The sequence below is a fragment of the Vicia villosa genome, linkage group LG7, assembly GCF_029867415.1.
Source record: "Vicia villosa cultivar HV-30 ecotype Madison, WI linkage group LG7, Vvil1.0, whole genome shotgun sequence".
In the NCBI taxonomy this organism is placed as follows: domain Eukaryota; kingdom Viridiplantae; phylum Streptophyta; class Magnoliopsida; order Fabales; family Fabaceae; genus Vicia; species Vicia villosa.
In genome coordinates this window covers 43,455,801-43,599,979 of record NC_081186.1, presented here as the reverse complement: position 1 = coordinate 43,599,979, position 144,179 = coordinate 43,455,801, and the positions used below count along the sequence as shown (strand labels likewise).

At 37.0% G+C, this 144,179-nt stretch overlaps 4 protein-coding genes and 2 long non-coding RNA genes across 14 annotated transcripts; 3 read left to right on the top strand and 3 right to left on the bottom strand.

Moving 5' to 3' along the window:
* Window positions 1-3,430: 3,430 nt before the first annotated feature.
* LOC131618951 (uncharacterized) lies at window positions 3,431-5,365 on the bottom strand. Its single transcript, XM_058890098.1, has one exon. The coding sequence runs from the start codon at window positions 5,363-5,365 to the stop codon at window positions 3,431-3,433; it is 1,935 nt and encodes a 644-aa protein (XP_058746081.1).
* A 55,130-nt stretch (window positions 5,366-60,495) lies between these two features.
* On the bottom strand, window positions 60,496-62,295 carry LOC131617152 (uncharacterized). Its single transcript, XR_009288453.1, has 4 exons — window positions 61,883-62,295; window positions 61,745-61,802; window positions 61,106-61,395; window positions 60,496-60,860 (listed from the first exon to the last, which is right to left on the bottom strand). It is a non-coding gene; the product is annotated as an uncharacterized LOC131617152 (long non-coding RNA).
* Window positions 62,296-65,907: 3,612 nt separating this feature from the next.
* Window positions 65,908-68,771, top strand: LOC131617151 (cinnamoyl-CoA reductase CAD2-like). Of its 2 annotated transcripts, none has more exons than XM_058888508.1 (7): window positions 65,908-66,061; window positions 66,544-66,767; window positions 66,838-67,007; window positions 67,313-67,504; window positions 67,692-67,854; window positions 68,127-68,310; window positions 68,458-68,771. In XM_058888508.1, the coding sequence occupies exons 2-7, from the start codon at window positions 66,647-66,649 to the stop codon at window positions 68,600-68,602; spliced, it is 975 nt and encodes a 324-aa protein (XP_058744491.1). In that variant the 5' UTR covers window positions 65,908-66,061; window positions 66,544-66,646; the 3' UTR covers window positions 68,603-68,771. The 2 variants fall into 2 exon arrangements, with proteins under 2 accessions (XP_058744491.1, XP_058744492.1); XM_058888509.1 differs by having other exon boundaries at window positions 65,913-66,061; window positions 66,568-66,767.
* Window positions 68,772-84,203: 15,432 nt separating this feature from the next.
* On the bottom strand, window positions 84,204-93,080 carry LOC131620487 (phenylacetaldehyde reductase-like). 7 transcript variants are annotated; one of them, XM_058891586.1, is made up of 7 exons: window positions 87,155-88,073; window positions 86,436-86,855; window positions 86,171-86,313; window positions 85,681-85,872; window positions 85,410-85,572; window positions 85,030-85,228; window positions 84,204-84,912 (listed from the first exon to the last, which is right to left on the bottom strand). In XM_058891586.1, the coding sequence occupies exons 2-7, from the start codon at window positions 86,554-86,556 to the stop codon at window positions 84,768-84,770; spliced, it is 963 nt and encodes a 320-aa protein (XP_058747569.1). In that variant the 5' UTR covers window positions 86,557-86,855; window positions 87,155-88,073; the 3' UTR covers window positions 84,204-84,767. The 7 variants fall into 7 exon arrangements, with proteins under 7 accessions (XP_058747569.1, XP_058747567.1, XP_058747566.1 ...); XM_058891584.1 differs by having other exon boundaries at window positions 84,219-84,912; window positions 86,144-86,313; window positions 86,436-86,593; XM_058891583.1 differs by having other exon boundaries at window positions 84,221-84,912; window positions 86,144-86,313.
* A 3,329-nt stretch (window positions 93,081-96,409) lies between these two features.
* Window positions 96,410-100,271, top strand: LOC131617150 (uncharacterized). Of its 2 annotated transcripts, none has more exons than XR_009288451.1 (9): window positions 96,410-96,928; window positions 97,180-97,279; window positions 97,366-97,618; window positions 97,846-97,982; window positions 98,122-98,255; window positions 98,414-98,549; window positions 98,765-98,819; window positions 98,897-99,043; window positions 99,931-100,271. It is a non-coding gene; the product is annotated as an uncharacterized LOC131617150 (long non-coding RNA). The 2 variants fall into 2 exon arrangements; XR_009288452.1 differs by having other exon boundaries at window positions 96,412-96,485.
* A 27,202-nt stretch (window positions 100,272-127,473) lies between these two features.
* Window positions 127,474-128,268, top strand: LOC131618950 (uncharacterized). Its single transcript, XM_058890097.1, has 2 exons — window positions 127,474-127,656; window positions 127,882-128,268. The coding sequence occupies exons 1-2, from the start codon at window positions 127,474-127,476 to the stop codon at window positions 128,266-128,268; spliced, it is 570 nt and encodes a 189-aa protein (XP_058746080.1).
* Window positions 128,269-144,179: the final 15,911 nt, after the last annotated feature.

Sequence of the window (144,179 nt, the reverse complement as noted above, 5' to 3'; positions counted from 1 at the left end):
CATACGTTGAAATTAATTCTCAGCTTCCCCTTTCTTTCATCTTCTTCCACCTACATGTACTGTGCGAACAAAAACAAATAGAAGGGTAAGAATGCATGAAATTAACATGAAATCGATTAGTTAAATGGAGTAATCGAGGGCTGGGGTAGAGATCAGATCGGAGCGTGGAAACGGAAAGGCTGAACGGAGACGGGTCCCGAAACGGCGGTGCTGTGTTGACCGCGGTGGTGATCGGATTGCATCGGTAGGAGGGACCATGGGGTTGATGCGCGGAGGACTGGTGGTTGGGATCGGTGTGCGTGATGGATGCCGGTGTGAGAACAGCCATGACTCCGGCAGGATCTGAACGACGATGGTTGTTGTTAAAGGTACGACGGCGGATCTGAAGCATGGCGGTTTCGACTTCTTCACTGTTTCCTGTAAAAGAAAAAAAACAAACTTTGTGTTGTTTTGTTAATTCAGAACTTTCTAGTTGTTGTTGGTTGTAATGAATTTGCTTCAACAAATTTAAGCATATATTTTTTGTTAAGAAACCTTTACAAATTACGAAAATTATACAATGATAGGTTAGAGATGACATGTTGTTTTAAGTGAATAGAGTCAATTATGTTTAATTTCATGAAACCATATGAAGATGGTGTTCTTATCCGAAGGAGACATAAATTACAATTCTTTTGAGTAACTGTACATGGTAATACATATGATTAGTATAATGACAAATTAGTAAATGGAAAAAACTAAAAAAAAACATTAGTATATTTCAATTGGTTAGTGAGAGATTTTGAAAGGGTTTTTTATTTATTAAAAGGTTGGCCTCATATAATAATCACGGGCCGAAAGTTTAAAGAAAACATTTTAAAAGGGGAAGGCTTCATAGAATAATCATCTGTCAAGAACATTATAAATATTATTTTGAAAAAAATGGAGGCCTCAGGTTAGGTGTCATCATTGGCCGAAATAAGGTTTTGAAAAAGTTTATGAAAAACGATTTGTAAAAATGTGAAAATTGTGTTAAGATGGTGTTGAATGAGAGTTAGAAAATTGTTGGTCAGAGAGGGTGGAGAGTGCCCTATTTATATAATGGAATTAGGTTAAAACCACTCCTAAAAAGGAAATGATCCAACCCAAAGGCCCATGGACCTTTCTTGATGACCAAGATTGAGAACCTGGACGTACTTGTGTCCAGGTTCGTCTAGGTGCAAAAAAGATTAAAAATAGTTAAAAAAACTGATAAAATGCACCCAGCAGGATTCGTACCCGTGACCTTTAATATGCAAGCCTTTCCTTCTTACCAACTGTGCTATGTTAATTATTTGAAATAAAAAACCAATTGAAAGTGTATGAAGCACCAGCTATTATTTTTCTATTTACTAAAATATAAGCAATTTAAGAATAAACTACTATATTTTAAAATAGACTTTAAATCAAATATTTATGAAATTCAGGATGTCAATGTAAATGAACCCGAGATTTTATAAAATCCAACTTTTGAAATAGTTTTCAATTTTTGAAAAGTGTGGGCAAATTTTGGGGTATGACACCCACGAACCTGTTTCTCAGTTCTCGGCTCAGGCATCTCTTGTATAGCTTTTACCTTAGCGGGATCGACCTCAATACCCTTTTCAGTCACGATGAAACCAAGCAATTTTCCTGATCTCACCCCGAAGGTACACTTATTGGGATTCAACCTTAACCTGAACTTTCTTAGCCTTTCAAACAATTTCTTTAGGTGGACAAGGTGCTCCTCCTCAGTATGGGACTTTGCAATCATGTCGTCAACATAGACCTCGATCTCTTTATGAATCATGTCGTGAAACAAAGTCCCCATAGCTCTTTGATAAGTTGCCCCAGCATTCTTCAACCCAAACGGCATGACCTTGTAACTAAAGGTGCCCCAAGGCGTAATGAATGTTGTCTTTTCCATATCCTCGGGTGCCATCTTTATTTGATTGTAACCAGAAAAACCATCCATGAAGGAGAACACCGAGAACTGAGCAGTATTATCTACCAATACATCAATGTGAGGAAGCGGGAAATCATCCTTCGGGCTTGCTCTATTCAGATCTCGATAGTCGACACACATTCGTACCTTCCCATCTTTCTTAGGTACAGGTACAATATTGGCGACCCATGGTGGATAAACTGTTACAGCAAGAAAGCCTGCATCAAACTGCTTCTGAACTTCTTCCTGGATTTTCTTGGACATCTCAGGATGTGTCCTTCTGAGTTTCTGTTTGACAAGCGGAGAATTTTCTTTAAGAGGTAACCTGTGCACAACAATATCAGTATCTAGTCCAGGCATATCTTCGTAAGACCAAGCGAAGATATCAGAATACTCTTTAAACATTCCAATCAACTTTTCTTTCACATCCTCATTCAAAGAAGCCCCTATTTTAACCTCCCTTCTCATCTTTTTGGTGCCAAGATTCACCGTCTCAATAGGCTCTTGATGTGGCTCGATCACTTTCTCTTCTTGTTTCAACAATCTGGCTAACTCATCAGGAAGTTCACAATCTTCTTCATCCCCTTCTTCAGCGGTGTAGATAGGATTGTTGAAGTCATAACGAGGCATAGCAAGATTGTTATCAACAGAATCTGGAGGAGAAGTGGACCTGCATGGATTATGATTTATGCTTTATTTTAGAATGGAGGAATGATTATGAATAAGAAATGTTGCCATTTTTTGTTTTTTATTTAAAACAAATGTAAAAGTAAAAATGAAAGACAGGGAACGAAATATTTGAATGCAAAAACGTCCTTTTATTAATGATTTTAGCATTGAAAAAAAACAAATGATGCCCTACATGTGTTCACTGTGTCTTGGGCAGAACACAGGAATTATTGTATGATAAACAAAAAACAGACAGTATTACTCTTGATCAGAAGCAATTGAGATGATGTCCTCGGACGACCAGTTGAGAAGCTTCTGTCCTGGGACACTCGGCTTGATCCATTCTTCAATGTCATAATCGCTATCCATATCATCATCAGCAGCACAAATATGATCCTTGACAATGCCAGCACTAGAGAACTTGATTGGAACGAAAGTTTCGAGATTCTTGGGGGCCTCAATTGATGAACCCTGACCCAACTGATATCCGATCCCACATTTATCCTGCTTGATCGGTAAATCCAAGACTCGGCCCCATCCTTCAGGATGACCAGATTCAACCACTGCTCTAGCTTCCTTTAGTGAAGACATGGGTGCCTCCAACTTCTTATTTTCAACATAAGGGATCTTGATAGTCTGGACAGCCTCAAAGGCTTGGCAAGGCGTCTCGTGGACCTCTCCTTCCACATCAATATACCTGAAGGACGCAAGATGGCTTACCACGTGTTCTTCCTCCCCGCATATTGTGACTATCTTCCCTTGAGTCGCGAATTTGAGTTTCTGATGCAATGTGGAAGTCACGGCCCCAGCAGCATGGATTCATGGACGTCCCAGGAGACAACTGTAAGACGGGTAGATATCCATCACAAAGAAAGTAATAGTGAAGAGCTGAGGACCTATCATTATCGGCAAGTCAACCTCCCCAAATACTGATCTCTTTGACTCATCAAAGGCTCTCACTGTCAATTCACTCGGCCTTATCTCGACACCAAAATAATCTAGCCTTATCAAAGACGACTTCGGTAATACATTCAGAGAAGATCCATTATCCACGAGAACACGAGATAACATAGTCCCTTTACATTCAACTGATATATGCAAAGCTCTATTGTGGTTTCTACCTTCGGAGGGCAAGTCTGCATCAGTGAATCCCAATCCATTACCAGCATTGATGTTTGACACCACCCCTTCAAGTTGATTCACTGAGATCTCTGGAGGGACGAAAGCAGTACTTAAAAGTCTTAACAAAGCATTTCGATGTGTTTCCGAACACAAGAGCAACTGCAAGATCGAAATCTTTGATTGAGTTTGACTCAACTGGTCAACCACTTTATACTCACATTTCTTGATGATTTTTAGGAACTCTTCCATCTCTTTAGCCACAGTATCTTTAGAATTAGAGCTTTGCCCCTGATCCACCGTATCTTCTACCACTCTTTTCCCTTTTGCTTGAGCTAGAGCTTCTGTATTGTCATCGCGAGTATTCTGGGGAGGATTGAAAATACGACCACTTCTTGTCATTCTTCCAATGCCAACAACATTATCCACATCTTCTTTCCCAGCCGGAATTTTAATCTCATACTTGGCCCCTTGGTAGAAAACTTCTCCGCCATAATTCCATGGGATTGCTTTTTCACTAGTATACGGAACGGGACCAGGCAACGTAATGACCAAGGGCGGCGCTCTGGCAGGAACTGGAATCTTAGCAGGAGTATACGGGATGGATACCACATTGACTTCACTCTTGACTATTTCAGGACGTTGCACACGCTCAAACTGTAAATACCCCGTATCCATCAACTGTTGGATCCCACCTTTCACCTTATCACAAACTGAGGAAATGGCCATGCAATCAGTACATAATTCTCCACAACTAGAATATAGACCCATCCTCAATAATTCTTTCTTCAACAATAGTAACAGAGAGCCCAATTCGGTCACATCCTTGACCAAGTGAGCGTTTTCAACAACCTCGATGGCATTTGCAGCATGAGTTTCGTGAGGAGGCATAGGGTTCTGTACAACGTTAGGGCCTTGAGTAGGGGTAAACTCAATAGCTTTTGAATCAAGCAAGTCTTGCACTTTATGCATGAATCCTATGAAATGTTCAATATCATGACCAGCAGCCCCAGAATGAAACTCACAGTGAGCATTAGCATCATAGTTAGGAGGGAGCTTAGCAGGTGGAGGGCCCATGGTACGGAGTTGCACCAACTCATGATGTAAAAGATGAGCAAGTAGTTGTGCATATGTCATGGGTATGGGATCAAAATTTCTTGGTGCTTTCGGCATTTGCTGATACTGACGCGGAGGATACCTCTGCTGTGGTTGTTGTTGTTGAAGAGGAGTATTCGGTATGGTCACAGCGGCTACTTGTTGATAAGCATGGCCTTTGCCTTTACCATAGTAAGCAGCATTCGTTTCACCCAGTCTCTTCTTAGCAAATCCATTGTATGGTTTTTTTCCTCCTGCCCCAGAGGGAGAACTAGCAGCACTTGGATTCTGTATTCTACCAGACTTAATTCCACTTTCAATTCGTTCACCAATCATAACCAATTCGGCAAAACTTGAGGATGCAGAGCAGGCGGAGTAATATTGGCCCTCCAGAGTGTTGGTGAACAAGTCCATCATCTCTCTTTCCAACCTAGGTGGCTGGACCCTAGCCGCCAACTCGCGCCATTTCTGCGCATATTCTTTGAAGGACTCATTAGCTTTCTGGGCTAGATTCTGTAACTGAGTGTGATTTGGTGCCATGTCAACATATACTGATACTGCTTTATGAAGGCATCAACTAGGTCTCTCCAACTTCGGATACTAGTGCTTTCCAACCTCATGTACCATTCCAAGGATGCCCCAGTCAGACTATCTTGGAAGAAGTGCATCAACAGTCCTTCGTCCTCGGAATACACATGCATTTTGCGATAGTAAGCTCGGACATGTGTCTTAGGACAAGTATTCCCCTTGTATTTCTCAAAATCAGGTACTTTGAACTTTGGTGGCACACGGACTCCAGGAACTAAACCCAAGTCATTGATATCCATACCTAGTCCTTGGCCTTCCATTGCCCTCATCCTTTCCTCCAGACCTCTAAACATTCTTCCAGCATCATGTGGAAATCCCCACTCACTTTCAGGAAACAAATCCTCATGTCGGTCTTCTTCCAACATAGGGATAGCAACAGCCCTTCTGATTTGTTGTGTAGTTTATCCTTCAGGAATAGGCTGGGGAGGCCCACGAGGATTACCTTGATTGGCAGCAGGAGGAATTACACTAGGTCCTCCATTCACATGTTCACCATTGACACGGATATCAGCAGGATTTCTTTGCGGGGGGTCCGCAACAACCTGAGCAACTGTGTCCATCCGGATTCTGAGCTCTTCTTGGCGATCAGCCATGCCTTGCATGACTTCCATGAACTGAGCCATCTGAGCAGTGACCTGAGTTCTCATCTGGATAAGATCATCCCTTAACTGATCCATTTGCCGTGAATGATTAGCCCTTGTGTAGTAGCGATGTGTAGGCGGAGGTGCAATTGCTGAAAGAGAAAACCTGATCAGTTAAATAAGAAAACCATCTGATGTACCTGTTTGTGCATGATGTGCATGAGGTGCATGTGTGCATATGATGTGAGGTGCCATTTTCAGAGTATCCAAAATATTTAATATTAATCAAGAATGTTTAACAATGTGACAAAAGATAAGCATTAAGAGAAAACAAAAGACTCCCATTTCATTAATAATCTTCTTTCGAGTTTGGGCATACCCATACATTGACAAGATAGTTCAAACAACAGAAAAAACAAGGACCCCATCCAACAAGCCTGGTGGTGGTCATGAAATACAAGCTCAATCATTAATCCATCTTGATGTAAAACAAAGGTCCTCCTTGTCTGAAGTGCGCGTCGCTCCACTTCTTAGTTTCATCAAACATTTTCTTGGTCACTTCTCGATCTCTTCGTTTGACAAAACTTTGAATCACGACATCTTTGCGGAACAACTGCCCATCTAACATCTCACAGTGGGCCACCAAGCTCTCGCATCCTTTGCAATCAGGGGGGGTATCCTTCTCAGATGTACTTCCCATTTCGGTTATCTGATTTCTAAGTTTTGCATTCTCTTCTGTTAGTCGAACGGAGCAGAGATGAATACCTTTAAGTTGTGTCTCCATGGCTATCCTTTGAGTAATTTCCCCTTCAAGTTTCTTCTCGACTGCCATTCTCTGAGTGGTTTCCTCTTCGAGCTTCTTTTTCAAACTCTTTACTTCGGCCCTAGCCCCTTTCTCTACTCTGAGCTTGTGAGTCCTTAAGTCTTCTCTGTATTCTCGCTTGAGCTTTTCTTCTGCTTTCTTCACCGCTTCTTCTATAACCCTTTGATGGTCCTCAATACGAACAGTGGTAGCTCTTTCACCCTTTTCAGTTCTAGCCCTTTTTTGAACTCTGGAAGATCCTCCTTTCAGCATTTTAACCTCATGTGCTAATTCAGCCCTTTTCTGATCCACCAAGAAATACTTTATCTTAGTGTCTTCTCCCTTTTCTCGCAACCTGATATTTTCCACATGTACTTGGTTGTATTCCTCAGCTGGTATGGTGGCAGTTAAAATCTCAGGTGGTTGTTCATATAGAGGGCTAACCTTCGGGAAAGGCAACAGGCGCTCCTTAACTCTCTCTTCAACCCATTCAGTATAAGCTTTCTTAGCAATAGCATTCTTTCCCCCCAAGGAAGTTCGGTCATCTGTATAAATTTTGTTCCACGCACTCCTTACCTTTTCCAAACCTTCTGGATCGGTTCCTTTCTCAAAGCAAACGGACTCAAATATCTCTTTATCCAAAGGCTTGTCCTTCAGTGCAAAACCCAACTGGCGCAGTGCGAGCTTCGGATTATAATTGATAACTCCTTTTGTCCCTATGAGAGGAACATTGCCAAAACTGCCACATCTGGTTATAACTTGCTCAATGTCTGTTCGGAGGTGATACCAAACAATATCATTTGCAGTAAGTCCCATAATCCTTTGGGGCCACTTCAGTGAATCTCTTGTGGTGACAAACGCTCCGCTTTTAGGCAAATGTGAAGAAAACCATTCGTACAGTATTGGCAAACAACCCCCAACTGATCCTTTTTTCCCATACCTAGAATGGATGGCATAATAAGTGTCGGCCAACAGAGTGGGTACAGGATTCTGATCCATAAAAAGACAAATTGCAGTGAGATCAACAAAATTTGGAATATTTGAAAACATCACTAATCTATAGATCATGACGGCCAGGAGAGCATTGAATTCTTTCCACTTTTCCTCATCAACAAGGGCTTCAGCTTTCTTCATCAGAAATTTCACATAGAATCAATGGGTCCCACCATTAGGCTTCCAGTTATCCTTAACGTCCTTCATGCTCAAATAAAGAGCATCAGCAATGCGGTCCATTTTGGGCTTCTCAGGTGCACGCACAAAAGGAACCTTATGTTGAACTTTGATTTGAATAATATGTGCATACTCTTCGAGGGTAGGGGCTAATTGGTAATATTGAAAGGTAAAGCAGTGCAGCTCAGAATCATAAAACTGAAGGAGAGTGTAGAGACCCCACTCATCAATACGAGTAGTTAACATAAGCAGAATGTGGCTATAAGTCTTTCTGAATTCATCCAAAATTTGCCCAGTAACTCGGGTGCTCAATCGAACCAAAGGCGTTATGTCCTCACGGTAGAAACTGCAAGAGAAAGTATGCTTCGTAGCTTTTTTGTTGACGGTCACACTGTTAGCCATTCTTGATGAGAAGTGTTGACTTTGGATACCCTGAAAAATGGCATGCATATGAATATTAATCTCTTTTCTCTTTTTTCTTTATTCTCTTTTTTTTTCTTCTTTTTTTTTTTGAAATTAAATATGCTATGATGAGTATGATGCAATGAAAGGTCCTCCCCATATAAGAGAAGTGTATGTTCCTTATGAACAAAATCGGATGTTGCAGGATCAAAAGTCCGGCATAGATACCACAAACCCATAAGAACCATAGTCACCAACTGAACAGACTAGTCACCAACGGTACCTGTCATGTATATCCCACCCCACTCACAGGTGAATCTAGGTCAAGGTAGGTCAAAAAGTCTTCAGCGTTAACAACTCTCCTGAAACACCATCATTATTGCAAATACATGCCAACAACGGTATCCCATTTGAGTCTCGGCTGGTCGTGGGTCTCATGATCGCAATCAACAGAACCTGACATTCTGTTGGCGTCATGACTATCCACTCTATCCTAGGTATCCTATGTGTCAACTCTGGCCTGGGTATTGGGCCTTTTACCTCATGTAACATCCCACCCAACCGGCAAAACAAAGCAGAAAATATGTGGTCCCCACGGGGACCCATAATATAGTCTAGATGCATGATATGCAAGTGGGAAATAAACATGATGTGCAAGCATATATACAACATGTAAACATATAAGCAAACAAACAAAGAAACACCCAATAAACAAACAAACAAAGGCTAGGATCGACTCGCTAAGAACGGACCAACACAGGTCTAGCAACGTCCCCAGCAGAGTCGCCAGCTGTCGCTACCGCGAAAAATGGAATCAGAGTCGCCACTAATATATTTATCCCATAAGGGAAAGGAATACAAGGAAACCTAACTCAGAACAAGAACAAGGTCTTTCGACCAGAGAATAGGGCACGGGAGTCGGTTACGCGAGGGGAAGGTGCTAGCACCCCTCACGCCCATCGTACTCGACGGTTACCACCTATGTTTGTTTCTATCTAAAGGGTGTATCTAATTTCTAAAACCTAAATGCGAATTAATGCAAAAGAAATACGGGGAAAATAAGGGGTTATTTACAAGTGTGCTCGCTTAGGCCCCGCGACCCAATGCCTACGTATCCTTTTCAGGAATCAGAGCGACCGTAGTTCGGCTCCATAGTTTCCATTTGTTTTGTGTTTTTTAGTTGAACAGAGGTTAAGGTCACATTCCACGATGCTCGACCTTTGGAGACTTATACGCCTACTTTTGGAAAGGACTTAACTTGTTCTTAAGCGCCTAACAAGGCAAAAAAGAAAAGAATCTTGGGTTTGTGTTTTTTATGTAACTACATGATGAACAAAACCCAATACAAGGTTTCGCACCACTTCGTCACTTTGTTTTAATTCGAGCCTTTATTAAGTGTTTTAAATGTTTTTGGTTGAGTATTTTGTAAGGGGATTTACTTCGCGATTTGAATCACATAAAAATGTATAATGATCGAGAAGCAGATTAGGGAATGAATCCCACTCACTTCTATCCCATTATGTAATGTTCAAGAAACAGATTAGGGAATGAATCCCTCTCATTTCTATCCCATTAATTAATGTTTGAGAAACAGATTAGGGAATGAATCCCACTCATTTCTCTCCCATTAAGTAGTGACCGAGAAACAGATTAGGGAATGAATCCCACTCATTTCTATGCCACTAAGTGATTGAGAAACAGATTAGGGAATTAATCCCACTCATTTCTCTATCACTTTATCAATGTGATTCGCCTCTTTATTTATTAATGTTTTAAAGTTGAAAAGAAAAAAGAATGAGAAAGGGGAACTAACCTATTTTCTAATCTAATTGTTATTCTAAATCTTATTTAAGATCTAAACTAAAATCTAAAGGGAATTAACTAAGAAGAAAGTTGTTTAAGTTGACTAAAGTCAACTTTAACAACTAAGGGTATTTTTGGTATTTCACAAAACATTGAAAATATTCACAAAAATAAAGGAATTATATCCTAAACCTACAAGAAAATATTCACAAGCAATTTGCAAATTTTATCAAGTTTAAGACTATTTTTTAGAATTAAAACTAAAAAAACTAAGTATTTTCTATTATTATGCACTAATCACAATTCAAAGAAAATCAACCATTAAAAACAAAAAATCAAAAAAAAATGAAATTTATGGATTGTTAAAATTCTAATTGGTAAGAAACACTTGTTTTTTGTCATTTTTTATTTGAACAAAATCAATTAGCAAGCAAGAAAGAAAAGAAAAAAACTATTTTATTTGTTCATTTTTTAGTCAGCATGGGGTGTACTAGTAAAATAGATTTGAACTAAACCTCTTTTAATAGGCGCACTGGGCCAGAACCTGGGTGGTGTAGAAATCAAGGTGGCGCTAAGGCCCAGCAATCACTCACGTGACCCAACTAATATCACATACTACTTCATTTTGTTATCATTTTTATTATGCATGTGTTATGCTATCAATACTTAGAACATGGCTTTTATTAAAACGTGACATGAAAATGTAAACCAACCTAATATCAATTGGTCTAAGCTCAGTTAAGTTAGAAGAAGACAAAAGAACAGTTGGACCAATCACACTCACACACGTCACATGCCAATCATTTGAATAAAACAAAAACTGGAATGAAGCACCAGTAGGAACTCGCCACCTAGCTAACATATTAAAATCATATAACAGGAAACTCAGACGCCGGAGACGAACTCCGGTCGTCTTCTCCGACGAGCACCACCGTCGAGGTCCAACCTTTCGCCCAGAAATTAGCAAAGTGACCACTATCTTACTCGATTTCTCACGTAGATTACGAATCCGGCCTCGGTTTTTAATGATTCTTCCTATAACTCCTTAACCGAAGACATCTTTAAAACCCTAAGATCACTAAATCTCAACACAGTCCGGTAAATCATCATCCAAACACTCACAAGCAATCATAACAGTCACACATGAACCAAACATCTCAAAAATGCATCAAGACTTTCAAGATTAAATCAAACTTCAAGAAGCTTATTGAAACAACTGGATCGAAATCATCAAAATGAAATCAATGAAGTCGCCATCGATTGTTTATTTATCCCAAAAATGGGAAAGGAAAACATCGAGTAAAACCTATAAAGAAAACAAACAACGGTCTTACGACCCAGAGAACTAGGTAAGGGTGTCAGTTACGCAAGGAGAAGGGATTATCACTCCTCACGTCCGTCGTACTCGACGGGATCCGCTCTTGTTAGTCTAAATCTAAGGGTGTTATCTAAAAGTCTAAACCTAAAAGCTAAAGGGAAACGCGCAAAGAAAAGAGAAAATATAAACACGGGGAAGAGAAAGAAATATTTACAAGATTCTGCTCGTTCAGGCCCCGCGACCTAATGCCTACGTATCCCGATTAAGGAATCAGAGCAGCCGTAGTTCGGCTCAAAATATTTTGTGTGTGTGTGATGTTAGACGTCGCATTCCACTGCTGCTCGACCTTTGGAGACTTACACAATTGTCGTGGAACGGAGTTAACATGTGCATAAAAGAAAATCAAACAAATCATTTTAAAAGAAATAGAAAATATAAAAGATGAATATATACAAACATAAGCTAAAAAGAAAATAAACAGGTTAAAAAAATATTTTTGTGGTTTTTAATATGAAAATAAAATCAAAGTCTAAAAGAAACATGTTTTTGTATTTTAAAAATATGACATTAAGACAAATATCAAAATAAAATGAAAACAATTAAAAACAAAATAAGAGGGGTTCAAAACAGAAGTAAAAAAGGGGTGTGAACAGAAGAAAGGGCGCTGGGCCAATAAGCAGGCCCAAAGAGCAATCCAAAATCTGCCAAAAGGGAGGTATACGCTGGAACAAGGGTGTAGGAAACAAAACGAAATGGCTGGGCTGCTGAAGGAAAACGGATTGGGCTTTGTATTTGGAAAGAGTAGAATAAAATAGTATGGCCCAATTGAAACAAAAACACCCTAATGAAGCACAAGAAAGTAGCGCCTCCCACTCCTCTCAAACTCTCGGTCCACTCACTCTCACAGGATACACGCTTCTCTCCTTCCATGGTTGTTCTTCTATTTCTCACGTTGCTTGATCTGTTCTTCATCTTATTGGCTCTCTCACTCTGTAACTTTCTCATCTTCCTCACAAAAACAAACATTGGCATACAAACAAATATCGATTCTCTCTCATTCACTTTGTGTTCATCTCAACATCTCTCGCTCTCATCCCGCCTATATTCCCTATTTTACCGTAAAACAACAAACACGAGCATACACTATCTCGCTCTGGTTCTCACGGTTTACACTCTCAAGGTTCATACGGTTTCGAATCGAACAACAATCAACACGATATAACAAACAACAAGCAACATGATATAACAAACAGCAAGCAGAGCAACAATGATACAACAAGATTTTGGCAAGCAAACAAAATCACACAGCAATCAGTTTAATCAACAATGTAAAGAGAACCTGGATTTGCAGTTTGAGGAAGATAACGTCTAGAAAACCAGAGGCGAGACAATAAGCTTCCTTATGCCATGAAGATGCGATTCAAATTCAATTGATGATTCGTCGGTGATGCTTGCTTCCAATAATCTGCAGGTGGAATGTAACGTGACGCAATAAATCCAATTCTGCAAGTGTTGTTGTTGTCGCACTGAAGATTTGCCGCGGTTACAAGGACATGGATCGATTCGTCAAAGTCGACACGATTACGGTGACGCGGCTCATTGAAGTATCGTTGCGAATCGGAGAGGTTACGAAGTTGTCAGCGTCAGCGTCCGATATGGAATCGGAGATGGAATTGGTGCGAAGCAGTGCAATGTTGCGAAGTGATGGATCGGTGATGATGTTGATGATGGCTGAGCAGATCGGTGATGTGGTGCGTCTGAAGTGAATCGTAGGCGAGAATGTTGCTTTGAAATTTGTTCTGCTATGCGTTGTAGGTGTTGATGTTGTTCGGTTGTGACGTGATGAACTAGATCGGTATTATATGTTGAAGTTGATGAGGTGTGGATGAATAATGTGATTGGATATGTTGCAGGTTTGGAAGTTGGATGATGGTGATGAAGTTGTGGTTTCTGAACTATTGAATGAAAAGTTACGCGAATTTGGTGAAGGATGGAAGGTATGAGTCGGTTTGGAGGAGAGTTTCTGGCTCTATTTTGGCAGCATAACACTACAATTTTCTCCTCTCTTTTTTGAATCTGAAAGTCTGTTTATATAGGCAAGGATTGGTGAAGATTGTGTGACAAATTGTAGTGAGAATTGGAGGGAATTTTGAGTCACGATTTCTGCATTTTTGATGGATCCGTGGGAGATTTCTTGGAGAAACAAGGACCCTTGATTAAGTTGAATGGAGGGCTGAGATTGTTTCTGATTTTTGGATGAAGATTGGAAATTTTTCAAGATGGAAACCGTGACTCATTTAGTAGAAGAAACTCTTTGGCTGTGAAGAAAGAAAAACGTGAACCTTTTCTCATGCTGGGAAAACGTGATTCGATTTCTTGGATGGGTCCCCTTTCAATTTTTTTTCTTTCCAATTTGACATAAAAAACCAAACAATAATACTAGTAGTTACACAAATAAAAAAGGTTAGTAACATGGAACTATAACAAAAATGAAATTAGCAAATTGAATTAAAAGAAAAATATAAAAGATTTTTAAATTAGTTTTAGTTTGACGCTAATTCAATTTAAAAATATATATTTTTTAATTGAATTAAAATCTAAACTCAACTAAGATAAAAATTGAATTAAAATAGACTAAGTACTTGAATAAAGAACAAAAGAACTTTGAACCTCGAATTGAAATTGAAATCGAAATATCAACTTTGATATCGATTGCTTTGCATTGTAAATCTCGCTTTATCGATTCAGTCCCTGTCTAACAAAAACAAAAGAAACAAGACATATATTTTTTTTGCAATTTTGATTAATGATTAGTAAACATAGAATATAATCGAATAAAATGCAATGATGCAAATGAGATGGTATCATAGGGTAAAAATCAGGGTGCAACACTTACACGAGCATACAATACAACATATAGCATAACGTATGCAGAAACTTTACATGAATCTATCACATGCTTCTAGACTACCGAGAGGTTTAAGGCGTACCTGAAGAGTCTCGAATCGCAAAGAACAGAAAGACTTTCCACAGCAGATCCTTGTGTGCGATGGTGATGATGATGCCGGAGTTTAATGAAGAAGAATCTTGAAGCCGAGACGGTGATGATGAATCCTTGGATCTGAAGTGTGAGAGGCTAACTAGGAACAGTTGTGGACAGAGATGAAGAACTTGAGGGAACGGTGGAGGCGTGACTATGGTGGCGACGAAGATTGATGAAGATCCATGAAGGTTGAGAGTCGGTTATGGTGGCCGGAATTAGTTGTTGGCATTTGTTATGGTGGCCGGAATTAGTTACTATGGTGGTTGGAGGTGGTTGATGAGAGGATGAGGGAGAAGGAGAAGAGAATGGTGAGAGAGTAAGAGAACGAGGAAGGCTCAAAAATGCATGAAACTGAAGGAAAAAAGTGAATGAATCGTGAGTCTTATTGCACATAGCTTGGGGTTTATATAGCATGGGTGGGAATCTTCTTTTTGATGGATGTGTGAAGTGGGACTTTATTTCTTTCACCATTAGCCAACAAGTTTGTTCATTTGTAGTAAACTTCTCCCATGCTTTCTGAATTTAGCAACATTGCATGGCTCAACTGGGAGATAACGTGAGAATGCTGCAGGAATCACATATTGGTGCCTTGTGTCTCAAAGAAACATGTTCATGGTGTCAACTTTACGTGTCCATAACTCACTCCTCCTTCTTCTATTTCATCGAAAATTAGTGTCATGGTAAAGAGGAAATTGGGGAGAACAATATTGGTGTTGAAGACATCTTGACATAGTACTCCCAAGTGTAAGAAATATGCCTATGAACTCATGGAACCACCACTGCCAATACTGCGCGCGCGTGTGACATTAACCTGGCCCATGCCCTAGTCAAAACGTGACCTTATGAGGGCAAGACTTTGAGACTTTGCTATTTGCTAGCCACAACCCCAAATGCCAAAATCTTGGTATCTATTGAAAGACAACATGGAGGAGAGTAGCCTAACGTCAATATGGACTCAAAATAACGTTGGTATTATTCAAGAAATGGCTCCAAAGATATCACACCATGTGCTCGATGAAATTCCTTACGTGTGGCCTAATCTCTGGCCCATACGATTGGTATTGCGTGATTAGGTCATGGTGGGACTTTGAGCCTTTGCATCTTCTTAAATACTCGTCCAATTGCCATGATTCTTTGCTAGTTGTGTAGAGGGCATGAAGGAAAGTAGATACATACCATGATTGTATTTTATGGACCCTTATACCTCTGTAAAACTAACCTCATAGTCAGCACACCACATGCTTGATGAAATGTGTCACGCTGCCCAGAATTTATGTCCAGCAATATGACTAGCACCAGTTATAATTTCTCAACTTCATAGCTCTGTATCTCTTAAACCATGCTTCAATTTTGAAAACTTCCAACTACAAAATTATAGAGGACCATGAATTGAACAAATTTTGTGTTGACCTTCTCTTGAATTGAAGCCTTGATCCACGTGTAAATCATCCATGAAGTCAGCTGCTCAGCCAATTTCCAAATCCTCAAATATTTTTCTAAGTGTAGAACTTTCTTTTTATGGCAACTTCAATTTTCACCTAACTTTCCAATTTTGGTAACTTTTGTATTTTCTTGATTTTATTCATTTTGTTGACTTTCTTTGACCGGTTTTCCACCAAAAGTCAATATTTGACAATTCACCTTGACTTTTGACCAAAAGTCAACTTTTCCTGATTTTTATGATTCCGGATGTATTTCCGGATTAATTCGCTTCTGATATGATTCTCGATCAATTTTCAACCAAAGAAACTCCAATGAATGATATTTCTAAAGGAAACCATACTTCACATCCAAGAATCGTCTCCTGATTAAATATTGACCAAAAAGTCAACAGGGTTGACTTTGATCAAAGCCCTAATTTGGCGATCCTGATGAACCTGAAGCTTGTATCTTTTAACCGGAGCTTTGGCTTGGAGGGAAACAAAACCTGATTTCAGCAGAACTCCAATGAAAATGAGGCCACATAATTATACTCCAAACCTTCTCTTTTGAACCAAGATATCTCCCACATGGAAGCTCTTTTTGTCAACTTTCTTGAACAATAACAACGACATGAATGAATGTATTGAGTGTATGACCTACGTGAGGTATGCATATGAATGTGTCATGAAAGCCAATTGGGGAATAAATAAGTGGGCAAATTTTGGGGTTCAACAATGAGGCAGTGGATATGGCAAAGAGAGAAGTGTTTGGTTGTTTACTTTTTAAGGTTGACTTCGAAAAGGCTTACGATAAGGTGTGTTGGAACTTTCTTAGATATATGTTAACGAGAATGGAATTTGGGGAAACTTGGATGAAGTGGATGGAGGCTTTGATTTTTTCGAGCAAGATGTCTGTTCTTGTGAATGGCAGTCCCACAACGGAGTTGGAGGTGGAAAGAGGGTTACGGCAAGGTGATCCGCTTTCGCCTTTTCTTTTTGTTATAGTAGCGGAGGGTTTGAGGGGTTTGGTGGCTAAGGCGGTGGAGGTAGGGGAATATGTTGGATTCAATTTTAGGAGGTCTTGTTCAGTGGATATTCTTCAATTTGCCAACGACACTTTACTTTTGAGGGAACAAGTTGGAAACAAGTTTGGGCTATCAAGGCTATTCTAAGAGGGTTTGAATTAGTATCCGGTCTTGGGATAAATTATCATAAAAGTAAACTTATTGGTATTAACATTGGAGATCATTTCTTGGATTGTGCTTCTAATTTTTTGTCTTGTAGGAGGGAGGATAGTCTTTTCTTTTTTTTGGAATCCCGATAGGCATCAATCCTAGAAGGATTTCATCTTGGCATTTTATCTTAAGCAAAATCAAGTCGAGGCTTATGGATTGGAAGGCTCGGTTTTTAAGGTTTGGTGGAAGGTTAACTCTTCTCAAGTCCGTTCTTAGTAGTATTTCGATCTTTATGTTGTCTTTCTATAAGGCACCTAAGAAGATTCTAAAGGAGATAACGAAAGTTCAAAGCAATTTCCTTTGGGGAGGAGGGGGTAATGGAAGTAAAATACATTGAGTTAGTTGGAGGAATATTTGTTTACCAATTGATAAAGGAGGTCTCGGCTTAAGAAGAATTAGAGATTTCAATTTGGCTCTTCTTCAAAAATGGCGGTGGAGGATTCTTGGAGGTTCGGAAGCTTTATGGTATGATGTCTTGAAAGCTAGATATGGAGACTTTAATCTTCACGCGGTTGGTTTCGATGACAATATCCAAAAGAAGGTTTCGACATCCTTTTGGTGGAGGGATATATTGACGTTGGATTATGGTTACAAAGATAATGTGTTTGTTGATAATTGTAGGTTCAAGGTTGGTAATGGGTTCAAACTTCTTTTTGGCATTCTCGTTGGATGGAAGACAGTCTTTTGAAAGACATTTTTCCGGTAGCATACTCTAATTTGGAGATGAAGTACGTGTCTATTGCTTGCATGGGAGGATGGAATAACAACAATTGGATGTGGGGAGATTTTGGAGTTAGTTGCGATGACAATCCGAGGGCTGTTTTGGATGTGCAGCGGCTGCACATGCTGTTGCAGGGGGCGCGGCTGCAGCAGGGGATGAGGGATGATGTTCCGTGGTGTGGCGACGCGACGGAGGAATTTTCGGTGCGGAGTTGCTATAGGAGTTATGATAAATTTCACATTCCTTTCGGTCCAGCGATGGAGTTTTCGGAAGCTTTTATGATTCTTTGGAAAGTGATGGTTCCTCAAAAAATAAGATGTTTTGGTTGGAGATGTTTCATCAATAGGTTGCCTACCATGGATCTTCTTTCATCGAGAGGTATTTCTTTTTCCAACTCTTCTTTGTGTGTTTATTGTGAGAGTGGGTATGAATCTTTGAACCATATTCTTCTATCTTGTCGGGCATCAAAATTAATTTGGAAGGATTTGGCTTCTTGGATTGGTTTTGATAATTATGGTGGGGATTGTATTCTTGGTAGCTTCATGGGATGGTTTGTTTATTGCATATCTAAGAAGGTGAAAAAAGGTAGAGAAGGGATAATTTGGTTGGCAATTTGTTGGTCCATTTGGAATGTTAGAAATGGAATCATATTTAGAAACGATGCTTGGAACATTCGAGACACGGTTTGGAGCATCAAGATGCTTGTTTGGCGTTGGTCTTTCATCGGGAAAATTAATCGGATAAACTACAACTTCTACGAGTTCAACAAAGCTTCTATGTTGTATCTTTCCTAAGTTGTATTTGGTGCTTAATATTCTATGATTCGGACTTTTATGGCCTTTTGTAATCACTTGTAAGAACTCTTGGTTCTTTTCTAATATATTTCTTGATTATAAAAAAAAATGATTCACTCTATCCCTCTTCACTCACTCACTGATTTAAACGTTGGAGTATTAACCTTACAAGTCCACGCTACGCAACCATACTTAAAATGGGTACCACCATATCAAGATCTACCCACAACAATTATAATTCTCAATGTTAATTTTGAGTCCTAAAATTTAATTATGTACAATGAATGTTGATTTGTTTAGTCTCAAATTTTTTGGATAGTAAACAAAGATGAATCATCATAGCAGAAGTAAAGCAAAACCAATCGTCATTAAATATTGTTTTGAGTAATGACACGATGAAGAGGATGAAATATGAAAAATATGTTTTTAATAAGGTTAGTTTAGAAAAAAGAATTAATTAACTTTATTTTTATAATTCGTTTTCACATTTTAAATATTATTTTAGTTTTTGAATTATTTTCACTTTTTAATTTTTAATTTCAATATTATTTTATAATTGCATAGTGAACTTTCAAATAGTAGACAATATTAATTTTGGGAATAATTTTAGAAGAATTTAATAATAAAACACATGACATAATTATTTATAAAACATTAATTTATTTTATTAAAAATTTTAAAAACATGATAAATAAAGAAAATAAATGTAAATTTTAAAATAGAAAAATTAATATTTTCTAATTAAAATTAGAGTATAAAAATGCACTTAAGCCAAATACTTAATTAAATAGTCAAACGTATACAATAAAAATCACATTTTAGGTGCTTGGTAGCGAAGTAGCACTAAAATGTAACTCCCGAAACAAATAATAATTTTAAGAAATAAAGACTTAAATACAATTTTAATTCCCAAGTTTTCTAATTCTATAGTTTTGCTCTCTCGAGTTTTAATTGTTTGAATTTGATCCCTTGAATTTGTTAGTTGCTAAAATTTGAATCCTCAAATTTAGTGATATGTAAACTAAATTTTTTTTTTATTTTTTTATTTTTTCTCTGCAATTCTATTTTTTTCTCTTATAAATAATAAAGTTTTGAACGATTCATCTTAAAAATCTTAATTACTTTATTTAATACATATTTAATGTCAAATTATTTTGACAGTAAACTAGTGTGATACCCGTGCGTTCGCACGGGTACCCGTCGATTTCGCGTATTTGGAATGAACAAAATAAAATGTATTAATAAAAGATTAAATTTGAGTTAAAATTAGAAAAACTATAAAAATATAAATATTAAAAAATTTGAATATAGAAAATAAAAAGTAATTAAGAAAATAAAGTTTATATTGTTTTAGATTGAATAATTTATGGATTATAATCCAAAAAATGAATGGGGTATTTATTGACAGGCCCATATAACCGAAGTCCCAATAAGATATTGCAGAGGTAAATGTCCTAAAAACATATGTGTAAAATATATAAATTTCTTTTCAATAGGTTAGGGCAAAGTTTGGTTATTTTGATCAATAAACATCATTTTCCCGTTAATATTCAATATTTCGATCAATAACTTCATCTTCCCGTTTATATTCAATATTTTGATCAGTAATTCATGTTTGGTATTCTTAAATAACCGTTTTATGAAGCTACAATTTCCAGCTTCTAGAAATCAATTTTCTCTATCCATCTGTTTTTCCCTTAAATTGAACAACATTAATAACTCCTGTTATCTTTTACCCTTAAAGACAGAAACAGACAGTAGTACAAGAGTACTCACAAAATCAAATGGTAGCCAGACAAAAATTATCCAGCCAAATCCAATTGTAAGTAGATCCTAAACATCAATGCAGAATAATCATTAGATGGAGTAAATAAACAATGTACTATGATTATTGAAAACTTGAACAGAAAATGAACTACTATAAAAAAATTGATCAAAGGGCAATCATTACCTAAAATTTCTTATTATGCATTCAGTAGAATTAGCCTCCTCTAATGTCGTAGTAGTAGCTGCAGAAGAAACATCTTTCCTTTAATCAATTAGCCTTCAAATCAAAGAGTGGATTCACAATGAAAGATTAATCGAATTAGCCTTTAAATCAAAGAGTAAATTCAGAATAAAAGGTTATTCAAATTAGACTTCAAATCAAAGAGTAAATTGAACTGAAAATCATGGAGAATGTATGGATGGGAAGAATAATAAACACAAATGAAGAGATATAGATATTAGAGGCACGTCCATCTCAATCAGTTTTACCTTGATAATTATCCCACACCTGCACAAATCCAACAACAGAACATGAGATATATAAGGAAATTTCTAAATAGAATAAACTATAATTTGGTTATTGAAATATTTCATAAGAACAAACAACATTCATTTAAGCGATGAGATAATCAGTTATCCACTTAAGCGAATCTTGAAGTGGTTCCAACTGTCCAACAACATATATTTGATCTTCATATTCCAGAATCGCCCATGAAAGTACAGATGCAGTAAAAGCCATTGGAAAACCAAACTTCATATTATCTCCGACATCAAACATTCATTTGGAAAGATATATTTTTACTTGCTTTCCATCCCTAAGATTCGAATCCCCTCTCCAACTTATTTTGTTGTTCTCTAACTTTCCAGCTGCATGACACGAATCAAACATATCTCGGTCAACTCGATTGAAATGTGAAAAACATGTACAACATTAACATGCCAGAATATTCAGATCCAAGTAATCAATTGCGGCTGCAACGCACAAATATGGCCAACAGCAACAGGGTTCATCAGCATTGAATTTGATCAATGCGACATTAGTCCCTTGATATTCAGCGGCCTCTGTGTTGAAATCCCTAATTCTCTCTCGATTGCAAGTTCCCTCCTCACTTCTTCCTCCAATTCCATCCTTCGCAAATCGAATCACAATCTGAAATACAAATAATCAACACAACAATAATTCTGTAATAGAGAATCGACCAAAAGAGGAATTCGAAAAATGTGTGAATACTTGCCTTACCGGATTCATCGACGAAAATGATAGAACAATAGTGAAACTCCACAGTTGCTGCCGAACTCGACCACCACCAGTGTGAGTGGAAATAGCAAATGTCCATGCCTCCGTTCAAGTCATCGTAAATTCGTGATCACCGGCCATTCTCGACAAACCGCTTGTCATTCCACTTGTCAGCCATAAATAACAAAATTTTCTATATTTCAATCACCGTCACATCATCTCAGCAGCCATATACATCAAGCTAATTGGTGTCTAAATTCAAAAACAAAGCCCTGCACCAAACCAAATTCACATATATTAAGTAACCACGTCAGTTTTAAAACAGTCCATAGATATCTCCAACACTGACATCATGCATACAGATAAAAAGTTTTAACATTTTATTTTGAAGATAAAGTGTTCAGGATCATTAAAATATGGAAGAAAAAAACCAATGGGACTAACATGTATGTTACATTCTTGTGGAATTCCACTTGTTCATTCATATTCAGCTCAATTGCTTTCTCTTTTAAGATTTGTAGTCTATCTTCATATGATTTATTTCTACAGCTACCGACAAACTGGAGCTTAGGTTTCGGCAAGCCGAGATCTAATCTCTTAATGGAAACTGAAAAAGGCCTCAAGTTGGAGAGTGTGAGCCTACAATAAATCAAATCATGTCAAGTATAAATTTGAATTTGAAGAGAGAATTGGTTCCATAGTTCTATTACGATTTCCCTGCTGAAGCATTCAAACCTGGGCAGTGGCAAATTTTATATTTAGAAAATGAATATTAAAAAACATACATATAAGATTACAATGAATAGCATGAGATAGATCAAACAATACCATAGTATGAATAGTCATTAACATACCCTTGATTTGCTGCGCACATCGATTCCTGTTCCACCAATCCTGTTTGAGAAAAGAGTATCACATATTTAAGCACCATGTATCATCATGCATAAGCTATGAAACACTAACAAACCATGAATACTGAACACGTCGATACCGGTAAGAATCAGACACATCGAAATACTAACAGAGACGGAGTAGAATAATAACAGACACATCCAAACATTCAAATATTCATTACAAATTACTCAAAAGAAGATTCGTTCACCAATGCCTCCGAACTCCACGAAATTGACCTTACCTTGCCTTTTGCCACCAATGCTCATTATCACATGAAAAGAGAAAGTGAAGTAATGTTAGAACAAACATGAATATGAATAAGATGTCTCAATGTAATACGGTGGGAGAACTGACTTTTTGAAATGTTGCGGATAGCAAAAGTCACCACCGTCTTTTATTTTATCCAATTTAGGAAAGGCTAAAAGAACAGGACAGACCTTTAAAAGATTTTGAGTTCGGGGGGAGGGGAGGTTATACAAAGGGAAGGTGTAAGCACCCTTTGTATCCATGGTTATCCATGGGCTCTTAATTGCTTAGCTCACTTGTTTGTTTGAATCGTTTGAAAAGTTTCGTGAGTCTTTAGTAAAAAGATTTAAATAAGGACTTTAGCTTGTAAATAAGCTTAGCCTTTTTGAATTGATTTGAAAAGAGGTGTGAAAAGTAATTTTGAAGTTTTGAATGTTGAGCAAGCATTTAAGAGCTACCTACCCTAAGATTGTCATATTTCTTGATCTTTAAGTTTTTCATTTGAAAGGGCTATTGATCAGTGTTTTTCACAGATTTTCATATTTTATGCTTTGGTTGTGTGTTTTAATTTTTTCAGGCTCATATGGATAAATCGGAATAAATCAGTGCAAAACTCGGAGTTTCGAGGAAGTTCAGAAAGCATAATTCAGGAGGCCTGACACGGGTGGCCGTGTTACTCAACACGGGCCGTGTCAGGAAGAGTGCTGGAAAGAAGTTTGGAAAGAATGAAAAACAGTGGTGCAACACGGGTGCCCGTATTACTCAACACAGCCCATGTTGCTAAGCCTGGGACTTAAAGCATGAAAAATAAATAACAGAGGGCCAACACGGGTACCCGTGTTGCCCAACACGGGTACCCATGTTGCCCAACACGGGTACCCGTGTTGCCCAACACGGGTGCCCATGTTGCACAACACGGCCCGTGTTGGGTGATGACGCTGATTTCAAAGATTTTTGTGATTTTGTTCAGTGGTTGGCCTGCAAGGGTGTTTTTGGGATTTCCAACCAACTTAAGTGAGACTACACTATTTAGGAGGGTTTTTCAAGATGAATTAGGGATCTTTTTGGCCACACAAAGAAATGGAGGATTGATAGGAGAAGCTTATGCAATTAGAGAAGAACAAAGAATTCTCATGAGCGGAAGCTATTGAAGATCAAAGTTCATCATCTCTATTGTAATATCTTTATTAGATATCTTTGTAATTTCTTTGGATAATATGAGTAGCTAAACCCCCCAGTGCTAGGGGGTGTCCCTGATTAACATTTGTGATGATTTTGAATTTCGAATTTCAATAACAAATTTCTCTTTCACGTTAATTTAATGGTATAAGGTTTTTAATGCTTTCCTCGTCGGACCATCTGGATTGATTTATGACTGACAATTAGGATTGACCTCCATTGTTAGGGTTTTTATACCATTATACTATAGTAGATATCACCTAGGACTAGGGATACCCTATAGTAACCGGAACATTCTTGATAATAATAATGCTTGAATTCATCACTAATATCAAATGACTTTGGGATTAGGATTGAATGTTCAAAGGTTTGCCCACTAAGGAATTAGGAGCAAACACCCTTAAGAACTGGTAATTGATAAGTTGAATTTTGTTATGAAACAAGGGTTCAGAATTGTTACATGTTAATGCACACACCTACCCTGGCAGATTACTCATATTTGGCCAAATACATATTTTACTTTTATTTTATTAGCAATTATAATTTTCAAACCAAAAACCCCAAGGCTTTTTGTTTAATTGAATTCCTACTAACTCTATAATATCACACAGTCCTTGAGATCGATATTCGGTAAATTTTCCCTTTATTACTACAGAGGCAAAATAATACACTTGCTATTTTACCGACCAAGTTTTTGGCGCCGTCGCCGGGGACTGCCAGTTTATAGAGTTTTTAGATTTATTTCAATTAGAATTTTGTTGCTCTGCGACTAAAATTTTATTTTCTGCATTTTTATTTGTTTTCCTAATTCTAATATTTGTCTAATCTGTGTATGCGAGGTAAGGCCTCTGCTGAATTTCTTTTTGACGCAGAAATTGAAAGGACTTTGCACGCAAGGCGCAGACACGCTCGTCAAGCTAAACTAGAATCCGAGGAAGAAGTGATTATAGTTCATTCTGGTTTAGACACTGAAAGTGAAGAAGAGATCATGGGCGAGGTACCACCACCAGAGAGTCTTCTCGAAGACTATGGTGCTAGAAACACACCGGGAGGGAGACTAACTATTGTCAACCAACCGGTGAATGTTACTAATTTTCAATTGCATCCAAGCACCATCACTCAGCTCAAAAGAAAGCCTTTCACCAGAAAGGTTAATGAAGATGCAAACAAGACCCTACAGAGGTTTCTGACCATGAGTACAACTTTAAAAATCAATGGTCATATAGAAGAGGCCAAGAAGCTGAGAATGTTCCCATTCACCTTGGCAGAAGATGCAGAAGAGTGGTTTTATTCCCTTCCAGCGGGCAGCATTACATCATGGCAAGAGATGGAAAAAGCTTTCGTAAATGAGTATTTTCCTGCATCTGTATTTATAAGGAAGAGGTATGACATCCTGAACTTCAAGCAGAAGGAGGGTGAGCCCTTAGGAGATGCCTACAAAAGATTCAAAAGAATTCTAGCAGCATGTCCCACTCACAATATGGACAAGACTGAACAGATGCAAGTATTTGTCAATGGGCTCAGAATGAAAACAAACTAGTTAATTTATACAGCAGCTGGAGGCTCGAAAAATTTCACAACAGCCTCAGGCATCATCAAAATCATTGAAGCAATAGCTGCAAATGAGAATTTGGAATTGTATGACAGGTGTGCTAAAAAACCGGAAGGAATCATTGATCTTAAGCTGGAAACCTCGAAAATTCGGGTTGAAGATACTATAGCTGCAGAAGTTGAAAAGAAACTGAAAGCTATGAACATAGGTACACAACAGGTGGCTCAAGTTCAACAAGCTCAACCTGTAATTTGTGGAATTTGCCATGGGCCACACCAAACGGACTACTGTGTTGCTACTCCCAAGCATATTGAAGAAATCAAATTCTTGAGGCAAAACAATCCGTATTATAACACCTATAATCCAGGATGGAAGAATCATCCAAATTTTGCTTGGAAAGATCAACAACAATAAGGTACCCAGAAGGCAGAGTGGGAAGTGGCAATTGAAAGATTACCTGGGCAGTGTTCTCAATTCCAAGAAGAAACAAGAAACAACCACAGAAACACCTCGGCCTCAATTAAAAATCTGGAAGTTCAAGTGGGACAGATAGCACAACATCTCACTCTACAGGCACAAGGTACCCTTCCGAGATCAACTGTGAAAAATCCGAAAGACCAAGAGAAGATTAATGCGGTTACAACAAGGAGTAAAAAGTTGTCAGATTCGAACCAAGAGAGAGAGGAAATAGATGACCCCATGGTAATAGAGGTGGATCTGGAAATAAGAGAGAATCCAAAAGAACCAGAAATTGTGATACCACCGTTTAAACCATGTGAAGAAATAAATAAGAAAGACGCTGAACCGGTGATAAAACTACCTTTCCCTTCCAAAGTGACAAAGAAGGGTTCCAGAGAGCAAGACTTTGAGAAGTTTACTGCATTGTTCAAAAAGTTAGAGGTAAATCTACCCTTCTTTGAAGCACTTGGGCACATGCCCTTGAATAAGAAGTTTATGAAGAAGGTGTTGGCGAAAAAGAGATCACTAGGAGGAGAACCAAAAATTGCAAATGAGAAGTGTGGTATAGTCTCGTCAGCAAGAAAGATCCCAATCAAGAGGAAAGACCCTGGAGCGGTGGCGATACCATGCACTATCAAGAATATAACATTTAAAAAGGTACTAATTGATTCTGTGTCCAGTGTGAGTTTAATGCCACTATCTATTTTCAGAAAGCTTGAATTGGGAGGTATTAGTGAAAGTAAGACAAAGTTACGGTTGGCTGATCACACCGTTAAGAAATCATATGGGGTGGCTGAAGATATATTAGTGGAGGTTGATAAGTTTGTATTCCCTGTTGACTTCCACATCATGGACATTCCGGAAGATGAAGAAACTCCTATCCTTCTTGGGAGACCCTTTTTGTTGACAGGCCACTGCAATTTCGACATTGAAAAAAGGACACTAACACTGATATCATTTGACGAAGAAGTAACTTTGAAGATGTTAGGAGTCAAGAGACATAGGGCGGTTGTAAATGATCAAAATTCTGATAGTATGATAGAAAGTGAGTAAAAGAGCAAAAAGTCTAAACAGCTCCAAGAAAAAGTGTCAAGCATAGCCTCTCGGGTGGAACCAACACATATAGCCATCAAAAACCCTAAGAAGGCTAATGAAGTCAAGAAGAAGGTGGAAAAGAAAGATCAAGGTGAGAAGAAGAATGTGGGAAGTGAGTTGAAGTTAAAATTTGTCCATGCTTTTCATCTTCATGAGTTCGTGGTTGCGGACGTGACAAGCAACAAGGTGTGGAAAAGGAAACACCCTCCATAATAAAGGGTAATGGACCGTCGAGCCATGTGACGTTAAACGAAGCGCTTCCTGGGAGGCAACCCACGGTTTTAATAATTAATTTCTCTGTTTGTTTATTTTATTTTCAGGAAATAAAAGAGGACGTCTCTAGTGAAAGCTCGGAAGTGATCATGGGAGTGCAATACCCTCTGTGAGTCACCTCTCTCGAACTCGTTCTGAAACATTGAGGCCAATGTTTAGTTCAAGTTTGGGGGAGGCTCTTCTCTTTGCATTTTATATTTTTATGTTATTTTTATGATATTGGTATGATGTGAAACCATTAAGTGAATTATGCCCAAATTTTGACAAAAATTTTAATTTTTGTTGAAGAGTTTTGATCTTAAAGAGTGATCGGGAATAGTATATAGAGATGAAGCGAGGATTGTTTGACGACAGAAAGTTCGGAATAATGTGACAAGAAGAGGTTTGGTTAAACACCCTTGGTTCCCTAAAAGAAATACGAGTCTAACGTGTAGATTTGCACCATAGTACTTGTCTCCTGAGAAGTACTTCTCGAGTAGTTTATTAATACAGTCTGGCATAATTCAGATTCACTTGCATGATGACAGGTTGAGAAAAAAAAGAGATATAAAGTTGGCTCCAAATGATGAAAAGGCGGTAAAAGGCAATTGGCTCGCTAAGTTGGGTAACCCTCACCCGGTTATTCAGCCCAAAGGAGATTGATCCCCAAACGTCGTCCAAAAGGACAATATATAACTGCAAAGTTTGAAAATTTCATCTGTAATTAAAAGTAGCAAATGTTTCTAGATTGGTGCCAGGAAAAGAAAATAAGAAGCCTTGATTCGTCTCATGCAGGTGATGATTATTATAAGAAATGCAGTGCCTTAATATGATTGTCTGAATGAAAGAGGAGGAAAATCGGGAAGAGACTTAAGTGCAAAGCATAGTTGGAGAGGTATCCGAAACGGGAGCTTGAGGTTTAATATTGTAATAGAAACTCGTCGCGTCATGTGAATGCCGAACCAACTGTTTCTTGATCAATACAAACGGATATCTCACGTATGAACACCGGTGTGCCTGGAAGGTCATTAACTTTTGTAATTGTCGCTTGAGGTCAATCAAAGGTTTAAGTTTGGGGGAGTTTGATCAGTGGTTTTCACACATATATTTACCATGGTTTTTAAGTATCTTTAAGTTATATTATTTAGTGTTTTATGTTATTATTCGTCATTTTATGCTTTGGTTGTGTGTCTTAATGTTTTCAGGCTCATATGGATAAATCGCACTGAATCAGTGCAAAACTCGGAGTTTCGAGGAAGTTCAGAAAGCATAATTCAGGAGGCCTGACACGGGTGGCGGTGTTACTCAACACGGGCCGTGTCAGGTAGAGCGCTGGAAAGAAGTTTGGAAAGAATGAAAAACAGTGGTGCAACACGGGTCCCCGTGTTGCTCAACACGGCCCGTGTTGCTAAGCCTGGGACTTAAAGTATAAAAATAAATAACAGAGGGCCAACACGGGTGCCCGTGTTGGACAACACGGCCCGTTTTGGGTGATGACGCTGATTTCAGTGATTTTTGTGATTTTGTTTAGTGGTTGGCCCGCAAGGGTGTTTTTGGGATTTCCAACCAACTTAAGTGAGACTGCACTATTTAGGAGGGTTTTTCAAGATGAATTAGGGATCATTTTGGCCACACGAAGAATTGGAGGATTGAGAGGAGAAGCTTATGCTATTTGAGAAGAACAGAGAACTCTCATGAGCGGAAGCCATTGAAGATCAAAGTTCATCATCTCTATTGTAATGTCTTTATTTGATATCTTTGTAATTTCTTTGGATAATATGAGTATCTAAACCCCCCAGTGCTAGGGGGTGTCCCTGATTAACATTTGTGATGATTTTGAATTCCGAATTTGAATAACATATTTCTCTTTCACGTTAATTTAATGGTATAAGGTTTTGAATGTTTTCCTCGTCGGACCAAATGGATTTATTTATGACTGACAATTAGGATTGACCTCCCTTGTTAGGGTTTTTATACCATTATACTATAGTAGATATCACCTAGGACTAGCGATACCCTATAGTAACCGGAACATTCTTGATAATAATAATAATGCTTGAATTCATCACTAATATCAAAGGACTTTGGGATTAGGATTGAATCTTCGAAGGTTTCCCCACTAAGGAATTAGGAGCAAACACCCTTAAGAACTGGTAATTGATAAGTTGAATTTTGTTATGAAACAAGGGTTCAGAATGGTTACATGTGACACACCTACCCTGGCAGATTACTCATATTTGGCCTAATACATCTTTTACTTTTATTTTATTAGCAATTATAATTTCCACACCAAAAACCCCAAGGCTTTTTGTTTAATTGAATTCCTACTAACTCTATAATATCACGCAGTCCTTGAGATCGATATTCGGGAAGTTTTCCCTTTATTACTACAGAGGCAAAATAGTACACTTGTTATTTTACCGATCAAGTTTTTGGCGCCGTTGCCGGGGACTGCCAGATTATAGAGTTTTTAGATTTATTTCAATTAGAATTTTGTTGCTCTGCGACTAAAATTTTATTTTCTACATTTTTAATTTTTTTCCTAATTCTAATATTTGTCTAACCTGTGTATGCGAGGTATGGCCTCAGCTGAATTTCTTTTTGACGCAGAAATTGAAAGGACTTTGCACGCAAGGCGTAGACAAGCTCCTCAAGTTAAACTGGAATCCGAGGAAGAAGTGAATACAGTTCATTCTAGTTCAGACACCGAAAGTGAAGAAGAGATCATGGGCGAGGTACCACCACCAGAGAGACTTCTCGGAGACTATGGTGCTAGAAACACACCGGGAGGGAGACTAACTATTGTCAACCAACCGGTGAATGTTCCTAATTTTCAATTGCATCCAAGCACCATCACTCAGATCGAAAGAAAGCCTTTCACCAGAAAGGTTAATGAAGATGCAAACAAGCACCTATAGAGGTTTCTGACCATGAGTTTTATTCCCGTCCAGCGGGCAACATTACATCATGGGAAGAGATGGAAAAAGCTTTCTTAAATGAGTATTTTCCTACATCTGTATTTATAAGGAAGAGGTATGAAATCCTGAACTTCAAGCAGAAGGAGGGTGAGCCCTTAGGAGATGCCTACAAAAGATTCAAAAGAATTCTAGTAGCATGTCCCACTCACAATATGGACAGGACTGAACAGATGCAAGTATTTGTCAATGGGCTCAGAATGAAAACAAAACAGTTAATATACAACAGCTGGAGGCTCGACAAATTTCACAACAGCCTCACGCATCATCTAAATCATTGAAGCAATAGCTGCAAATGAGCATTTGGAATTGTATGATAGGTGTGCTAGCAAACCGGAAGGAATCATTGATCTTAAACTGGAAACTTTGAAAATTCAGGTTGAAGATGCTATAGTTGCAGAAGTTGAAAAGAAACTGAAGGCTATGAACATAGGTACACAACAGGTGGCTCAGGTTCAACAAGCTCAACCTGTAAGTTGTGAAATTTGCCATGGGCCACACGAAACGGTCTACTGTGTTGCTACTCCCAAGCAGATTAAAGAAATCAAATTCTTGAGGCAAAACAATCTGTATTCTAACACCTACAATCCAGGGTGGAAGAATCATCCAAATTTTGCTTGGAAAGATCAACAACAACAAGGTACCCATAAGGCAAAGTGGGAAGTGGAAATTGAAAGATTACCTGGGCAGTGTTCTCAGTTCCAAGAAGAAACAAGAAACAACCACAAAAACACCTCGGCCTCAGCTAAAAATATAGAAGTTCAAGTGGGACAGATATCACAGCATCTCACTATACAGGCACAAGGTACCCTTCCGAGATCAACTATGAAAAATACGAAAGACCAATAGAAGATTAATGCAGTTACAACCAGGAGTAAAAAGTTATTCATATTCGAACCAAGAGAGAGAGGAAATAGATGACCCCATGGTAATAGAGGTGGATCTGGAAATAAGAGAGGATCCAAAAGAGCTAGAAGTTGTGGTACCACCGGTTAAACCATGTGAAGAAAAAAAATAAGAAAGACGCTGAACCGGTGATAAAACTACCTTTCCCTTCTAGAGTGACAAAGAAGGGTTCAAGAGAGAAAGACTTTGAGAAGTTTACTGCATTGTTCAAAAAGTTAGAGGTAAATCTACCCTTCTTTGAAGAACTTGAGCACATGCCCTTGTATAAGAAGTTTATGAAAGAGGTGTTGGCGAAAAAGAGATCACTAGGAGGAGAGCCAAAAATTGCAAATGAGAAGTGTGGTATAGTCTCGTCAGCAAGAAAGATCCCAATCAAGAGGAAAGACCCTAGAGCGGTGGCGATACCGTGCACTATCAAGAATATAACATTTAAAAAGGTACTGATCGATTCTGGGTCCAGTGTGAGTTTAATGCCACTCTCTATTTTCAAAAAGCTTGAATTGGGAGGTATTAGTGAAAGTAAGACAAAGTTACGGTTCGCTGATCACAACGTTAAGAAATCATATGGGGTGGCTGAAAATGTATTAGTGGAGGTTGATAAGTTTGTATTCCCTGTTGACTTCCACATCATGGACATTCCGGAAGATGAAGAAACTCCTATCCTTCTTGGGAGACCCTTTTTGTTGACAGGCCGCTGCAATTTCGACATTGAAAAAGGGACACTAACACTGAAATCATTTGACGAAGAAGTAACATATTTCTCTTTCACGTTAATTTAATGGTATAAGGTTTTTAATGCTTTCCTTGTCATACCAACTGCATTGATTTATGACTGACAATTAGGATTGACCTCCATTGTTAGGGTTTTTATACCATTATACTATAGTAGATATCACCTAGGACTAGGGATACCCTATAGTAACCGGAACATTCTTGATAATAATAATGCTTGAATTCATCACTAATATCAAAGGACTTTGGGATTAGGATTGAATGTTCAAAGGTTTGCTTACTAAGGAATTAGGAGCAAACACCCTTAAGAACTGGTAATTGATAAGTTGAATTTTGTTATGAAACAAGGGTTTAGAATTGTTACATGTTAATGCACACACCTACCCTGGCAGATTACTCACATTTGACCAAATACATCTTTTACTTTTATTTTATTAGCAATTATAATTTCCAAACCAAAAACCCCAAGGCTTTTTGTTTAATTGAATTCCTACTAACTCTATAATATCACACAGTCCTTGAGATCGATATTCTTGAAATTTTCCCTTTATTACTACAGAGGCAAAATAGTACACTTGTTATTTTACCGGTCAGTTATCCATACCATAAAGAGGATAGGTAGTCTTTTCATTGGATGTAAGGGACATCGAAGGATCATCGAGAATTATCGCTTGCCATAAGGCTATCCATTCCATAGAGAACGTAGGAAGTCTTAGGGAAGGATATAATAGTCATTAAGACAACAGTAAGGATACCTTAGCATTCGGAGGGACAATCACCATTTAGTCGAGGGACAAAATCATTTATATCTAAGGCAACATCGAAGGGACTATGATCTTTAAATCAGAGGGACATGGTGATTTTAAATCGAAGGAAGCAAGCTAGGGTATCCCTACACTCGGAGGTACTTGACTATTTGATCGAAAGGCAGCAATAAGAGGAGTTACCCTAAAGGTGGGTGTGTGCAGCAATCACGTGATTGGGTTTAGATATTTATCTTGAGTTAGTGATCTAACGATTCAGTTTTAATCTTTCCATGCAATCCTATTAGCATACATCTAAACAATTATCAGCAGTTTATAGTGTGCGAAAAGTAAATCCTACGCTATTACAAGGCTTCGGGATTAAGGGGTACATAACCAAAAATGGGGGATGCGGAAAGTAAAGTGCTGAAATTAAAAGGTCCTAATTACTATTACATCAAAAAATAATCGCGACCTATACATGTTCTAGAATTTAAATAACATAAATTAAATAACATTCATGCGACATTCATAGAATATGAGGCGGGAAGAGAAGATCGCGACAATAAATCAAGGTTAAACTTAGTTAAAACCTAATGGGGAAAAAACCTGATCACTAACTAATTATTAAAATAAAATTAATTCTAATTAATTTTACCTAATTAAATTAATTATATGCAAAAATAAAAATTAACTTATCCTAAATAATTAAAATTATTTTATCTAAAATTAAATCCTAACTAATCGATTATTGGGAATTAAAATTAACTAATTAAACTAATTAAAGACTAAAACTAGTTATTTCAATAAAAACTAACTAATTAAATCCTAAAGTTAAACTAAATAAAAGAAAATTAATTTTAATTTTGTGGTTAAGAGTTAATTTGGTTAATTAGTTAAATGGTTAATTTAGATAAAATAAAATAAAAAAAACCATGAATAAAAAAAACTAAGAGAAAGAAAAGAGGAAGAATAAAGGAAAACCTGGCTGGGGGCGCTGGATCAGGTGTGGCCGCGTCTGAGTGAACATGGTGAGGGAGCACGTCCATGGCCATCAGATCTATGTTCATAAGGAATCCAATGGTGGGTGTTAAGGGTGCATCGTGAGCCACGTGGGAATGCATGTGTTGGATCTGCCACAAAATTGGAACACACATATTGTTAAAAAAATTAATGGTCCCTCGTGTGTAACACCTCATATTTTCTAATTTTAATTTAATCAGAAATTAAATTATTATTTGGAATTATTCGGTATTTTGTGGAATTATTTGGAAAGAATTATGAGATGGGCTATTGGGCCAAGTGTGGTGTTAGTAAAGAGGGGGTGCTATGTTAGTAAAGCCCTTTACTAATTAAAATGTTATTTTTCATAAATAATAAGGAAAATTGGGAGAAAGGAAAAAGGAATGTGAAAAGCAGAGCAGAGGAGATGAGAGATTGGCAAGCTGGTACGTGAAGAGGAACAAAGAGGAAAAGAACCAATCAAGAATCTTCGGCTAAGGTAAGGGGGACTCTCCGGTTATCATCTATTATCATGTTCTTAGATAATAATATTGATTAGGGATGTTGTTGAGTCAATTGGATTATATGTTGGGTTTAGGGAGGTTATAAATTGATGAAAATTGCATGGATTATTGATTGATTATGTGTTGTTTTGATGTGTGATGATGAATAATGATGCAATTGATGATTAACTGCCTGTATATGATGTTTGGAGTTAGTTTTGGACTCAGATTGGGTGAGATCGCAGGATCTGACGCAGACCTGAAGGTCTGTGAAATCGCCAGTTCGCGCCGCGTCCCCGTGTTGGCGCCGCGAAGGCGTACTTATTTTCTCGCTTCGTGCCGCATGCATAGGTTGCGCCGTGAACGCGTTTGTGTGGTTCAGGTCGCGCCGCGTGCTGTAGCGATAGTTGTTTTCTTGGAAAAGTTAAATGATGTGTAACTTTCGAACCGTAGGTCGGTTTTTAGTGCCGTTTCGAGCACGATGAATCTTACAAGATAGTCTACGTGTTTAAATGATGGAATGAGGTGTGAATCCAATTATTTTTAAATATGATTTTATTTCTTGGTGAATGATGTATTGTACATATATGTGATGAGATGTGTTAAATACATGCTATGTTGAAATATTAATCATGTGATGATTTGTTTAATTGGATGATGTATTGTTGACATATATGATGAAATGTGACAATATAAGATGTTGTTTTGAAAACCATTATGATGTGATGATTTGTTGGGAATTATATGATGTTGATAGATTTGTTTTGGAATGATGTGGATACATGTGTGTTCTTCTTATTGATGATGATGATTGATGTGGACACATGTATGTTCTTTAATGATGATGATGATTGATTGTATTTGAATGATGCTAATGTATATAAACATACTTTGATGATGATGATGATGATGAAATGGGTATTTGATGATGTTACTCATTAGACTTGACGATGGTATAAGTATGTTGTATATGTTGCATTCATTCATGTTCATTGATGATACGATATCCATAAGGGTGTGTTGGATCAGTGAAGGGCATGATTCCCATTGTGTGGAATCTGTGCTGGCAGGGCTGTATCTTGATGATGTTGGATCGGTCATGGGTTATTCCCATTTGATGAGGTTGGTACCACATGCATAGTGTCAGTTCATACATATGGATACTTTTATAACATGATTGGAAGTATTCCAGTGTTATAAATATTGATGATGTGTTGGTTGCGTGTTTTATTGAATTGATGTTAAGTATGATTGTCTGTTTGAAAGATGTGTTATGTTGACGTTTGTGTAAACGATGGATGTTCCTGATAATCTGAATATGATGAAATTGGGTGAATAATATAACTATGATATGTTGTTATTTAAGATGCAATAACATTTGTTAACTGTGATGAGACTCACCCTTACTGTTGACATTTTCAGATTGAGGATAATTGCTTTCGACTTGGTGAGGATTAGATCATAAGTCAGTGTATTAGTGTAGCGTCAGGTGTCATGCTCTGATATTGTAACACTGGGGGAACGCTAGCTTAGAGTTTATGATGATACTCTATCGTGTTGTTATTGTATTACATTATGTGGGATATTGCATAGATGATGTTATGCTTATCCGTATGATGAATTTTCCGCTGTGTTAACATGAGATGTTCATGAGTTATGATGAATTGTTCCTTAGTGAAAGCATGACAATGGATTTATGATAAATTTGTTTTTAATTGGAATTGTGGCACCCTTGTTTTCATGTTTTACTCTGAATTATTTTATAAATTTTCGTGGGGTTTAGAAGGGTGTTACATCGTGGGGTTCGAACCCAGGCTGCATTGGTTGCCAATATACTCACTCCTCCACCTGTGCCAGATTGTTAGTTTGATAATATAATGGAAACAAAATATTAAATAGAAAAAACAAACGAAATAATTGCCAAGTCAAAACCCAGTCAATGTGGGCCCATCATATCCGGTTTCGTCCAATCGCGAGGGGAGAGATAGAGATAGGCATTTGACTAGCCAACGAATGCTAGCCACGCATGCGCTAAAATCATGGAGACTTTGACCCACCAACCTGAAAGTCGCACGCGTAATCAAGGATATCCATGGTACTGTTCATCGTCTTCCACCATGATACTTGTGGATTTACTTAGGACCTTTGCTGCGGCTTTTCTTGCGATAAAACCTGGGTGATTAGAACCTGCAAAATAACGCACATAACGATGGTGGTGTCCATTTTTTCTGAAACCTTACGCAAACATGAAAACAAAAGGAAAGCATGTTTATGCCCTAGTAATGGTGGCTTCATGTTCTTGCGTGCAAGCTATGACTTAAGGGCTTAAACCTCTTCTAAACATCATCAAAAACATGTTAGTAACATCAAATCATGTAAACACTCGTTAATATATGGCAAACGCCAATTCAAGAAACATGAATAATTATGAACAATATTGTTATACCCCAAAATTTGCCCGCATCTTTTTTCAAGGAAACTTCAATCTAAGAATTAAGAGTTTCATATAATCTTGGATTTTTATATCCTGATTTATGAATACTTGGTTTTTAGAATTTTTCTTATACGGTATTTTGGCTCGCTGTTGAGTTTATTCTTACGCAAACCCCAATTACTGTTTATCACTTCACACACGCTATTTATTTGAAATTTATTTACAGATAAGTAGTACTGACGCAATTGGTACAGAATTAAATCTTTTGCAGGCGCAAAGTCCGGGGATTCAGACTGTACTAGTAACAAGTAAATTATTATTAATTTTTTGTTTCCCACTAATTTTTGTACTATATTCCATTATTTTCAAAATATTTTCCTTTCTTTTCAAATCTCTTTCTTTCAAAAATCAATTCCTAACTTTATTCTATACATCTCTCTTTTTTCCAACACTATCATACACTTTCTTTCAAATCCTACTTCCACTCAAATTTTCCTTTTGTACGGAATCACTTCATTCCCCAACGTCTCTATCCTTCTTTTCATTCTATAAATACCTCTCATTTTTTCCATAAAATCTCACATCAAATTATAACTCATCTCTCAAATTTCTACTTCATATTCATTCTCTTTTCTTCCCCGGAGTAAATGGCGAAGCGAATGGAAACGTGTTTTCTTATGGTCATCACCGTCATGGTGGTAATCATGTCCTTCTTCTGTCTGCATAGTCCTGAAAAATGTGGACCTAGGATGCTTACACTCCCAATCATCTACATGTTATTATTTGTAGCATGGGTTATTAATCGTCATTCTTAAAGTTTGCCGTATCTCTTATTTCTTAATGTACCGTTTACTCGTCGTACTGTTCATTATAGTATGTAATATTTGTACTGTCAGTATTAAATGTCGTACTATTTGTCGTACTGTTGCTTAATTATTCAGATAATATTTTGTGTGTTTTCTGCCAGCTAAATATTTATTTTTCTGTGCATTAAATGTTTTTCAGGGTTATTATCGGTAATTTTTGCTCGCATACAGTATATATTATTTATTTATTACGTCTGTGTTTTTTCTAACAAGTCATGTAAATAAATTTTCACCATTAACATAATCAAAAACAACAAAAATAGTAACTTTGACTGTTGAATTCTCACTTTAACTGCTACATGCCTGAACAGTCAGTTGACAGTCAAACCCGCTGACAGTGCATTTCTCCGTGTTTTGTACCATCCATCAAATCAAACTTTTTCATTTCAAAATTCCAAGATTTTTGTTCTAGAAGCCTTCTGAATATCACATGATTAGCAGAGACTCAGCACTGCACAATAATCAGGTACGCTTAACTGTCTCCTACACAAACAGTCCCTAACTAGGGTTTTCTTGTTTTTTCAGGAGAACAAGTTTTTGAGACCTCAAATGGATTTCATGGACCTCCATATATCTCAAAGTACCATCATACAAATTTTCAAACTTCAATTCGCTCAGACGCACCGTCAGCAGCTCAAACAGTCAACAGACGACCCGTTTGACCAAAAAAAGTCAACAGACAGTCAAAAATGAATTTTTTGTCAACATCCATATTTTGTCAAAGGATTCATCATTTGATCATTGGTTGATCATAATTCATCAAGGAAATGTCAAAAATCAACAAAACCCTAAGTTTCAAAATTAGGGTTTTCTCCTAAAAAGTCAACTGAACTTTGACTTGTCAAACCAAAGCTCATTTTGAAGGAAATTTAATTATATTTCAAATGCAATTGGTCCCAAGGTCATTAGATTCACCATTTGAAAAATATGGATCAAGACATTACAGGTCATTTTCAAAGTCAACAAAAAGTCACTTTTTTCAAAAGGACACACAAGGAGCATGGAAAATCATTTTGATATGAGATTAAAGACATTGGTTAGAGGACTCTTTGAGGATTCCAAAAAGTGCAAGAACTTCTTCATATGATAAAGATTGAGGGATTTACACCTTGTTGAAGTTGGCTAAATTTTGGGAAAATGCATGAAATCAACATTGATCAAAAATGTTTTTCTTCCAAATGAAACCCAATTTCCATGATCCAAACATGTTTCCCATAATGAGATGGGCCTCCCACGACCAAGACAAAGGACGCACAAGGATCATTACAAAGTCAATTTACAAAGGTATTTGAAACCACATACAAGCATTTCAAGGCAATAGAAAAGTGATTCAAAACAAGTGAGCTAAGCAAATTAAAGAGCCCATGGATAACCATGGATACAAAGGGTGCTAACACCTTCCCTTTGTATAACTTACCCCCTTACCCATAAATTCTTAAAGGTCTTTTTTCTGTTTCTTTTATAAACCTTTCCTTAATTGGATAAAATAAAAGTCGGTGGCGACTCTCTGATTTTCAAAAACACAAAAGCAGAAAGAAAAGAGTCAGTTCGCGTATCTCTCCGCGAGAGGTATGGTAAAAAACCGAGGGCGACAGAACTGGCGACTCTGCTGGGGAAATACTTTTTAAAAACAAAATGTTTTCAAAAGGGGTTACCTTTAGAGAATAGATCACTTCGATGTTTTCAATTGCTTGACTTGATTGCTCTATTTTTCAAACGTTTGTTTGGGTATTTTGCTTGTGTGAAAGATTCTAACCCGAATCTCGAGATACCTTAAGTATGTGACAATAGACCAAGGAAACTGTACGGCATGTACCGATACAGATGATCTGGTAGTCACCGTTAGTGCGGCACTTTGGTTTATACTGATGTCCCTTGAAAACGATCAAGGAGTATGTTAGGCTTCCGAAATGTCATTAAACACTAATTTGTCTTAGAACCTTTTAGTTGAACTTGACTTATGGCCTATTAAGTGGCTAGCTTTGAAATTGATCGAAGTTAGTTATCCTCGAGGAATATTTTGATCGGCCGTCCGAGCGCCATATTGAGATGTTGCCTCCAAGGATCATAGAACCCGAATACTATTTTAGGACAGGTTTTAACCAACTCAACTTCAGTGGGGAGGGTATCACCTATGAACTTCATGCAAGCCTTTAAACCTAAGGCTATTGTTTGATTTGTTTGTGTTTGCCACATGTTTGACATCATGACATCATAAGCATCATAAGCATATCATTTTCTCACTAATCATTTCAAGGATCGAAGAGTTTACCTTTGTTCTGTTATTGCAAGTAATGGCTCCCGCTACCTGAGATTACATCCGAATTAACATCTCAACGGTGCCATCTGAACTAAAAGACTTAATATCAAAATTTCCCAGGAATGCTCAATTCACCGAAAAGCACGGTCACCTACTCCATTTGGTTACCTCAAAATTTGAAGAAGACGTGATATGGGTCCTGTTTCAGTTCTTTGATCCCGAACATCATTATTTTACCTTTCCTGATTACCAGTTAGTACCCACTTTGGAAGAGTTCTCTGAACTAATTGGATTACCTGTTCGAGATCAATTACCTTTCACTGGTTTAGAAAGGTTTCCAAAACCTGAAATCATTGCTGCTGCCTTACATTTGCGGAAGTCAGAAATCGAATCCAATTGGGAAACAAAGAGTGGAATCCAGGGTTTGCTTGCTAAGTTCTTAATGGAAAAGGCTCGATTACTACTAAAAAACAAAAGTTACCCAGCTTTTGAGGAGGTTATGGCTCTTTTGATCTATGGGTTGGTTTTATTCCCTAATCCAGACCAGTTCATAAGTGTGCACATTATCAACCTTTTCTTAACCCGTAACCCGGTACCTACATTGCTGGGAGACATTCTGCATTCACTACACACTCGTACCATGAAGAAACGAGGAACTCTTATGTGCTGTATACCATTACTAGCGAGATGGTTTACATTTCATCTTCCCCGATCAGTGTTGAGAAATGAACAAAGAATGCAATGGTCTCGCAGGATTATGTCTTTGTCTCATTCAGATATCCGGTGGAACAACTTCTTTCAAAGAGACATTACTATCATTGACCATTGTGGAGAGTACCCTAATGTGCCACTACTTGGCATCAAAGTAGGCATCACTTATAATCCCTCTTTAGCTTTACGCTAATTCGGATATGCACGAAGAAACAGTCCTCGTGACATGATCATCCATGGCATTGTGTTTGATTACGAGGATGATTCCCACAGACATCGACGAAGGTTTATACATGCGTGGGGCAGTGTCTATAGAATAGAAAGCAAAACTTTGGGGCAATGGAATTCTATTCCTATGGAACCTTACCTCAGATGGGTGCGTACTCATGCTCAGAAGTTCATCATGCCATATCCCGCTGTTCTACCTGTGACTCTTGAGCCAGAAGTCGAATGAGACGAACCTCGAGTTATTCTACATCTGGATATGCCAACTGACCTGGAAGAGTTGCAGAAATCTTGGGTTGAACTAAAAGAGGAAAGAGACACCTTCAAAGCATACTGTCAAGACTATGAGAGGAGATTATTGGAGCTCACCGGACAACTCCAAGAAGAACAGCAGATCAACACATTCTTGGGTGCAAAGAGAAAGCGTCCATGGAAGACCTGAGGGATCCTTCATTTTCTTTATTTATTTCTATTTTGTAAGCCCGAATGAGGCAAAAGAAAAAAAGAAATAATTTGTTTAACCAATAAATGTTTGTTTCTCCTTTGTTTAAACAAATCTAAATTCTAAGATCCTTGAAAACATTGCATATGCATTTCATTCATAAACATTGCATAACAGGTTCACATGACGGATTTCTCATCTCCTCGCTGTTTATTTCAATTAGAAGAGATGGAATCTGAAACAAGCATCAAGAATCTCGAAGCACAGAACGCCCAAGTTCAAGTAGCAATTCTGGAACTAGCAAAGGGGCAACAAGAACTGAAGGCCCTGATAATCAAGAAGAAAAAGAAGCCTAAAGGATCTGTAGGCTTGAGTCACCTGAAAAGGAAGATCAAAATCCCAGTCAAAAAGTCCAAAAAGCCACCGATCCCTGAAATAGTCGGTGATGGTGAACAAGGAGACAATCACAGCAACCAGGGTTCTGCCAAACCCTCTCTCTCTTCTAATGAAGAAGATTATCATTCTGGAGACGAACAGGATGATGACAAATACCAGCAGTTGGAAGAACGCATGAAAGCTATGCAGATACAAAAAATACCTGATTTAGATTTCAATGATCTAGGGCTCATATCAGATATTGTTATCCCTCCAAAGTTCAAAGTTCCTGTCTTTGCAAAATATGATGGAGTTTCTTGCCCAAAACTACATTTGAGGTCCTATGTAAGGAAGATACAACCTCATACAGCAGATAACAAATTATGGATTCACTTCTTCCAAGAAAGCCTGTCGGGTACACAACTCGAGTGGTACTACCAACTGGAAAGTACAAAAGTTCATACCTGGGAAGAGTTAGCTGCTGCTTTTTACAAACAGTATCAATACAATGCTGATCTTGCACCAACTCGTACTCAACTAAGGGGCGTGTCCATGGCACCAAAAGAAAGTTTCAAAGGCTATGCACAAAAGTGGAGAGATCTAGCTGGAAGGGTTCAACCACCCTTATCTGATCGCGAGTTGGTGGACACGTTCATGGGCACTTTAACTGGCCCTTTCTATAGTCATTTGCTGGGAAGCTCATCATCAGGTTTCACTGACCTGATATTGACTGGAGAATGTGTCGAAAGCGGCATTCAAAGTGGAAAAATTCAAATAGGCTCTTCCTCTGGTACTACAAAAAGGCCCATCAGTGGGAGGAATGAGGTCAATACAATGCAAAGTCAGAAAGGTCGCAAGAATGAGCATCACCAATCTGTAGGGGCAGTTCTGATCTCCGCATCTGCGCCTCAAAAAGATCAACCTCCAAAATATACGCGTCGACCAGATGCGCCAAGAAGAAATTTTACCAGAATCAATATGCCAATCTCTCAAGCATTGCAGCATTTGTTAAAAGCATATTTGATCACATTGAAAGACCCTCCAAAGAATGTCAACACTTCCTCTCCGAGTTATCGCCCCGATGCAACATGTGCGTATCATTCCAACTGTCCAGGACATGACGCAGATCACTGTTGGGCCCTGAAAAATAAAATACAAGACATGATAGATGCTGGGGAAATTGAGTTCGATCCTCCAGAGACTCCAAATGTCATCACTGCACCTATGCCGAAGCACGACAAGACCGTCAATGCTATCATAGACACTGTTTACATCTATGATGTGACAAAATTGTTAACTCCGCTCCTTGAGGTCAAAAGAAATCTAATCCAAGCTGGTTACTTCTCAGGTTGTGACCCTGATTCCTTTTATTGCGCACATCTACCCAATGGTTGTGAAAATCTTAGAATGGGAATTCAAAAGTGGATGGATCGCCGTATCATTATGTTCCAACATACCATTGAAAATCCCTACCAAAGCTCCTTTCAAAATTTATGCTACACCCAAAGTGGGATCGGTAATCATTACCAGTCCGACTCCATTTCCATACTCCTCAGACAAAGCTGTCCCGTGGAGTTATGACACTAATGTTTATGTCCATGGAGTTAAACAAGATACCTTGACCGAAATGGCCATGAATTTTACTACTCCAACTTTTGATAATATTGTGGGTACCAGTAAGATTACGAGAAGTGGAAGGATCTTTTGACCAGAAATTTCTCCAAATGTGGCTACTAATCCAGTCCAGGTCCCAGTTCCTAATCAAGATATCAACACTCGAGGCAAAGAGCCACAAGTTGAACCAGTTCAAATACCGGTGGAAGTCACTGTTGGGGATCCATCAAAGCAAGAAATGGAGGAAATATTGAAAATCATCTGCAAAAGTGATTACAATATTGTCGAACAACTGGGGCACACTGCTTCAAAAATCTCAATGCTGTCTCTGCTAAAGTATTTAGAAGCTCATGCCAAAGCCCTGATGAAGTTCCTGAAAGCTGCACATGTATCACAAGAGATTTCAGTCGATCAATTTGAAAATTGTGTTGCCAATCTAACAGTGAATAATGGTCTCGGTTTCTCTGATGTTGATCTAACCCCCGCTGGTAAGAATCACAATAAAGCCCTACACATCTCCATTGAATGTAATGGAACCACTCTATCTCATGTGCTGGTAGATAACGGTTCTTCTTTGAACGTGTTACCAAAAAAAGTATTGGAAAAGCTTGACTTCGAAGGAATTGTGTTACAACCAAGCGATGTTGTGGTAAGAGCCTTCGACGGGTCAACAAGAACAGTGTACGAAAAGGTGAATCTCCCAATCAGAGTGGGCTCTCAGATCTTTGATTCTACCTTTTACGTAATGGAAATTCACCCAGCATATTCCTGTTTACTAGGACGCCCTTGGATACATGGGGAAAATGTTGTAACTTCTACCCTACATCAGAAGTTGAAGTATCCAGTAAAAGGAAAAATTGTCACAGTTTACGGCGAAGAAGAATATGTGGGTAGCCACCTGAGCAACTCCAAGTATGTTGAGTTGGATGACGAGTTCATCGAAACTCCCTGCCAATCTTTTGAGGTGGTCTCTCCAGATGTCTCTACTACCAAGCATATTTCTGCCACTCCAACTACAGAAGTAACTCCAACTATGGCTTCCCTCAAAGATGCCAAAGCTGTGATCGAAAAAGGTGGTTGCACAACATGGGGACAGCTCCTCGATATACCTTACAAGTCCGACAAGCTAGGCCTGGGCTATGCTAATGGAAATCAAAAGAACGATCAAAGTCCTTGTTCTGGAGGATTAATGTCACATTTCATCAGCCAAGGAGTAAATGCTATTGAAGATGATGGAGTGTTCTTGAACCATATCATTCAGCCATATCCAGATGAAGTTCCACCCCTTCCCATGGGAGTTTGGGATACTTTGGGAGAACCAAGCGGCGGGTATGATTTTCAATATACCGCACCTCAGAGTTCATTTATTGCTACGGAAGACGTTACCCCAACTGGATGGGGTGATCAATTTGAAAACGGCAAAAGTTTCACAAGTTCCATCACTGAGCAATATCAAAATCCACCTAAAGAAGTTTGGGATACGCTTGGAGAGCAAAGTGGCAAATATGACTTTATGGTGAAGTATTCCGCTCCTCCGAGCTCACAAGTCGCCATTGAAGACATTGTCCCAACTGGATGGGATGAACATTGCGAAGACAATTTCACTCCTGAAGAAGCCTGGGAAATACCAAATAATGAGGGTTGTTTTCTGTCCGAGTACACCCCTCACCAGAATGCACAAGTCTCTATCCAAAACATCATCCCGACTAGATGGGACGGCCTTATCGAGCATCTCGCTCAGCCAACAGAGATATCTCAGCCTGGGCTCTCGTATCCAGCAGAGTATATCACTTATCCCGAAAGATCACCAGCTCCTTTCCCCACCAGAGAAATCAATGCTGTAGAAGACAACTGCAACTGGAGCAGCTGGATACTCCCTGCTCACAACAATGGATTGAACAACTAGGAAGCTGAGGATGTGATCTCCTTTGATCAGGAGTAAATGCAATTTACTGTTTTTTCGTTGTTTATATTGATCAAAGATAAAAATGGTTCCTGTACTATCGAACCATGAACTTGAAAGCTGTGTGCCTTGCCCGAAGCACACTGGTCCTTTTTATAAGGGTTTGTCATATCATGATCATGTTCATTCAATAAAATCATGGGACGTTTGCATATTCAAATTTTGTGATCCTTTTTCTTTCTTTGCTTTATTCATTTCTTCAAATAGCTATGTTTTCTTACACACACACACATAAATAAATGCAGATTCACATTCACTTTGGATCCTGTTGATAACGATTCTGCTATTGCCCGTCATGACTTTGAAAATCCGATCTACCAAACTGAGGACGAAAGTGAGGAAGATTGTGAAGTACCAAGAGAGCTTGCAAGGCTGCTAGAACAAGAAGAAAAAACTATACAGCCGCATGAAGAACCAATTGAGGTTATCAACTTGGGCAGTGACGAAGAAAAGAAAGAAGTCAAAATAGGGGTTGATCTAGAAGACAGTGTCAAGCAAAAACTGATTCAAATGTTGCAAGACTACGTCGAGATATTCGCCTGGTCCTATGAAGATATGCCTGGCCTTGACACGGACATTGTGGTTCATCGCCTGCCAATCAAAGAAGGTAGCACTCCAGTCAAGCAGAAACTGCGGAGGAGTAGGCCTGATATGTCAAAAAAGATCAAAGACGAGGTTGAAAAGCAATTCAATGCCGGTTTTCTGAAAGTTGTGAGTTATCCTCCTTGGATAGCTAACATAGTACATGTGCCCAAAAAAGACGGGAAAGTCAGAATGTGTGTAGACTACAGAGATCTGAATCGGGCAAGCCCCAAAGATGATTTCCCTTTACCTCACATCGATGTACTGGTTGACAATACCGCACAATGCAAGGTATTCTCCTTCATGGATGGATTCTCAAGGTACAATCAAATCAGGATGGCACCCGAAGACATGGAAAAAACAACCTTCACAACACCCTGGGAACCTTTTGTTACAAAGTAATACCCTTTGGTTTAAAGAATGCAGAAGCTACATATCAGCGTGCAATGGTAGCTTTGTTCCATGGTATGATTCATCAGGAGATAGAGGTTTATGTCGATGATATGATTGAAAAATCCAACACCGAAGAAGAACATTTGGGTCATCTACACAAGCTGTTTGGCAGGCTCAAGAAATACAGGTTGCGACTAAATCCGAACAAGTGTACCTTTGGAGTAAGATCCGGCAAACTCTTAGGTTTCATCGTCAGCAACAAAGGTATTGAGGTTGATCCTGCCAAAGTCAAAGCCATTCAAGAAATGCCTATACGTCGTACCGAGAAACAAGTCAGAGGATTCTTGGGACGCTTGAATTACATCGCCAAATTTATTGCCCCTATGACTACTACTTGTGTGCTGATCTTCAAATTGTTGAAGAAAGATCAAGTGGAAAGGTGGAATGACAAATGTCAATTAGCCTTTGACAAAATCAAAGAATATCTCCAAAAACCGCCAATCTTGTTACCGCCTGTGGAAGAATATCTTCAATGGGGTGTGTACTGGGGCAACATGACGAGTCCGGCCGAAAGGAGCATGCAATCTACTATCTTAGCAAACAGTTTACCGATTGTGAAACAAGATACTCACTACTCGAAAAAACTTGTTGTTCCTTAGCATGGGCGGCTCGCCGACTAAGACAGTATATGCTAAATCACACCACTTTCCTAATCTCTAAAATGGATCCTATCAAGTATGTGTTCGAAAAACCTGCTCTCTCTGGAAGAATAGCACGGTGGCAAATGATCTTAACAGAGTATGATATCCAGTACACTTCACAAAAAGCGATCAAAGGAAGTGTGGTAGCTGATCATCTGGCTCATCAAGCAGTGGATGATTATCAAGCATTGAACTTTGACTTCCCAGATGAAGACATTATGCTAGTCACTGACTACGAGCAACCAGGACCGGAAGAAGGACCCGAGCCAGGATCCCGATGGACTATGGTTTTTGATGGAGCTTCTAATGCACTTGGCAATGGCATCAGAGCTGTGATCATTTCCCCTACAGGAGGTTATACACCATTCACTGCCAGATTATGCTTCAACTGCACTAACAATATAGCCGAGTATGAAGCATGTATTATGGGTCTCAAAGCTGCAATTGATTTAAGAATCAAGTTCCTAGAGGTCTACGGAGACTCGGCGCTTGTGATTTATCAAGTCAAAGAGGAATGGGACACGAAGCACCCGAATCTAATTCCTTACAAAGAATATGTGCTGAGTCTGATTCCTTATTTCGAAGAAATCACTTTTGAACACATCCCGTGCGAAGAAAATCAACTAGATGATGCTCTAGCTACCATGTCATCCATGTTCAAAGTCAGGTGGGACAACGAGGCACCAATGATTACCATTTACAGACAAGATGAACCAGCCTATTGCAATGAGATCGATGTCGAAGGAACATAAGAAAAACCATGTTTCCATGAAGTAAAAAGGTATCTCAAAGCTCAGGAGTATCCTGACGGGGCATCCATTAACGACAGAAAGTTTCTAAGAAGATTTGCTGCCAAATTCTTCCTAAGCAATGGAACCCTATACAAACGCAACCATGACTCGACTTTACTTCGTTGTGTAAACAAGAAGGAAGCAGAACAGATTATGGAAGACATACATGATGGTGCCTTTGGTACTCATTCAAGTGGACATACAATGGCTAAAAAGATCCTAAGAGCAGGTTATTACTGGTCTACCATGGAGACAGACTACCATCATCATTCCAGAACCTGTCACAAATGCCAGATATATGCCGATAAAGTACATGTACCTCCAGTCCCGTTAAATGTCCTGATAGCTCCTTGGCCTTTTGCAATGTGGGGTATTGATATGATTGGAGAAATCAAGCCTACTGCCTCCAACGGACATCGTTTTATCCTGGTCGCTATTGACTACTTCACAAAAAGGGTAGAAGCAGCTTCATTTGCTTCTGTCACCAAAAATGTTGTGGCCCGATTTATCAAGTACAATCTCATTTGTCGGTACGGCATCCCTGAAAGGATCATCACAGACAATGGCACAAATTTAAACAACAGAATGATTACTGAACTCTGCATACAATTCAAGATCAAACATCATAATTCCTCTCCCTATCGACCAAATATGAATGGCGCGGTGGAAGCTGCCAACAAGAACATCAAGAAAATCATACAAAAGATGACAGTAACCTACAAAGATTGGCATGAGATGTTACCTTTTTCTCTTCATGGTTATCGCACATCTGCGCGTACTTCAACAGAGGCAACTCCATTCTCCTTAGTCTATGGTATGGAGGTAGTTCTTCCAATTGAAATTCAGATTCCTTCCCTAAGGATTATGAAAGAAGCCAATCTAGATGAAGACGATTGGATTCAGACTCGGTTGGACCAGATAAACTTGATTGATGAGAAGAGGCTCGCAGCTATTTGTCATGGTCAGTTGTACCAAAAGCGTATGATCAAAGCCTTCAACAAGAAAGTCAAAAGTCAGGCATACCAAACCGGTGGCTTGGTTGTTAAACGCATCATCCTGCCACAAGGTGACCCCAGGGGCAAGTGAACTCCCACTTATGAGGGACCGTTTGTAATCAAGAAAATATTCTCCGGCGGAGCCATGTTGCTTACCACCATGGATGGCGAGGATTTCCCACACCCTATGAATACAGATATAGTCAAAAAGTACTTCGCTTAAAGAACAGCTCGCTAAGTTGAAAACCTGGAAGGGCAACTTAGGCAAAAATGAGCGTCTCGGTCGATTGAAAACCTGAAAAGGCGATCCATGCAAAAGTTAGAGACTAAAAAATAATAATAATTATCCCGGTAGGCTGAAAACCTGAAAAGGCAACCTAGGCAAAAGTTAGGGAATAAAGTGTACAACTATGTTCCGTTCAGCTGCCCAATCACCTTCAAGATTCAACACATCGAAGATACCGATCAGTCCAATTACTTTCTTCCAACAAGTGAGGGATGAGATGCTCGAAGACAGATTGGCAATAGCAGAGTTGAAACTTGACTGGATTGTTTTCACATAGCTATTTATCTTTATAAACACTTTTCAAAGCTTTATGACAATTTCCTACTACTAGGATTTTTGTCTCCTTGTACTAATCAGCCTATTATGGCTCTTTTTCAAAAAAACAATGCAGCTTAGGCTCAAAATCAACATTTTCACTTTTTTCTGTTTTGAATACGTAAACGTCCTAATGATAATTTTGAATGAACATGTGCATTTAGATATGATTGATGTTTACCAGGAAAAACAGGAATAGCATTCAGGTAATATCCCAATCATTTGGACATCATCCTGAAACCAGCATCAAAAGAAAAAATCTCCAACAGAGATGCATTTCTCATCAAATTCCTCAATAAGATTTTTCTCTCTAGACAAAGTAATTCGAGAAATCTTATTCCCCATCAGGGCTGTTCCAAATTGCTATCCCCAGAAGGTGTGATCTCCACACCAGGACTTGGTCAAATAGTGCATAGGAGGATTATGCATCTTCCTCATTCCAACTTTAAAAGGGCATCAAAGTCAGAACTTTCAAATTACTTTTCATCCTCGAGCGGTAGTCAAAGATCCTTCAACAGAGCACCATGGTTCTCAAAGAAGGTTCCCAGCCGAGGGTACTCAAACAAGACGAAAAAATCATCAACGATCACAATGCCTTCATTTCCAGATGGCTAGCAGGGATTTATTTTCCCAACCAGAAGCTTGATACGCTCAAGACATCATACATCATACATCATACATCATACATCATACATCATACATCATACATTATACATCATACATCATACATCATACATCATACACATATTCATACACAACATAACATGCATATTTCTCCTTTAGTTCGAGAATCTCATACATTACATACATCATAAACATTGCATATCACTAACTTGATTTTTTCAGGCAGACGGATGTCTTCAGCAAAGATATTCTCAATCACATGCAGTGTTACCCTTGAATTCTATTTAGATAAGCAGTCCTCTCAGATATAATCAAGCCGAAGATTCATTCTGAAGAGATCTCTCCTTACAAATCACCCATCAACTCAAAAATAAGCAACAAAGATCTAAAGCTGATACCTCAGACGGTTCCAGAACGATCTACCATCGAAGATCTAAAGCTGATACCTCAGACGGTTCCAGAACGATCTATCATCAAAGATCTAAAGCTGATACCTCAGACGGTTCTAGAACGATCTACCATCGAAGATCTAAAGCTGATGCCTCAGACGGTTCCAGAACGATCTACCATCGAAGATCTAAAGCTGATACCTCAGACGGTTCCACAACGATCAACTTTCAAAATCTAAAGCGGAAAAACTTTGGACAGTTCCGTAACGATCATCCTTCTAGACTTAAAGCAGTAACCTCGGACGGTTCCGAAACAGTCAACGCAAAGACTTTCAAACCCTTCATCAAGATATAATCAATGGACTCGTTCTGATGAACAAACCATCAACACAATTGCCAGATGGCATCTGAAGGCCCATCTCAGGTAATGTTTCGATCTGCCAATAGCATTTCTCAGACAACATTCAAAGACAAATTCCAACATCACTTTCGGTGGAGGTAAGTGCAAATTTCTAGGGCATATAATATATTCAATCATCTTTTACCTTCAGATTTCAAACAATCTCTTCAGGTTTAAGAAGATTGAATAGGGGCAACTGTTATACCCCAAAATTTGCCCGCATCTTTTTTCAAGGAAACTTCAATCTAAGAATTAAGAGTTTCATGTAATCTTGGATTTTTATATCCTGATTTATGAATACTTGGTTTTTAGAATTTTTATTATACGGTATTTTGGCTCGCTGTTGAGTTTATTCTTACGCAAACGCCAATTACTGTTTATCACTTCACACACGCTATTTATTTGAAATTTATTTACAGATAAGTAGTACTGATGCAATTGGTACAGAATTAAATCTTTTACAGGCGCAAAGTCCGGGGATTCAGACTGTACTGGTAACAAGTAAATTATTATTAATTTTTTGTTTCCCACTAATTTTTGTACTATATTCCATTATTTTCAAAATCTTTTCCTTTCTTTTCAAATCTCTTTCTTTCAAAAATCAAATCCTAACTTTATTATATACATCTCTCTTTTTTCCAACACTATCATACACTTTCTTTCAAATCCCACTTCCACTCAAATTTTCCTTTTGTACGAAATCACTTCATTCCCCAACTTCTCTATCCTTCTTTTCATTCTATAAATACCTCTCATTTTTTCCATAAAATCTCACATCAAATTCTAACTCATCTCTCAAATTTCTACTTCATATTCATTCTCTTTTCTTCCCCGGAGTAAATGGCGAAGCGAATGGAAACGTGTTTTCTTATGGTCATCACCGTCATGGTGGTAATCATGTCCTTCTTCTGTCTGCATAGTCCTGGAAAATGTGGAACTGGGATGCTTACACTCCCAATCATCTACATGTTATTATTTGTAGCATGGGTTATTAATCGTCATTCTTAAAGTTTGTCGTATCTCTTATTTCTTAATGTACCGTTTACTCGTCGTTCTGTTCATTATAGTATGTAATATTTGTACTGTCAATATTAAATGTCGTACTATTTGTCGTACTGTTGCTTAATTATTCAGATAATATTTTGTGTGTTTTCTGCCAGCTAAATATTTCTTTTTCTGTGCAGTAAATGTTTTTCAGGGTTATTATCGGTAATTTTTGCTCGCATACAGTATATATTATTTATTTATTACGTCTGTGTTTTTTCTAACAAGTCATGTAAATAAATTTTCACCATTAACATAATCAAAAACAACAAAAATATTAACTTTGACTGTTGAATTCTCACTTTAACTGCTACATGCCTGAACAGTCAGTTGACAGTCAAACCCGCTGACAGTGCATTTCTCCGTGTTTTGTACCATCAATTAAATCAAACTTTTGCATTTCAAAATTCCAATATTTTTGTTCTAGAAGTCTTCTGAATATCACATGATTTGCAGAGACTCAGCACTGCACAAAAATAAGGTACGCTTAACTGTCTCCTACACAAACAGTCCCTAACTAGGGTTTTCTTGTTTTTTCAGGAGAACAAGTTTTTGAGACCTCAAATGGATTTCATGGACCTCCATATATCTCAAAGTACCATCATACAAATTTTCAAACTTCAATTCGCTCATACGCACCGTCAGCAGCTCAAACAGTCAATAGACGACCCGTTTGACCAAAAAAAGTCAACAGACAGTCAAAAATGAAATTTTTTGTCAACATCCATATTTTGTCAAAGGATTCATCATTTTATCATTGGTTGATCATAATTCATCAAGGAAAGGTCAAAAATCAACAAAACCCTAAGTTTCAAAATTAGGGTTTTCTCCTAAAAAGTCAACTGAACTTTGACTGGTCATAACTCTCTCATCCTTCGTCCAAAAAATTCAAACCAAAGCTCATTTTGAAGGAAATTCAATTATCTTTCAAATGCAATTGGTCCCATGGTCATTAGATTCACCATTTGAAAAATATGGATCAAGACATTACAGGTCATTTTCAAAGTCAACAAAAAGTCACTTTTTTCAAAAGGACACACAAGGAGCATGGAAAATCATTTTGATATGAGACCAAATACATTGGTTAGAGGACTCTTTTAGGTTTCAAAAAAGTGCCAGAACTCCTTCATATGATAAAGATTGAGGGATTTACACCTTGTTGAAGTTGGCTAAATTTTGGGAAAATGCATGAAATCAACATTGATCAAAAATGTTTTTCTTCCAAATGAAACCCAATTTACATGATCCAAACATGTTTCCCATAATGAGAAGGGCCTCCCGCGACCAAGACAAAGCCCACATCATTTTTGTTCCTTTTTTGATTTAATTTTATCACATTTGATTAAATTAAAAAAAAAAGGAAAATGGAAGGATAATATGTAGCTTTGTTTCTAAGCATGACTCATCAAAGATCATTCAATACTCTACCCCAAGAGAAGTACAACAGAAGAGGTGTGGAAAAATCAAGCTATGGTGGCTTGAATTCAAAGCTACATATATTTAAAAAGTCAAAAATTCAACAAAAGCACTTAATGCTTCTAGCTTAGTTTTTAAGCACATCTTTGCCTATAATTGAAGTATCACACTTCAGTAATAGAAGAGACACAAATTCAGAGCCCAAGTCTTGCTTGTAACACACTTGTATCAACTTGAATTTTTCAAAGAAATTTAAAATTCGAATTTTAATTTCTAGCTTGTTTCAATACAAACTAATTACTCAAACACATTCCCTGACCCTCACTGAACATAACCAGATCAATTGCAAGCCTTGAATCATCAAGAACACGTACCTATACCTCACGGTTTGCTCGAACTAAAACTTACAAAAATCTCATCACACATGCATGTTTAGCAAGATGTAGACTCATATTTAACTTTAGTTTTGGGTTCTGATCATTTCTGGAAACTTAATTGAAGTTTGGACACCTATACGAGGAACCACCATTTTAGGGTTCTTACTTTCAAATTTAGGGCTTTACGATCCATGCAAAATTACAAGTTCTAAATGGTACCATTAAACTCGTATGAACAAAACGAACTAAACCATGGCATCGCGCCAAATTTATATCATTGTTTGCTTGTATTCGCTATTTTCAACAGGTGTAATAGGTTGGAGTTTTTACACCATCTGCAAATGAAAGATGTAAAAGATCCATCCTGATGAAGAAGATGATGCGTGGCGTCCTCTGATTGGCTGGAGGGCGCACGCGTGTTTTTTAAATTAACCTTAGATTCAGTGTTTTGCAGGTGTGTCACGTGCTATGATCCCTCATGCTGGTGACCATCAGATCCATCCATCTATCAATCCAACGCATCAAAACGCGCACCCCCATCATGGACTTCATTTAATAACCACACCAGATCATTGTTTATATATTTTCTATTTTTATTTAATTTTCTTTATAAAATTATTTTAAAATAGTTCTAAAAATCAAAAAAATACACAAAAAATATTTTTAAGTTGATAAAATAATACTTTATATTCTGATATAAAAATATTTTATTTTTCTTCATAATTTAAATATTTTGTATAATTAATTAGATAATATATATATATTTATCTTTTAATTATTTTAACCAATCAAAAAATCATAAAAAAATTGTTCTTTATATTAAATATAGTTTATATATTATAGGCTAATTTTGTACATATTTAGAATAATTTTCTCTTTAAGTTTTAATTATTTGTGTAATTATTTGTATAATTATATGATTATTTAACTTAATAATTTCAAAATCAATTTCAAAAATTCCTAAAAAAATTAGTTTTGTTTTAAAATTAATTAATAAGCATTTTGAACATATTTTAAACTTAATTTTTAGGTTTAAATTTTATTTCCATCTTTTTCTCATTTTAATTAAATTAATCATGCATTAATTCTAATTAAAATCAATCATCAAAAAATCCAAAAATATTTCTTTTATTTTCTTGAAATTTAAATTCCTAGATCAAGTGTATAGGTTGTCAAATCTATGTAAATAGCGTAGTTTACATTTCCCGCACAATCGATGTAATAGCGTAGATTTACTTTCCGCATTTTACATTTTCGCATTTAAATTCCAGCACATATAAAACTGTGTGTATGCCAAAGATAAAAATTGAATCGTTAGATCACTAACTTCAAAGATAAAATATCTGAATCAAAACACAATCAAACTTGCACCTCTTAGGGTAATCCCTCTTTTATTCTTTTCAAAAATCAAAGTCAAATTCTACTGTTTCGAATGCAAAATCGAACTTTTGTTTATATCCGATAAAAGGAGAATTTTCTAAAGGAAATAGGAAAACCCCTTATAACTTAAGGTAGACCTCCTAATTTGCTTGCTCAAATTAAAACAAACAAGTCTCTCATATATCATTGTTTTTTTTCAAAATAAAACTTTCAAAAAAAGACAATACTTTGTATATATCCAAACGAGGATCATTACGAAGTTAACGTTCTTTTTTCAAAAACATCTTTTGAAAGATAAAAACACTTTGTATACATCCGCACAAGGATCATTACAAAGTCAATTTACAAAGGTATTTGAAACCACATACAAGCATTTCAAGGCAATAGAAAAGTGATTCAAAACAAGTGAGCTAAGCAAATTAAAGAGCCCATGGATAACCATGGATACAAAGGGTGCTAACACCTTCCCTTTGTATAACTTACCCCCTTACCCATAATTTCTTAAAGGTCTTTTTTCTGTTTCTTTTATAAACCTTTCCTTAATTGGATAAAATAAAAGTCGATGGCGACTCTCTGATTTTCAAAAACACAAAAGCAGAAAGAAAAGAGTCAGTTCGCGTATCTCTCCGCGAGAGGTATGGTAAAAAACCGAGGGCGACAAATATGAATGGATGTTTTAAGTGCTTTTCGTCTTAGCCATGGATGCAAACTTACTCTCTTTTGCCTCGGGAGCAAAATAGGACGGTTAGTTTGATCTGAGAATGGCTGCAACACAAGAACTCGTATGCCTTAGGCGTGTGATTTTTTTTGAATGCTTGAACGTGTTTTTTGAGGCTGTTTTAGGTTAGGGTTTCGTCCTCTTTCCTTTAGATGTGTTTGTCTACTTATATGGGAAGAATTAGGTTAACAAACTTGTATCAAATCTCCCATATTTGAAGATTGAAATTTTGTTTTCAAATGATATGGAAACTTTCTTTTTTTAGGCCAATCTGTAACACGGTGGGAGAACTGACTTTATAATTTCGCAAACAATGTTGCGGTGAGCAAGAGTCACCACCGACTTTTATTTTGTCCAATTATTAGGAAAGGTATAAAAGTACAGGAAAGACCTTTTAAGAAAAGAATTTGAGTTCGGGGGGTAAGTTATGAAAAGGGAAGGTGTTAGCACCCTTTTTATCCGTAGTTATCTACGGGCTCATAGTTTGCTTAGTTCGTTTTTGTTTTGTATGAAAAGCTTGAAAAAGCATAGTTTGTGTGTGTGTGTGTGTGTTTTGAGAAAAGGTGCCAATAGAAGGCGAGACTTCATAATTATCCTTGCGTCAGTCCTCAAGAATATTTATGAAGTACTTTTGAAATTTTGTTTGATTTGAACTTGTGGTGTGGAAAGCGATTTTTGTTGAGCAAGCAATCTAAGAGCTACTACCCTAACGTTTAGTCTTTCCTATACTTTTATACTTTTTGAAGGGATAGGACTAACCATACCATTTGTGGGTAGGTAGTCCTATCTATTGGACGTGTTCGGGACATTGAAGGGTCATTTGTGGTCTTTGAAGGCAACATAAATAGAGGTACCTTTAGCAAATTCGAAGGGACAAATCATCTCTTTTTCGTAGGCAGCAATCGAGGGACAAGATCATGTATTCGTAGGCAACATCGAGGGTCATTGAGGGACCATGATCTTTGATGATTTAAAACGTAGGGACTTTTGCTAATGGTACCTCTATATTCGAGGGACACGACCATTTTTATTCGTAAGGCAACCAAAAGGGGCGTACCCTAGAGGTGAATGTGTGCAGCAATCACATGTATTATGTTCAGATAAATTAGTCTTTGAATTAAGTTAGCTACAATTTCTTTTTAGTCTTACCATACACGCCTAATTACTAACAGTTAATAATTCATACATGCGGAAAATAAATACAAAAATAAAACCTAGCTATTACAGAGCTTCGGAGAGGGGAGTACATAATCCAAATGGGGAGTGCGGAAAGATAAAGATCCTAATTACTATTACATCCCGTGAGTAGATACAAAAAGTAATTAAAATGCGAAAAATAATAAAGTATATACAAATTAAAATTGTCCACGAGAAAATCTGAATGCCTCCAGATGGTAGCACCTCACACAACAAAAAGGCATTAGCAAAATACATAAAATGATGTATAAATATGAACAACTAAGGACTAAAAATAATAAAGAAATCTAAATCACACTAAATTCTAAAAAGAGATAAATAGAATAATGCCAGTATTTTTAATATAAAAAAAATCTAATTAATATAATTATTAGCATATTTTTATATACATTTTAGAATTAACAGAAATTAACATAATAAAAATGGTTAACAAGTATAAGAGTCATTAAAAGATTAACAAAAGCTAGTTAGAAAGGGGGGTGCGCTGGTATGAGGGTGTTACATGGTAGAAAACGGATTGGGCTGAGGATAAAAGCCCAAAGCAAAGTTAAAAGTTTACAAAACCTAACAATAACAAAAAAACGTTTGCCTCCTCTGTTTCCAACTCTCAGCTTCTATTGTACACGACTGAAACTCTCACCTCCAATTTTTTCAGTTCTCCCCTACTCTAAACAACAAACCAACCACAACATTCATAACAACAACGGCAAAGGATTCGCAAAAATTAATCAATCACAACAAAGAAACTCAATCCTCATACAAGCACTCTCAACCTAACTCTCTAAATCAACAAAAACTTGAATCGAAAGATGAATTCTATGCGGTACAAAAGAGCGATAAAGATAAGAGAGTTACCGAGTTCAAACGGATTCGAGGGCTACCTCGAGGTAATCTCCCACTTCTTCTTCAATGACGTGAAGTTGTGATGCCGAGACTCTGTTCAGAATCGTCATGATGTAGAGATGGTGACGACGTTGAATCTGATTGTTGTTGCTTTGAACGTTTCCGAAGGACGACTTTGATGTTGTTGGTGTTCTATCGAGTGGCTGCGGTACTGCTCGCGAGGGAGGGATCATCAACGGTGACGCTGCTATTCGATTCGCTTGGATACCGTGGCTATGTCTCCGTTCTTCCTTTGGATCTACAAAAAAAACAAAACAAAAGCAAATCCCTCTAATTTTGTGAGATTAATCATGATAGTATACACAATATTATATTTGAATGAGCTGTTTGGAAAATGTTGATAATGGTGTTTTAATTCATGATGCTGGAATATTTTAAGTGGCTTCTTTGTATTGAGTTTCAATTTTGCTGGTTTGGCTTTGTACATGGATGGGTTTTGAAGTAAAACAAAGGCTTTCTTGGTGCAAATTATGTATGAAAATTGCAGGTGAATTTTAGAAAAGATTAGTTTATCAATCATAGTAAAATTGGTGAATTCTGGGGCGAGATCGTTAGATGCAGATGGATGTTTTGTGTAGATTAGAAAAGGGTTGAAAAATGTAGGTTAGAGAAGTGGAAAAAGTTGTTGGTTCTCGTGAGAGACAAAGAGTGATTTAAAAATAGTTGAAATAAAAATTATTATTATTATTATTACTAGTAGAAGACGGGTTTTATGATTTGTAATTTTAATTAAATTATAATTGTAATGATAGTATATGTAATAATAAAATGTGAAATATTATAAAATCATTAATAACTATAAGTATTTAAAAATAAATATTTAGCAAATGACCAACATAAAAAATCTAATATGTCTAACAACTATAAATATTTACAAATATGACTTATAACTATAAATATTTACAAATATCACTGATAACTATAAATATATTTAAATATTTTATTAATTAAAAATAAAATAAATATTGTGGGGTTAGTGACCCGTGAAAATAATAAGTTTGAGTGATAAAATTAATAGATTATTCGATAAGTCTTGGTTGTTGTTTATATATAAAAATTCATATAACATCACTAAATGATTACTTTTACTAAGAATGAATTATTTTAAAAGTTAGACATTTATTAATAGTTAATTTAATTTTACTCATTGTTAATGAATTTTAATAGACTAATTTCATGATCTATGTTACAATTCAAATATAAGTGAATATTTTGTTTCAATTAGAAATTAAAGTCAAATCCTAATGAGTATTCTAATTTTCAAAGTTTAAATACAATCATGTCTTGTTCACTACATTAACATTGCATGAATGAAAATACATTAACATTGCATGAATGAAAATACACATTTCAGAATCAACAACAAACTGTGTATGTTAATATAGTGTACCGCCTCCTAAGAGAAAATGGACATTTCATCCAATATTGAAATCACAACACTTGTTTCCTTCCTATAAACAGCAGACGTGCCCCCCATAAGTCTCATTATCATAGCCAACAATAACTACTAAACAAAAACATGTCATCCTTGCCTCTGAAAAATGACCGTGCAAAGTTGAATCTCCCCTCAACCACAGTATAACCAATGTTGTCAACTGATTTTGCAGCGGTGTCTAGATTTCTGCAAATCTCCTTTGTCAATATAGTGTCCTGTCTAAATCTATCTCATATGCATCTAAAAGAATTAAAATTTTAAACAAAAAGCTAATCTGCTGAAGAAAACAACTGCCAATACATATTCTTCAAAACTAATTCCCCTGAAATTTATGGAACTTGTCAAAAATTAAAAAGCTTGATGAAATTTAACAGATCTTTCCAAAAAGATCACGTATGAGTTTATATCTAAGGAAGTTTTATCGGAGAATTCGAATACCATAATCATATATCATACCTGCCCGAGAATGACTCTGCTTGTGGCAACATCAACTATACAAACACCGTAAGTGCGCTATGAAATTTCATTTGGGTGGTTCTCATGGTGAAACAAACAAAAATGAACTAAAAAGAAGCTTCGATAGTAAGCAAATCACTTCAGCTGATAACACAGTGAAATTTCATTTGGATGGTTCTCATGGTTACACATCATGCATTTCACTGAAGAGAGAAATTAAATTGCAATAGATTACTTCAGCTGATAACACAGTTGATAAGAATATATCTTACTCACCAATTGGACTATCTAGCTGAAAAAAGAAGGAAGTTTGTTAGCTTTTGGTTTAGTATAGCAATGTGTTCTCTCTCTAAATAAACAAATAATCACACATTGTTGATTCAGTTTTCACTTACAATAGTGCTAATTTTAATTGCTTGAAAGCGGAACCAAGTATTGTATATGAATTGAAGAAATTCTTTCTACAATAAAAATGTAAAACAATTGAGGGTTATGTGTTACAGTGCATAGTCATTTTCTCAATTAAAGTAATGCAGCAAAACACATATAAAAAGGAAATCTAGTGGAATGGCTGCATAGAGAAATATTCTCCCAAAAGCTTATAAAACAAAACAAATTATAAAAAGCTTAAAAAACAGAACAACTTATAAAACATGGACACATAGAAAAGCTTATAAAGCAAAACAGCTTAAATCGGTAAAACAAAAAAAGAAGAAACTTATAATTCGATTATACCATAACCATTTACACATATGTTGATTAAGCTGTGACAAATTTGTAGAAAAGCTTATAAAACCGAAAAAAAACTTAAACCAGAATAGCTTAAACCGGAAAGGAAAACTTATAAAACAATTATAACGTAAAAAGCTTAAATAGTGGAATGGCTTAAATTGGAAAAACAAAAAATCATAACACTTGTTAAAAGAAAAAAAGCTTAAACCAAAAAAACACATTGATAGCACAAAGTCAGAAAAATGATAATAAGTCAGAAAAATGATAATTTGGATCATTAAGGAGCACCACACATAGTTCTTGAAGTGATTAGAATTTCAGTCACTTTACAGTTGCTTGAAGTGATAATTTTGAGTCATTTTAGAAAATAATTGGTACTCAATATCTTATATTACTATAGAAAACATACGTTAGCTTTAAACTGGAAAAATCATACCATAATAACATTCCTTAAGCATAAACATAAACACCGCGGGAAAGACATATGCTAAATCGTAAAAAGTATGTTTGCATAAGGTCCATCTTTGGAAAGGATTGTCCTCTTTGCTGCCTACCTCTGCTAAATTCCCCTCTACACCATCCTATAAAAACCTGTAATCAGAGTATCAATGTGTTGAATATTAGTTTGAGGTAAAAAGACAGATTATAAAGAATGTCTTTTTACACTGGCTTTTTAAAGAATGTAAAAAGACCAATTATAAAACTAAAAAGTGAAATGCTAAATTCTCATAATGAGTGGTATATGACTATGATTAAAGATCAATTCATCTCAAAGGCAAGCCAAACAGGTTGAAGTGCCATTCAATGAACTACAGTTTCGCAATGTCAATACTTACTATTCCAACAAAAGCCTCATATGTTGCCATTGCAATACCAACACCAGACACACCAAAGAAACACCAATTGCTGAGTTACAACATGAAGTGATTTGACAAACCATTAGTTGCAGCCATTACTCATCACTCTTAAAATGCGACCCTTTGTACTGGATTTTTTAGCTTCATGAGCAATAAGTTGGAACATAGTAGTAGGAACCGATTGACTGCTAGATGTAATAGCCAAAAGCCCTCGCATTGCTGCAATTGTTGGCTCAACTTCGCTGCTAAATTCTTTCCTCATCTGTAATCTATTATAAAGATGATAAACAACAAAACATATTTCCATTAGATAAAAATGGCGAAATGGATCAACAATGACATTTTGCTTAACCAATAAATCACATCTAAGTACAGATCATTTAATCCAAAATACTCATAATGGTTTGAGTTCTAATAAAGGAAAGACATCCTTCATATGTTAAAGGAGATAAATCATGAATTACAAAAAACAAAAGATGTATAAATTTCCACTTGCACAGATATTTCCACTTGCACAGATCCATGCTAGAAATGATAGGTACATTGATAATAGAGATGGATAACTTAAAAAACAAAAAACAAAACAAAAGATGAAACCAATATAGGTAATTTTCTTACAATGATGATGGAATATTCCCTCTGCCTGTTCCATTATTTATCCTCTCTAATGTAAATCCTGTAAAAAACTAAGAATCAGAAGGAGGATAAAAAAAAGATTGAAAAACAAAGAAAAAATGTAATGAATCGAAACTAAACCATAAACCGTGTCGTTTTCCACTACTGCAAGAATCAACAAAACGGATCTGTCATTGTTGCAACTTCACCATCTCACAACTTTCGTTTATTCTTCTTTGAGATTTGTAGATCTCTAATGTTCAGGAATGAAAATAATGGGTAGTAAATGGATGTGATGCACTTATATAAATTTGCAAAAAAAAGGGGTAAATCTATGGTGGAGAAAGGAGGGTGGCGGTAGTGTTAGGGTTTGTTGATGAACCGAAATCAGTGGTGACATGAGAAAGAGGCGACGGCGGGGATTGGAGTCCCAGCGCGATCTGGGTGTGCGACGGCGGGGGATGTGAGTCTGTGGCTTTTTTTGTTCAGACATTTTTAGGGTTTGAGAAGAAAGAAGAGAGAAGAGGGAAGGAGAGAAAGAGACATACGAGAGAAAATGAGAGAGAGAAAAAAGTTGTGTTCTTGAAAACAAAGAATGAGAAAGAGGGAAAAGGTTTATCCAAGTATTGAAAAATCTGACCAATGAGAACACAACATTTGGCATGTTCTAATTTTTATTTTGTTAATTACATAATTAACCTTTTGTATGGGTAAAGAAATTATAAGGGAAGGGCAAAATAGACAGTTTGGACAATTTTTTAGTATTGGGTAGATAGTAGATAAGTTAGTAAAAGATTAGTAAACAATAAGAAGAAATTAACAGTTGTTAGTAATGTAAAAATGCAATTGTTAGACGAAAATGTTAGTTTAAAAAAAAAGCAAGGTTTTAACTTAGATAACATGTAGAGTATGAGTATCAATTTTAAATGTGTGACTCTTTAGTTCAAGTAAAAGGTGCTATGTGAAAGTGTCATATTGGAAATTGTTAGAAAAACCATCAGAAATTCATCATTTGGTTTTATAAGAAACAAACAAGAAAGTTAAAAATAATAATGGGAGACCTCATATTTAAATCATCGTCTAGAATACAAGAATTAAAAAAAAGTTTTCTGAAAGACAGTGTAAAAAAAACCATGACCTTTTGGTTGATAGCTTTACTTCCTAACCAACTGAGTTATGTTATTTATTTGAAATAAAAAGCCAATTGAAAGTGTATGAAGTTTCGGCCAACATTTTCTATTTATTAAAATATAAGCAATTTTAAGAGTAAACTACTATATTTTAAAATAGACAAAAAAATCGAATATTTATAAAATTCAGGATGTCAATGTAAATGAACCCGATATTTTAAAAAAATATAATTTTTTGAAATAGTTTCGAAGTTTCGAAAAGAGTGGGCAAAATTTGGAGTATGACACCTGCCCTTGTTCAATCTTCTTAAACCTAAGGATGTAGATTGGCTTGTTTGCCTATCGTAATCTGAAGGTTGAAGAGGATTGAGCACTAGAATATCCATAAATTTGCCCTTGCTGATGCAGGGACTAGTGCTATTGATGGTTTGAATGAGCTTAGAGATGCCATTAGTTGGATTGACAGGATGCTGTCGGAGGTGAACTTAAAGATGCCACTAGTCTTTTGATGGTATGAAAGTCAGAGTGTAGTCATATGTTAGACTACATCTGAAGATGATGAGAATATCAGAATGAACCGTTTGTTGGGCTCTATCTGAATTGTTTCTGAATTGAATTGTTGGCTCCAATGCCAAAGTATTAAGATTAGATCGTTGACTCCATTGTCTTAACCATCTCTTGTTACTAAGAATCGGGACTATATTGGTGGCTCCATTGCCGGTGGCTCCATTGTCGTGATCATTTTGACTCCATTGTCATGATCAATTGGTGACTCCATTGTCGGTGGCTCCACTGCCATGATCATTTTGACTCCATTGTCATGCTCAATTGTGACTCCATTGTAGGTGTACAAATGGGCTTAAAGATGCCATTCAGTGAGTTGATAGAAAATTGTCTGAGATGGGCTTAAAGATGCCATCTAGATGTTTTAACAAGATGTTTGTCTAAAGCATATGTTCTTCAGACTGGATCATATTCATTGATTGTATCTGAAGGGAAGATTCATCAAAATAAAGTAATGTCTTACAAAAAACTACATGGAGAGGTTCCTGAATAGGATAGATCATTTACTGATGTAAGGAAGATTAGGCTTTAAACAAAGCTCGGGAAGAAGCTCCCTTGAAAGGGCAAGAGATGTCCTTGAAAGGATTGGGTAAATATGTTAAAGAATATTACCTAAAGAGGTTGAGATATGTCTTAAACAAGACTAACCTAGAAAGGATCCTAGAAAGGATATGAAATGTCTTAAACAAGACTACCTAGAACGGTTCCTAGAAAGGATATGAAACGTCTTAGAGAAGACTACCTAGAAAGGTTCCTAGAAAGGTTCCTAGAAAGGATATGAAACGTCTTAGAGAATACTACCTAGAAAGGCTCCTAGAAAGGATATGACACGTCTTAAACAAGACTAACCTAGAAAGGCTCCTAGAAAAGATATGAAACGTCTTAGATAAGACTACCTAAAAAGGATATGAAACGTCTTAGATAAGACTACCTAAAAAAGATATGAAACGTCTTAGATAAGACTACCTAGAAAGGTTCCTAGAAAGGATATTTAGTATATTGGAAAACATAACAAGTAAGATGTCCACATGGAACAACATGGAAGCAGGGGGGGAAATCGGTAGCGAGGTAGCACTAAAATGTAGGGGTGTTCGCGGTGCAGTTTGGTTCAGTTTTGAGCATAAAAGTCATCCTAACCGCGAGATAAAAATGCATGCGGTTCGGTTTGGTTGATTTTTAAGAAGTCATCCAAACCAAACCAAACCAAACTAATGTGGTTAGGATCGGTTCGGTGAGCCGCGGTTTACACCATAAAATAAAAATGTACTGAAATAAAAAAATAGGAAAATAATTCACTCTTGCATACATATATTATAGTACCATTAAAAAGAAGTTTTTCAAACTAATTACACCAAAATAATTCATTCTTCCATATATGTATTTTACACCAAAATTACTACCATATAAGTGTATCATGTATTTTACAGTACCATCCTATGTATTTTACATATACTACATACTAAATTACTAATATAACTTTAGTTATTCATACTACATACTATATACAGTTTTTCATACTAATAAACTACATACTAACTAATAAACTACATACTACATATACAAGTATCAGATAACTTCAGTTATAAATATTAATACAACATTACAACTTCAGGACTAAATATTATCAGTACTACATATACACCAAAGGATTCTCTAGAATGAGTGAGAGAGAAATCAGAGAATGAAGTTGAAATGTTGAATAGGAATGAAGAATGAAAGAATAGTGAGTCACGTGACGTGAGTGTACAATATTGCAATTGGATTGAAAATATAATAAATTAATTATAGAAATTCAAAAGTTTAGTCAAATATGCGGTTCGGTTCGGTTTGGTTCGATTTTGTGAAATGAAAACCGCAAACCGAACCGAATCGTGCGGTTTGGCCCAAAAATCATCCAAACCAAACGCAATTTTTGCGGTTTTCGGTTTGGATTGGTTCGGTTTGCGGTTTTCCTTTTGGATTGGTTTGGATACGATCACCCTTACTAAAATGTAACTCCCGAAACTAATAATAATTTTAAGAAATAAAGACTTAAATGCAATTTTAATTCCCAAGTTTTCTAAATCTATAGTTTTGCTCTCTCGAGTTTTAATTGTTTGAATTTGATCCTCGAATTTGTGAGTTGCTTAATTTTGAATCTTCAAATTTAGTGATATGTAAACTAAATTTTTTTTTTGTTTCTTTTTGTTATATTTTTGATTTTTTTTCTTATATTTTTGGTGTTTTCTCTACAATTTTATTTTTTCTCTCTTATAAATAATAAAGTTTTGAACGATTCATCTTAAAGATCTTAATTATTTTATCTAATGCATATTTAATGTCAAATTATTTTGACCATAACTGAGATAAATCATTAAATAATTAAAATAATCGACTTTTGATCAATAGTATGTATGAATATTTCAACAAAATTATTTTAGAATAAATTAATTAAATTTAATCAAAATTTTAAACATCAACTGCACTCGTTCGAACACAATTTATTTTTTATAGGCGGTGGTGCTAGCAACTTCCTTCACTAGTTTGTTCTTGCTCTGCGAAACTTGAACTCAGTCTCAGAGACACAAGCAACGTCTCCGCCAACCACCGTCCCTCAAACCTTGTCTTTCCTCTGACGAGACCTAAGGTAGACCCCAACTTATCAATTTAATTTAGTTTCCTAAACATGAACTAGCTCTTAATAATTTTGATGTATAATGAGATTTTCAGTAATCAGTTTTTAAACTTTTCCTAAATTTGCTTTTATTAGCAATGACGTCACTAATAATCTACTGATGATAATTGATAATCATAACCGAAGTGGTAATTCAATTAAATGTTCTAAGTAGATTTCCTTTTATGGCTTCACACTACACTGGTGAAACCAAATCTTATCTTGTACTATTTCACTTTAATGCCAATGTTGGATTTTAAATGTGTTTTTTCCTTTTCTGGATAATCAATTTTGTTATAAATTTCGGCATGTGTGCTGATTTTTCTTGATAATTGCTATAGTAAAAAAATTAGAAAAAAAAACTAAATTATTGATACACCATGTGCCAAAGTACAAAAACTGTCATGTGAACTTTGTTACTAGAATTAGCTAATATTTAATTTTTTTTTTATTAGACAAGGAAATTAAGAATAAATCAGTATGTAAAGTAGGAACATCCATCTTTTAACATAAAAGTCAAGGGAAGTTCAAAGTTTTTGAAGGAAAAGGAGAACAAGGATGATGAGTGGAGAAGGAAAGGTGGTGTGTGTGACAGGTGCTTCTGGTTTTATTGCTTCATGGATTGTTAAGTTCCTTCTTCAACGTGGTTACACCGTCAGAGCCACTGTTCGTGATCCAAGTAAGCAAGTGCTTCGTTCTCTTTATATGAATTCATTAACATTTATGTTATTTGATTGGTGTGCAAGCAGGTAATCCGAAAAAGGTTGACCACTTGCTAAAACTTGATGGTGCAAAGGAGAGGTTGCAACTCTTTAAGGCTGATCTTTTGGAACAAGGCTCCTTTGACTCTGTTGTTGAAGGATGTGATGGTGTCTTTCACACTGCTTCACCTGTTCGTTTTGTCGTAGACGATCCACAGGTTCACTCCATTCTATTGTTTATAAGTAGTTGAACCTGGTGTGCTTTTTATTAGAATTTATTTCGATTGACAATTGACAACAACACTTTGAAATGGAAGTTCAAAGTCTAGGCTGGCTGTTATTGATTATGTATATAGTTGACAAATCATATGATTAGATACGCATACATAGCTGCACTTTTTTGAGATGATTTGTCTTTTTATGAAAAAGTTATTAGTTAGAGTAAATTTACCTATTTATTGACTTTGCAAAACAGACCAATTACTGGTATATGCACGGTTAACTTTTGATTTCTATATTTCAGGCTGAGTTGATTGATCCGGCACTGAAGGGAACTCTTAATGTTCTTAAATCATGTGCAAAATCACCATCTGTGAAACGAGTTGTCTTTACTTCTTCTTTTGCTACAGTTGTACATGATCCAAGGCCAAAAACTCCCGAAGTTGTAATCGATGAGACATGGTTTTCAAATCCAGATTTTTGTAGGGAATCAAAGGTTAGTATTTTTTCCCAAATGTTTTTCAGAATAAAAAAAATTTGAAGCTTGTCAAGCTGGGATACGTGATTTCGATGTGGTTTATCTGAAGTTAGGAATTGAGTGATGTGGTTTATCTGAAGTTAGGAATTGAGTAATGTGTTTTTTATAAATTAACTTTGTTGCCAACCTGTATTTGTGTTATCAGTTATGGTATCCGCTTTCAAAGACTTTGGCTGAGGCTGCTGCCTGGAAATTTGTAAATGAAAACAAGATTGACATGGTTGTTATCAATCCAACAATGGTTGCCGGACCTCTCTTACAACCTGAGGTTAACGAAAGTGTTGAACTAATTCTAAACCTAATAAATGGTAACTCTTTCATCACATAAACTGCATATGGCTGCAACTCTTAAGTGAATTTCATCCTTCTTTGGATCAATGCTTCATTTAAGTATTGATCATTGTCTTGCTCATGAAGAAGTTGTTTCTCATTTCTCTTGTTTTACTGTGTATCTGTTGCTTTGGTTAACTAATAATAGTGAGCTTTTGCAATGTGTGACATATTAAGTAATGTCATATTTATTTCAGAAAAGAATTACCCTGTTGAATAATAGAACAACTCGTGGAATTGTTGAACGCAGGTTTACCTTTTCGAAATAAAAATTATGGATGGGTGAATGTAAAAGATGTTGCGAACGCTCATATTCACGCATATGAGATTGCTTCAGCTGGTGGAAGATATTGTTTATCTGAGACAGTGGTACACTGTTCAGAACTTGCTAAGATTTTACGTGATCTATACCCAACAATACAAATTTCAGACAAGTAAGTTCGATTGCTATACCTTCGCGAGTGCATTGCATAGATTAAAATATGAATTTGGATATTGTACAGAGAAGTCATAAGTTACTTCAGTCATAGAGACACAATTTTATGAACAATCTTGTCTCTTTTTTCTGTGCTATGCATCAGGTGTGAGGATGATGAGCCACACATGCCAGTGTATCAGATTTCCAAGGAAAAGGCTAACAGTTTGGGAATAGACTTTATTCCTTTGGAAGTCAGTCTCAAGGAAACTGTGGAAAGCTTCAGGGAGAAAAAAATTGTCGACTTTTAATCGGTCGCAATCGGTCATGATATTCCATTTAGTTGAATAAAATGTTTTACTGTTGTTGAAAATTTTTTGACAGCATCAATAAATGTTCACTTTGTGATTATTATATCTTCCTTGTTGAGAAGGAGTTATCCTTGTATAATAAGATGCATTAACTTTGTATTTAATCAAAGATGTGTTAACTTTATATTTAATCAAAGTGTCTATAGATAAAATGGTAATAATCACTAAAAACTCGTATCCTAGAAACTCATACACGTGACTATGAGATTCTGAGTTTGAATATGAGGCATTGTATCCGGTTAAGTGGAGCTAGGACTTGTTGATCAGTATAATCTTTTTATACTTAACTATATATTCGGTTTGTAAGTCTTATTTTTATAAGTATTATGCACTATATTGAAATCATTACTTCATTCTCTATTTCTATATGAATGAATATGTCTATTGTTAATACCATATAAAAACTTGGTTCACTGCATATGTACGTTGTTGTGCGCTGCCAAAATAAAAACTATCACATGGAAGGGTATTTATGTTGGATCACAAGTTTGGTATGGTGGGATATGAAGGATTGGCTATTTAGGATTTGCTTGCAAGATAAACTTTTGGGGATACCTACCACATCCTAATACGAAAAATATACTTTCGGATACATATCGGTTCACACACACTTCATTCATAAGTGAGTCAGACTTTAATTTTATATTAAAAATTAATACGGAAATATATCTTCGTATAACTTGCAGAAATGTATCTTGAGACGGATTTTTAATTAAAAGTGCGTCAGACCTCCCCATTCTTATTTTCATCATATCTCTCAAACTCTCAAACAATTTCAACTCACTTTCAAATTACTACTCTCAACATCCTATTAATCAAAGTGCTTAATATTAAACTCACATTTAGTAAGTTTTTGATTTCAAGATTTTCACATTTGATTTCTCTATACAAGCATATGTAGAATTGAGCACTAGGTTGTGTAATGGATTAATATATAGGTAGTATAACTAAGCATGTTTAGTTTTTATGCATTTCTGACATTTTTGGTTTTTTTTAGTTCTAAGTTAATACGGAAATACACTTTTGTATTTGTTCAAAATTGAAATTTTCAAAAATACGGAAGTACATTTCCATATTTTGTCTCTCTACATTGTTTGACTTGATTTTCAATGTGTTTCATACGGGTTTGATTTTGTTCTACTTTGTATTGATTGTGTGGCTTAATTATAGACAACATGCCTAATAACCAAGATCGGTAAGGCTCGTAGGGAAATAGCCCGACCCTCGCAACCACCAGTCGATTCCAGCTCGTTTAATACAGAGGCGTCAACTTCTAGGATTTAGCCATCTCCGACTTCGTCATCCCGGAGAAAGCATGTGTCACATCCTAATGCCCCAGAAGCCCCACCAGTCCAAGTTAAGGCACTTGTTTTCGATGCGGCCATTCTTGAGGAGTTTGGAGGAGACCCATATGACTTATCATTGATTTATCTATATGCAAACCTTGATGTCAAGCATGTGTGGGACAGAGGGGTAAATTTTATTTGTATTTATTCTTTGAAACCAATATGTTACAATATTCAAACATTCTAACATAATTCATTTTCCTACAATAACGTGATACTTTAAAATGCATCAACCATGATCGGAAGATTGTGAGGTTGCAGCATCCTAATGAGCAATGGTTTCATGATGTGATGTAGTTATCTAGGCTACGAGATTTATGCATGACTGATTATACTACTATTATCTATGGTATGATGTCATCGTTCGTTGAGAGATGACACTTTGATACGTCATTTTTTCATATTTTACATGGTGAGATGTCCATCACACTAGATGATGCGTAATGTTTGCTCCATCTTCTGACTAGTGGAAGATTATTAGACTACTCCAAAATTACCAGAGGTGATGCATTAGAGATGATGGTGGAATATTTGGGAGCTAAGCTAGATGATTCCTGGAAGGAGATATTAGATACCTTAGAGTGTCATGCTAGATTTGGACTCTTTAAGAGGTTGTATGCACACCAACTCACTGAGGCAGAGCAGGCCAATAGAGATGATGAATAAGTTATGCAACATAGAGCATATGTAATAAGAACATACCTATTATACTTGGTTGGCACATCCGTATTTGTGGACAAGAGCGCCTAAAACGTGGATATGGCTTAATTCAGATACTTCGCTGACTTGGAGCGGATTCATCAGTATAACTAGGGGCACTTGTTTGGTATACATGTACTCCAAATTAGCTGAAGGTTGTCTTTTAAAGACCAAACAGATGACAATTAGTTGCACGTTATTGGCAGTAATATATTTGCATCATTTACTGTTTATGTACCATTTTCATAACACTTATGGTACACCATTATTCATATGTACCATTTTCAAGCATGGATCCTCCAACACTTACCACGCATCTCCGAGAAATCATATGTTGATCACGATACCGAGGATATGTATCGTACTTGTGCATTCCTCCCGCTTAGAGGAAATTAGTCGATCAAGCCATTTAGAGTGTATCTTGACTACATAATACACTATTATATACACTTCCGACCATACAAATTTGACTGTCAGACACGTCCCTTGGATGATATAGTCTTCTACTATACATGATTTATTTCTAGGTCACGTCTGATATATCCATATTTTCCTGCGCGAGCCATGCCCTTGTTTAGGTATATGCAGGTCATTTCTCTCAAATCCCATGGTGTGTTCTGGCATCACATTTCTTATGTACATAGTCTTACACACACACACACACACCTTAATCTTCTTCTTCATTTATAGAATCTGAAAATAGATCCGTCGAAGATTGAAACCACTCAGAGTACAAGTAGTCGTTGAAGGTTGAAACTACCCATAGTGTAAGTAGAAGTTGAAGGTTGAAACTGTCATAGTACAAGTAGCAGTTGAAAATATTTATCTAGAATACGTAAAGTGAAGTCTAATTACAGCTAGCATAAAGATGTTGAGATGAGCAGAGTAGATTTTGCAGAACAACTCAAAAGATGGGCTCCTAACAACGTTACTTTCTTGAATAGATATAAAGCAGTTGTACGTTGTCACGAGATCCTCACGAGATCCCCTATGACATCATTTGCTTGCTTCAAATAACTTCAGTCTTCAGATATTATTGGTCTTTAGATTTCCAAATAAGGTTCAGCATAACATCTGAAAGACTTAAGTTTGACTTCTCTAGAGCAAGAAATCTTAGTTTTGATCCTTCTGATTCAGAACAGATTTGCATCTCTCTTGATGATTCTTCTAAGTGTTTATCTTGATTTATATCAAGGTTAATGTCTTTAGATTCTGCACACTTGAATAACCATTAGTAAAATCATATTGTTACTTAAATACTTTGCTACCATCAAAACCTTTTAAGGGTCTGAACAAATCTTGTTCCAACAATTTTCTTGGTTGTTGAAAGCATTGTATAGAATTTTTGTCATTATAGGTTCAAATATGTATGGGTCCAAATATGTACATGTTCTCTTGCTAGAGGTTTTATCATTATAGGTTCAAATATGTATAAGTTCTCTTGGTGTACCATGTTGCATATATGTACATTTGGTTTTGTAAACAATGTAATTTATGTAAGAAAAATACAGGTCAGCCAAATTGAGATTCAAAACAAATTATAAATGAAAAATAGGTTATACACTTCGGTTAATATATAACCGACGCAAATACTTTCATTTTCCCTCGGATATTTACAAAAACCAAGAGGCATGTTGCGCGCACTTTATAATTTTGAAAATAAAAAACATTGTTGCTGGGGATTAAACCAATGATCTTTATAACTTTTCCCTCAGAACAAAAAACGAGGGGTAAAGTGGAAAGTTTTCATGACGCTCTTCGTTACCTCGCATGTGAAACCGAAGTAAAATCTCTTTTGCAACCGAGGTAAAATGTGTTTTTCTAGTAGTATTTTCTCAGGCATAATCTGTCTCATCCAATAAGAATGATTACGTGGAATACATACAAATGTAGTAATATAAGTTTGAATGTTGATGGAAATAGCCTCGGTAATCTCGACGTCTCGGGTTTTGGTGGACTAATTCAAAATTATAATGGTGATTAGATTCCCGATTTTATGGATAATATTGGTTATTCCAACATCCTTCGTGTTAAGCTAATGGCGCTATGTCAGGGATTGCGGATTACCTAGAACTTAACATTAAATATCTGATGTGTTATTCTAACTCCAACTCTACTATCAATCTTATGTCACAGTATGTTAGTGTTGGCATCCTTATGCCGCAATTTTTCACAATATTAAAGAATTTCTCTCTAGGGAATGACGAGTTAACTATTTCATACTCTTAGGGAGAGAAATGCTTGTGCTAACTATCTAATAAAACATAGAACTAGTAATGACGGTGTATCGGTCCTTTTTGAAACCTGTGTTAGAGTTATCACTCTCCTACTATCTAATGCTTAGTAAACTTTACTTTTTACATAATTTTCTGCTTTCTTTTTTCTTTTTTCACTTGTAAAAAAAATTACACGACATTTTATATTTTTTTAGTTGAACAAAATGGACTAAGAGCCCAAGAAAAAATAAAATAATAAAAACTACGAGAAAAAAACTAGTTAAGACAATATACACTTGACTGGGAGGATTTAACCTGCTACCACATTCCCCCCACCCTCACTTATATCTGGCACCCCCATATTTTTAAGTCTTTTACTATTATACCCTTTGTTAAATGCCAAAATTTTCAAAAAATATTGGGATGTATCGGAAATTTGGATTATTCATCAGAAATTTGGATTATTCATCGGAAATTTGCAAAAACATACATTTTTTACCGTTACAAAGGTGAAATTTCTGCCATTTTGAAATTTCCGGTATACATATATATCTAAATATGAAATTTCTGGTAAATACCTTTATTATCTTACCGGAAATTGAAAAATTTTCTATATGTACCAAAAAAATTATGGAAATATGAAATTTTAAATAGGCAGTGAGGTAAATTTTAAATCTTTTCCTACATTTACTTTTTTCGAATAACTAATTCGATAAAAAAACTATCTGATAAAATATATGCATATGATAAAAATTGTACTACATATAAGAATACAAAACAAATTAGGATAACTTCCTAACTTCGTCTTCCCAGTGCCTAATACATCCCACATATGCTGATTCCCAAGTTTTTGCATCTTCCATATAATTCTATCTCCAACGATCAGTGATGGAAGGTAATGGACAATCAGGTTTCAACTTTACCTGAACCCAATGATTGTTGTCAATAGAACCAACAATAATTGATTTTATGCATGCTCATATACATAGGTGTAGTTACGGCAAGAGAGAAAAATGCAATGTTAAGTTTTTGGAAAGGGAGACAAATACAATATTGTATCTACAAGCAATATGGTAACCCATATCAAGAATTTTCATCCATTTATCCATACCCTGCATACCTAAGTGTTCTACTCGTAACACGTTTCTAACTATAGAGACCATGTCATAGAACATATTGGAAAACAATTGAGGGTGTTGATGAACTTAAGTATCGAACTTTGTACGAATCAAAGGCCAAGACTCTTTTTCCCATCCAAGTAGAGCTGCAATAGCACGGAAACCATAACTTCCATATTTACCAACATCAATAATGTCATCAATGTATGGATGTAAGAAATAAGAAAATTGAGACAAGTGAACATTTCTTGAAGTTTTGGTGGACGGTTAACTTCCAACCGACATACTAGACATTTTACTTTCAGTCGGTTTTATGCTTGATCTCTTTGTATTCTGGCTCCAATGCGAGCACTCAGTATACTCCCATTGTGAAGGATCACGATGCACATCACTCTCTTGACGATTTTTACTATTCTTAGCTCCTCTATTTGGCTTGAACTTCATCGGCGGTGGAAATATATAAGTTATGGATGGATGTGTTAGTCCCCTAACCTTTTTCTTCAAGACCCTCGAGCCTACAATATCCAAAGCACTAGAAATATGTCTTCAACTTTTCACATACTGCTTCTAAATCCAAATGTGTACCACTTTCTTCATGATTGATCCCATGCTCTTCAATGTGTAATTTCTTCCAAAATACTGTTAGAACAAGATTTGTTTTGATCAATATTCTTGGTTTTGATGACAACAATGTATATGAATTTTGTATGAGATAATGTGGTACTCTAATACTACACAATTTCCATTTCAGGAATTACATAAAGGGCATGCACAAAATCAGCGCAAGAAGCACTGACTCAGAAGGTTCAGCATGCAACATCAGAACATGCTCTGGCAAGACATCAGAAGATGGTCAAGCAGAATCAGAACATGGTCTATGGAAGCATCAGAAGAACTTGAGATCAGAAGAAGAAGCACTGAAGTTCTCATGGTATCACGCTAAGAAGCACTTCAAGGTCAGAAGACAAGAAGATGCTCTGCACCAAGCTGTTGGACTCTGATGATATTCAAACGTTGTTTACACAAACATCAGATCAGAAGCAAGTACAAGATGGCAGGCTACGCTGACTGACAAAAGGAACGTTAGAAGCTATTAAAGGCAATGTCAGTAGACACAGCGAAAGCAAGGCTCGAGATAGTTGACAAAAGAGTGAAACATTAAATGCAATGATGTACGGATCACGCAACGCATTAAATGCTCCCAACGGTCATCTTCTCAAATGCCTATAAATAGAAGTTCTGATGAGAAGCTGAATACAACACTTTACGCAAACATACAGAAACGCTGTTAAATTCAAAAGCTCTCAAACTTCATCATCAACCTCACTACATTGCAATTGTAATATCTTAGTGAGATTAAGCTTAAACTTAAGAGAAAAATCACAGTTGTGATAATAGCTTATTAAGAAGCATTGTAACTCTTATAAGAATTTGTTTACATTAATTTGTAAGAACTAGAGTGATCAGGTTGTGATCAGAATACTCTAGAAAGTCTTAAAGGGTATCTAAGCAGTTTGTTCCTAGAGTGATCAGGTTGTGATCAGAATACTCTAGAAAACTTAGAGGTTATCTAAGTGGAAAACCATTGTAATCTTGTGTGATTAGTGGATTAAATCCTCAGGTGAGGTAAATCACTCCAAGGGGGTGGACTGGAGTAGTTTAGTTAACAACGAACCACGATAAAAATCATTGTGCAAATTGTTTTTATCTTACAAGTTTTAAAGCCACACTTATTCAAACCCCCCCTTTCTAAGTGTTTTTCTATCCTTCAATTGGCATCAGAGCGCCGGTTCTAAGGTGCAAGCACTTAACCGTGTTTAGAAAAGATTCAGGAAGAGAAAAATGCTTAAATCAAGATGGCTGGTGAAGATCCAACTCACACATCTACATCTGGCTCTGCTGAGCAACATAATGGAAATGATAACAATGGTTATACTATACCACCAGTATTTGATGGTGAAAACTTTGAATACTGGAAAGATAAACTTGAAAGTTACTTTCTTGGTCTAGATGGTGACTTATGGGATCTTCTGATGGATGGTTACAAACATCCAGTGAAAGCTAGTGGTGTAAAGCTCACAAGACAAGAGATGAATGATGATCAAAAGATGCTATTCAAAATCATCATAAATGTATGACTGTTTTGCTTAATGCTATCTCTCATGCTGAGTATGAGAAGATATCTAACAGGGAAACTGCCTATGATATATATGAGTCATTAAAAATGACCCATGAGGGAAATGCCCAAGTCAAGGAGACTAAAGCTCTCGCCTTGATCCAGAAATATGAAGCCTTCAAGATGGAGGATGATGAAAATATTGAGAAGATGTTCTCAAGATTTCAAACGCTAACTGCTGGATTAAGAATTCTGGACAAAGGCTACACCAAGGCTGATCATGTAAAGAAGATCATCAGAAGCTTGCCCAGAAGATGGGGTCCAATGGTGACTGCATTCAAGATAGCAAAAAATCTGAATGAAGTCTCTTTGGAAGAGCTAATCAGTTCCCTGAGAAGCCATGAGATAGAGCTGGATGCAAATGAACCTCAGAAGAAAGGTAAGTCTATTGCATTAAAATCTAGTTATAAAAAATGCACTAACGCTCTTCAGGCTGAAGAAGAAGATTCTGTAGAATCAGAATCAGAAGAAGAAGATGAACTGTCCATGATCTCTAGAAGGGTAAACCAACTCTGGAAGAGCAAGCAAAGGAAGTTCAAGAACTTCTGAAGTTCAAAGAAGCCTGAAAGAGGAGAATCTTCTGGAAGCAGAAGATCTGAAAAGAAGAAGGTCATCTGCTACGAATGCAATGAGCCTGGACACTTCAAGAATGAATGTCCAAAACATCAGAAGGAGAATCCCAAGAAGAAGTTTCATAAGAAGAAAGGTCTTATGGCAACATGGGATGATTCAGAATCAGAATCAGAATCAGACTCTGAAGGCGAGCAGGCAAACCTTGCACTGATGGCCACAGTGGATGATGGAGCAGAATCTACATCAGAATTAGATTCTGAAGAGGTATTTTCTGAACTATCTAGAGAAGAATTAGTTTCCAGTTTAACTGAACTTCTGGAACTCAAGGCTCATCTTAGCATCAAATACAAAAAGCTGAAAAAGCTAATTGAATCTGAAACTAAGAAGCTGGAAGTGGAAAATTCTGAACTGAAGGAAAAAGTTTTAAAATTATCCGAGGATATTGGATCTCCTTCTGAATCAGAAAAATCCATTCCTAGTCTCAATCATATTCTGAAAGAATATGACTCGAGCTTCAGAAAGTTTTTATCTAGAAGTATTGGCAGAAGTCATTTTGCTTCTATGATATATGGAGTTTTTGGAAACAAAAGGATTGGTGTTGGCTATAAGGGTGATACCCCACACAAATTTGAACCTGTAGATGATTTGAAAATCACATACAAGCCATTGTATGATCAGTTCAAATATGGCCACTCACATGATATTATGCTCACTTCACATGCCAAAAGCTTTCACGCTACACACACCAAGAAGCATGTGACACAACCTAGAAAATATCATGCTGCCAAACCAAAAGAATATCATGTTGTTCCTCCTATTGCTTATTATGCTAAACCCAAGTTCAATCAGAACTTGAGGAAAACTAACAAGAAAGGACCCAAGAAATTGTGGGTACCTAAGGAGAAGATAATTTTTGTTGCAGATATCCTTGGGAGCAAAGAAGACAAAGCACAAAATGTCATGGTACCTGGACTCTGGGTGCTCACGACACATGACGGGAAGAAGGTCTATGTTCCAAGACCTGGTGCTTAAGTTTGGTGGAGAAGTCAAGTTTGGAGGAGATCAGAAGGGCAAGATAATTGGCTTTGGAACCATAAGTATTGGTAACTCTCCTTCCATAACTAATGTACTTCTTGTAGAAGGATTAACGCATAACTTATTGTCCATAAGTCAATTAAGTGACAATGGTTATGACATAATCTTCAATCAAAAGTCTTGCAAGGCTGTAAGTCAGAAGGATGGCTCAATCCTATTTACAGGCAAGAGAAAGAACAACATTTATAAGATTGATCTTTCTGATCTTGAGAAGCAGAAGGTGACTTGCCTTATGTCTGTTTCTGAAGAGCAATGGGTCTGGCACAAAAGATTAGGACATGTTAGTTTGAGAAAGATTTCAAATGCTAACTGCTGGATTAAGAGTTCTTGACAAGGGATACACCAAGGCTGATCATGTCAAAAAGATCATCAGGAGCTTGCCAAGAAGATGGGGTCCTATGGCGACTGCTTTCAAAATTGCCAAGAATCTGAATGAAGTTTCTCTTGAAGAATTGATCAGTGCTATGAGGAGTCATGAAATAGAGCTGGATGCTAATGAACCTCAGAAGAAAGGTAAGTCTATTGCATTAAAATCTAATTATAAAAAATGCACTAACGCTTTTCAGGCAGAAGAACAAGATTCTGAAGAATCAGAATCAGAAGAGGAAGATGAACTGTCCATGATCTCGAGAAGTGTAAACCAACTCTGGAAAAGCAAGCATAGGAAGTTCAGGAACTTCAGAAGTTCTAAGAAGGTTGAAAAAGGAGAATCTTCTAGAAGGAGAAGATCTGACAAGAAGAAGGTCACATGCTATGAATGCAATGAGCCTGGTCACTACAAGAATGAGTGTCCAAAACTTCAAAAGGAGAATCCCAAGAAGAAGTTTCATAAGAAGAAAGGTCTTATGGCAACGTGGGATGATTCAGATTCAGAATCAGAATCAGACTCTGAAGGCGAGCAGGCAAAAATTGCACTGATGGCCACAATGGATGATGGATCAGAATCTACATCAGAATCAGATTCTGAAGAGGTATTTTCGGAACTATATAGGGAAGAGTTAGTATCAAATACAAAAAGCTGAAAAAGCTATTTGATTCTGAAACTAAGAAGCTGGAAGTGGAAAATTCTGAACTGAAGGAAAAAGTTTTAAAATTATCCAAAGATATTGGATCTCCTTCTGACTTAGAAAAATCCATTCCTAGTCTCAATCATATTCTGAAAGAATATGACTCGAGTTTTAGAAAGTTCTTATCTAGAAGTATTGGCAGAAGTCATCTTGATTCTATGATATATGGTGTTTCTGGAAACAAAAGGATTGGCGTTGGCTATGAGGTGACACCCCACACAAATTTGAACCTATAGATGATTTGAAAATCACATACAAGCCATTGTATGATCAGTTCAAATATGGCCACTCACATGATATTAGGCTCACTTCACATGCCAAAAGATTTCATGCAACACACACTAAGAAGCATGTGACACAACCTAGAAAATATCATGATGCTAAACCTAAGGAATATCATGTTGTACCTCCTGTTGTTTATTATGCTAAACCCAAGTTCAATCAGAACTTGAGGAAAAATAACAAGAAAGGACCCAAGAAGTTGTGGGTACCTAAGGAGAAGATAATTTCTGTTGCAGATATCCTTGGCAGCAAAGAAGACAAAGCACAACATGTCATGGTACCTGGACTCTGGGTGCTCGCGACACATGACGGGAAGAAGGTCTATGTTCCAAGACCTGGTGCTTAAGTCTGGTGGAGAAGTCAAGTTTGGAGGAGATCAGAAGGGTAAGATAATTGGCTCTGGAACCATAAGTATTGGTAACTCTCCTTCCATATCTAAATGTACTTCTTGTAGAAGGATTAACGCATAACTTATTGTCCATAAGTCAATTAAGTGACAATGGTTATGGCATAATCTTCAATCAAAAGTCTTGCAAGGCTGTAAGTCAGAAGGATGGCTCAATCCTATTTACAGGCAAGAGAAAGAACAACATTTATAAGATTGATCTTTCTGATCTTGAGAAGCAGAAGGTGACTTGCCTTATGTCTGTTTCTGAAGAGCAATGGGTCTGGCACAGAAGATTAGGCCATGCTAGTTTGAGAAAGATTTCTCAGATTAACAAACTAAATTTGGTCAGAGGACTCCCAAATCTGAAATACGAATCAGATGCTCTTTGCGAAGCATGTCAGAAGGGCAAGTTCTCCACACCTGCATTCAAATCTAAGAATGTTGTCTCTTCCTCTAGGCCGTTGGAACTTCTGCACATTGATCTGTTTGGCCCAGTCAAAACAGCATCTGTCAGAGGGAAGAAATATGGATTAGTCATTATAGATGATTATAGCCGCTGGACATGGGTAAAGTTCTTAAAACACAAGGATGAGTCTCATTCAGTGTTCTTTGAATTCTGCACTCAGATTCAATCTAAGAAGGAGTGCAAAATCATAAAGGTCAGAAGTGATCATGGTGGTGAATTTGAGAACAGATTCTTTGAGGAGTTCTTCAAAGAAAATTGCATTGCCCATGATTTTTCTTGTCCTAGAACTCCACAGCAAAATGGAGTTGTAGAGCGAAAGAATAGGACTCTACAAGAAATGGCCAGAACCATGATCAATTAAACCAATATGGCTAAGCACTTATGGGCAGAAGCAATTAATCCTGCATGTTATATTCAGGATAGAATCTCTATAAGACCTATTCTAAATAAGACTCCTTCTGAATTGTGGAAGAACAGAAAGCCCAACATTTCATATTTTCATCCTTTTGGATGTGTTTGTTTTATTCTGAATACTAAAGATCATCTTGGTAAGTTTGATTCTAAGGCACAAAAATGTTTCCTTCTTGGATATTCTGAACGCTCTAAAGGCTACAGAGTATACAATACTGAAACATTGGTTGTAGAAGAATCAATCAATATCAGATTTGATGATAAGCTTGGTCTTGAAAAGCCAAAGCAGTTTGAGAATTTTGCAGATATGGACATTGATATATCAGAAGCTGAAGAACCAAGAAGCAAGGTTTCAGAAGCTGAAAGTCTCAGAAGCAAAGGATCAGAAGATCAAGTTGCTGCATCTTTAGAGAATCTCAGAATTTCTGAAGAGCCAACAGTCAGAAGATCTTCTAGACTCACCTCAACTCACTCAGAAGATGTGATTCTTGGAAAGAAAGATGATCCTGTCAGAACAAGAGCATTCCTTAAGAACAATACAGAATGTCAATTAGGTCTTGTTTCTTTGATCGAGCCAACTTCTGTTGATCAAGCCCTAGAAGATCCAGACTACAAGGAATGATGTATGGGATCTTGTTCCTAGACCAAAAGGATTCAACATCATTGGTACAAAGTGGGTTTTCAGAAACAAGCTTAGTGAGAAGGGAGAAGTGGTAAGAAACAAAGCCAGACTGGTGGCTCAGGTTTATAGTCAGCAAGAAGGTATTGATTATACAGAAACCTTTGCACCAGTGGCCAGCAAGAAGGTATTCAAAAGCTCTCAAACTTCATCATCAACCTCACTACATTGCTATTGTAATATCTTAGTGAGATTAAGCTTAAACTTAAGAGAAAAATCACAGTTGTGATAATAGCTTATTAAGAAGCATTGTAACTCATATAAGAATTTGTTTACATTAATTTTTAAGAACTACAGTGATCAGGTTGTGATCAGAATACTCTAGAAAAACTTAGAGGGTATCTAAGACGTTTGTTCCTAGAGTGATCAGGTTGTGATCAAAATACTCTAGAAGACTTAGAGGTTATCTAAGTGGAAAACCATTGTAATCTTGTGTGATTAGTGGATTAAATCCTCATGTGAGGTAAATCACTCCAAGGGGGTGGACTGGAGTAGTTTAGTTAACAACGAACCAGGATAAAAATCATTGTGCAAATTGTTTTTATCTTACAAGTTTTAAAGCCACACTTATTCAAACCCCCCCCCCCCCCTTTCTAAGTGTTTTTCTATCCTTCAAATACATGGATTGATTCTAAGGAACAAGATTTCCTTGTATTTGGAAACCGACAAGTTGACACGCATACGGTAACCTATGAGTTGTTTTAATGAAGCAACCACATGCATCTTGGCTTGCACCAACAAATTTTACTCTTTCGAGTTCCTTTCCAATGTGTTGTATGCATTGTCTTGAAACAAAATAGTGAAAGTTGGCATAGAATGGAGTGTTATACCGATGCTCAATATTGACAATAGTTTTTTGAAATGACACTATGATTAAACCTAGATGCAACTTCAACATGGTCTTCAGAACATCCCAACATCGGCATAAATCTCCCTGGCTTGTAGTTAACATGTTTTTTAGTCTCCAATGAGCGCACTCCACCCTAAAAACCATAAATGAAAATATATGTTAAATTATGTTTATTAATGTAATAACATCAAACTGACGTTCATGTACCTTTTCATTGTTGTGTTCCCTATATGAGTGACTTTGTTAGTCCAATAAGCAACAAACCTTTCTTTATAAGGTGTCAACCGTGTTTCTCTCACATACTTAACAAATAAAGGAATATCAGCACAAGCAGTCTCAAAGTGCTTCAAGTGTTCAACAAACTCAATTTATCTATTTGAATGCACGATGTTATTCCTTAGATCTATGACATGTTCTTGTCTTTCTGATTTAACATACTCTTTGCATTTCAACTAACGTTTTTTGAAATATAGAATGAACACAACAGATGAGTTGAATTTGGGAACACAACTCCCATGGTATTCATCAATGTAAGTTCTTGGTCCGTCACCATAATATTCGATAACAAATTCTCATAAGAGAAAAACTCTTTGAGCTTCCTCAGTACCCATTTGAAGTTATCCTCCCTTTCATGTTCCAAGGAGGAAAATCCAACTAAAACGTCTACTTTGTTAACGTAACACCAATAATCTCAAGCAGTGGTAGCTGGTCTTGTATGATCACGATGCATATAATAAAAAATCTACTAATCTAAAATCTTCATTTTTTAATGAGTGGTAGCCATTACCTAATTGTCTTGTATGTATAATCAAAAATCAATATCAAATGAAACATATTCAACAACTTCACTGAATCAGGATGTGTCCAAAAGATATCAACAACAACATTTGAGTCATCACTATTTCTAGCCCAGTACATGTATTTCTCTCTATGAATAAGAATCAACAAATTTTACATTTCTGTTATTAAACCTCTCTTGCTCGTATTGTATGTAGCTCTAGCTTTATATACAACTGAGTAACACTCTATTTACAGTGATTATACTTGCAAATTGAATGTTTTGATAACTTACAGGATCGACTAGATTGATCCTAGGACATGTGTCTAAGTTTTAGTGAATACATACATTCTCTGCAAGTAATGGTGTTTCTCATACGTACATTCTCTGCAAACTCTTTTCTCTACGCTTGTACTTTGAGTATATTGATTATTTTGTATAAAGTGAATACACTGAATCCTAACATTAAGACTCATATTTATACTAATTCGACCCTAACGGTCTTTCTACAAAAACATGTCACGTTCGATGTTTGCATGATCCTTTTGAATAATAAACTTCCACACGTCTTCGGCGGATGACTTGTCCAATTCGAATTCAAGTTCTTTCTCTTTGTGAGTGCAAAGTCTTCGACGCGTTGTATCCAAATGACTTCAATTTTCTTTTAAATCTTGTCAATGAATACGACTATTCGATCCTAATAATTTGGGCTTTTGTTCCATCTTATCCAATCGAATCCCAAAGCACAAAAATACTTTGATTTATTCTTCGACCCAGCTACTGTTGAAATTATCAGTTAACACACTCATGAAGTTTTTTTGGATCTTTTTCTTTCAAAGTAGCAACTATGTACCTTGGAGTCATATTGTACTTCGTCATGTCATTCACAAATTGTCTTTCATGATCTTTTAGATGGACCAATATGTCATGGCCATCTTAATCCTTAGATAGTTTATGATTCTGCAACCCGCACATAACATTCACCTTCCATCCGCCACCACTAGGCTCAAAATTCAGCTTAAAAGGACTTAACTTTCATACTATAAATGTCTTGTGAAGAATTATTGCTTTCAGATGCATTCTTCCTTTTGTAGTTTCCCCCTCTCTCACAATCCATAACCAATTTATCTTTTCTCCCTCATTTCCCATTTGCAGTATCAGAACAAACAATGACAACAATAATACCATGCTTTTTACCAACAAATTGTGCTCATGCTAATACTTCAAATGGAGGCTGAAGTATTTGTCATTTACAACATATAAAGAGTAAAACATTAATATCATAGAGACGGGAAAACATTTAAATTTTGAAATTGTTACATAGAAAACAATTTTTAACAACCAAAAAATTTGATTTTACAATTTAATAAAAGTCAATTTTTTTAATAAATATGATTTATTTCTAAGCAAATAATAGTTAGAACATTTTGTCATTAAAGAAATATGTGGGGATGTTGGATATAAATGGGGAGTGAACAAGTTAAAATTTCCTTGATTAGCCTTCTTATAGACATGAATCAAATATAAATGACTTGCTTGATAAGATTCTGAAGTCTCATTAGAGTCAACATCAAGACTTCAAAATCCTCTCGTCCAAAAAATATTTATGCCCTTGAAACTAACCCATAATTCATATTCCAAATAAAAATGATAGTAATAGTAATGATGAGTGCCTTTAACTAACTATGGTAACAATCAATAAAACTTTACTTATCCAGCAATGGAAAAGACCAAACAAAACAAAAAACTTATCTTGCAAGTTAATCCCAAATAGGCAAACCTTCCTATCCCGCTATAACCAAACTTCTGATCCAACATACCCTTCCATGTGTTAGTTTTTTTGTTTCAATTTTAGCAGCGCACAACAACATATATATGCAATGAACATTGTTTGATGTTGTCAACATTTTTTTCAACAACAATAAAACATTTTATTCTGCTAAGTGGGATATCGCGACGGATTAAAACTTGACAATTTTTTTCTCCCTCAAGCTTTCCACAGTTTCCTTGAGACTGACTTCTAAAGGAATAAACTCGATTCCCAAACTGTTAATCTTTTCCTTGGAAAACTGATACAATGGCATGTATGGCTCATCATCCTCACACCTGATAAAATTATAGACTCCATGTTAGTAAGAAAAAAAAAAAAAAACCATTTAAACCAAAACACAGAAAAAAGAGACAAGATTGTTCCTCAAATTGTGTCTTTACAATTGAACTTACTTGTCTGAAATTTGTAATGTTGGGTACAGATCTTGTAAAATTTTAGCAAGTTCTGAACAGTGTAGCATTCTCTCAGACAAACAATATCTTCCGCTAGCTGAAGTAATCTCATATGCATGAATATGGGCGTTCGCAACATCTTTCACATTCACCCATCCATAGTTTTTATTTCGAAAAGGTAAACCTGCATTCAACAATTCTGCGAGTTGTTCTATTACGCAACAAGATAATTCTTTTCCAAAATAAATAAATGTCACATTACTTACTATGTCACACATTGCAAAAGTTCACTGTTATTAATCAATCAAAGCAACAAACAAATACATTAATCACAAAACAATTATCAATCAAGTTCCAAATACCCCCTAAATAAAAATTACCATTTATTATGTCTAGAATTGGTTGAACACTTTCGTTAACCTCTGGTTGTAAGAGAGGTCCAGCAACCATTGTCGGGTTAATAACAACCATGTCAATCTTGTTTTTATTTACAAATTCCCACCCAGCAGCCTCAGCCAAAGTCTTTGCAAGCATATACCATAACTGATAACACAAACAGAAGTTGGCAAGAAAAAACACATACATCAAAATCGCATGTGCCATCTTCAGGCTTTCATTCTGAATAACTTTTAGAAGAAAAAAAATGTTAACCTGTGATTCCCTACACAATTCTGGATCTGAAAACCATGTCTCGTCAACTATGACTTCGGGGTTCTTCGGCCTTGTGTTAAATAATACTGCAGCTACAGAAGAAGTATAGACAACTCGCTTCACAGATGGTGACTTTGCGCATGATTTAAGAACATTAAGAGTTCCCTTCACTGCAGGATCAATCAACTCAGCCTGGGATAAAGATCAAAAGTTAACAGTGCATATACTAGCAAATGATTTGTTTTGCAAAGATATTAAACAGGTATTATTGGAAGTTGCTAAATAAGTCATCGTGTGAATATTCCTTAAAAAACAGAATGCTTTTTCGACAGAGAGAAAAACTCAAGAAACACATTGACAATAGATAACATCTAAAAAGAATTTTCTAAAATTAGGATTGATATAAATTCTAATAAAAAGCAAACCAGATTCAACTATTTATAAACAATAGAACGGAATGAACCTGAGGGTCGTCTACAACTAAACGTACAGGTGAAGCAGTATGAAAGACACCATCACAACCATCAATAATAGAGTCAAAGGAACCTTGTTCCAAAAGATCAGCCTTAAAGAGCTGCAACCTCTCTTTTGCACCATCAAGTTTAATCAAGTGGTCAACCTTTTTCGGATTACCTGCTCTCACACCAATAAAACTACTTATTCATAAGAGTAACCAAATAACCGAAACAAAAAGAACAAGAATGCTGATGAATTTATATAAAGAGAAAGAAGTTGAAGAAAAAAGAAGCACCGACTTGGATCTCGAACGGTGGCTCTGACGGTGTAACGACGTTGGAGGAGGAACTTGACAATCCATGAAGCAATATAACCAGAAGCACCTGTCACACACACCACCTTCCCTTCCCCACTCATCATCCTTGTTCTCTTTTTCCTTCAAAAACTTTGAACTTCCCTTGAATTTTATGTCAAAAGATGAATATTGATACTTTATATATTGATTTATTCTTCATTTCCTTGATACACTACGTTGAAAGTAGGTGATTCAACTATTATTAATTGCCTTAAACTATGTTGAGAGTAGGAATAATTCTGGTATGATAGCTCAGATGTCAATTTATTATACTTTGGCACATGGTGTATCAATAATTCAGTTTTTTTTTTCTATTTTTTATTTGACTTCAGCACCAACCGAAATTCATAACATAGTTCATTATCTACAAAAGGAAAAAAACACATTTAAAATCCAAAATTGGTGATAAAGTGAAATACAAGATAAGTTTTTTGGTTTCACTAGAGTAGTGTGAAGCCATAAAAGGAAATCTATTTAGTTAGTTTAATTTCCACTTCGGTTATGATTATCAATTATCATCAGTAGATTATTAGTATATGTTATTGCTTATAAAAGCAGATTTTGGAAAAGTTTAAAAATTGATTACTGAAAATCTCGTAATACATTAAGGTTACTAACTGATAGTTCATGTTGAGGAAACTAAATTGATAAGTTGCGGTCTACCTTAGGTATCGTCAGAGGAAAGACAAGGTTTGAGGGAAGGTGGTTGACGGAGACGTCGTTGGTGTATCTGAAACTGAATTCAAGTCTCGCAGAGCAAGAACAGACGAGTAAACGAAGATGCTAGCACCGATGCTATGAAAAATATTTTGTTTGCTTGCACCTATGCGTTTCTATTACTTTGATGGTCCTGACATTAAGTTTTGTGTTCACACTGCATCACATGCTATTCGTGTTGCTACTTAGTTTGTTGGTTTTTGTCAACTTGGTCTGTCCTTATTGGCTTATAAGGATTCAGGAGTACAAGTTTGAGATCAATGGACCCTGGGATGAGGCTAAGCTTTGTTTTGATATTACAGACTGAAATCAGAATATGCTATTCAATGTTGTCACACTCAAATCAACTAGTTTTGATTTTATTGAAGCCTGTAACAGTTAAAGGATGTGGAGAAGAAGACAGCAAAAATTATTGCCAACATCTCTTTCAAGCAATCAACAACCTTCATGGGGAATTTTGGCACATAATTTTCTATTGTAACAGAAATTGCTCAATAAATATGTAATTGAAGTCATATCTTGTTATTGAAATTACTGAAGGGCAAGTAAAATTTGCACAATTTTTGTTTTTTACCAGTTTCTCTTGCCAAGTAATGAGTATCACACTCAAGGTTTTCAAACTCGAGTTGAAACTATCTAAAAACGAAATTGATATCTTCAAAGTCGGACAAAATGAAGTAAAATCAAGTTAAACCCAACTCTATTTTTTACCTGAATTCATCTCCAATTTTATTCTTATTTGACTTCACAAACGATTTAACTCAAAATTTATACTTAAAAATGTGAAACCAAAAACAATAGAAAACCTGAAGGAGCAAATTTTGTGTTGATCAAACATTATTCATGTGTACAAGTTAATCTCTTCTTTTTCCCTGCTACTATTCATGTTGACACTCATCTTCACTCTCAGTTGCATCAACAACTTCATCATAAGTGTTATCAACAACTTCTTCATAAGTGTTAAAAAACCTGGCCATCCTTTCTGAGACAGATTGTAAGCCTTTGTCCAACGATTCTTCGTCTCCCTCATAATCATCACCCCCTTCAAAGATTAAATGAATTCCACATTTTATCAATTCAAACCTCTCATCAAAAGGAGGACTCCTCTTTGTCACACTAACTGTATCAGCATCTTTTAAATCGGATACCAATGCATGGTAATCATGGTACCTTCCCAAGTATATGTGTGGTTCATCTGTCCTTGGCACTCCGGCTATGTATAGCCCTGAACTAAGAGTAAGTTTGCCAGATTTGAGAACATTTGCTTGAACGTCAAACACTCCATGTGTTTGAATATTCTTTTTGTTATGGTTAATTGAGAAAACGACACCTACAACTACACCTGTTAGCTCAAGATTTTTGCGCTTGGAAAAGCCGACAGTTTCTCCCGAAAACCATTCAGGTAACTTAGTTCCTGGCATACTCAAGTTCTGAAAATTTCTCAGTGCAACCTGTCATAAATATAAACAATCAAAGGCTTAGTTCTCATATTTCTTATTTATTGAATTAGGATTTATAGTAAAACAGAAGGAGATAACAACCTTTGAAAGTCTTTTGCGTACTTTGGAGGAACATTCATTGCAACCACTCAGGTACAATCTTCTCAAGGACTTCAAGCATTCAAGACCTGGAATATCCACCACTTCCTCACAGTTTGTGAGTTTCAACTCCTCCAACCTCTCTAAATTTGACATGTTGTGTATACTTTCTAATGCGTAGCAATTGTCAACATTTAGCTCGATCAAGCTTGAAGGAAGTGAGGGGAGAGAAGTCAGCTCCGTGCAATTTGGCAGTGAGAGTTTCTTAAGAGAGGAAAGACCTTTCAAACTGGAAGGAAGGCTGTGGAAATTGTTTTGGCCCAAATCTAAAGTCTCTATTAATGATAGCTTCTCGAATTCATCAGGAATTTTCCCAGATAATCCCCAGGCACGAGCATCGAACTCATATAGCAAGGTCAGATTACAGAAAGAAGACGGTATCACAAAAGAACCATTTTTCTCCACAGATATGGGAACTAAAGTAGGCCTCTTTGCCATTCTAAGTGATCTCAAGTTTGAGAGCATACCGAAGCTTTCAGGCAAGTCTGACATAGCTGTTTCCTCTATCATTAAGTGACTTAGAGATTTCAAGTTTCCAATAGAAGCTGGGAGCTTTTTAAGCATTCTACATTTGTTCAATGTTAAGGTATCAAGATTTTCCAATAATCCAATCGACGTTGGTAATTCTTTAATATTTCCATTGTCTATGTTCAATGTAGTAAGAGATCCTAGGTGGCCAATGGATTCTGGTAATGATTCAAGATTGCTGCAATTTCCAATATCAAGTATCATTAGCTGTTTCATGTCTCCAATTTGCTCTGGAAGATATTTGATAGGTGTTCCGTTTAACTTAAGTTCAGTAATTGAAGCCAAAGTTTTCATTGAGTCAGGCAATTTACTGAGATGTTTACAGTTTCCAACTGATAACATCCTCAGATACGATAAAGAACTAATGGTGGAAGGAAGTTCTTTAATTCCACTGTTGTAAGCCAAAAGTTCTGTCAACGATACGAGATTTCCTATAGAATCAGGCATTACCGTGAGAGATTCACACCCAATCAAACTTAACTTCTCAAGATTTTTCAAGGTTCCTACAGTGTCGGGTAATTCTTGTAAGCCTGATTGATTAAGAGATAATTCTTGCAAAGAACATAACTTTCCAATGCACTTTGGTAGTCTTCTCAAATATGAGCAACGGTCTAAAACAAGTCGTTCGAGTTTGGTCAATCGAAAAATGGACTCAGGCAGCTTAACTATAGCAGTGCCATCAGCCTCAAGTGTTTTCAGCGATATAAGCTTGCCTATGCTTTTTGGTAATGCTTTCAACTTGGTGCAACTAGAAAGAACTAGGATCTCCAGATGTTTCAGCCCACATACATCACTGGGAAGCTGAGTGATGCTTTCACAATGCCGCAAGTTCAAATTACGCAAGGTAGTCAAACCACCAATTGATTCATGAATCCTTTTTAGATTAATGCAGCTATCCAAAATAATTTTCTCTAGCTTGCGACACCTAGATAAATCAGGGATTTCCGCTAGTTGGGAGCAGTGGGAGAGGTTAATGACCATTAGGTTCTCTGGTACCTGCTAAACAATGTGATGTTATGTTATAAGATGTTATACTTGTAGAAGTTATAAGGTTTCAGTCCTTTAAGTACATAGCAAAAAGAAAGAAGGAACATAAACTGCCTTATATATTTTCTGTGTAAAAATCCTAGCGGTGAAACTTACATACATGAAGTGCGGAGAAGCAGGGTACCGTGGGTTTGAACCCATGCCCCAACATAACAAATATCCTCATTTGATAGGATGTGTTGTATTTGTTGCGCATGCAAAAGCCCACTAATATCCTTATTTCAAAAACTGGTTTAACATATGACCCTATTCACTAACAAAAATAATTGTGAAAAAGGTTGCAATCACCAAAGTTTGTGCATTCGTGATTAAATCATGCATAAATAGAAAAAGTTGTACCTTGTGACTTTCCAATCCCCTCAAGCTTTTAATTTTCTCGGCATTTGAAAGATCAAGGACAGCCAGTTCACGTGGCAAAGTGTCCCAAGGAATACATTCCAAAGGACATCCTCGCCATTGTAGCCATTTCAGTTCATCTGGAAGAAACATGCCTCCCAAACTCAAATTATTGATCTGAAGCAATCTCAAGTTAACCATTGTTTCAAAGGATTTTGTATCAAGTGTAACGTCGTTATATTTCTCTGCTTCACGCATTATTAATCTTTTCTCAAAATCTAGTACAACTCCTTGTATGCATCTTGTTCCCTACATAAAAAAACAAAGACGACTGCTGAATATCATAATCTATAAGACAACATCATGCAGCTTAAAGTATCTTTAGAAGCACTTTATATATATCAAACTCTGTATTTTGCAATGTTTCAGAATTTTTTACCTTCGTATTCTTGAAAACGGACATGATTCCAGCACGATCCCACAATCTACTACGCATCCCAGGATCAACATGGTTTTCATCCATAACAATCTGTCTTCCCATGTCTCTAATTTGATCATGCATCAACAAGGTATTGTCATGTCCTATTTTGACTAAGCATTTCTGTACAAGGTTTGTCACAGCTATCTCTCCTTTAAAACCACAACCTCTAAATATATCAATCACATCACACCGCTTCATTCTCATTTGAAGAAATAAACAAGCAATATCAAGGAATATACACTTCTCTTGTTCATCCAACCCATCATAACTTATCTTCAACACATTATGAAGATTCCCAGGCTGAATTGTTCTCAACTTCTCAACAGCATCCTCCCACTCCTCCACCCTCCTCCTCTCACACAAAAAGCAACCAAACACTTCCAAAGCCAATGGCATTCTTCCTGTACGAGATACAATTTTCTTTGAAAATTCCAGAAAACTTGGTGGAGGGTCCTTTTTCCTGAAAGCATGATAACTGAATAACTGTAAAGCTTCTTCATCATACAATTCTTTGACTTCATACAACTTATTGACATGTTTTTCAGGCAAAGCACTTGTATCCCTTGTTGTAATTATGATACAGCTTCCTTCGTAAAACCATTCCTTTTGACCAATCAAAGCATCAAGCTGGTTTACATTATCAACATCATCTAACACTAGCAGAACTCGATTTTCATGAACTATTCTTTTTATTGTAGCAATACCAGCATTGACATCACCGATAGAACTCTGAGTTCCATCTTTAGAAGAAAGATCTTTAATGATATTGCTTTGAAGAGAAAGCAAACCACCCTCTTTAGATGAGGAGTGTCTCACATTTGAAACGAAACATCTCCGTTCAAAACGACCCACGAGACTGTTGAAAAGAGCCTTGGCAAGGGTTGTCTTACCAACACCTCCCATCCCATACAACCCTAAGACCTTGACTGTATTGGATTGAAGTTGTAACAGATTCATCACCTTGTCAACACGTTCATTGAGTCCGACTAGAAACTCAGCCACAACCATTGGAGTATTACTTAACTCCTTCAAAACCCTTTTCACCAAAAGATGTATCAGATTCTCACGCTCGCCTTCATAACTAAGAAACAAAAACAAAAATAAAAGAACATTCCATGAGAGTAGAAATGAGTAAAGATTGTAACAAAATAGGAGTTTATTAGAAAATAGAGAAACCTGTCATTGAAAACAAAGCCAGCAAGCCCACCAAGTTGTTTCATAGAATCTCTCCACTTGGAAACCATATCATTATCAAATCTGTTTTGAAGATCAGTAAAACCTTTTTGAAAAGGCCCCGACTGTTTCCGAACATGAGAAGGATCAACCTGGTAGAAAACGGGAATAACAAGCCTCTTACACTCAAAAATTCTGACAAGCTCATCGAGACACCAATGAGATTCAGCGTACTTTGGAGAGATAATAACAATGGAAGCAGCAGAGTCATCAATGGCTTGAAGAAGAGTGATATCTATGCGATCCCCACGGTCCAAGCCTTCGTCGTCCATGAAAACACGAACACCTGGACTATGGAGAGATTCATATAGTTTTTTGGTGAAGCATTCGCGAGTATCTTCACCTCTGAAGCTCAAAAACACGTCCCAACGAAACCTGAAAGCTCCTCCACCGGAGAAAGAAGAAGAAGAGGACGACATCACCTCTGAAACTCAAATGCACACGAAAAACAGTGAAAAACCAGGGGGTAATAGACATTTGCCCCCCTACCCCCTATTAATTTTTTTTTGGATTACTCCATGTATTTTTAGGGTACCCCTAAGCGTGTAAAAAACAGTGAAAAACCAGGGGATAAATCAAAAAAACAAGGTTACAGGGGGTCCTAAGGGGTTAATCATATAGCTTTTCATATTTCAAGGGGGCAATTCAAAAAAAAAATTAATAGGAGGTAAACCGAATCTCGCCTATATGACAAGGGCCAAATGTCTATTAACCCTTACTTTAATTACTAAAGTTTGTTTACGTGCACAGTTGTTAGGGCTCATACTATAATCGTTGGACAGAGACACCTCTGCTCTACTGTGGCGTGTGGAAAATGGGGCCGGATCCAGTGACTTTAGCATGCATGACTTTGGGTGACTTTAATATTAAAAAAAGATGAGAGAGAGTGTTCAGGAGAGAGATGGAGACAAAGTCAATCGTGAGAGGAGAGAGTGTGAAGGGATTGAAAGTGAGTAGAAAGCAAGAGGAAAGTGAGATGATTTTTTAATTGTTTGTTATGAAATGAAAGTAAAAGAGAAAGTGAAAGGAAAGATATATTTTTCTTCAATGACACGTGTATATATATATATATATATATATATATATATATATATATATATATATATATATATATATATATATATATATATATATATATATATATATATATATATATATATATATATATATATATATATATATATATATATATATATATATATATATATATATAGGGAGCATATCAAGTGAGAGCATTTTTAAATGAGGGATGAGAGGAAGAAATATCAACTGTTGGATTCATCAAGAGAGAATGTTAAGACATTAATGAGGGTATTAATTTCTCTTTCTTGATGAATTCAATGGTTGATATTTCTTCCTCTCATCTCTCATTTAAAAATGCTCTCACTTAACATGTTACCTATATATATATATATATATATATATATATATATATATATATATATATCACTTATTTCTTTAGTATAAAAATAAATTATACATTAGAAAACATGACCATTATATATTTATGGTCAAACTCAGTAAGTAAAAAAAAATATTATAAAGAAACATGATTTTTAAACAAAACATGTAAATGTAATGCAATAGGTAAATAAGGGGAAAAAAAGAGAATTTATGTATTGAACTCTATGGGGTGACTCCCAGCAAAATTCTCAAGTTGTCCCTGCTTCAGAGATGTATCTTCGAAGTTTTTTTTTTTAGATTTTTCCAAACTTCGGAAATGCACTTCCGAAAACGCTAAATGGGGGGGTGCTTTTGGAGATGCATTTTCGAAAACACTTTTTTTCACATTTTTGGGGGTTTTCGGAAGTGCACTTCCGAATTATGCAGAAATTGTGTTTTTTTTTAATATTTTTCTTAACAGTCTCGTATTTTTAATTAAACGAAAACGCCAAATAAAATAAACGACATATCAACAAAAAATACTAATATAATAAATACAAGCTGAATAATATATACAAGCCGAATAAAATAGTAATAGTGTGCGAAATACAACCCGAATACAATAAAATCCAAGAAAAATAATTCGGAACCCCTACTGTGCATGTCTAACCCTAGCTCCCTGGGACCTCCTCTGCCTCCTATACGCTACAGTGACTAACTTCAGTCACATGGCCACTTGGTTTAATACTTTTATCAAATGAAAAACCGCTACTGTTAGCTAGCTAATTACAAGTGGTAACGTGAGCCATAGCTTGTGTGGCTGAAGGGACTTGTTGTTGTTTAATTGCTATTGGCTGAATGAAATATTAGGTACCATTATATCTTATAGAATAGAAATGCTGCTGTGGATTTTACTTTTGGCACAAAGAAAAACGTAAACTTCCACTTGCCTTTGAAAGAACATGTTCTATGATGTATCATTGACAAATGAAAGTGTAGAGTATGAATATATCTTAGTAAAATAACTGCCACTGTACATGGTTGTTCAATTAAAAAAAAGAAGAGAAAACGTGGATTACTCCCTCACCTATGAATGGAAACTTCATGATGCTGGCTAGTGGCCAAGGGAAAAACGAGATGACGACACGGCTACTGTTGGTAGCTGGTAATGCAAAATGAATCGTGGAATGCCTTATAAGTCATTAATGAGAATAGATAATGTACACATATATGTTTAGACTAATTAGTAAATAAGCATGATTGAATGAAGTTGATTTGTTTATGTAAACTAATATGTCCCTAATAGAGATGGTAATTGGATTGTATTTCTATTATGGTTCTAAAATTTGAAATTTGAATGATTAGTTGATAAAAATACTAATGTTTTGTTGGTTTAATATGAAAGTGAGTAAACCGTATGAAATTGACAAATAGTGAGTTAGCATATGATAGTGTTAATTAATAGTGTTGATTGAAATATTGGATTGGAATTGTGTGTTGACTATTATATGTGAATAATGCTTATGTGATGAGAATGTTGTGTACAATATTGTGGATAATTCATTGAGTGAATTATTGTGATATGCTAAATATTAAGATGGTAGAGATTATCTTAATTGTATATGTTGATTTACATTGTACATACATTCATATCATGGATGCCTTGAAACAAAGGTGGTTTGCTTTGAAACAAAAGCAAGGCTTAGATTCTAGAGTGAATCGGAAGCGGTAAACTATAAGTTTACGTTTTGGTGGGCTTTGATCTTGTCCGGATCGGAAGCGTGGCTTGGATTCTAGATATTGAATCGGAAAGCGATGAAACATTGGGTTCATATCTCGGTACCACATGCATAGTGTCACATATCTTGCATTGAGTCACATTAGAATTACGCAATATTTGATTATATGCTTTGATAGTGTTATGACATGTGTTTGAGATTAATGATTGAAATGAGCGATGTTTGAGTACATGTTTGGTTACCTACGTGGCTATGTGATTCATGGTAGTTGTGTGCATAATTGAGAATATAATATTGGTAATGAATCGATACTTCCCTTGTACTTGTTGGTTACTTGTTAACATGTGAATTATATATTGTCTTATTATTATTTACATGATTATGTTCGATGTGATCAACTTCTAGAATTATTAATTTAATTATTGCATTCCGTTATACTTTCTTCATAATGGTTTGTATTCTCACCCTTCTGTTTTAATGTTGCCCTCGTTTGGCGACATGCAGGTTCTGAAGTTTAGTAGCCGCGTGTGACCTAGCCGAAGGTTCTTCCTTGGTTATTCACTACTACATTTTTGGCCTACGGCCACGCTAAATTGTTCCACAGCTCTGGAACTGTGGCCAAATACACGCTTTTGCCATGGTTTTCAAATCGTAGGAATATGTTTTAAAATATTGAATCCGGAGTGTGAAACTGTGGCCTTTATGTAACAGTAGATATTTTAAGCCGCAATTAAAAAACCGCGGCCTTATAATTTTCATAATTTTCAAGTCAAACTGTGGCCAAAGTCCCAAAAAAACCCCTCCAAAAGTTCCCTCTTTTTTTTTCGTTTCTCTCTATATCGCCACAGAAATAGAAAAGAAAAGAAGAAGACGAGACCCTAACTCTCCATCTCCATCTCCGCTACTGCTGCCACCTCCATCTCCGCTTACAGGTTAGTTCACCTTCATCTCTACTTCACCTTCATCTCTGCTTCAAGATTTCACCGAAACCCTAATTTATGCTTCAAGATCGAACCCTAACTTTCATCCTAAATCTTCCCAAATCTTCATCCCAGATTTCACCGAAACCCTAACTCTCTTCATCCCTTAATCCCAAATCTTCTTCAAGATTTCACTTTCCCTCTTTCCTGGTTTCCAATTCCCTCTCACATTTTGTCAAAAAAAATCCCTCTTACCCTAAAACCTTTCCCCTTCTTTTCGTTAACAAAAACAAAGGGTATTGATATGGGATTGCCGGTTGTTTGACATTATCGCTTCCTAGTTCTCGTTATTGTCCCCTACTGAGACTTAGGGTTTACCCATCATCATCAACACTCTCTTTTCAATTAATTTTTTCTGACGCATCTCTCAATTCATCACCAGATTTTACACTATGGTAAAATTCTATGTTCCTTTTATCTAATTTTAAATTCAATATGATACATGATTCTTAGTCATACGGGGTTTTTTTTGTCATGAATGGATTTCATAAGCGGCTTATTATGAATGACTGAAGATCTGATTTCATAAGCTGTTTTTTTAGTCTCTAAGTTTGTTTTCTGCAAATTGATTTGCCGTCTTTTATTGCAGGGAAAATTGCAAAATGTTTATCTATTCAATTGTAATCAAATCTGTTTTTTATTGCAGGGAAAATTGCAAAATGATTATCTATTCAACTGTAATCAAATCTTCAACAAAAAAATTATTCAATGACCTGGATTTGGATTTAATTGTCATCCAAACTGAGGTAATTTCATATCATTCCTTTGCTTAGCGTTTATTCTATTTCCAGACTTTGTGTGGACTTTATACTGATAAAATATATTGTTTTAGAATCTCAACAATGGAGAACTTGGGCCTCTTGCTTTATTCAAGCAACATGGCGGCGATATTGTAAAAAGAAAGTTATGAAGCTTTGTCAAAAGGAAGAAGAAGAAACAAATAAGTTTGAAGGAACTCACGGGAACTCTGGCGGCATTTCCTCCAGCCTTGGCGCTGCCTTAATGAAAAGTCTAATAATATTCCTTTGTTTCATTAGGTTGTTTCTCAAGATGTTTATTCTTTGCATAAAACTTCAACAAGAGATGTAAGTCAGTTGCAACTTAAATTTTTAGTTTTTTAATTTAGCAGTTTAGTTCTGCAAACTTTATCAAATTGATATTGACAACCACCAATATATCCAGATTATTGAGTATCAAAACCATTTTTTTATAATCTCTAACAGACAGACCCTAAATTTATATATCTTATCAATATAATGAATGAATATTCCCTACTTTGTTAATAGCATTGGTTAACTTTATATGATTGGAGCATGTGAAACGTGTAGCGTCAAGGGATTTCAATGCTAGAAGTACTGAAGTTCTACGTGAGGTGAGTGCAGGTAAAGTATTGTGCAGCAAGACATCACTCCAACCATGCGTGAAATTCTGGTTGATTGGCTTGTGGAGGTTAGTCCAGATATCGTATTAGACACGGTTTGAATAAACAACTTAATTAAGTGCTTATAGCATAAGCCCTTCAATCTGAACTGCATCAATTTTTGGTTGTTGATTGGATTTGTTGGAATGTTGTTATATTCTTTTTCAGGTTTCTGATGAATATTAACTAGTTCCAGACACACTCTACCTTACCGTGAATATCATTGACCGGTTCCTTTCCTATAGCGTGATTACAAGGCAGAGGCTCCAATTGCTTGGTGTTACTTGCATGCTGATTTCTTCGTAAGTACAATACTTTGTAATTTTCCTTCTTGGTGAATATTGGGACTTTGATATGGAAATTGACACGGCATTAAGTTTTACATTTTCTACCGATAATGTACAATGTTTTTTTCCGTTATCACAAGGAAATTCTGAGTTTCTTTTCTTTTCTTTCATAGCTTGAAGTAAGTATGAAGAGATTTCTGCTCCCCCGCTAGAAGAATTTGTCATAATTACGGATAATACGTTCATAATGACAGATATATGAAACACCAAATAATCGGCACTTGATAGATTTTGAAAATGGAGAAAGAGGTATTGAATGTTCTGCCATTTGAGATATAGTTTTGCTAGTTTGAGTTAGTGCATTTACGGTTATACGTGATCCACTATTGGCTTGTTTGTTTAGAAAGACAGTGATTCAAAATGCATGCAGATGGTTGTTCCAGATTATGAAATTCAGTATGTTAGTACTCTTTTCTTACTTTTATGTTTTTTGTTTGATTTGTTGCTTGCTATGTACCATGCAGGAAAAGCCTCACTTATTCCAATTTGTTCCAAATGAGAAGCAGCTGTTATTTTGAGGTCGGACGTTCTCTCAAATTTTTGTCTATAGATTGCTTTTATTGATGGCTTACAACATCTGTAATGGCATATTCCAGGTCTGTCAAACTTGACATGTTTGAGTTTTAGACGAAAAGATTCAATATCTTCTCAAGGAATGAGTGCTTTCTCTGGTCTTGTTAACATGGTCAAGTTGGATTTGGAGAGATTCCCTGGGATTCATTGAGGCATTGTCCATCTTCAAGGTTGGTTCTAAAGTGTAACTTTGTGTGAAAAGTATAGTTTTACCAGCCAATGCTCTTTAGTAAACTTCAAATACTCTAGTTATTAAATAGTGATATAGGCTTCATATCGGCATCTCTCAATATGAACTTTGTGTGAAAGGTTTGTTGTCAAGACTTTCTTTGATGCTGTTAGTGTATTTCCACTACTGAATAGTCCATATTCAGGTTATTGGCTTCATTTTAAGGGTTTTCTGGATAGATTTTAGGATTTTAGTCAAGTAACTATGCTCAGATGTATGCTTCCAAAGGTTATGCTTAGACGTATGATGTTGACCACTTTTAAACTTTCTGTGTTACATTGAATATGCTGTGTTACATTTAAAGGTACTGAATTGTTGTTACTCATAATTCATAAACCTCTCCTTTATCACCATATAATATTATAAAAATATCTTATTGTTATTTTTATATTAAATTATAATGCAAAACTATATACTATATGATGAGTCATATTAAAATGTAGAAAGTTTGGTAGTGGAAGTCATTTCACATTGTTATGTTATGTTGCATTATTTCTTCTTGGGTCCACACGCATATCACAATAAGTATATATCTTTATATAAAGTTCAAATATAATTTAATCAACGTACTTATATCATTTTAATTTTTTTTATTAGTATTGATGAACAAAATGTCTTTATCTAAAACTATAATAGCATTTTACTTTTTTGTTTTTGAATTCTAAAATTTATGCCTTAGGTGGAGAATATTGTAGTAATTGGACACAGCTGCTGTTAACCAATTTGAACTGGTGCATCTGATTTATGTCTTGTGTTTGTTTAATGTTTATATATTATTAGGTGTTATATATGTGTTCATTCTCAATGTGGTTACCTTTTTTATGACAGAATGAGCTAGCATTGGATGAGAAAAGCTGTAAGGAAACAATGGATCTGTTTGGAGAAATCAAACATCTTGTGGCTAATGTTTCGTTAATGGGAAACGGGACGGTACACATTGAAGAATTAGAATGGTACTGGTTTGCTTTTATTCTATACTCTATCAAGAAACTTACTCAGAAAAACGAGGAGAATGGGAAGGAAGAGATTGAGAATACCGATCTTACCTTGTGCCGAATATTGCTTTTCTGACCTTTATCTAAAATTACTACATCCATGTCATGTGAATTGTACTGATATCTCATGTATTTTTCACAATTAATTGGTACTTGTCATACCCTAATTTTTGACCCCCCTGAGATGACATATCTCCAAGATTTTCATCAGGTCAAGACAAGTACCCAGAGCAGTCAATTTCTCCATCTGGTACCTAATCGAGGATGCTCAAAGACAAGAAAGCTCAGGCAAAGGATCAATCAATACAAGGATTAGTCTCTAATACAATCATGGGGCTCAAGGACTTCATTTTTCTCATCTATGATTGATTAGACATCCAGTCATTTAAGCACAGGTTTACTCAGGTCACCAGACTAGGGTTTTGAGCCTATCAGGGACTGAAATCAGGGATCACATTTGGGAAACCCTAAAAAGCCTCAGAGGGTCATTCAAAGACATCAATCATCTTCAAATACCTCATATGACAAGATCTACTGGACATCACACTTCAATTCAAAGTCTACAGTCATTATTCTCACATGGTCGACAAATTAGGGTTTTGACCTAATTCACCAAGATAGTTGACTTTTAATCAGGGCATGAATCCAAAACTCAAGACATGATTCAAGGATCTCTACTACCTCAATATAATCCATTTACATCATTCATTTGAGGAGAAGATCTTGTTTCTACGCAAAAGCCCAAAAATTCACTTTGTCAGGAAAAAGTCAACTGTAAAGGATCATCATTGACTTTTAAGGTTTTTGGTCAAAAAATGACTTTCAAAGATCAATATCATCAATATATGGATGTCAAAGTCATTTGGCCAAAGAAATTCAAAGAAATTCATCAAGGAGCGAAAAGTCGGGAATTAGGGTTTTTGAAGGCATGGTGAGATCTCAAAATTTCACCTACACAACTCAAAAAAACTTCCAACATGAAAGTTGTAGATCTTGCAAAATAAAACAACATCTTACAAGGGAACTTTTTCCAAAAGATCAATCATTTTTGAAGTTTTGGAAATTTTGAACTTTAGGTCATAAACACTTAGAAATTTTTCTAAGTGTTTTTAACCTAGTTTTCATCCAACTTTGGGCTCATTTTTCACAAATTTCCCAAATGATTCTGAAGAAGACATAAACTAATGATTTGAAGTAGATGTTTAGGGCTTTCCAAATTGTGTTCAACCTTCTCAAAATTCAAATTGAGCTAGGAGTTATGCTTGTTCAAAGTTGGCCTCATGAAGTGAAATTATAGGTCATGCATCATTTTGGAACTTGGAAGTTTTGTGCACATGACCTCAAATACTGATGCTACATGACCCATAATACATCTGCAAACATGCCATGCATCCATTTTCACCATGCCATGATAATTGAAGAAGATTCCTAAAACAAGAACATGTGATTATGTAATGATTACATTTGAGAATTTATGGCAAAATGATGAATCACCCAAGGAATCTTCTCACCAGCCAATTAGAGCTCACTTTGCATCTGAATTGTCCCCTAAGATCAGATAGAATCAATGGATAGGGGAGGTGGCTCGAAAATGCAATGATCACACTTGGATATTCTTTGAAATTTCTTCATGGCTAAGAAACCAAACTTGCTTCACTAAGCAAGCTCACTCTCCCAATCAGTACTGAGACATTTGCCTATAAATAGAGGCCTCATTCTCATTCAGAAAACACACCAAAGCAACCATATTCCTTGCTTTCTCTTTCTCTCCTCTTGTTCATTGTTTTTCAAAGTTCTTTGGCAAGAAGAATCGTTTTCTTCAAACCAGAGCTTATCTTTGAGAAGTGAGCATTCTAACATCTCAAGGGAGGTCATTTGAGGTGATCCAAGCACCTGGATCACTTCTGTAGGTGGAGGAACACCATTGTTGCTCTCACTTTGGAGCATTTGCAGTTGGAGGTCCATGGAGTGATTCAGAAGGTTTCAAGGCAAGCCAATCATCCAGACACACTCCTCAGGTCATAGTGAAGCTAACCAGATGGCTGCAGCTCATCTGTAACTCCAAATTCAACAACCTCCATGTTCACTTGAAGCTGAAATCGAGGGAGGACCATAGAGCAATTCAGGAGGATTCAAGCTTCCATAAGCATTCAGTTATCATCATTGAGTCTCAGGGAAGCTGTTGAGATCATTCATTCAAGCCCAATTGCTCTCAATCATCCTCACGATCTCCATTTTCAGAGGTAAGTTTCTGAACTCCACCTCTTTAATTTAAGTACTCTTTGTGAAATAGCTCGATTCTATCTTGTTCAGCATCATCAGAGGATTGAAAACCCTCTATCATCATCCATTTATCTTTCAGTATAGTCATTTAATTTAATTTTGAAATTTTAGGGTTCTTCACGATTTCTGGTAAATTAGTTAGATGTAGTTAATATTAGTTCATGTTAGTTACATATTTAGAATCGTGAGTGAATTTAGAGCAAGTTTCATGTTTACATCGTGGCAAATGGTTGAGAAATGAGTGAGTTCAGAAATTCAAAAATGTTGAGCTTGAGGTTGAAGACGAAGATGGTGGTGGCGCGCAAATTTGAATTCTCAGGGGAGAGTTTATTTTATTTTGAAAGGTATGCGTTTTATTAACGACTGAACAACTTGCCCTAGTGGCCACACATGCGCCCTTAGTCTCATCATGCCACAAGTCTGGGGTTCGAATCCCCCTCGCCCCAGACTTTTTGTTTCATTTATTTTTCAATGTTTTGCTACTTGTTTTAAAATATAATGAATTGAATGCAAGTTACTATCACCACACGCGCGTTGGCTCAGTGGTGTTTGTTTTGAGTGTGTAACCTAGAGGGCGTGGGTTCAAACCCTCCAAGGGCCAAAACTTTTTTTTTCACACACAATTTCTTTCATTTTCTCACAAACTTCACATATTTATTTAACCTATCAAATTAATTTATTTTCACTTCATTTTTCACACACTTATCATTTAATATACCTATTTTGTGAATAATAAAAAAAAAATCATAAAAATATTATTTATTTCATATATTTTTATTAGGTTTAAAATAGTATATTTAAGTGTTTTCTAAAATACTTTAAATACATATATTCACTTTGTTTTAACCTAATCATTTTGTAAATAAATTTTATGATAAAACCCTAATTGTTTAGGTCTTAATTAAGTAAAAATCTTTATTTTTACTTTGATTAAGTTGACTTTTGTCAATATTCAAAACTGTTTTCAATCTCTGATTAAACGGATGATTTAGGTTTTCAAACAACAAAACCTCATATCATTCCAAATCATTTTCAAACTTTTGTCATAACCAGTACTGTAAAGTACTGGGCCTCTAATAGAGTGTAAGTCCCAAAAACCTTCTCTTCTTAGCTTGTTTTCAAAACTGTATTTTCAAAATCTTCTTTCTGTTTTCAAAACATTCTTCTGGTATTTGAAGGGCATTATTCCCGGTGAAACTCTTCAGATACCTATGTGACCTTTGTCCATCTTCACTTCTTCTGTTTTCAAAAACCATTAACTGTTTATCATATATATTCAACTGTTATCAACAAAACAACAAAAATACTGTTGAGGCTCTGTACATACTTCTTCAAAGGCCTCCACTCCATCCAGGTTAGGCTTTACAAGCTTTCAATTTACAGTCTTTGTTTAAATTACTGTCAAATATAAACTGTGCATATATACATATATTTGTTTAGGACTACGTTTGAGTGTAAACCCTAGGACAGTAAACTATATATATATATTATAGGAATATGGCCTAGGATTGAGAATGTCTTCCCGGTGAAGGCTCTTTCCTAATTAGAGATCTGTAGTTCAAAGCCCCAAGATGAATTATTCCCGGTGAAACATCTTGGCAAAAACCTTAGAATCCAAAAATAATAGGGCACATCCACCCAAAGAGGAATTATTCCCGGTGAAACCTCTTACCCATTTGCTTAGAGCCAAAATAAGTTCAAAACTACATAGCTTTCTCTTGTGCTATAACAAGGACCCTCGATTAGCCTCCTCTTGGGCTTTGTACAAGGACCCACAGGCTTCTTAAAAGCATTTCCAGCTTCCTCTTGAGCTTGTATACAAGGACCCATCAGGTTTCTTATAAACATAGGAACAGGTCTTTAGTCACCTTTTAGCCTACCCTGGTGAGTTTCTTCCAATTTAAACCAGACTTTAAACAAGCTAAGTTTGTCTCAATTTTACATTGAGTACACCTTTTGGAATGAGAGACATGGACACTCTCTGTCACCCTTATCTTCATCAATCCTCCTTAGTAGAGTCTAGGATCTATGTTTTGGTCATCCTCAGCATTGAGTCAGCCTTCATCTTGGGCTTTAAACAAGAAGTCTCCACTAGATAATCTTTCTGCCAATCTTTTCATCCTTAATAATTAATGGAGTGCTACCCAAATTAATCATTTCAAAAATCCCTGGAAAGGGTTAGCCTCCAACACATTCTTTTATTCTTTAACAAAATCCCTGGAAAGGGTTAGCCTCCAAAAATCAGTTAATAAATAAAATAAAGGTTCATTTCTCTTAGGAGATAATTTTCCCAAAAGAGTCAAAACCCCTGGAAAGGGTCAGCCTCCAAAACAAACAAAAACATGATAAAGTCAGTCTTTTAGTAGACAAATTCTCCAGCTGAGTCAAAATCCCTGGAAAGGGTTAGCTTCCAAAGAAAAACAGTCTTTTAATAAGTAAAATCTCTCCAGTAGAGTCAAAACCAACAAAAACAGTTAGCCTCAACCTTGGGCTTCATACAAGGCACCAAATAATAAAACTCCCCTGTCAAGAGTCAGCCTCAACCTTGGGCATTGTACAAGGCAGATAATAGAGTCTCCCCAGTGAGTTCTTCATTACTCAGTAGCCACAACCTTGGGCTTTGTACAAGGCAGATAAATCATATTTTCATGTGTCAAAGATTCCTAACACTTAGGATCTTTCCCCATAGAGTCATCCATACTCAATTCATTAAAAAAAGAGTCCGCCACAACCTTGGGCTTTGTACAAGGCACATCAAAATAGAGTCATAATCTAAAAAACCCAATTTTCTCAGCAGTCAGCCACAACCTTGGGCTTTGTACAAGGCACACAAATAGAGTCTCCCTAAGTAGAGTCAGCCTCAATTCTGGGCTTTGTACAGAACACCAAATAAAATCCATTAAATAGACTTTCCCTAAACAGAGTCAGCCTCAATTCTGGGCTTTGTACAGAACACAAAAATACCCTGTAATTAACCCCCAGTGGAGTCATCTCCCAGAGTCAAATAATCATTAATTAATCAATCAAAAAGCCTCAAGCTTGGGCCTCATTCAAGCCAGCTAAAGTCAAATCTTTTATACAGTAGATAGACATAGCTTATCTCTATAGAGAGATATTTTTACTATTCTACCACATTCAAACAAACAAACATTTCAATTTCAATTTCAATTTCAATCAAGTCTCCCATTTAGGATTTTGAAAGGCATGAGCTGGCAGTAAAACCCAGACATGTGCTAACTTTCCCTAATTTGGACGAGCATCTTTCTTTCATTTAAGAGGCATCTGACTGGCATACTTGTACACACAAGTAAGGTCCCCCTCTTGAATGAAATGAATTCAGTTATTCTGTCACTCCTTCAAAATGTTTGTGGTAGAATAGTATTAATACCTCTCTGTAGAGATAATTTCATGTCTCTTTACTGTAAAAAGAGATTTAATTCCAAGCTTCAACCTTGAGCTTCAAGCAAGGCACCAAAAATCATTAATTTCCCTAGTTAGTTCCCCGAACTACATTAAGCTCTGACTTCCACTAGGGATATGTAGGCATGAGGTTCACAAGGAATCTCAGCGAGCTAATAAAATACCAAAAATAGTCAGTCTGTCTATCTGTCTGTCTTTTCAAAATAATTCAATTCCTTCTCCTAATACAAAGGAGAAACTTTCCCAATCATTAGCAATAAGCACAAACACAAATGACACAGAGAAGGTTCCTGTAGAGTACTACAGATATGTAGGGTGTTTAAACACTTCCCTATGTATAACCGACCCCCCGGACTCCAGAATTTCTAGTCTAGGTGAAATCCCCACACTTAGCAAACTCCTAGGGTTTAGTTGAGATCTTTTTTCCCCTTTCCTACTCGTAGGACAAATAAGAAAGTTCGTGTGATATCGTAGGAAGAACTGAAACAAAATTCATCCCACCACGGGCGCATTCTCCTTCCAAATTTCGCGTGAAGGGTCTAGCGTGCCGTCCTCCCAAGTGAAACGGGGAGGTAAAGAAAACGACACCACAGTACTGAAATCAGTTTTAGTGATTGGAATTTGAAAATGAAAATTGGGCAAGAACTTAAATTATTTTAGTGATGGTTATTTTAGTTTACAATGTTATATATATATATATATATATATATATATATATATATATATATATATATATATATATATATATATATAATGACATATTTATGTAATGATACAGAAATAAACCGTGGCAAGATAAATGGTTTAGAAAGCATAACATATAACAACGGTTTTAAATATGTGGTCATAACCAAACTGTGGCTATATCTTGAACCAAAACTGCATCGTAAACGTTAAATTGAAACCGTGGCTTTACCATATAGCCACAGTTTTGCAGTCATGGCAAATACGAACCGCGACCTTAATCAAGCTACCTAAACCGTGGCCTAAAAAAGCCACGGTTGTCAAAAAGGCGTGGTCTATACCAAAAAACCGTGGACTTTACTTTAGGCCACGGCCGCATACTCCACCGTTGGATTTCCGTGGCCAAACCGTGGCCTCAGCGTTACGCCACGGTTATTTTGCATATAGCCTCGGTTTCTTGGGCGTGGCAGGAGACCTTTTTTTTGTAGTGATTGGAGACTAGGTAGTGAGTCGATGCTCTGGTCACGTAACACTGGGTAGATTAGGTGTGATTAACTGCGCCACTGCATTCCGAGACTGATTTGTACCAGGAGGACCTAGAAACACATTAACCCCACTTAAAGCCTTTTTTAGGACGTAGAGCGGTGATTACGGAAGTAATTGTCACGCACATACTACACTCAGAGGAAACTCTCTTATAGATACCAGTCAACGTATCTTTAAGGTTGAGCAAAAACTCTGAGACCCCTAGAACCCGTTCTACAGGTACAAAAATCCTTAACCTTAGTTTACCATTGGGGCGGGATTCGCGTTTTGACTTCATGACCACTATACCCTTCAACGCCATGTTTGTTTAAAACTCTTGTGTGTGCATTCATGCATTCATGCATCATTCATTAATAAACAACTAAAACAAAAAGAGTCTTTTTCGAGTCGTTTTTCAAGGAAACTAAATAACGAACGTTTTGAACTTCATAGAAAGAGAGAAACGGAGAAAGGACTTAAGGATCTATACCATGGATTACGGAAGAAAGAGAGCTAGGAAATACACCTTCAAGATTCCCCAGGTCGAGGAACTGGGAAAGCTCGGAAAACTGGTGGTCAACCCCCAGGCTTTCAAGGAGAAGTATGGAAAACTTCTGCCTTTGCTCAATACCAACATGGTGGATGGGATCCTTCCCACCTTGGTGCAGTTTTACGATCCAACGTATCACTGCTTCACCTTTCCAGATTATCAGCTCATGCCTACGTTAGAGGAGTACTCTCGTCTGATTGGAATACCCGTGTACGCGCAAGATCCGTACTCCGGTTTGGAAAAGAATCCTGACGACATTATCATTGCTGCAACTACTCCTTTGAACGTAGTCGACATCAGAACTCATATGGTGAGTAGAGGAGGAATTCAAGGATTGCCCTCCAAATTCTTGTTTGATCAAGCTCGGTACTTTGTCAGCATCCAAGATATGAGTGCTTTTGAGGAAATCTTGGCTTTGCTTATCTACGGGTTGTTTTTGTTTCCTAACATTAACGATTTCGTCGACATCAACGCAATTAAGATCTTCTTAATTGGAAATCCAGTTCCAACCTTGCTTGCGAATGCTTATCACTCTGTGCATTCAAGAAACTTGCAGCGAGGAGGATTAATCACATGCTGCGTACCGTTGTTATACGAATGGTTCGTTTCGCACCTGCCAAAGTCTAGCACTTTCTGGAATATGAGGGATGGCCTTTACTGGTCACAGAAAATCATGTCTCTCACTCATACAGACATTGAGTGGTGTAGTCCTGACAACGACGAAACCAAGATCATCTTCAGTTGTGGAAGTTTTCCCAACGTACCCCTTATTGGAACTAAGGGAGGAATCTGTTACAATCCAGCTTTAGCCCGTCGTCAATACGGCTATCCTATGAAAAATATACCAAGTAATATCCAATTGGAGGGTCTGTTCTTCAAGAACATCGACGATCATGGAAACATGCTGAAGAAGGAAATTGTCCAAGCCTGGCGTCTTGTTCACAGCAAAGGGAGAAGATTGTTAGGAAAACATCTTTGCATCTCCCTGGATCCTTACCTTCAATGGGTACGCGTCAGAGCATTCAAGCTCAGGATGCCATATCAACATCAAGAACCTATTCCCCTGAGGGAACCAATTTACCTTTTCTCCACCGATGTTGAAAAACTACAAGAGGCATTAAACAAGGTATGCCAAGAAAGGAATGCTTGGAGGAACAAGTATCGAATTGTCAACACGGAAAATGTTGAGATTCATAACATCCTAAGAAGGAAGGATGAGTTACTTGAAGTGCTCGATCGACAAGTGATACAATCATCACTTTCTCATCATATCCCTCCTGCTTCCTGGATCATCGATCAGCTCACGTCAGAGAACGCTCAGCTCAAGAAACAGAAGAAGATGTTAGAACGTGAAGTCGGCTCATCATCAAAGTTTTAGAGTCCTTTCTCTCAGTTTCTCTGTATTTCCATGTTTCAAAGTGTGTAAAAACGGCGTTTTCGCTTAATTAATAAAAGTTTGATGTTTCATAACGTAATTATGGTGTTTCCTTGAAAAATATTAACTTAATTGCATATCATACATCGCTTTAGTCGTACGCACTGACACGAGAATTGTCGCGGATCTAATAGTCACTTTCCTTTCTCCAGAAAGAGAGGAGGAGAAGGAGGTGAACCAAGACTTCCAAGCTGTCTCATCCATACAACACTCGTTCAAGTCGCAAGAAAAGAATGGAAGACTTTGAGCAAGAGAATGAAGAACTCAGAGAAGAGATTAATACTCTCAAGGGTGCTGTTGAAAGACTCAATAGTATGGTAGAAGCCCTGGTAGTTGCGCAGAATCGACCAACGCCAGAAGAACCGCAAAGGACTGTGGTTTCCGAGGTCGTTTCTACTCCTATTCCTCAGTATACCATGCCGCCTGATCGACCTTGGGGCATGCCGTATAACTTTATTCCAGAAGGGTACATACCTCCAGCTTCTGAAGCTCCAAAAGTCACCATGGATATGCGTCCACCGGAGGGTTACAAACCTCTGGAAATTGAAGTTCCAAGAGCAACGGCAATGGGTTTCGCACAACAGAATGCTGAGATACCAAGATCTGCTGTCATGGCTTCTCCGCGACCGATTATGCATACTTTTCCCCCGCAGGGAGGGCAAGTATATCATCACGCTCCAAGTGAGGATGCTGGCGTGTATGAAAGATTGGACGAGTTCCAGGAACAGTTTCTGCAAATGCAGAAGAAACTCAAGACTCTCCGAGGACAAGATCTATTTGGAAAGAATGCTGCAGACCTCTGTCTGGTTCCAAATGTTAAGATTCCTCACAAATTCAAAGTACCAGAATTCGAGAAGTACAAAGGGAATTCATGCCCACAAAGTCATCTTGTAATGTACGCTCGAAGAATGTCAACTCAGACTGATAATCAACAATTGCTCATTCATTATTTTCAAGACAGCCTGACTGGTGCTGCACTCAAATGGTACATGAACTTGGATAGTTCAGAGATTCGTACTTTTCGAGACCTCGGAGAGGCCTTCGTCAAACAGTATAAGTACAATCTGGATATGGCTCCCGACAGAGATCAACTCCGAGCCATGACTCAAAAGGATAGAGAAAGCTTCAAGGAATACGCTCAGAGATGGCGTGAAGTTGCTGCTCAAATTTGTCCACCACTTGAAGAGAAAGAAATGACAAAAATCTATCTCAAAACTTTGAGTCCATTTTACTACGGACGAATGGTTGCAAGTGCACCAAGTGACTTTACCGAGATGGTAAACATGGGTGTACGTTTAGAAGAAGCAGTTCGAGAAGGACGCTTGAACAAAGAACCAGAATCTTCTATTGGTCCAAGGAAGTATGGAAGTTCTTTTCAAAAGAAAAAGGATCAAGATGTCAGCAATGTCTTGCACAAAGTCAAGAAGAAATTCCAACCTCAGGTTGCAACAATAACTCCGGTTGTTAACTCAGCGCCAGCTTATCAACCTCAGGTCTCGCAACAACAAATTCAACAAAGGTCGCAGCAACCTCAGCAGCAGGTTCGACCTCCAAATTACAACAATCGGGCTCCAAGGTATCCTGCCTTTGACCCCATACCAATGCCGTATGCAGATTTGTTTCCAACATTACTGGCAAAAGGACTCATTCAGACAAGAAGTCCTCCAAATCCTACAAACAGTTCCTCACCATGGTATAAGGCTGACCAATCTTGTCCCTATCATCAGGGGGCACCAGGTCACAATATTGAGAACTGTTTCCCTTTCAAGATTGACGTCCAACGATTAGTGAAGAGCAGAATGCTATCCTTCAAAGATACTAATCCAAACGTCCAAGCAAATCCTTTACCGCAGCATAAAGAAGCTTCAGTAAATCTGATAGATCAACACCCCAATGTCATTCAAATCTACGACATTCGTCAGATAGGGGAAAATCTTGTCAAGATGCACGCTAAACAAGCTGGGTACGGTCATGTACCACCTCACAACTACTTCACATGTGAAATTTGTCCAAAGAATAATCAAGGATGTGTTGTAGTTCAAGCTGCATTACAAGAACAAATGGACTTAGGATGGATTCAACATATCCGAGTCAGAACTGAACATGACATCAACATGGTTCAAGGATGTCCAGGAGAATACAAAATCTACAAAGTTGAAGATCTCGAAGGATCGGTAGTCAGGTTCCACAAAACTTTAAATGGACTTGCCTACTTTGGAACGGATTTCCATCCTTACAGTAGATGCGAAATCTGTCGAAGAAATTCACGAGGATGTTTGCGTGTTCGCAACGACGTTCAAAAGCTGATGGATGACAATACCATTGCTGTTCTTGCCAACAGAGAAGATGATGAAGTCTTTACCGTATCTCCTCAGATTAATCAAGTTGAACCAACGCAAGTTAAGTATGACAGCCGGAAGACGGCAATTGCTCCGTTAGTCATCTACTTACCAGGTCCTGTACCGTATGAGTCCAGCAAGGCTATACCATACAAGTACAATGCTACATTCATTGAAAATGGTAAGGAAATACCATTACCGTCTGTTGTCAACATTGCTGATGTTAGTCGAGTCACCAGAAGTGGACGAGTCTTCAACAGAACAACAGAAAATGTGGAGAAACCTTCGGAGGAAGTACCACATAGGCAAGATAATCATCCGACCAATGCTGTTCAAGCGAAAGAAAATGATGAGATCTTGAAGTTAATCCAGAGGAGTGAATACAACATTGTAGATCAATTACTACATACTCCGTCTAGGATTTCTGTTCTTTCCCTGCTATCGAGTTCTGAAGCTCATAGGGAAGCTCTACAGAAAGTTTTGGAACAAGCTTTCGTAGAACCAAGTGTTACTATAAGCCAATTCAACAACATCGTTGCCAACATCTCCGCCGGGACTAGCTTAAGTTTCTGTGACGAAGATCTTCCTGAAGAAGGAATGGACCACAATCTTCCACTTCACATCTCAGTTGGCTGCATGGGTGATACACTCACAGGAGTCCTAATAGACAATGGATCCTCTCTCAACGTCATGCCTAAATCAACATTATCAAGAATATCTTTCGAAGATTACCCTCTAAGAAAAAGTCATGTCATCGTCAAAGCATTTGATGGATCAAGAAAGTCAGTTTTCGGAGAAGTAGATCTTCCCATAACTATTGGACCTCAGACGTTCAAAATCACTTTCCAAGTTATGGATATTCCAGCACAATACAGTTGTTTGCTAGGTCGCCCATGGATTCATGAGGCTGGGGCAATTACTTCAACGCTTCATCAGAAACTGAAGTTCATAAGAAATGACAAATTGGTAACCGTATGTGGAGAACGAGCTCTGATTGTCAGCAACCTGTCATCATTCTCCGACATAGAACCAAAAGAAGTTGTTGGAACTAAATTCCAAGCACTTTCCTTAGACAAAGGAAAGGAGAAAGCAGCGTCTATCTCTTCATATAAAGATGCAATCTAAGTTATAAAGGATGGCACTACCAGTGGTTGGGGGCACATTAATATTCCTACCAACAACAAGAGTAGAACAGGAGTTGGATTCTTTCCAACATCATCAAAAGCTATTCCAGGGATTGAGGTAGTTCTCCCTATTCAAGAAACTTTCTGCAGTGGAGGTTTTCTTCAACCTGTTCAACAAACAGTCAATATCATCGATACGGAAATCACCGATGAAGAGGAATGGTTATCCTATCTTAACAAAGCGGGATACATCTCCCTATCAGAGTCTGAACCACTTTGCTGTTATCCGAATGGAGAATCTGAAAGTAAGACTCAACCAAGCAGTGATGAAGTTACTGACAGCTTCACCACCAGAAGTCATGGTTCATCAGAAGAAGTTCCTCTTATCCCCGAAGAAACTTGGGATACATTAGGAGAACCAAGCGGAAAATTCGATTACATGGTGAAATACTCCGCTCCTGAAAGTTCAAGAATCTCTCTTGAAAACATTGTTCCAACTGGATGGAACATTGATTATGAGTACCTCTCTCAGCCAAAAGAGATGTATAACCCTTGCTATTCATCATCAACATCTGGTGAAGTCATCATTGAGGATTATATCCCCAAGTCACCTTCCGAGGCTACGGATCTAGAGTTCACATATCTAGTCAATGCCATCTTGGGAGAAGAGCAAGACCAAAATACAGAAGAGGATGATCTCGAAAGTGTCTCCGACAACGAGTCTCTCCATTCAGAAGATTGGAAGTTTCCTCAAAAGAAAAACCGACATACTCCACTTGGAAATGGGTATGCTCACACCGCTCAGTCTGCTGAAGTAGAAGAAGATCGTCTGAGTGTTGCAAAGACAGTGGTTGGTAAATCAAGACCTACACACAGGCCAGCTTAAGCCTAAGGTTCCAGATTACTTAGTGCACAATGGGGTTCGCCACTACTGGACAGCTGTTGAAGTTTCAACTGTTGTTCGCACTCCTAAGTAGGAACTTTCACCGTTATTTTGTCCTCTCACCATAGCCCAGGGTGAAGAGATGTTTCATAGGGCTTTGCATTTTACTATTTCTTAGGAAAATGTCCCTCTTTGCTTCGCCCAAAGCAATAGAGTTTTGTTTTATAGGGTCTTTGTTTTAAGAAATGACTGTCAATAAATAAAAATGTCATTCTGTTCCTTCGTTTAGCTTTTCCTTTTCTTTTTTCGGAAATTGGTAATCCTAAAAAACACCTTAAAAAACATCAAAAACATTCCATTAACTGCATACACCGAGTCTTCCCTCGTTGTCTAAATAAAACTTATCACACATATGCAGATTAATCATAAAATACCCCGTTGAAACGTACGACCGTATGACTTCTCCAAGCTTTGAGTTTCCTGTATTCGAGGCAGAGGAAGAAGAAGACGAAGAAATATCAAAGGAAATTTCACGACTACTTCAACAAAAGGAAGAGGCCATTCAGCCATACAATGAGCCTCTAGAGATCATTAACCTTGGTTCCGATGGAAACAGAAAGGAGGTTAAGATTGGAGCTTCGCTCAGTTCAGAGATCAGAGAAAGTTTGATACAGCTGCTCAAAGAATTCTCAGATGTCTTCGCTTGGTCTTATCAAGATATGCCAGGGTTGGATACCAGTATAGTGGAGCATCACTTGCCATTAAAAGCAGAATGCCCTCCGGTCAAGCAAAATTAAGAAGAACTCATCCGGAGATGGCCATGAAAATCAAAGAGGAAGTTCAAAAGCAGATCAACGCAGGTTTCCTCGTCATTTCAGAATACCCTCAGTGGTTAGCTAACATTGTTCCCGTTCCTAAGAAAGACGGAAAAGTCCGCATGTGCGTCGACTACAGAGATTTGAACAAAGCTAGCCCTAAGGATGATTTTCCTTTACCACATATTGACATGTTGGTAGACAGTACAGCAAAATCCAAAGTTTTCTCATTCATGGACGGATTTTCAGGATACAACCAAATCAAAATGGCACCTGAAGACATGGAAAAAACAGCTTTCATTACCCCCTGGGGCACGTTCTGCTATCGTGTTATGCCTTTTGGACTAAAGAACGCAGGGGCAACTTATCAAAGGGCCATGACTACACTTTTCCATGACATGATGCATAAGGAAGTGGAAGTCTATGTGGATGACATGATTGCCAAATCAGAAAATGAAGAAGATCACATACAGGATTTGACAAAGTTATTTCAACGCTTACGGAAGTTTCAGCTTCGTCTGAACCCCAACAAGTGTACCTTTGGTGTCTACTCAAGGAAACTCCTTGGTTTCATTGTCAGCAAACGAGGAATTGAAGTAGATCCAGACAAAGTCAAGGCAATTCAAGAAATGCCTTCACCCAGAACCGAGAAACAAGTTAGAGGATTTCTTGGACGTCTGAATTATATCTCGAGATTCATATATCTCATGACAGCAACTTGTGCTCCTATTTTCAAACTTCTACGGAAAAATCAAAGTTGCGTCTGGACAGACGATTGTCAGAAAGCGTTCGACAGCATTAAAGAATATCTGCTCGAACCACCCATCTTGTCTCCTCCAGTGGAAGGAAGACCTTTGATAATGTACTTAACCGTCTTAGAAGATTCCATGGGTTGTGTCCTTGGACAGCAAGACGAGACGAGAAGAAAAGAGCATGCCATTTACTACTTAAGCAAGAAATTCACTGACTGTGAATCCCGCTACTCCATGCTCGAGAAGACGTGTTGTGCTTTGGCCTGGGCTGCCAAGCGTCTCCGCCAGTACATGATTCGACATACTACTTGTTTGATCTCTCCTATGGATCCAATCAAGTACATCTTTGAGAAGCCTGCCTTAACCGGGAGGATTGCCCGTTGGCAGATGCTGTTATCAGAATACGACATTGAGTATCACGCACAGAAAGCCGTGAAGGGAAGCATTCTAGCTGAGCACCTGGCTCACCACCCACTCAATGGTCATGAATCTACCAGTTTCGACTTTCCGGACGAGGACGTCATGTACCTCAAGATGAAAGATTGCGACGAGCCACTACCAGACGAAGGACCTGAGATAGGATCCCAGTGGGGCTTAATCTTTGACGGAGCTGTCAATGCTTATGGACGAGGAATTGGGGCAATCATTGTTACACCTCAGGGTACCCATATTCCATTTACTGCCAGATTAACTTTCAAATGCACAAACAATGAGGCCGAATATGAAGCTTGCATCATGGGTCTCGAAGAAGCCATGGATCTAAGAATCAAACACTTGGATGTATATGGAGATTCTGCTTTGGTCATCAATCAAATCAAAGGAGAATGGGAAACACGCCAGCCTGGGCTAATCCCTTACAAAGACTACGCGAGAAGATTATTACCATTCTTCGACAGGGTAGATTTTCATCACATTCCTCGTGAAGAAAATAATTTGGCTGATGCATTAGCCACACTCTCTTCCATGATTAGGGTAAATCATTGGAATGATGTTCCTCAGATCGATGTTATGCGCCTGGATAGGCCCGCTCATGTTTTCACAGTAGAAGCAATCATCGACAACAAACCATGGTATCACGACATCAAGAACTTTCTTCAAAAGCAAGAGTACCCTCTTGGGGCATCAAAGAAAGATAGAAAGACTTTGAGAAAGTTAGCTTGTAGATTCTTCCTGAATGAAGATGTTCTGTACAAGAGAAACTTCGACATGGTTCTGCTCAGATGCGTTGACAGAAAAGAAGCAGAAATACTCATGAGAGAAATACATGAAGGTTCCTTTGGTACTCACACCAATGGACATACCATGACCAGGAAAATACTGAGAGCAGGATATTATTGGCTGACAATGGAATCAGATTGCTACCAGTACGCAAAGAGGTGTCACAAATGCCAGATCTACGCCGATAGAATTCATGTGCCACCATCTCTTCTCAACATACTCTCTTCCCCTTGGCCTTTCTCCATGTGGGGAATCGACATGATTGGAATGATTGAGCCAAAAGCGTCCAACGGACATCGCTTCATCTTGGTAGCCATAGACTATTTCACCAAGTGGGTCGAAGCCGCTTCATATGCAAACGTTACAAGACAAGTTGTCGTCAGGTTTATCAAGAATCACATCATCTGTCGCTACGGCATTCCTAGCAAGATAATCACTGACAATGGGTCAAATTTGAATAACAAAATGATGAAGGAGCTTTGTGAAGAATTCAAGATTGAACATCACAACTCATCTCCTTACAGACCAAAGATGAATGGAGCTGTAGAAGCAGCTAACAAGAATATCAAGAAAATCATTCAGAAGATGGTCATCACTTACAAAGATTGGCATGAAATGCTCCCGTATGCTCTTCATGGTTACCGTACATCGGTACGTACTTCGACTGGAGCAACTCCTTTCTCCCTTGTATATGGCATGGAGGCAGTCCTACCTATAGAGGTTGAGATTCCATCAATGAGAGTCTTGATGGAAGCAAAATTAACAGAAGCCGAGTGGTGTCAAAGCAGATTCGATGAATTGAACTTAATCGAAGAAAAGCGCATGACAGCTTTATGCCACGGTCAGCTATATCAACAAAGAATGAAGAAAGCTTTCGACAAAAAGGTTCGACCTCGCACAATCAAAGAAGGCGACCTTGTACTAAAAAAGATTCAATCTTTTCTCACAGATTCGAGAGGGAAATGGACTCCCAATTATGACGGCCCCTACGTGGTCAAGAGAGCTTTCTCAGGAGGAGCCTTAATACTCACGACTATGGATGGAGAAAAATCACCCGTCCTGTGAACGTCGACGCAGTCAAGAAATACTTCGCCTAAATAAACAAAAGAACAGCTCGCTAAGTTGAAAACTCGCAAAGAGCGGCTTAGGCAAAAAAGAGCGTCTCGGTGAATTGAAAACCCGAAAGGGCGATTCAGGCAAAAGTTAGAGACATAAAAAAATAATAATCAATCCCGGTAGACTTAAAACCCGAAAGGGGTAGTTTACGCAAAAGTTAGGGATATATGGCAAGTAACTGTGTTCAGGACAAAACTTGATCATTCAAAATCCATAGCGGAGTGTTCATCAGCAATAGGTCATCTTCTACGAAGCACGAATACAGCGCAACTTGGAGTGGAAGGGAAAGATAACGGTCGTCACGTTTCATCGTAGCCCTTTTCCCGAAATTTACCAATTTCCAACTTTGTAAATACTCCATGGAATCAAGCATTTGGCTGATTACCATTCCATATATAATAATTTGAGCCTTGTGCTTTCCTTTGCAATCTAGTCTTTTTCAGTTTCTTGAAATGCATTTTAGGTTTAAACAGTCATTTTCTTGAAACAAATGTTTTCATAAAATAAAATGAATTTACTTGCAAAAATAAAGGTGAAATTTCTTTCTAAGGTTTACAAACAATAGGAAGAATGCAAATAGTTGCTCCGAGAACGGTCGAGACTCCGGGAACCAAGATTTCCCCATGAGGTCGCTTTGCGAACATCTCCCGATGACGGATCTTCACTTCAATTCATATTACTCACTTCAGACAGCGGACAGCTGATAACCAGATATTCCCAACAGAATTCGAACTACAGGAAGGGGACATCTTCTGATCAACAAGAATTCAAGTCGCATCATAGGATTTTACATCCGCGACAATTTTATTCACATTCACTTTACATTTTATAATTGTCATAATATTCATGCATACATTACAATTGCATAGTCAAGACAGGCTTTGATCATGAGAATGCCCGAGTCATGAGGGCATGAATTCAAGTTTCCCCTGCAAGTTCTGGAGAAACTTTTTCCTTCAAGACAACAATCCATGCAGAGAGATCTCCCCAAGCAAGTCAACAGATGGTAGTCTCCCTCAAAGAGATAGTTTGTTCACTTTTGGAATTCCTCAGCCGAGATTCTCCCACAAAGCGACACTCGACAATCTTATTCAGATAAGATAGTCTATTTCGCATTCCCCAGAGGGTCGATGAGCAGTTCTTCTCCAAGTAGGGTGGATTCCTCGACATAATTGACAAGTGGACGTTTTTCCTCCTAAAAACAGTTTGGTATTTCCCCAGCGAGGTCGAAAGGTGCCACTTTTTCGTCAAAGAAAATAAATCAGAATCTCCCGGCAGATCAACAAATGATTCCCCAGCGGAGTCAGTGAATGGTAGTCTTCGTCCAGAAGATAGTTCATGATCCCTAGCGAAATCAGCAAATGGCAGTCTCTTTCAGCAGAGGACAGTTTGCTCACTTTCTTTCATGACAGGGTCGATGAATGGCAGTCTCTCCCAGTAGAAGACAGTTTGTTTCCCCAGCAGTTAGCGAATGGCAGTCTCTTTCAGCAGAAGACAGTTTGCTCACTTCCTCACAACAGGGTCGACAAATGGCAGTCTCTCCCAGTAGAAGACAGTTTGTTTTCCCCAGCAGTCAGCAAATGGCAGTCTCTTTCATCAGAAGACAGTTTGCTCACTTTCTCACAGCAGGGTCTACAAATGGCAGTCTCTCCCAGTAGAAGACAGTTTGTTCCCCTAAGCGATTGGCAAATGGCAGTCTTTTCCCAAGAAAAGACAGTTTGCCTGTTAAATACTCAAAGAGATCGACAAATGGCAGTTTCTTCAAACAGTTTGTCTGTTTCTGGGATGTTTAACTCCCCACAGAGTCGATGAATGGCAGTTTTCCTCTTAGGAAAACAGTTTGTTGATTCCCCAGGCAACAGTCGATGAATGGCAGTTTTCACCCCGAAAACAGTTTGTCCGCCTTCAAACAAAGTCATTAGCCCCTCAAAAGAGCGCGGGCCCATATGACAATCTTTCAAAGACGTCAAGTCAAAAGGGAAGATGGTGAAGTTTCTTTACAGCCGTCAAATGGCATCTTACCTCCAAGCGATGGTAAGAAGTTTGATGAGGAAACAAACCTTTGAAGTTTCTTTACAGCCGTCAAATGGCATCTTACCTCCAAGCGATGGTAAGAAGTTTGATGAGGAAACAAACCTTTGCAGTTTCTCTACAGCCGTCAAATGGCATCTTACCTCCAAGCGATGGTAAGAAGTTTGACGAGGAAACAAACCCTTGAAGTTTCTTTACTACCGTCAAATGGCATCTTATCTCCAAGCATTGATAAGAAGTTTGACGAGGAAACAAACCTTTGGAGATTTTCTCTTTATCTGAGATATCGTCCAAACACAACTGAGGCCAGTTTCGAGATATGGACATCCGAAACGAGAAGAGGTTGTTTACCTTTCTCTAAGTATCAACACTTAGTTAAAGAAGATGGATTGCGCATCCTGCACTGCCATCCATTCACCAGAATCCACATCAAGTATTTCTACAGGAGTTTATCTCCTCGTCCCCCACCGAATGCAACAACGGGACCAAGTCATGCAACGACTATGTCAGTTACAACATCTCAGGAGTGCCCAAAATTCGGGCATTCTTTGATATTTAAGTCTCTTTTACGCAGGAGAGATCGAGATATCAATCTCTCTCCCTCCGGATAAAAGAAACTTAAATAGGGGCATCTGTCATACCCTAATTTTTGACCCCCCTGAGATGACATATCTCCAAGATTTTCATCAGGTCAAGACAAGTACCCAGAGCAGTCAATTTCTCCATCTGGTACCTAATCGAGGATGCTCAAAGACAAGAAAGCTCAGGCAAAGGATCAATCAATACAAGGATTAGTCTCTAATACAATCATGGGGCTCAAGGACTTCATTTTTCTCATCTATGATTGATTAGACATCCAGTCATTTAAGCACAGGTTTACTCAGGTCACCAGACTAGGGTTTTGAGCCTATCAGGGACTGAAATCAGGGATCACATTTGGGAAACCCTAAAAAGCCTCAGAGGGTCATTCAAAGACATCAATCATCTTCAAATACCTCATATGACAAGATCTACTAGACATCACACTTCAATTCAAAGTCTACAGTCATTATTCTCACATGGTCGACAAATTAGGGTTTTGACCTAATTCACCAAGATAGTTGACTTTTAATCAGGGCATGAATCCAAAACTCAAGACATGATTCAAGGATCTCTACTACCTCAATATAATCCATTTACATCATTCATTTGAGGAGAAGATCTTGTTTCTACACAAAAGCCCAAAAATTCACTTTGTCAGGAAAAAGTCAACTGTAAAGGATCATCATTGACTTTTAAGGTTTTTGGTCAAAAAATGACTTTCAAAGATCAATATCATCAATATATGGATGTCAAAGTCATTTGGCCAAAGAAATTCAAAGAAATTCATCAAGGAGCGAAAAGTCGGGAATTAGGGTTTTTGAAGGCATGGTGAGATCTCAAAATTTCACCTACACAACTCAAAAAAACTTCCAACATGAAAGTTGTAGATCTTGCAAAATAAAACAACATCTTACAAGGGAACTTTTTCCAAAAGATCAATCATTTTTGAAGTTTTGGAAATTTTGAAGTTTAGGTCATAAACACTTAGAAATTTTTCTAAGTGTTTTTAACCTAGTTTTCATCCAACTTTGGGCTCATTTTTCACAAATTTCCCAAATGATTCTGAAGAAGACATAAACTAATGATTTGAAGTAGATGTTTAGGGCTTTCCAAATTGTGTTCAACCTTCTCAAAATTCAAATTGAGCTAGGAGTTATGCTTGTTCAAAGTTGGCCTCATGAAGTGAAATTATAGGTCATGCATCATTTTGGAACTTGGAAGTTTTGTGCACATGACCTCAAATACTGATGCTACATGACCCATAATACATCTGCAAACATGCCATGCATCCATTTTCACCATGCCATGATAATTGAAGAAGATTCCTAAAACAAGAACATGTGATTATGTAATGATTACATTTGAGAATTTATGGCAAATTGATGAATCACCCAAGGAATCTTCTCACCAGCCAATTAGAGCTCACTTTGCATCTGAATTGTCCCCTAAGATCAGATAGAATCAATGGATAGGGGAGGTGGCTCGAAAATGCAATGATCACACTTGGATATTCTTTGAAATTTCTTCATGGCTAAGAAACCAAACTTGCTTCACTAAGCAAGCTCACTCTCCCAATCAGTACTGAGACATTTGCCTATAAATAGAGGCCTCATTCTCATTCAGAAAACACACCAAAGCAACCATATTCCTTGCTTTCTCTTTCTCTCCTCTTGTTCATTGTTTTTCAAAGTTCTTTGGCAAGAAGAATCGTTTTCTTCAAACCAGAGCTTATCTTTGAGAAGTGAGCATTCTAACATCTCAAGGGAGGTCATTTGAGGTGATCCAAGCACCTGGATCACTTCTGTAGGTGGAGGAACACCATTGTTGCTCTCACTTTGGAGCATTTGCAGTTGGAGGTCCATGGAGTGATTCAGAAGGTTTCAAGGCAAGCCAATCATCCAGACACACTCCTCAGGTCATAGTGAAGCTAACCAGATGGCTGCAGCTCATCTGTAACTCCAAATTCAACAACCTCCATGTTCACTTGAAGCTGAAATCGAGGGAGGACCATAGAGCAATTCAGGAGGATTCAAGCTCCAATAAGCATTCAGTTATCATCATTGAGTCTCAGGGAAGCTGTTGAGATCATTCATTCAAGCCCAGTTGCTCTCAATCATCCTCACGATCTCCATTTTCAGAGGTAAGTTTCTGAACTCCACCTCTTTAATTTAAGTACTCTTTGTGAAATAGCTCGATTCTATCTTGTTCAGCATCATCAGAGGATTGAAAACCCTCTATCATCATCCATTTATCTTTCAGTATAGTCATTTAATTTAATTTTGAAATTTTAGGGTTCTTCACGATTTCTGGTAAATTAGTTAGATGTAGTTAATATTAGTTCATGTTAGTTACATATTTAGAATCGTGAGTGAATTTAGAGCAAGTTTCATGTTTACATCGTGGCAAATGGTTGAGAAATGAGTGAGTTCAGAAATTCAAAAATGTTGAGCTTGAGGTTGAAGACGAAGATGGTGGTGGCGCGCAAATTTGAATTCTCAGGGGAGAGTTTATTTTATTTTGAAAGGTATGCGTTTTATTAACGACTGAACAACTTGCCCTACTGGCCACACATGCGCCCTTAGTCTCATCATGCCACAAGTCTGGGGTTCGAATCCCCCTCGCCCCAGACTTTTTGTTTCATTTATTTTTCAATGTTTTGCTACTTGTTTTAAAATATAATGAATTGAATGCAAGTTACTATCATCACACGCGCGTTGGCTCAGTGGTGTTTGTTTTGAGTGTGTAACCTAGAGGGCGTGGGTTCAAACCCTCCAAGGGCCAAAACTTTTTTTTTCACACACAATTTCTTTCATTTTCTCACAAACTTCACATATTTATTTAACCTATCAAATTAATTTATTTTCACTTCATTTTTCACACACTTATCATTTAATATACCTATTTTGTGAATAATAAAAAAAAAATCATAAAAATATTATTTATTTCATATATTTTTATTAGGTTTAAAATAGTATATTTAAGTGTTTTCTAAAATACTTTAAATACATATATTCACTTTGTTTTAACCTAATCATTTTGTAAATAAATTTTATGATAAAACCCTAATTGTTTAGGTCTTAATTAAGTAAAAATCTTTATTTTTACTTTGATTAAGTTGACTTTTGTCAATATTCAAAACTGTTTTCAATCTCTGATTAAACGGATGATTTAGGTTTTCAAACAACAAAACCTCATATCATTCCAAATCATTTTCAAACTTTTGTCATAACCAGTACTGTAAAGTACTGGGCCTCTAATAGAGTGTAAGTCCCAAAAACCTTCTCTTCTTAGCTTGTTTTCAAAACTGTATTTTCAAAATCTTCTTTCTGTTTTCAAAACATTCTTCTGGTATTTGAAGGGCATTATTCCCGGTGAAACTCTTCAGATACCTATGTGACCTTTGTCCATCTTCACTTCTTCTGTTTTCAAAAACCATTAACTGTTTATCATATATATTCAACTGTTATCAACAAAACAACAAAAATACTGTTGAGGCTCTGTACATACTTCTTCAAAGGCCTCCACTCCATCCAGGTTAGGCTTTACAAGCTTTCAATTTACAGTCTTTGTTTAAATTACTGTCAAATATAAACTGTGCATATATACATATATTTGTTTAGGACTACGTTTGAGTGTAAACCCTAGGACAGTAAACTATATATATATATTATAGGAATATGGCCTAGGATTGAGAATGTCTTCCCGGTGAAGGCTCTTTCCTAATTAGAGATCTGTAGTTCAAAACCCCAAGATGAATTATTCCCGGTGAAACATCTTGGCAAAAACCTTAGAATCCAAAAATAATAGGGCACATCCACCCAAAGAGGAATTATTCCCGGTGAAACCTCTTACCCATTTGCTTAGAGCCAAAATAAGTTCAAAACTACATAGCTTTCTCTTGTGCTATAACAAGGACCCTCGATTAGCCTCCTCTTGGGCTTTGTACAAGGACCCACAGGCTTCTTAAAAGCATTTCCAGCTTCCTCTTGAGCTTGTATACAAGGACCCATCAGGTTTCTTATAAACATAGGAACAGGTCTTTAGTCACCTTTTAGCCTACCCTGGTGAGTTTCTTCCAATTTAAACCAGACTTTAAACAAGCTAAGTTTGTCTCAATTTTACATTGAGTACACCTTTTGGAATGAGAGACATGGACAGTCTCTGTCACCCTTATCTTCATCAATCCTCCTTAGTAGAGTCTAGGATCTATGTTTTGGTCATCCTCAGCATTGAGTCAGCCTTCATCTTGGGCTTTAAACAAGAAGTCTCCACTAGATAATCTTTCTGCCAATCTTTTCATCCTTAATAATTAATGGAGTGCTACCCAAATTAATCATTTCAAAAATCCCTGGAAAGGGTTAGCCTCCAACACATTCTTTTATTCTTTAACAAAATCCCTGGAAAGGGTTAGCCTCCAAAAATCAGTTAATAAATAAAATAAAGGTTCATTTCTCTTAGGAGATAATTTTCCCAAAAGAGTCAAAACCCCTGGAAAGGGTCAGCCTCCAAAACAAACAAAAACATGATAAAGTCAGTCTTTTAGTAGACAAATTCTCCAGCTGAGTCAAAATCCCTGGAAAGGGTTAGCTTCCAAAGAAAAACAGTCTTTTAATAAGTAAAATCTCTCCAGTAGAGTCAAAACCAACAAAAACAGTTAGCCTCAACCTTGGGCTTCATACAAGGCACCAAATAATAAAACTCCCCTGTCAAGAGTCAGCCTCAACCTTGGGCATTGTACAAGGCAGATAATAGAGTCTCCCCAGTGAGTTCTTCATTACTCAGTAGCCACAACCTTGGGCTTTGTACAAGGCAGATAAATCATATTTTCATGTGTCAAAGATTCCTAACACTTAGGATCTTTCCCCATAGAGTCATCCATACTCAATTCATTAAAAAAAGAGTCCGCCACAACCTTGGGCTTTGTACAAGGCACATCAAAATAGAGTCATAATCTAAAAAACCCAATTTTCTCAGCAGTCAGCCACAACCTTGGGCTTTGTACAAGGCACACAAATAGAGTCTCCCTAAGTAGAGTCAGCCTCAATTCTGGGCTTTGTACAGAACACCAAATAAAATCCATCAAATAGACTTTCCCTAAACAGAGTCAGCCTCAATTCTGGGCTTTGTACAGAACACAAAAATACCCTGTAATTAACCCCCAGTGGAGTCATCTCCCAGAGTCAAATAATCATTAATTAATCAATCAAAAAGCCTCAAGCTTGGGCCTCATTCAAGCCAGCTAAAGTCAAATCTTTTATACAGTAGATAGACATAGCTTATCTCTATAGAGAGATATTTTTACTATTCTACCACATTCAAACAAACAAACATTTCAATTTCAATTTCAATTTCAATCAAGTCTCCCATTTAGGATTTTGAAAGGCATGAGCTGGCAGTAAAACCCAGACATGTGCTAACTTTCCCTAATTTGGACGAGCATCTTTCTTTCATTTAAGAGGCATCTGACTGGCATACTTGTACACACAAGTAAGGTCCCCCTCTTGAATGAAATGAATTCAGTTATTCTGTCACTCCTTCAAAATGTTTGTGGTAGAATAGTATTAATACCTCTCTGTAGAGATAATTTCATGTCTCTTTACTGTAAACAGAGATTTAATTCCAAGCTTCAACCTTGAGCTTCAAGCAAGGCACCAAAAATCATTAATTTCCCTAGTTAGTTCCCCGAACTACATTAAGCTCTGACTTCCACTAGGGATATGTAGGCATGAGGTTCACAAGGAATCTCAGCGAGCTAATAAAATACCAAAAATAGTCAGTCTGTCTATCTGTCTGTCTTTTCAAAATAATTCAATTCCTTCTCCTAATACAAAGGAGAAACTTTCCCAATCATTAGCAATAAGCACAAACACAAATGACACAGAGAAGGTTCCTGTAGAGTACTACAGATATGTAGGGTGTTTAAACACTTCCCTATGTATAACCGACCCCCCGGACTCCAGAATTTCTAGTCTAGGTGAAATCCCCACACTTAGCAAACTCCTAGGGTTTAGTTGAGATCTTTTTTCCCCTTTCCTACTCGTAGGACAAATAAGAAAGTTCGTGTGATATCGTAGGAAGAACTGAAACAAAATTCATCCCACCACGGGCGCATTCTCCTTCCAAATTTCGCGTGAAGGGTCTAGCGTGCCGTCCTCCCAAGTGAAACGGGGAGGTAAAGAAAACGACACCACAGTACTGAAATCAGTTTTAGTGATTGGAATTTGAAAATGAAAATTGGGCAAGAACTTAAATTATTTTAGTGATGGTTATTTTAGTTTACAATGTTATATATATATATATATATATATATATATATATATATATATATATATATATATATATATATATATATATATATATATATATATATATATATATATATATAATGACATATTTATGTAATGATACAGAAATAAACCGTGGCAAGATAAATGGTTTAGAAAGCATAACATATAACAACGGTTTTAAATATGTGGTCATAACCAAACTGTGGCTATATCTTGAACCAAAACTGCATCGTAAACGTTAAATTGAAACCGTGGCTTTACCATATAGCCACAGTTTTGCAGTCATGGCAAATACGAACCGCGACCTTAATCAAGCTACCTAAACCGTGGCCTAAAAAAGCCACGGTTGTCAAAAAGGCGTGGTCTATACCAAAAAACCGTGGACTTTACTTTAGGCCACGGCCGCATACTCCACCGTTGGATTTCCGTGGCCAAACCGTGGCCTCAGCGTTACGCCACGGTTATTTTGCATATAGCCTCGGTTTCTTGGGCGTGGCAGGAGACCTTTTTTTTGTAGTGATTGGAGACTAGGTAGTGAGTCGATGCTCTGGTCACGTAACACTGGGTAGATTAGGTGTATTGAAGTCATGTTATAATTGCGTATGTATTATGCTATGACTTGTGAACTTATTTATTGGTTACATGTCTTTTGAGAGGCTTACAAGCCAAACCTTTTGATTATGTTTTATGTTGAATTGAGACTACTAGTTGATGTATGATCATGGTATGGGACATGAATCATTATAAGTCACATGAGTATCATATATTTCCGCTGTGAATGCATATCCAGGTTAAATTGTGATTTGATATTGAGTGTTATTAAATGACCAGGAGTATTGTGCTGTGTAGATAAATGCTGTCAGTTTTTTTAAGGTTTTTAATTCTTCTAAAATCATCAATGTGACGCCCTTTTGAAGTATATGCATGTTATTCTCTGATTATATGTTAAATATTATGGGGTATAAAAAGAGGGTGTTACATTAGTGGTATCAGAGCATGGTCGACCAGTTGGTTAATAGTCTTTAATGTTTTCTTATCTTGTTGTATTTGATTTGTGTATCTGACACGATCGATACTGTTTGTCTGGTTGTTTGGTTGACTAGGACGATGGTTGCAGGCAGGAATGATGATGCTATTGCTGAGGCGTTGAGGATGTTGGCTGGCTCTATTGGTCAGATTCCTCAAGCGAATGCTGGTAACCGAAACGGAGATGATGATGAGTATCGTGCTTTAGGGAGATTCTAGAGGAACAATCCTCCTGTTTTTGAAGGTGAACATGAACCTGATAAAGCTCAAGCTTGGCTGAAGGCGATTGATAAGATCTTCAGAGTTATGAACTGTACTGATGCTCAGAGAGTGCAGTTTGGTACTCATATGCTGGAAAAGGAAGCTGAAGATTGGTGGAACAACACTCTTCAGAGGTTTGAAGAAGATGGAATTGAAGTTACTTGGGATCTTTTCCGTGATGTTTTCTTGGAGAACTATTTTCCTGAAGATTGTCGTGGGAAGAAAGAGGTGGAGTTCCTTGAGTTGAAGCAAGGAAATGGTACTGTTGCTGTTTATGCTGCTAAGTTTCAGGAGCTTATCAAGTATTGTCCCCACTATAATACTGCTAATGCTGAGAGATCTAAATGTTTGAAGTTTGTGAATGGCTTGAGACATGATATCAAGAAGGCTATTGGTTACCAACAGATTACCCGTTTTACTGAGTTGGTTAACAAGAGTCGGATTTATGATGAGGATAGTAGAGAGAGTTCCTCTATCTACAAGATTTTGAAAGGAAAGAATCAGGATTGTGGGAAACCGTATGATGATAAGAGGAAACAAGCTGGTTTTGGCAAGAAGCCAAGTTGGGGAGGATCTTCTAATTCACCTAAGTGCTTCAGATGTGGAGTTGAGGGTCATAAAGCTGCTGAGTGCAAGAAAGAGGTTACTACTTGTTTCAAGTGTGGCAAGTATGGTCACATAGCTACTAATTGTAGAGGTGGTTCGAATGTGACTTGTTTCAAATGTGGAGAGAAAGGCCACGTTAGTACAAAATGTGACAAGCCAAAGAAGGAGCAAGCAAAAGGAAAAGTGTTCGCATTGTCTGGTGCGGGAGCCACTACTGATGAGAGGCTAATTTAAGGTACGTGCTTCATTAATGGTACACCTTTGATTGCTATTATTGATACTGGTGCGGCACATTCTTTCATTTCCTTGGATTGTGCTAGAAGATTGAATCTTGTATTATCTGATATGCGTAGAAGTATGGTTATTGATACACCTGCTATGGGTTCTGTTTCTACTTCTTATGTATGTCTGAATTGTCCATTGAGTATCTTTGGTAGGGATTTCGGGATCGATTTAGTTTGCCTTCCCTTAGAACAACTTGATGTGATTTTGGGCATGAATTGGTTGGAATTTAATCGTGTGCATATCAACTGTTTTAATAAGACGGTCATCTTTCCTGAGAATTATGTTAAAGAAGATTTATTCTTGTCCGCTAAGCAAGTCGACGAATTAGTTCAGAGTGGAGCTGAATTGTTTATGTTGTTAGCAACCTTAGATGTGCGCGAGAAGAGAACCATCGAGGAATTGCCTATAGTTTGTGAATTTGCGGAGGTATTTCCTGATGATATAATTGATTTACCACCAGAACGAGAAGTTGAGTTTTTGATTGATTTAGTTCTTGGAACTAGTCCCGTATCGATGGCTCCATATAGGATGTCTGCTTCTGAGTTGAAAGAGTTGAAGAGTCAACTTGAAGAGTTGCTTGAGAAGAGATTTATTCGTCCTAGTGTATCTCCGTGGGGTGCACCTGTTCTTTTGGTCAAGAAGAAAGAAGGTTCGATGAGATTATGTGTTGATTATAGGCAATTGAACAAAGTGACAATTGAGAACCGATATCCACTTCCGAGAATTGATGACTTGATGGATCAGTTGGTTGGAGCATGTGTGTTTAGCAAGATTGACTTGAGGTCTGGTTATCATCAGATTCGCGTTAGAGCTGAGGATATTCAGAAAACTTCTTTTCGGACGAGGTATGGTCATTACGAATATTCGGTGATGCCGTTTGGTGTGACTAATGCACCTGGTGTGTTCATGGAATATATGAATAGGATCTTTCATGGCTATCTGGATAAGTTTGTTGTGGTATTCATTGATGACATCTTGATTTACTCTAAGAGTGAAGAAGAGCATGCTGAGCACTTGAGAGTTGTTCTATCCGTGTTGAAAGAGAAGAAGTTGTTTGCTAAGCTATCTAAATGTGAGTTTTGGTTAAGTGAAGTAAGCTTTCTCGGGCATGTGATTTCAAGTGGAGGTATTTCTGTTGATCCTTCGAAGATTGAGGCTGTATCCCAATGGGAGGCACCTAAGTTTGTTGCTGAGATTAGAAGTTTTCTTGGTTTGGCTGGTTATTACAGGAAGTTCATTGAAGGGTTTTCGAAGTTGTCGTTACCGTTGACGCAGTTGACTAGAAAGGGTCAAGCCTTTATTTGGACTTCGCAATGTGAAGAGAATTTCCAAGAACTCAAGAGAAGATTGACTTCTGCTCCCATTTTGATTTTACTGGATCCGTTAGAACCTTTCGTGGTATATTGTGATGCTTCTTTGTTGGGATTGGGAGGTGTTCTAATGCAAAGAGGACAAGTTGTAGCTTATGCTTCAAGGCAACTCAAAGTTCATGAGAGGAATTATCCTACACATGATTTGGAGTTGGCGGCTGTGGTGTTTGTGTTAAAGCTTTGGAGACATTATTTGTTTGGATCAAGGTTTGATGTGTTTAGTGATCACAAGAGCTTGAAGTACTTGTTCGATCAGAAAGAGTTGAATATGAGACAAAGAAGATGGTTGGAATTCTTGAAGGACTACGATTTTGGTCTAAACTACCATCCTGGTAAAGCGAATGTTGTAGCCGATGCATTGAGTAGGAAGTCATTACACATGTCTATGTTGATGGTTCGAGAGTTTGAATTATTGGAACAATTTAGAGACTTGAGTTTGTTATGCGAAGAGACTTCTAGTGGTGTGAAGCTTGGTATGTTGAAGCTTACTAGTGGTATTTTGGATGAGATTCGAGAAGGACAGAAATCTGATTTGGGTTTGGTTGATCGATTCACATTGATTAATCAAGGAAGAGGTGGTGACTTTCGAATTGATGAGAATGGTATTATGAAGTGTCGTGATCGAGTTTGTGTTCCAGATGTTGCGGATTTGAGAAAGAGGATTCTTGAGGAAGGACATAGAAGTGGTTTAAGTATTCATCCGGGCGCTACTAAAATGTATCAAGATCTGAGGAAAATGTTTTGGTGGCAAGGTATGAAGAAGGACATAGCAGAATTTGTGTATTCTTGTTTGACTTGCCAAAAGTCAAAGATTGAACATCAAAAACCGTCTGGTTTGATGCAACCGTTATCTATTCCCGAGTGGAAGTGGGATAGTATCTCGATGGATTTTGTTTCAAGTTTGCCGAGGACATCGAGTAATTGTGAGGTGATCGGTAAAATAGCAAGTGTACTATTTTGCCTCTGTAGTAATAATAGGGAAATTCCCCGAATGTCGATCTCAAGGACTGCGTAGTAATATCGAGTTCAAATTATAGATCAATTAAACAAAAACTAATATTGGGGTTTTGTTTGCAAATTGTCACTAAACAATAATTAAAATAAGCAGAAAAGTAAATTGACTTTTTGACAAATATGAGTATTATGCTAGGGGTATAGTGTGTGATTGTTCCTGTAATAACATTGGATTAAGATCTCCTCAACAAGTTCATACTATTCAATTACCAGCCCTTTAGGATATTTTCCCCTAATTCCTTAGCGGGAAAACCTTTGAACATTCATCCTAAATCCTAAGCCCTTAGAGAATTATGATGAAATCAAGCCTTTATGTTATCAAGAGTTAACCGGTAACTATAGGGTATCCCTAGTCCTAGGTGATATCTACTATAGTCTAATCGTACAAAAACCTTAACAACCGCGGTCCAGCAAATCGTTAACCGTAAATCAATCCTTGTTTGTCCGACAAAGAAAGCATAAAAACATTGTATAATCAAATTGAATAATAAAACATGCAATTGAGGAAATCAAGAATTCAAAGTCATTACATGATCCAATTAGGGACACCCCCTAGCATTGGGGATTAGCTACTCATATCGTTCAAAGAAAACAAAATATAAAATAGAGACATTACAAGAATTGAGATGATAGTTGATATTCAATCGCTTCCGTTCATGAAAATCTTCTTCTCTCCCAAACCCTTGTTTTCTCCAATCTTCAATCGTGTTTCTTCTCTCGGCCAAAAAGTCCCTTCTTTCTTGCCCTAAAGTTGTTTTTATAATCAATCTTTCATCCCGGTTGAAACCAAATGCCAAGAATACCCTTAATGATCCCATTTGAGTGAGGAAGCTTAAAAACACATATTCAGCCCGCGCTCATCAACACGGGCCGTGTTCCTGCACACGGGCGCCCGTGTTGATCCTCTGACTTTGGTTCAAACTCGCATTTCCAGCCACATTTCAACACGGGTGGCCGTGTTGATTAACACGGTCCTTGTGAGACCTTAACTTCATAATTTGGCTTTGTGTTCTTCATCAAAGTTGTAGCCCTTTTCGTTAGCAAAATTTTGCCATTGGAACCGCGTCAATCGGAGTTACGAAGCTCTAGTTATGATCAAAATACTACACACCTGTCACGATGCGAAACATGCTGAAAATTTCTAGATCTCACACCTGCTAACACGAGTCGTGTCAGCCCCTTGACTTTCATCTCTTTTGCATTTTCTTGGCCACGCTTCATCCTAACACGGTCAATTTCAGGTGACAGAGGTGGTCGTGTCAGACCTCATGTAGCTTGACTTTTCACTTCCTTCGAAACTCCTCTTTTTGTACTTTTTGGCATTGATTTGTCTCGATTTATTCCTTTAAGCATGCAAACAGTAAAATACACAACCAAAGCATAAAATGTAGAATTAAGAAATAAAACACTCAATAACATAACTTAAACATACTTAAAAACAACGGTAAATATATGTGTGAAAACCACTGATCAAACTCCCCCAAACTTAAACCGTTGCTTGACCTCAAGCGACAATTACAAAAGTTAATGACCCTCAAAGCACACGGTGTTCATACGTGAGATATCCAGCTGTATTGATCAAGAAACATTTGGTTCGGCATTCACATGACGCGACGATTTTTGTTACCATATTAAACCTCGAGCTCCCGTTTCGGATACCTCTCCAACTATGCTTTGCACTTAAGTCTCTTTCCGATTTTCCTCCTCTTTCATTCGGACAATCATTATAAGGCACTACATCTCTTATAATACTTATCACCTGCATGAGACGAATCAAGGCTTCTTATTTTCTTTTCGTGGCACCAAACTAGCAGCATTTGCTACTTTTTATTACCGATGAAATTTTCAAACTTTGCAGTTATATATTGTCCTTTTGGACGACGTTTGGGGATCAATCTCCTTTGGGCTGAATAACCGGGTGAGGGTTACCCAACTTAGCGAGCCGATTGCCTTTTACCGCCTTTTCATCATTTGGTGCCAACTTTATATCTCTTTTTTTTTCTCAACCAGTCACCATGCAAGTGAATCTGAATTATGCCCGACTGTATCAATAAACTACTCGAGAAGTACTTCTCAGGAGACAAGTACTATGGTGCAAATCTACACGTTAGACTCGTATTTCTTTTAGGGAACCAAGGGTGTTTAAACAAACCTCTTCTTGTCACATTATTCCGCACTTCCTGTCCTCAAACAAACCTCGCTTCATCTCTATATACTATTCCTGATCACTCTTTAGGATCAAAACTTCTTCAACAAAAAGTAAAATTTCGGTCAAAATTTGGGCAGAATTCACTTCATGGTTTCACATCATAATAACATAAAAATAACATAAAAATAAAATGCAAAGAGAAAAGCCTCCCCCAAACTTGAACTAAACATTGGCCTCAATGTTTCAGAACGAGCCTGAGAGCGGTGACTCACAGAGGGTAATGCACTCTAATAATCACTTCCAAGCTTTCACCAGAGACGTCCTCTTTTATTTCCTGAAAATAACAAAAACAAACCGAAAAATTAATTATTAAAATCGTGGGTTGCCTCCCGCGAAGCGCTTCGGTTAACGTCGCATGGCTCGACGATCCATTCCCCTTGTTAGGGTGGCATATATGACACAAAGAACACATCATCTTTTTTCTTTCTTTTGTTTGGTAGCAATCCCATGAACTTAAAGTACCGATGATGTTGCTGCCAAATCCTTTTCAGCTTAATTTTATTGAACAAGGCATAAATGTCTTCCAATACTTTGTCAATTTCTTGTCTTTCATCTGCCTTGTTGTAAAAATAGTTTTTGGGGATACTCTTTTGTTGAAAATTTTCTTGTTGGATGTCCATATTTTCACAAATTGTTAAATTTGTGGTTTTATCCAAAACTCGATCATCTTCAAGTTTCCTTATTTCTTCTTCCCCATATTTCTTTTTTACCTCAAATTCTTCTATTCTTACTGCATCCTCTTCATCTGATGTTAAGCATTTTTCTTCTGGTTCCACATACTCTTCTTCCAACTGTAACTTTCTCCAAATAAACCTATATGGATAAAAGTTAGCTTCCTTACATTCATTCATAAGGATTCTTACCTCCCTCTTATATGCTTTGAAAATTTTAGTCGCCTCTTCCAAGGTGACTCCTGAATCAGGCGACCAACATGCAGGAGATACAGGTGGCAATGTATCAAAACAATACATAGCTACAAAACTCAGACAATTTGTTAGTAGCAAAGTATAGAAGAATTCATGAAGAAAAAGTAATCAACCTTTTTTTTCTTTTCTTTTTTATAATAAAATCAAATTCAAATAAACAAAAACTTAAAACAAAATTTTAGTTGACGAGCAACAAAATTTCAATTGAACTAAAATTAAAATTCTATATTTTGGCAGTCCCCGGCAACGGCGCCAAAAACTTGATCGGTAAAATAGCAAGTGTACTATTTTGCCTCTGTAGTAATAATAGGGAAATTCCCCGAATGTCGATCTCAAGGACTGCGTAGTAATATCGAGTTCAAATTATAGATCAATTAAACAAAAACTAATATTGGGGTTTTGTTTGCAAATTGTCACTAAACAATAATTAAAATAAGCAGAAAAGTAAATTGACTTTTTGACAAATATGAGTATTATGCTAGGGGTATAGTGTGTGATTGTTCCTGTAATAACATTGGATTAAGATCTCCTCAACAAGTTCATACTATTCAATTACCAGCCCTTTAGGATATTTTCCCCTAATTCCTTAGCGGGAAAACCTTTGAACATTCATCCTAAATCCTAAGCCCTTAGAGAATTATGATGAAATCAAGCCTTTATGTTATCAAGAGTTAACCGGTAAATATAGGGTATCCCTAGTCCTAGGTGATATCTACTATAGTCTAATCGTACAAAAACCTTAACAACTGCGGTCCAGCAAATCGTTAACCGTAAACCAATCCTTGTTTGTCCGACAAAGAAAGCATAAAAACATTGTATAATCAAATTGAATAATAAAACATGCAATTGAGGAAATCAAGAATTCAAAGTCATTACATGATCCAATTAGGGACACCCCCTAGCATTGGGGATTAGCTACTCATATCGTTCAAAGAAAACAAAATATAAAATAGAGACATTACAAGAATTGAGATGATAGTTGATATTCAATCGCTTCCGTTCATGAAAATCTTCTTCTCTCTCAAACCCTTGTTTTCTCCAATCTTCAATCGTGTTTCTTCTCTCGGCCAAAAAGTCCCTTCTTTCTTGCCCTAAAGTTGTTTTTATAATCAATCTTTCATCCCGGTTGAAACCAAATGCCAAGAATACCCTTAATGATCCCATTTGAGTGAGGAAGCTTAAAAACACATATTCAGCCCGCGCTCATCAACACGGGCCGTGTTCCTGCACACGGGCGCCCGTGTTGATCCTCTGACTTTGGTTCAAACTCGCATTTCCAGCCACATTTCAACACGGGTGGCCGTGTTGATTAACACGGTCCGTGTGAGACCTTAACTTCATAATTTGGCTTTGTGTTCTTCATCAAAGTTGTAGCCCTTTTCGTTAGCGAAATTTTGCCATGGGAACCGCGTCAATCGGAGTTACGAAGCTCTAGTTATGATCAAAATACTACACACCTGTCACGATGCGAAACATGCTGAAAATTTCTAGATCTCACACCTGCTAACACGAGTCGTGTCAGCCCCTTGACTTTCATCTCTTTTGCATTTTCTTGGCCACGCTTCATCCTAACACGGTCAATTTCAGGTGACAGAGGTGGTCGTGTCAGACCTCATGTAGCTTGACTTTTCACTTCCTTCGAAACTCCTCTTTTTGTACTTTTTGGCATTGATTTGTCTCGATTTATTCCTTTAAGCATGCAAACAGTAAAATACACAACCAAAGCATAAAATGTAGAATTAAGAAATAAAACACTCAATAACATAACTTAAACATACTTAAAAACAACGGTAAATATATGTGTGAAAACCACTGATCAAACTCCCCCAAACTTAAACCGTTGCTTGACCTCAAGCGACAATTACAAAAGTTAATGACCCTCAAAGCACACGGTGTTCATACGTGAGATATCCAGCTGTATTGATCAAGAAACATTTGGTTCGGCATTCACATGACGCGACGATTTTTGTTACCATATTAAACCTCGAGCTCCCGTTTCGGATACCTCTCCAACTATGCTTTGCACTTAAGTCTCTTTCCGATTTTCCTCCTCTTTCATTCGGACAATCATTATAAGGCACTACATCTCTTATAATACTTATCACCTGCATGAGACGAATCAAGGCTTCTTATTTTCTTTTCGTGGCACCAAACTAGCAGCATTTGCTACTTTTTATTACCGATGAAATTTTCAAACTTTGCAGTTATATATTGTCCTTTTGGACGACGTTTGGGGATCAATCTCCTTTGGGCTGAATAACCGGGTGAGGGTTACCCAACTTAGCGAGCCGATTGCTTTTTACCGCCTTTTCATCATTTGGTGCCAACTTTATATCTCTTTTTTTTTCTCAACCAGTCACCATGCAAGTGAATCTGAATTATGCCCGACTGTATCAATAAACTACTCGAGAAGTACTTCTCAGGAGACAAGTACTATGGTGCAAATCTACACGTTAGACTCGTATTTCTTTTAGGGAACCAAGGGTGTTTAAACAAACCTCTTCTTGTCACATTATTCCGCACTTCCTGTCCTCAAACAAACCTCGCTTCATCTCTATATACTATTCCTGATCACTCTTTAGGATCAAAACTTCTTCAACAAAAAGTAAAATTTCGGTCAAAATTTGGGCAGAATTCACTTCATGGTTTCACATCATAATAACATAAAAATAACATAAAAATAAAATGCAAAGAGAAAAGCCTCCCCCAAACTTGAACTAAACATTGGCCTCAATGTTTCAGAACGAGCCTGAGAGCGGTGACTCACAGAGGGTAATGCACTCTAATAATCACTTCCAAGCTTTCACCAGAGACGTCCTCTTTTATTTCCTGAAAATAACAAAAACAAACCGAAAAATTAATTATTAAAATCGTGGGTTGCCTCCCGCGAAGCGCTTCGGTTAACGTCGCATGGCTCGACGATCCATTCCCCTTGTTAGGGTGGCATATATGACACAAAGAACACATCATCTTTTTTCTTTCTTTTGTTTGGTAGCAATCCCATGAACTTAAAGTACCGATGATGTTGCTGCCAAATCCTTTTCAGCTTAATTTTATTGAACAAGGCATAAATGTCTTCCAATACTTTGTCAATTTCTTGTCTTTCATCTGCCTTGTTTTAAAAATAGTTTTTGGGGATACTCTTTTGTTGAAAATTTTCTTGTTGGATGTCCATATTTTCACAAATTGTTAAATTTGTGGTTTTATCCAAAACTCGATCATCTTCAAGTTTCCTTATTTCTTCTTCCCCATATTTCTTTTTTACCTCAAATTCTTCTATTCTTACTGCATCCTCTTCATCTGATGTTAAGCATTTTTCTTCTGGTTCCACATACTCTTCTTCCAACTGTAACTTTCTCCAAATAAACCTATATGGATAAAAGTTAGCTTCCTTACATTCATTCATAAGGATTCTTACCTCCCTCTTATATGCTTTGAAAATTTTAGTCGCCTCTTCCAAGGTGACTCCTGAATCAGGCGACCAACATGCAGGAGATACAGGTGGCAATGTATCAAAACAATACATAGCTACAAAACTCAGACAATTTGTTAGTAGCAAAGTATAGAAGAATTCATGAAGAAAAAGTAATCAACCTTTTTTTTCTTTTCTTTTTTATAATAAAATCAAATTCAAATAAACAAAAACTTAAAACAAAATTTTAGCTGACGAGCAACAAAATTTCAATTGAACTAAAATTAAAATTCTATATTTTGGCAGTCCCCGGCAACGGCGCCAAAAACTTGATCGGTAAAATAGCAAGTGTACTATTTTGCCTCTGTAGTAATAATAGGGAAATTCTCCGAATGTCGATCTCAAGGACTGCGTAGTAATATCGAGTTCAAATTATAGATCAATTAAACAAAAACTAATATTGGGGTTTTGTTTGCAAATTGTCACTAAACAATAATTAAAATAAGCAGAAAAGTAAATTGACTTTTTGACAAATATGAGTATTATGCTAGGGGTATAGTGTGTGATTGTTCCTGTAATAACATTGGATTAAGATCTCCTCAACAAGTTCATACTATTCAATTACCAGCCCTTTAGGATATTTTCCCCTAATTCCTTAGCGGGAAAACCTTTGAACATTCATCCTAAATCCTAAGCCCTTAGAGAATTATGATGAAATCAAGCCTTTATGTTATCAAGAGTTAACCGGTAACTATAGGGTATCCCTAGTCCTAGGTGATATCTACTATAGTCTAATCGTACAAAAACCTTAACAACTGCGGTCCAGCAAATCGTTAACCGTAAACCAATCCTTGTTTGTCCGACAAAGAAAGCATAAAAACATTGTATAATCAAATTGAATAATAAAACATGCAATTGAGGAAATCAAGAATTCAAAGTCATTACATGATCCAATTAGGGACACCCCCTAGCATTGGGGATTAGCTACTCATATCGTTCAAAGAAAACAAAATATAAAATAGAGACATTACAAGAATTGAGATGATAGTTGATATTCAATCGCTTCCGTTCATGAAAATCTTCTTCTCTCTCAAACCCTTGTTTTCTCCAATCTTCAATCGTGTTTCTTCTCTCGGCCAAAAAGTCCCTTCTTTCTTGCCCTAAAGTTGTTTTTATAATCAATCTTTCATCCCGGTTGAAACCAAATGCCAAGAATACCCTTAATGATCCCATTTGAGTGAGGAAGCTTAAAAACACATATTCAGCCCGCTCTCATCAACACGGGCCGTGTTCCTGCACACGGGCGCCCGTGTTGATCCTCTGACTTTGGTTCAAACTCGCATTTCCAGCCACATTTCAACACGGGTGGCCGTGTTGATTAACACGGTCCGTGTGAGACCTTAACTTCATAATTTGGCTTTGTGTTCTTCATCAAAGTTGTAGCCCTTTTCGTTAGCGAAATTTTGCCATTAGAACCGCGTCAATCGGAGTTACGAAGCTCTAGTTATGATCAAAATACTACACACCTGTCACGATGCGAAACATGCTGAAAATTTCTAGATCTCACACCTGCTAACACGAGTCGTGTCAGCCCCTTGACTTTCATCTCTTTTGCATTTTCTTGGCCACGCTTCATCCTAACACGGTCAATTTCAGGTGACAGAGGTGGTCGTGTCAGACCTCATGTAGCTTGACTTTTCACTTCCTTCGAAACTCCTCTTTTTGTACTTTTTGGCATTGATTTGTCTCGATTTATTCCTTTAAGCATGCAAACAGTAAAATACACAACCAAAGCATAAAATGTAGAATTAAGAAATAAAACACTCAATAACATAACTTAAACATACTTAAAAACAACAGTAAATATATGTGTGAAAACCACTGATCAAACTCCCCCAAACTTAAACCGTTGCTTGACCTCAAGCGACAATTACAAAAGTTAATGACCCTCAAAGCACACGGTGTTCATACGTGAGATATCCATCTGTATGGATCAAGAAACAGTTGGTTCGGCATTCACATGACGCGACGAGTTTTGTTACCACATTAAACCTCGAGCTCCCGTTTCGGATACCTCTCCAACTATGCTTTGCACTTAAGTCTCTTTCCGATTTTCCTCCTCTTTCATTCGGACAATCATTATAAGGCACTACATCTCTTATAATACTTATCACCTGCATGAGACGAATCAAGGCTTCTTATTTTCTTTTCGTGGCACCAAACTAGCAGCATTTGCTACTTTTTATTACCGATGAAATTTTCAAACTTTGCAGTTATATATTGTCCTTTTGGACGACGTTTGGGGATCAATCTCCTTTGGGCTGAATAACCGGGTGAGGGTTACCCAACTTAGCGAGCCGATTGCCTTTTACCGCCTTTTCATCATTTGGTGCCAACTTTATATCTCTTTTTTTTCTCAACCAGTCACCATGCAAGTGAATCTGAATTATGCCCGACTGTATCAATAAACTACTCGAGAAGTACTTCTCAGGAGACAAGTACTATGGTGCAAATCTACACGTTAGACTCGTATTTCTTTTAGGGAACCAAGGGTGTTTAAACAAACCTCTTCTTGTCACATTATTCCGCACTTCCTGTCCTCAAACAAACCTCGCTTCATCTCTATATACTATTCCTGATCACTCTTTAGGATCAAAACTTCTTCAACAAAAAGTAAAATTTCGGTCAAAATTTGGGCAGAATTCACTTCATGGTTTCACATCATACCAATAACATAAAAATAACATAAAAATAACATAAAAATAAAATGCAAAGAGAAAAGCCTCCCCCAAACTTGAACTAAACATTGGCCTCAATGTTTCAGAACGAGCCTGAGAGCGGTGACTCACAGAGGGTAATGCACTCTAATAATCACTTCCAAGCTTTCACCAGAGACGTCCTCTTTTATTTCCTAAAAATAACAAAAACAAACCGAAAAATTAATTATTAAAATCGTGGGTTGCCTCCCGCGAAGCGCTTCGGTTAACGTCGCATGGCTCGACGATCCATTCCCCTTGTTAGGGTGGCATATATGACACAAAGAACACATCATCTTTTTTCTTTCTTTTGTTTGGTAGCAATCCCATGAACTTAAAGTACCGATGATGTTGCTGCCAAATCCTTTTCAGCTTAATTTTATTGAACAAGGCATAAATGTCTTCCAATACTTTGTCAATTTCTTGTCTTTCATCTGCCTTGTTGTAAAAATAGTTTTTGGGGATACTCTTTTGTTGAAAATTTTCTTGTTGGATGTCCATATTTTCACAAATTGTTAAATTTGTGGTTTTATCCAAAACTCGATCATCATCAAGTTTCCTTATTTCTTCTTCCCCATATTTCTTTTTTACCTCAAATTCTTCTATTCTTACTGCATCCTCTTCATCTGATGTTAAGCATTTTTCTTCTGGTTCCACATACTCTTCTTCCAACTGTAACTTTCTCCAAATAAACCTATATGGATAAAAGTTAGCTTCCTTACATTCATTCATAAGGATTCTTACCTCCCTCTTATATGCTTTGAAAATTTTAGTCGCCTCTTCCAAGGTGACTCCTGAATCAGGCGACCAACATGCAGGAGATACAGGTGGCAATGTATCAAAACAATACATAGCTACAAAACTCAGACAATTTGTTAGTAGTAAAGTATAGAAGAATTCATGAAGAAAAAGTAATCAACCTTTTTTTTCTTTTCTTTTTTATAATAAAATCAAATTCAAATAAACAAATACTTAAAACAAAATTTTAGCTGACGAGCAACAAAATTTCGATTGAACTAAAATTAAAATTCTATATTTTGGCAGTCCCCGGCAACGGCGCCAAAAACTTGATCGGTAAAATAGCAAGTGTACTATTTTGCCTCTGTAGTAATAATAGGGAAATTCCCCGAATGTCGATCTCAAGGACTGCGTAGTAATATCGAGTTCAAATTATAGATCAATTAAACAAAAACTAATATTGGGGTTTTGTTTGCAAATTGTCACTAAACAATAATTAAAATAAGCAGAAAAGTAAATTGACTTTTTGACAAATTTGAGTATTATGCTAGGGGTATAGTGTGTGATTGTTCCTGTAATAACATTGGATTAAGATCTCCTCAACAAGTTCATACTATTCAATTACCAGCCCTTTAGGATATTTTCCCCTAATTCCTTAGCGGGAAAACCTTTGAACATTCATCCTAAATCCTAAGCCCTTAGAGAATTATGATGAAATCAAGCCTTTATGTTATCAAGAGTTAACCGGTAACTATAGGGTATCCCTAGTCCTAGGTGATATCTACTATAGTCTAATCGTACAAAAACCTTAACAACCGCGGTCCAGCAAATCGTTAACCGTAAACCAATCCTTGTTTGTCCGACAAAGAAAGCATAAAAACATTGTATAATCAAATTGAATAATAAAACATGCAATTGAGGAAATCAAGAATTCAAAGTCATTACATGATCCAATTAGGGACACCCCCTAGCATTGGGGATTAGCTACTCATATCGTTCAAAGAAAACAAAATATAAAATAGAGACATTACAAGAATTGAGATGATAGTTGATATTCAATCGCTTCCGTTCATGAAAATCTTCTTCTCTCCCAAACCCTTGTTTTCTCCAATCTTCAATCGTGTTTCTTCTCTCGGCCAAAAAGTCCCTTCTTTCTTGCCCTAAAGTTGTTTTTATAATCAATCTTTCATCCCGGTTGAAACCAAATGCCAAGAATACCCTTAATGATCCCATTTGAGTGAGGAAGCTTAAAAACACATATTCAGCCCGCGCTCATCAACACGGGCCGTGTTCCTGCACACGGGCGCCCGTGTTGATCCTCTGACTTTGGTTCAAACTCGCATTTCCAGCCACATTTCAACACGGGTGGCCGTGTTGATTAACACGGTCCGTGTGAGACCTTAACTTCATAATTTGGCTTTGTGTTCTTCATCAAAGTTGTAGCCCTTTTCGTTAGCAAAATTTTGCCATGGGAACCGCGTCAATCGGAGTTACGAAGCTCTAGTTATGATCAAAATACTACACACCTGTCACGATGCGAAACATGCTGAAAATTTCTAGATCTCACACCTGCTAACACGAGTCGTGTCAGCCCCTTGACTTTCATCTCTTTTGCATTTTCTTGGCCACGCTTCATCCTAACACGGTCAATTTCAGGTGACAGAGGTGGTCGTGTCAGACCTCATGTAGCTTGACTTTTCACTTCCTTCGAAACTCCTCTTTTTGTACTTTTTGGCATTGATTTGTCTCGATTTATTCCTTTAAGCATGCAAACAGTAAAATACACAACCAAAGCATAAAATGTAGAATTAAGAAATAAAACACTCAATAACATAACTTAAACATACTTAAAAACAACGGTAAATATATGTGTGAAAACCACTGATCAAACTCCCCCAAACTTAAACCGTTGCTTGACCTCAAGCGACAATTACAAAAGTTAATGACCCTCAAAGCACACGGTGTTCATACGTGAGATATCCAGCTGTATTGATCAAGAAACATTTGGTTCGGCATTCACATGACGCGACGATTTTTGTTACCATATTAAACCTCGAGCTCCCGTTTCGGATACCTCTCCAACTATGCTTTGCACTTAAGTCTCTTTCCGATTTTCCTCCTCTTTCATTCGGACAATCATTATAAGGCACTACATCTCTTATAATACTTATCACCTGCATGAGACGAATCAAGGCTTCTTATTTTCTTTTCGTGGCACCAAACTAGCAGCATTTGCTACTTTTTATTACCGATGAAATTTTCAAACTTTGCAGTTATATATTGTCCTTTTGGACGACGTTTGGGGATCAATCTCCTTTGGGCTGAATAACCGGGTGAGGGTTACCCAACTTAGCGAGCCGATTGCTTTTTACCGCCTTTTCATCATTTGGTGCCAACTTTATATCTCTTTTTTTTTCTCAACCAGTCACCATGCAAGTGAATCTGAATTATGCCCGACTGTATCAATAAACTACTCGAGAAGTACTTCTCAGGAGACAAGTACTATGGTGCAAATCTACACGTTAGACTCGTATTTCTTTTAGGGAACCAAGGGTGTTTAAACAAACCTCTTCTTGTCACATTATTCCGCACTTCCTGTCCTCAAACAAACCTCGCTTCATCTCTATATACTATTCCTGATCACTCTTTAGGATCAAAACTTCTTCAACAAAAAGTAAAATTTCGGTCAAAATTTGGGCAGAATTCACTTCATGGTTTCACATCATAATAACATAAAAATAACATAAAAATAAAATGCAAAGAGAAAAGCCTCCCCCAAACTTGAACTAAACATTGGCCTCAATGTTTCAGAACGAGCCTGAGAGCGGTGACTCACAGAGGGTAATGCACTCTAATAATCACTTCCAAGCTTTCACCAGAGACGTCCTCTTTTATTTCCTGAAAATAACAAAAACAAACCGAAAAATTAATTATTAAAATCGTGGGTTGCCTCCCGCGAAGCGCTTCGGTTAACGTCGCATGGCTCGACGATCCATTCCCCTTGTTAGGGTGGCATATATGACACAAAGAACACATCATCTTTTTTCTTTCTTTTGTTTGGTAGCAATCCCATGAACTTAAAGTACCGATGATGTTGCTGCCAAATCCTTTTCAGCTTAATTTTATTGAACAAGGCATAAATGTCTTCCAATACTTTGTCAATTTCTTGTCTTTCATCTGCCTTGTTTTAAAAATAGTTTTTGGGGATACTCTTTTGTTGAAAATTTTCTTGTTGGATGTCCATATTTTCACAAATTGTTAAATTTGTGGTTTTATCCAAAACTCGATCATCTTCAAGTTTCCTTATTTCTTCTTCCCCATATTTCTTTTTTACCTCAAATTCTTCTATTCTTACTGCATCCTCTTCATCTGATGTTAAGCATTTTTCTTCTGGTTCCACATACTCTTCTTCCAACTGTAACTTTCTCCAAATAA

What these genes read in the sequence shown, in the direction of transcription:
- LOC131618951 (XM_058890098.1), bottom strand. Translation starts at nt 5,365, where the DNA reads ATGGCACCAAATCACACTCAGTTACAGAATCTAGCCCAGAAAGCTAAT.
- LOC131617151 (XM_058888508.1), top strand. Translation starts at nt 66,647, where the DNA reads ATGATGAGTGGAGAAGGAAAGGTGGTGTGTGTGACAGGTGCTTCTGGT. An exon ending in ATTTTTGTAGGGAATCAAAG is followed by an intron (nt 67,505 to 67,691) that starts GTTAGTATTTTT and finishes TTGTGTTATCAG; the next exon opens with TTATGGTATCCGCTTTCAAA. An exon ending in AATTCTAAACCTAATAAATG is followed by an intron (nt 67,855 to 68,126) that starts GTAACTCTTTCA and finishes TGTTGAACGCAG; the next exon opens with GTTTACCTTTTCGAAATAAA.
- LOC131620487 (XM_058891580.1), bottom strand. Translation starts at nt 92,850, where the DNA reads ATGTCGTCCTCTTCTTCTTCTTTCTCCGGTGGAGGAGCTTTCAGGTTT. An exon ending in GGCTTTGTTTTCAATGACAG is followed by an intron (nt 92,280 to 92,374) that starts GTTTCTCTATTT and finishes TTTGTTTCTTAG; the next exon opens with TTATGAAGGCGAGCGTGAGA. An exon ending in TACGCAAAAGACTTTCAAAG is followed by an intron (nt 88,660 to 88,749) that starts GTTGTTATCTCC and finishes TATTTATGACAG; the next exon opens with GTTGCACTGAGAAATTTTCA.
- LOC131618950 (XM_058890097.1), top strand. Translation starts at nt 127,474, where the DNA reads ATGAACTGTACTGATGCTCAGAGAGTGCAGTTTGGTACTCATATGCTG. An exon ending in ATTGTCGTGGGAAGAAAGAG is followed by an intron (nt 127,657 to 127,881) that starts GTGGAGTTCCTT and finishes ATTTATGATGAG; the next exon opens with GATAGTAGAGAGAGTTCCTC.